Source organism: Mus musculus, chromosome 14, assembly GCF_000001635.26.
Source record: "Mus musculus strain C57BL/6J chromosome 14, GRCm38.p6 C57BL/6J".
Classification (NCBI taxonomy): Eukaryota; Metazoa; Chordata; class Mammalia; order Rodentia; family Muridae; genus Mus; species Mus musculus.
This window is the reverse complement of record NC_000080.6, coordinates 25,684,396-25,826,555: the sequence shown is the minus strand read 5'-3', so window position 1 is coordinate 25,826,555 and position 142,160 is coordinate 25,684,396. Positions and strand designations below refer to the sequence as shown.

General features: G+C 49.4%; 2 protein-coding genes, 1 long non-coding RNA gene and 1 other non-coding gene across 6 annotated transcripts; 3 read left to right on the top strand and 1 right to left on the bottom strand.

Moving 5' to 3' along the window:
* The first annotated feature begins 57,483 nt into the window (after positions 1 to 57,483).
* Positions 57,484 to 114,912, top strand: Zcchc24 (zinc finger, CCHC domain containing 24). Its single transcript, NM_001101433.2, has 4 exons — positions 57,484 to 57,945; positions 69,345 to 69,545; positions 106,765 to 106,929; positions 111,154 to 114,912. Exons 1-4 carry the CDS (start codon positions 57,700 to 57,702, stop codon positions 111,265 to 111,267), a joined length of 726 nt encoding a protein of 241 aa, NP_001094903.1. The 5' UTR covers positions 57,484 to 57,699; the 3' UTR covers positions 111,268 to 114,912.
* A 2,741-nt stretch (positions 114,913 to 117,653) lies between these two features.
* Positions 117,654 to 121,105, top strand: 1700054O19Rik. The gene has a single exon (XR_383299.4). It is a non-coding gene; the product is annotated as an RIKEN cDNA 1700054O19 gene (transcript).
* A 4,168-nt stretch (positions 121,106 to 125,273) lies between these two features.
* On the top strand, positions 125,274 to 130,200 carry Ppifos (peptidylprolyl isomerase F, opposite strand). Its single transcript, NR_028021.1, has 3 exons — positions 125,274 to 125,511; positions 128,236 to 128,307; positions 128,734 to 130,200. It is a non-coding gene; the product is annotated as a peptidylprolyl isomerase F, opposite strand (long non-coding RNA).
* Ppif (peptidylprolyl isomerase F (cyclophilin F)) lies at positions 126,088 to 132,982 on the bottom strand. 3 transcript variants are annotated; one of them, XM_030247596.1, is made up of 7 exons: positions 132,964 to 132,982; positions 132,133 to 132,404; positions 131,053 to 131,083; positions 130,464 to 130,552; positions 128,887 to 128,983; positions 128,215 to 128,290; positions 126,088 to 127,089 (listed from the first exon to the last, which is right to left on the bottom strand). In XM_030247596.1, exons 2-7 carry the CDS (start codon positions 132,322 to 132,324, stop codon positions 126,954 to 126,956), a joined length of 621 nt encoding a protein of 206 aa, XP_030103456.1. In that variant the 5' UTR covers positions 132,325 to 132,404; positions 132,964 to 132,982; the 3' UTR covers positions 126,088 to 126,953. The 3 variants fall into 3 exon arrangements, with proteins under 3 accessions (XP_030103456.1, XP_017171263.1, NP_598845.1); XM_017315774.2 differs by lacking the exon at positions 128,887 to 128,983; NM_134084.1 differs by lacking the exon at positions 132,964 to 132,982 and having other exon boundaries at positions 132,133 to 132,386.
* Positions 132,983 to 142,160: the final 9,178 nt, after the last annotated feature.

Below are 142,160 nucleotides of genomic sequence, written 5' to 3'. Positions count from 1 at the left end.
ATATCACTACATTGTATCTATCGCCCCCATTTCACTGCATATCCTCTAGCCCTACATTCTTTTCAGCTTCAGTAAAACCACCTGGCCTGTGTTAGCTCCATAAAAGCTGAGATAAGACTGCTGCCTTGTTCAAATAGCCTTGAGCCTGTACAAACATCCTGCTATCATAAAAAGTCACATGCAGGACTAACCCTCAATTTATGAATTCCTTCTTTCCCACCCCCTGAACATCGGCTTGTGGTTTTATGCTTTAAGAACCTGCTCCCTCCTTCCAAGGTTGAGGCTTCAACTCCCTATCCTGACTGCCTCCCTAGCCAGCTAGAAGTGCTTCTCGAGGTGAATAAAGTTGCTTCTGGTTTGTTTCTGACTCTGGTGGTCCTGCCCTCATTATTAACACAACCCTAGACCCCACCCCACCCCAACACTCCACTCTGAACTACACCAAACTGACTCAACTGACTTACACTCACGAATTGTTCTCCACTCACACACCGTTGTTGGGGATTAAGGGCGTGTCTGTATTCCAGCCGGAGCGATTAAAGATGTGTGTCATTGAAGCCAGATCACACAGACCTAGAAGGTCTTAGGCTGTGATCCCTTGTCAGAGCAGCCGTGTTGCTGGATTAAAATTCCTCTACACAATACAGCCAATCTACATGTTCATCTCCCATGGTAAGGGATAGAAGGGACTCCCAGGTCCAAAGGAAACTTCATCTTCCCATATTCCAAAAGGCAGAAAAGATAAATGGTCAGCTGTGGTACCTATTAGCATAACACAATTGACGTTGGCTTCCAGGGTCCCAACATCACAAGTGGCTGTTACACATTGCAGAGTCCATACTAGCATCCCCAGCTCTCCTCACCTCCTCCCCTGTCCCAAACTACTGAGAAGACACCTTCAGGGTGTGTCCATGAGCAAGTGATGGCAGGCTTTCGGTATTGTCATTTCTGTGGCCCTTGACCAGTTTTCTTTTTCTTTCTTTCTCCCCCCCCCCCCCACCCCCCGAGACAGGGTTTCTCTGTATAGCCCTGGCTGTCCTGGAACTCACTTTGTAGACCAGGCTGGCCTCAAATCCAGAAATCTGCCTGCCTCTGCCTCCCAAGTGCTGGGATTAAAGGCATGCGCCACCACACCCAGTTTATTGATCAGTTTTCTACTGTAATGCAAATGTTTGTAAATGCTTGTCTTCCCAAAAGGTGATTCCCAGGGATTATTATATTAAAAAGCAAGCTCCTCCGGTGGGGAAGGTCAAACAGCCCTCAGTGACAAAGGGTAACCCTTAAACAATGGATCAAGTGTTCTCTTGCTGCGGATTGGTTCAGACTGGAATGACAACTGGATCTGGGGAGGCCTTACGGAGGCAGGACTTCTGAGCAAGAGAGGAGACACAGGCAGGGAGCAGAAGGGAGACAGACGGGGCTGGAAGCATACAGTGAGAGCCACGAGGAGAGACTGGGAGGGGATAAGTCAGGATAAGTTAGATGAGCTAGCTAGAGACTGGCCCCAGCAAAAGGCCACAGCTTTAAACCAAATAGATACCTCTTACCTCTGTGTCTTAATTAAACTTCAAGTGGGACAGGTCAAGTTATTCATTCTCATTGTGGCCCTGCTATTTCAACTAGGTCCCCCCCCTTTTTGCCTACTCTTCCTCTCTCCCCCCCTTCTCTTTGTCTTCCTTGCTCTGTCTCCCTCTCTCTTCCTTGCTCTGTCTCCCTGCTCCTCCCCCCTCCCCCGCACTCTTTTGTTCTCTCACACTCTTCCTCTATTCTCCCTCCATCCCACCCTGATCAGGTGCAGTCCGATGCCCATCTTCAGTCTTTCAATCTCTCCCCTGGACTCTTCCAGATGCCCCTGGATGTCTCTCCCCCGTACTCTCCAATAAAAACAGTCACCCTGACTGCAGCCCACATCAGTTTGTCCATCAGGTGCCAAGACTGAGGAGAGGCATACAGGACATAAATGGACTCTGCCTCTCCTAACCAAACCACGTTGCTAATTTGACTCTCCTAAGGTGTGGCTCATTTGCATCTGCTGGTTTCTACCACCCACTACTTTCCACTCTAGATTTTAGGGTCTGCCTCTCCAACGGCTTCTTCCCTCCCTGCCTCTCAGCTGGGATCAGGTCGTCTCTTGGAGCCTGCTATACACCCTGGGTGCCCATCAGGTGCAGATGCTCTGCCCCTCTCCTCTTACTTGGGTGTCACCTCAGAGCCACCTGCTCTGGCTCCTAGATCCCGCTACTGCTACGAAAGTCACATAGATACATCAGGCAGCGTCTGACATCCTATGGAAAGAGATGTCTCTCCTTTGTGATTTGGGCATCTCTCCCTGGCACGTTTCTCTTGTCTGCTTGAGGGTGCCCTGGATTGAAATTCTTGTCATGAAAACACTTCCCCTTCTCTCTCCCACCTTTGCTCTCCCTCCCTGCAAGCTCTCAGCTTGCTTCAGGAGCTTCCTGGAATCCTTGCTCTGGTGGAATTCCTGTTTATGACTCTTTCCCTAAGCACATTTCCCACTAGGGGCTTCCTGCTCTAAGATAAATATGTGCTTCCAGTATCTTAGAGACAGAGGGGCTCTTAGACAGTGAAATCCTCCCTCTGTTTGTGACAAGTTTCTTAGGCGCTCTTACCCCATCTTCTCTCCCGCTTGTGCTGTCTCTATAGCCATGAATTCTTCCCAGTTAGAGCACTTCTCACCCGCTTTCTCTAATCTCTTCCTCCCAAGAAATCTATTGTCTTACAGCAAGCAGCTTGGCCTCAGTACAGTTCCAATGGCCAAAGATGATAGACTTAATTTTCAAATTCTCACAGATTGTAACAACTCCTGCCACTGTACAAATAAATAATCCCCAAATCCTTTTCTTCAGACTTTCTCTGCTCTCCGCTCTCAAAATACTCTTCTGTATGGGGCTCCTTTGTCTCCTGTTCTTAAGTCTGAGCCTTCTTCGCTCTCTGCTTGTTCTAGTCCCTCCCTCTAATCACTGGATTTAGTCTTACTGGATTCAAAGGTCTTTTGGATATGGGTAATATTTTAAAATTTGTTTTATGCTGTTCTACTCCATAAAAAATAGTTGGCTCTGTAGTTGGGTTGTAACACTCCTTCTCCAGACCCATTCCTGTGTATTTAAAAGTTTCCTCCAAAATCTCTGTCTTGGGACAGGCAGGCCACCTGACTTTGTGACTGGGAGAAGGATAACACAACAGAGCTTTAAAACAGCTGCAAAGTAACCTATTCCCAACATCTCATATCCTCTTCTGGGGTTACTCAACTCTCCAAATACTCCCCTCCCTTAAGTCTCTAAAACTTGGGCCAAAGTATAAAGTTTATCTCAAGATTTGTAAGGACAGTTGTGTAAAGTCATTGGGTGTAGTTTAAAAAAATCTATAAAATCCCTAACCAAAAGTCAGTTTAAAGCTTATAACAAGGCAGGTGGAGAGATGGCTCAGTGGTTAAGAGTACTGAATGCTCTTCCAGAGGATCTGAGCTCAATTCCCAGCACCTACACAGCAACTCAAAACTGTCTGCAACTCCAGTTTCAGGGGGTTCTGACACCCTCCCTTTGGCATACATGCTGGCAAAAGACCAATGTGCAGAAAACAAAAATAAGAAATTATTTTTAAAAAACTTTTGTAACAAAAAAGCTGATAGTTTAAAAAAATCTATACATAGGTAATCTTAATTTGCTAAAGCATGCTTGTATGTAACTTGGAGTCAACTCTTTTTTTTTTTTTTAATGTGAGTACATTGTAGCTGTCTTCAGACACACCAGAAGAGGGCAGCAGATCTTATTACAGATGGCTGTGAGCCACCATGCCGTTACTGGGAATTGAACTCAGGACCTCTGGAAGAGCAGTCAGTGCTCTTAAGCACTGAGCCATCTCTCCAGCCCCTGGAGTTAACTCTTGCTTATAAAAATAGGACTTATTGTTGGCATTCCTTCTAGGCTCTGCCCAACAGTTACCTGGCAACAGCCAGGTGGACATGGCTTCCTATAAAAGGGCCTATTTATCCCCTCCTCTCTCTTACTCTCTCTGGCCCTTCTCTCTCTGACTCTCTTCTTCCCTGGCCCCTTTTCTTCCTCACTCCCCCTCTCTATCCATGTGTTCCTGGTTGGCCTCTTCTCTCTCTCTCTCTCTCTCTCTCTCTCTCTCTCTCTCTCTCTCTCTCTCTCTCTCTCTCTCTCTCTCTCTCCTTTCTCAATTCCCCCTTCCCATGCCCTAAATAAACTCGGTTCTATACTATACCATCATATGGCTGGTCCCTCAGGGGGAAGGGATGCCTCAGCATGGGCTCACAGGGGCACCCCTTCCATCTCACCATACCTGGTTCTACAAAACACATCCCAGTTCTCCTTTTCGTAAAACACAACACTTATTATCAACATATGTTTGATGAATAAGGTATGTTTGATAAATAAGGCTTATAAACTCCTAAGGCCTACTCAGTTTGGAAGAAATGGACTTGAAGGTATAGGTCTAGCCTCTTTGTCTTTGCTAAACTTTGCTAAGTTTTAGCTACTTGGATAAATGGAGTTATACAAGAAATCATATTCTGTAATGTTACACTATGAAACAATCAGGAAAGTAAAGTTCTCTGCTGCTATTTAAGGGTTGTTTTTGTTTTTGTTTTTGGTTTTTTAGAGGCAGGGTTTCTCTGCGTGGCCCTGGCTGTCCTGGAACTCACTTTGTAGACCAGGCTGACTTTGAACTCAGAAATCTGCCTGCCTCTGCCTCCTCCGGAGTGCTGGGACTAAAGGTGTGTGCCACCACCGCCCAGCTTAAGTTTAAGGTTTTAAACTTTATTTAAACTGTATTTCTTTACAGTGACTGCTCCCACTAATCAATTTGACTCTACAATTCCTCCAAAACCAGCTCTGGCCTACAAAACCAAAGGATCCTCAACTTGCTCACTGCTGAAAGGGGAGGCACCGGCTTCCTCCTCAAAGAATGCTGTTATTATGTAGAGCAGTCTGGCCAGGTGGAAGACCATATTAAAGACTTACTGAGCTGAAAGGACTCTACAGCCTCCAGGAGCCAACTCTTTTACAGAATTCTTGTCCTGGTCCTCTTTGAGGCCATAGCTCTCACATGTCTCTATCCCTCTGATTTCCATATTCCCTGTAATAATGATTGTCCTCTGTCTCTTTCAGTCCTTTCGGGGAAGAATTGATGGAATTACCCAATGGTCGGCAAACCGGATGCTTCTGGTGGAAATTCCTCAGGTCTCCTACCCTTACCTTGTGTACTCCTGCTCTCATCTTTACCACCTTGAACCCTGCTTTGGATCAGCACTCTCGACTGCTGCCAAGCAGCCTGCACTTCCCTGGTCTTAGGTGGTTCTTCAGAACCTGGGAACTGAAGATGTTCCCTGCTATTGCCTGACTCCCTTCCCCAACTCCCAGCCTTGGCCAGTGTCTTAGTTTGGGTTTCTAGAGCTGTGGAGAGACACCAAGACCACAGCAACTCTTATAAAGGAAAACATTTAATTGGGGCTGGCCCTTACAGTTTCAGAAGTTTAGCCATGGCAGGAAACATGGTGGCATGCAGGTAGACATGGTGCTGGAGAAGGAGCTAAGAGTTCTACAGAGTTGATCTGCAGGCAGCGGAAGCAACTGTGTGCCACACTGGGCCTAGCTTGAACTTATGAGACCACAAACCCACCTCCACAGTGACACACTTCCTCCAAGAAGGCCACACCTACTCCAACTAGACCACACCTTTTATTTATTTGTTTGTTTGTTTGTTTGTTTATTCTGAGACAGGGTTTCTCTGTGTAGCCCTGGCTGTCCTGGAATTCACTCTGTAGACCAGGCTGGCCTTGAACTCAGAAATCCACCTGCTTCTGCCTCCCAAGTGCTGGGATTAAAGGTGTGTGCCACCACTGCCCAGCTACTGCTTCTGCTTCTGCTTCTGCTTCTGCTGCTTCTTCTTCTTCTTCTTCTTCTTCTTCTTCTTCTTCTTCTTCTTCTTCTTCTTCTTCTTCTTCTTCTTCTTCTTCTTCTTCTTCTTCTTCTTGTTTTTAAAGAATTATTTATTTATTTTATATACATGAGTACACTGTAGCTGTCTTCAGACACACCAGAAGAGGGCAGCAGATCTTATTACAGATGGTTGTGACCCACCACGTTGTTGCTGGGAATTGAACTCAGGACCTCTGGAAGAGCAGTCAGTGTTCTTAAGCACTGAGCCATCTCTCCAGACCCCTAGGTCACATCTTCTAGTAGTGCTGTTCCCTATAGGCCTAACATTTAAACCCATGATTCTGTGGGGGTCATTCCTATTCAACACACCTGGCATTCCAGCCTTGCTGAGCCCTGACAAGCACATCCAGATTTCAGCTGAGAAGCAGTTACAGAAGAGATAATGTCGTCCCCTTTCAGCAACAAAAGGCTGGGGCCTCAGATCCGAGGAAAACTCCATTTCCCTAAGTCCCAAAAGACAGAAGGGACAGATGGCTAACTGTGGTGTCTGTTAAGCATCTCAAAGCTCAGGCTGGCCTCCAGGCTACTTCAGTGTCACAGTACCTGTTACACATTTCAGAGTCCACGGTAACATCCCAGCTCTTCTCCCCTCCTCCCTTCCTCTCAACTCCCTCCAGTTCAGGACACCGCCGCCCCCATTCTTCTTATAACACTGATACTTCAGCGATCTCCCCCCTTCTGCCCCTTCTCCCTCTCTCTTCCTTGCTTTGTCTCCCTCTCTGTCTCCCCACGCCCACCTCTCTCACTCTCTTGCTCTCCTGTGCTCTCCCTCTCTCAAGGCCCCAACTTTGCTCCTGTTTTTCTCCTGGCCAGGTTCAATCTGTTGGCCATCCATGTTCAGTCTACTCTTTCTCTGCTCTGACTTTTCTAGATGTCCCTGGCTGTTCTCTCCCTCATATATACAATAAACGCCCTTCCCCCTTAACCCTACCATGGAGTGGTCACGCTATCAGTCTATACAGAAGTGTAATAGGCTACTGAACTATAGCTTTTCTCAAGGATACTTTAAGTGCTAAAACTATCTTGGGTAAAGCTGGTCTCTGGTCATGTAGACCAGCCATAAATTCACTGGTCATGTAGAATAGCCATACATTCCTATACACTGTGTCCCTGACCTCAAGGCCATGAGAACTGTCTGACCACTTACCTGTTGTCTCTCTGCTTCCGCAAACAAGGATTGCTTGGTGCAAATGTCCGCAGCTGTCTTTCTAGATACATCACAGAAGAAGGTTTTGCCTTGAAAACTTGAACAAATTGGAGGTTGGGGCTGCTTCCAGCTTCTCTGCCTGGGACTGCCCGACCTGGGGTGAATAAAAACTCTGTATAATTTGATATATTGAGGCCTCTTGTGTGGTTTTATTTCTCCAGTAGGTACCGTGTAACAGAAGAGTTTACTTTGTGTCGTCCTGCTGTCAGTGAGGTGACCTGATGTGAAGAAACAAAGAAACGAAAGATCTTTCAGACTACACTGCAGACTGGCCCCCCTACCATCTCCAGGCTTAAACCAGGCTCCCCGGCCTTCTCAAAACAGCTTATCAGGAGCCTGGGCTGTGGACAAATTCACTGTTAGATTTGGGTTCTGCCACTGTGAGATTCCTAACATCCTCTCAGCCTCAATATATCTCAACTGTGAAGCAGATCAATGCCCAACATCTGGGAACTTATTGGCAAGTGGGTTGAATGGAAAACACTCAACACAGCTCTAGGCACAAGTCGGCAATTATGACTACCTGGAAGCTAATGCACGGTGAAAAGAGGGTACAGGGTCCTCCTGCACCTCCTTTTGCTTAGTCAAGGAGCACATCGATGGTACACAGTGCACAATGATGAGATGGATTCCAGACAGGCTGAGCTAAAGAGTAAGAGTTCTACAGTTGATTAATGATGTCTGCCATAGGCTTGGGGGCTAGAGGGAGAGGTGAGAAAGAATTCCAGCCAGTCTACAGTGGCAGCAAACCTGTCATTTACACCACTGTGCTTTTTTATTTTCCACATCAGAGCTATTTGGAAGGGGGAGGGGAGTTCTCTTCCAGGAACCCTTCTCTGACCCCACAGTTTCTTTCTCACCCTGACCCAGCAAAGGGTGAATCCTGTTCCTATGGAGTCCTGATACCCTTTTCTTTCTTTCCTTTTTTCTTTCTTTTTGGGTTTTTGAGACAGGGTTTCTCTGTATAGCCTTGGCTGTCCTGGAATTCACTTTGTAGACCAGGCTGGCCTCAAACTCAGAAATCTGCCTGCCGCACTGCCCAGCAAAAGTTTTATTTATCTATTATTTATATGAGTACACTGTAGCTGTCCTCAGACACAACAGAAGAGGACAGCAGATTCTATTACAGATGGTTGTGAGCCATCATGTGGTTGCTGGGAATTGAACTCAGGACCACTAACTACTCAGTCAGTGCTTTTAACCACTGAGCCATCTCTCCAGCCCCCCTCCCACCCACCCCCACTCCCACCCACCCCCACTCCCATACCCTTTTCTAGGCAGTTCCCGATTATTCTAACTGTTGCAGTTTGTATTTTCTTTAGCCTTTAGGTCTGCTTGATACATATATGTGGTGGTTTGAATGAGACTGGCCCCAATAGGGTCACATATTGGAATGTTTGGTTCCTTGTTGGTAGACTGTTTAGAAAGGATTGGGAGCTGTTGGAAAATGGGTTTACTGGGGGGGTGGGGTGGGGGGTGGGGAGAGGAGCTTTGACGTTTCAAAAGCCACTTGCTGCCTGTAGATTAGGATCCCAATGCCAGGCCTGTCTGTTTCCTGCCATGATGATCACTAAACTGTAAGCAAGCCCCCCCACCCACCCAAATGCTTTCTTTTAGAAGTGTTGCCTCGGTTATGATGTCTCTTCACAGAGATAGAAGAACAGTAACTAAGACAGCATCTGAACTGGAAATGCACTATATTTCTTGTCCTCTCTCTCTCTCTCTCTCTCTCTCTCTCTCTCTCTCTCTCTCTCTCATTTGTTTTGAAGACTAGGTTTCTGTGTGTAATCCCAGCCGTCCTACAACTGGCTTTGTAGTTCAGGCTGGCTTTGGAGATCTGCTTACCTGACACTGGAGTGCTGACATTAAAGACACCACCACACCTGAGAGAGTACACGACATTTTGATCAGACAACCTGACCTTGCCCTGTGGACTTGAGCATGCCTTTGTCTTCTTGCCTTTGTCTTCTTGCTGTTGAGTCTCAGGGTCGTGAACTGAGGAGGAACTTAAGGTGTAGTTTCTGCTCAGTGTATCACAGAGCTCCTGGGAGACTCCACATTTCCTAGTGTAACTGGCTCACCAGGAATGAAGATAATCCAAACAGACGATGCCTCTCAATCTATCAGACCATGAAAGCATGGATGCACACAAACGGCAGTTCCACAGGAATCTCACACTTGTCTGGGATTATGATTTGTTAGACCACAGGATGAGATTTATCTCCTGGCTGGAAGACAAACTGGGGTAGGGTTGGTGCTGGGTCTCTTTGTCGCTCTTCTCTTGGTACCCCATTAAGTATTTTTCTGCTTCTCACTATTAATTTGGATTTTAAAAGCTTTATTACTGCCTGTGTGTATGTTTACTGTGTGGCTAAGGTCCACAGAGGTCAGAGGCATTGGATCCCCTTGGGACCAGACACACAGGCGGCTGTGAGTTGTCTGATGCAGGGGCTGAGAACCCAACTCCGGCCCTCTGCAAGGGAGGTGCCTGTTTTAACTGCTCAGTCTTGCCACCCCCTAGTTGGGCTCTTTTAATTGGTTTGTTAAGAACAGGTGGCAGAACCTGGCTTAGGGCACAGGCTGACCCCCATGTTCTGTAACACCAAGGCCCGCTGTCTAAAACTGGGGCGTCTTCGCATGCTTATTTTAGTGTTTTCAGCAGCGGCAAAGGGACAGAGCCATCTGCGAGGCTCCAGAAGTCACAACAACCTGAAGCAGGCACTTCTCTGAAGCCTGCCATGGGGAGGAGTTGGGAACTGGGGAAAGCTAAATGCTGTCCTCTGCTGGTCACTTTCCGTGCAGCGGCATCCAGGCCGTTCCCTGTCCTGTTTAAATTTAGGTAATTTCTAGGCTCCAGCATCGCTTGTCCCAGTTCTCTCTCTTCCTCCCTATCTCCCTCCCTCCTTCCCCCCACCTCTCTTTCATTTTGGGGCTGTTCTGAGACTTTCTCTGTAGACCAGGCTGGCCTCAAACACAGAGATCCACCTTCCTCTGTCTACAGAGGGCCAGGATTAAAAGCATCACCACCACCCCCTGGGCTGGGAAGCATGTATTTTTAACAAATTCGACAACATGTTTGTATTCATTTGTTAGTCTTTTGAATTCCTTCTGGAAATTTTTGTTTATATTTGGTCTGTTTTCTATTGTTTTGTCTTTCCCACTAATGCAGAAGACATTAAAATATATATTCCACACACACCCTTTATCATTTCTCTGTATGTATTATAATTTTTTCTTCCTGTAGCTTGCCTTTTCTGTTCCTCCATGCATGCCCCCGCTGCGTCCCATCAGAAGAGTTAACTGCGGTCTCATGCTCTCTGAGTAAAAGTGCATCTGTGAGGGCTGGGGACATCGCACATGGCCTAAGAGCATCTTCTGCTCCAGTCTCAGGGTTCATTTGGCTATCCCAGGAACTGCTGGCATGTGATGCACTTACACACATGATGGCAAACACTCATGCACTTAAAATAAGAATAAGACAGAGAGCCGGGCGTGGTGGGGCACACCTTTAATCCTAGCACTTGGGAGGCAGAGGCAGGAGGATTTTTGAGTTCGAGGCCAGCCTGTTCTACAAAGTGAGTTCCAGGACAGCCAGGGCTATACAGAGAAACCCTGTCTCGAAAAACAAACAAACAAACAAAAAAAGAATAAGACAAATCTAGGGCTGGAAATTTGGCTCATCAGTTAAGAGTATGTAATGCTTTTGAAAAGGAGCTGAGTTTGAGTTTGAGTTTGATTCCAGTCAGTCGGCTCACAATGGGCCACTGCTCCAGTAGCCAACTCCTTTAGCCTTCTATGTGTGTGCACAATCAAAATAAATTTCAAAATAAAGCAAACACCTGTTTGTCTATTTATTTATTTATTTTTGAAACAGGGTTTCTCTATATAACCCTGTATATAACCTATGTAATCCTGGAACTTACTCTGTACACCAGGCTGGCCTTAAATTCAGAAATCCACCTGCCTCTGTCTCTCAAGTACTGGGATTAAAGACGTGGAGCTTACTGAACGCCCTTGCACTGAACGCCAAGCACAGATGAACTTGAACTTTCTCAGAGCACTCACATCAGCCTACAGCTAGGGAGGACCATCGAGCACAAAGCCTAACCTTTGACAATGCATTGAGCATCTCGTGTAATGCCTGGAATGCGTGTATCCAGAAAATACTGCAACTCATTGCACGGTACAGGATCTGCAGTTTCTCTTTGTGTTGTGTGTGAGTTGGACCTTAGGCTTGCTGTTGCCCAGCCTCACAGGAGGTACCACAACCCAGACCACAAGCTCGGAGAAAGGCTGAGATTCAAATGGAAATACAGCTTCTACTGCAGGGCCCTGTGCATGCTGGGTAGTGCTCTACCACTGAGCCACACTCCTGCCCCTTCCCTGGTATTATTTTTTTGGGGGGGAGGGGGTCGAGACAGGGTTTCCCTGTATAGCCCTGGCTGTCCTGGAACTCACTCTGTAGACCAGGCTGGCCTCGAACTCAAAAATCCACCTGCCTCTGCCTCCCAAGTGCTGGGATTAAAGGTGTGCTCCACTACTGCCCGGCTTCTGCTATTATTTAATTTGTTCATCATCTAATTGTCCTAAATCATACTGCCTTAATTATGATAATATAGCATTTTAGTTGGCTGGTAAAGTCACTTACCTACTTTGTTCTTTTTATAAGAAAGCACTCAGGTTTGTTTTTTTTTATAGACCTCAAACATTCTGGACAAGTACTCTGCTCTGAGCTACATCTCCATTCCTGGAAAGAGCTTGTTTTGATTTTTTCAGCCTACAACCTTTCTAAATATTTTGTTATTTTAGGTGTGTGTGGTGTGTGTGTGTGTGTGTGTGTGTGTGTGTGTGTGTGTATGTGTGTGTATGTGTGTGTGTTTCACAGGAAAGTTATTCCTCAGAGCCCACCTACCTTATTGTTTTAGAGATACTCTGTATGTGACATGGGACTTGCTGATTAGGCTAGCTGGCCAGTGAGCCCTTGGAGGTTGGACCCAGAACTTTGTACATATTAGGCAAGCACTCTACTAACTGTGCTACATCTCCAGCACATTTTCTCTTGAATTACAGGCCCCATGTCATACTTTTAAAAGCATGTTTGTGTGCAAACACACTCATGTGTGCTTGGTGCAGACTTGAGTGCTGGTGTGTGCTTGCATGTCACATGTGGGGAGGGTGGAAGCTACAGGGCAACCTTGGTGTTAGTCCTCAGCTACTTTCCATATTTTATTTGAGACAGGGTTTTTCACTGTCCTGGAAATTAACCATGGGGGCCAGACCGGCTGGTCGAGGCTTCTGGGGATCTGTCTGTCTCTGCCCCCCCACCTTGCTAGCACTGTTTAGAAATCATTTTATATTTTCTTTTTCTTTCTTTCTTTCTTTCTTTCTTTCTTTCTTTCTTTCTTTCTTTCTTTCTTTCTTTCTTTCTTAAGATTTATTTATTTAATATAAGTACACTATAGCTGTCTGTACTGGCTAGTTTTGTGTCAATTTGACACAGGCTGGAGTTATCACAGAGAAAGGAGCTTCAGTTGGGGAAATGCTTCCACGAGATCCAGCTGTAAGGCATTTTCTCAATTAGTGATCAAGGCAGAGGTCCCCTTGTGGGTGGTGTCATCTCTGGGCTGGTAGTCTTGGGTTTTATAAGAGAGCAGGCTGAGCAAGCCAGGGGAAGTAAGCCAGTAAAGAACATCCCTCCATGGCCTCTGCATCAGCTCCTGCTTCCTGACCTGCTTGAGTTCCAGTCCTGACTTCCTTAGTGATGAACAGCAATGTGGAAGTGTAAGCTGAATAAACCCTTTCCTCCCCAACTTGCTTCGTAGTCATGATGTTTATGTAGGAATAGAAGTCAGATCTCATTAAGGATGGTTGTGAGCTAACATGTGGTTGCTGGGAATTGAACTCAGACCTCTGCAAGAGCAATCAGTGCTCCTAACTGCTGAGCCATCTCTCCAGCCCCCACTTTATATTTTCAAATAAGTATCTGAAGTAGTTTTCAGGGACTCTCTTCTTAGGTGGCAGTCTGTTGACAGAAATGACCCCCCCAAACACACACACACACCATCCTCCCCTTGCCAATAGGCTCATGTACTTGGTCCCTGGTTGGTGACTATTTGAAGGCTATGGAGCCTTTAGGACACAGAGCCTTGCTGGAGGAAGTCCTTCACTGATGCGTGGGCTTTGAGGGGTAATAGTCTCACCCCACTCAGTCTCTCTTCTTCCTGTGTGTGTTGGGATGTGATCCGTCCACCTCCTGTTCCCCTCCACCATATGGGCACACAGCCCTCGGAACCATAAGCCAAAATAAACTTCCTTAACTTGCTTTCTGTCATGGCGTTTTGTCACAGCAGCAGAAAGGTAACTAATGTAGGTGGGTTCTGAGGTGAAATGCCAGGATGCTTTTGTTCAGCCTTTCAGTGCTCATGCTTTAGTTTTTGTTCTCCCCCTCCTGTGTGAACAGAGCTGGTATAGCAAATGCTTCAGGAGGTCGTGCCTACAGAGTTTCAGAATGCTTCACTACCCTACCACTAAGTTCCAGCCCTCAGCCCTGGGCTCTTCCCCACCCCCTTTTTAATTCAGAGTCTCAGAGCCCAGGCTGGTCTCAAGCTCACTGTGTAGCTGAGGATGGCCTTGAACTGCTGATCCTCCTGCAGCGACCTCCTGGATGCTGTTATAACAGGATGAACTACCATACCCAGTTTATGTAGTATTGGAGCTCAAACCCAGGGCTTCAAGAATGTTAGACAAGAGCTCTACCATACTACCCTCCCCACCAAACCCCCAGCCTTTCTCACTGATAACTTTTTTTCAGTGCTCACTGCTCTGGTAATGATAGATTCATTTTAATCTCCTCCCCAAGGCACATTGTCTAAAGCCAAATTAAATAGTTGTTGCTTAAACTGTATGTCCAGGGCTGAGATTTCACAAAATGTTCCAAGAAGACAATGTAATTGTGAATCCCAGGATCATCTTAATTTATTTTTCAACTCTTTGGTCATTCCCTTTGCACCAGGATCACTGTGTTCTGCCCAGATCCTGGCTCTCAACGTGGTCCAGAGTGGCCTCCCATAGGGAAGCAGGGCAGCTTCTGGGATACCTCCACCAGCATCCTCTCAGGGAACATGGTCCTGTGTCACCTCTTACCTATGTCTATCATACATTTTGCCAATGTCACAAGGGTCATTCTGACTTCTGTTACTTTGTTATGGTTGAAGCAGAATCATTTTGAATTTAATCAATGCTTTGTCTCCTTTTTATCCAAGTTCAATAGTATACTAGTTACTTTTCTCCTGCTGAAATGAGAACACCATGACCAAGGCATTTTATAGAAGAAGTGGTTTATTTGGGCTTATGTTGTATGAAATATTCCAGTGCTTGTGCCATGCACTGCTGGGCAATGGGTGACCTGTTTTTATCTCGTGGAGACTCTCTGACTTAGAGCTCCAAAATCTCTCCACCCAGCTTGCTAAGTTCCTACTGGTGGGTCATTACCCTATGCTTCAAACCTCCCACGACCTTTGTGGTGCACATCAGGCAAACCCATGCTTTGCTGACGTACCTTTCTCTCTTGAACCCAGACGAGCTGCTGCATGAAGGAAAACGCAACACAAACTTAGTTCAGAAACAATGGTAACTCAATCGCTGGGGGCAACAACTAAAATCCCAATTTAAAAAAAAAAAGATTTATTTATTTATTATATGTAAGTACACTGTAGCTGTCTTCAGATGCACCAGAAGAGGGTGTCAGATCTCATTACAGGTGGTTGTGAGCCACAATGTGGTTGCTGGGATTTGAACTCAGGACCTTTGGAAGAGCAGTCAGTGCTCTTAACCTTTGAGCCATCTCTCCAGCCCTAAAATCCTAACCTTGTAAGCCTTATTAAATCTACACAATCCAGTGGCAAATCCTGATGGATCCTCCACTGAAACCAGGAGACACTAGTAATTACATCTTGTGCTGATGCTATACCCCTCCAAAAGGACCTAACTCTCTCCTGCTTCCTCTCTTCCTCCATCCAACCCAGAAGTCCCGCCTACTTGCCCAGTGATTGGCTCCTTTATTCATTAAGGGATTGGTTCACAAGAAGTCACCTGGGTACATGACTCACTCCTTGTCCATAGCCCCTTCCAGGAGAGTGGAATTAGCATCAAAATACAAACAGCAGCAGGCCCAGCCACAACAGGCTTATGGTTACAGAGGGATCAGAGTGGGTATAGTGGAGCAGGAACATGGCAACCAAGGTAGGCACAGAGGCAGGAAGCTGAAGTTCACATCTTGAACTACAAGCATAAAGCAGAGAGAGCAAACTAAAATGGTGTGAGTCTTAAAACTCTCAAAGCCTGCTCCAGGGGACATACTTCTTCCAGGAGGCTACATGGCCTAAACCTAAACCAACATCACCACCAACTGGGGACCAAGAGTTCCAATGCCCAAGACTATGGGGAACTTCTCATTCAAACCACCAGAAGTAATCTCTACAAGTTTTCTGAAGAGGCTGTCTCTGTCTTCTCACTCCAAGAAAATTAAAAAAAAAAAAAATCTAAATAAACAGCAGTGATGACTTTAATCAATTTTAACGGCAGAGAGAGAAGATAAAAGCAAAGAAACACTAAGATACGTTTTAATTTTAAAATTTATTATTACTATGCAATTGTCGGTGTGTGATGTTTGTATGTAAGTTTGGACACGGGCATGTGCTGCCACACATGTGTGGAAATCAGAGGACAATTTTTGTGGCTCCAAATGGGATCCGAGAATTTAACTGAGATCATTGGGGTTGCATGGAAATAGTCTTTACCCTATTGGTCCCTCGCCGGAGGTTACTCCTCTGGTATTTCTTCTTGTCATCTACTCAGGATTTTAAATGACATGTTCTCCCTGCTATTCCCTCTACCCCACCCATCCACAAGTTCAAGAACATCAATATATTCTCCAAGCATATTAATACTTAATGTTTTTCCAGATCTACATTCTGTGGGAACTCTCCAAACGTCACTCACAGCTAAGTCTGACATTTACAATAATTACTTTCCTAATTATTAACAACTGAGAAACTTCCCAAGTACTTTTTATTAATTTACTGTATTTTATATGCACTTAGCAATTAAAAAATATTTATTTTTATTTCATGTGTATGGGTGTTTTGCCTGCATCTATGTCTGTGTAACACATGTATATGCAGTGCCCACAGAGGCCAGAAGAGGGTGGGGGGTCTCTTGGATTTGGAGTTACAGATAGTTGTGAGCTGTTATATAAGTACTGGGAACCAAACTTGTGCCCTCTGCGAGAGCAGCTAGTGCTTTAAGGGCTGAGCCTTCTCTCCAGTCCCATATTTAGTGTTTTGGTTTGTTTGTTTGTTTGTTTTTTTTTCCCAAGACAGGGTTTCTCTGTGTAGCCCTGGCTGTCTTGGAACTCACTCTGTAGACCAGGCTGGCCTCGAACTCAAAAATCCGCCTGCCTCTGCCTCCCAAGTGCTGGGATTAAAGGCGTGCGCCACTGGCTGCTGCAGCAGGGATCAGATCTGAGTGAGCAGAAGAAAAGGGCGTTCTACCGATGGTGGCAACTTGAGAAGACAAACCCTGGCGCTACGTTAAGTATGAGACCTGTCCCCATTCCAATAGAGAACCCTGAATGGAGACAAACACCTCCCCCAGTCTCCGCCACACCTGGAACCTTCCAGCTTCGAAGAGGGAGTAGATTTACCTGGAGAAAGGAGAGTCTAGCGATCATGGAAAGGACTCGGTATTTTCTGGCTTTGGTTCATCTTACCAGGCACTGCTAGAGAAGGTGTGGCTCAGGCCTGACTGATCAGAAATGCTGAAAGCCTTTCAAAGTAGTAGCAATTGTCTAGATGATCTGCACCCTCCAAAAATGGAGCTTTGTATTCCCGGAAGTGGAACATGAAGTCACCTGCCTTAGAGTAGGTAGCATCATGCTTTTTGGCATAGACTGAATGTTTAGATAAATACATATGCCCAGCCAAGTAAGCCTTATTCAAATATGCTAGCATAGGATAAACGTCCAAAACTATCCCATTCCTCACATACAGCAAGATGAATTTCAAATCAATCAGAGAAGTGAATTTATATACATAGAAGAAAATGTAAGTTATCCTTTCATATCCTGGAAGTGGGAGACATGTTTCCTAATGGAATCTCATAATCCAAAAGCAAACATGAAATGATGGATAAATATAGGTGGAAAGAACTTCTGGGGTAAAACTAACAAAGTAGAAAGGTATCACCCTATATTAATAGAGAGAGCTCATAAGTAAGGTAAGACCAACAGCTGGACAGAAAGAGGGACGAAAGGGACCAGGACAAAAGTACTGCAAAGGCTTCCTGAGCACAGGTAAAGCTCCAAGATGATGGGTGCTATTCTCCCTTGTTTCCGCTGTCCTTGAGACTCAGTCCACTCAGCCCTGGGAGTCCCCAGCTCATGGCAGGCCTCCTGGGCCAGCAATCACTGCATCCCAGCAAAAACACTTACACTGAATCAAGAGTAAGTTGAACTAAAATTCTATTGAGGTGCCAAAAAAAGAAAAGAAACAAAAACAAACAAACAAAAAGAATGACTTTGATACATACAGCATGTGTGTGTGTGTATGTATTTCTCATTTATTTCTATCAACTATACTTCCCTTAGCATAAAACTTGGTGCTTAGATGTTCCTTCTGTCCCTGTATTTGTGCTTAAAACGAAGGGGTTTTCTACCCTAGCAGTCAACAGTCCAGAATTGAACTTAAAAACAATCCAGAGCTGGGAGGTGGTTCAGGGGGAACAACAATGCTTGTCACATAAGCGTGCAGACCAGGATTCATGGCCCCATCTCCCACATTAAAATCAGGCATTGCCAGGTGATGGGCAGGTGTAAGTGGGGGGTTCCAGAGGGACCAATGGCTAGGCAGACTAGCCAAAATGCTGCAGCAGGCTCAGGGAAAAGATCCTGTTTTAAGAAAATAAGGTGGAGGGACTGGAACAAGGGCTCAGAGGTTAAGAGCACTGGCTACTCTCCCAGAGGTCCTGAGTTCACTTCCCAGCAACCGTATGCTCATAACCACCTATAATGAGATCCAGTGCCCTCTTCTGGTGTACATGTATATATGCAAGTAGAACGCTATACATAATAAAAATTAATAATAGTAAATAAAAATAAATAATTTTTTAAAAATTACAAGCACTTAAGAGGCAAAAAACAGGTGGGTCTTTGTCAGTTCAAGGCCATCCTACATAGGGAGTTGCAAGATACCCCAGGATACATAGGTATCCTAAAGAGGCAGAGAAAGGAAGAGGGAGAGGGGGAGGGGGAGGGGGAGGGGGAGGAAAGAAAGGACTGGAGAGATGCCTCAGTGGTTAGGATCATTGGCCAAGCCTTGGTGGGCACTATATGTATGCATGTTCACAGACATCCAATCCCAAGCCTAGTCTATAATAAACTTTTAAATCTTTGCCTTCTAGAAGTAGCAAATACTCCAAAACCACAGTTTCTTTGTTAAGTGTCACATGATAGTATCCTGATTGTTATGCAGGATAGATGGGAAGAAAAATTCTTTAATTCTTAAAAAATCCTAATGTTCTTCCTTCTCCCTCTTCAGGAACAAAGGACAGAGTTGCTGCCACAAAGGTACCTCGTAGGAACACTCACCCAACCCCATGGGGCAACAGAGACGGTTCTAGAGAGCTCGGTCAGATTTGGTAGGCTGCTGCTTTATTATGGGTAAGCTCCTGTGCTGTCTGGGTATGGTAGGTGGATAGACTGTGATATGTGTGGTGTGTACGTTTTACATGCTTGTGCGTGTGTTTGGGACATGATGGGCTGTATACACGGATGTGCAGTGAGTCTGTGTAATAGATAGATAGATAGATAGATAGATAGATAGATAGATAGATAGATAGATAGATAGAGTGAGAGTGAGAGAGAGAGAGAGAGAGAGATGACTAATGTCTGTGTGCCTAGTAATCTTTCTGAGTCATGAGGGGGGTGTTCTGGTGTGGGCTGGTGGGTGAGTGACAGGTGGGTTTGTGTAGGATCGTGAGTTTGTGAACCACATGAGTGTGTGTGTGTGTGTGTGTGTGTGTGTACAGGTCTGGGATTGAGGGAGACAGGATGGACATCCATGCCTCTAGCCACTCTTGTAGCCGGGCTCCTCCTAGAAGCAAATACCATATTCCCCAGGTGAGGCAAACCTGAACCCTCTTTTGGGTTGCTTCTATTTCTGGCTGAGGCCTGTTTCAATGTACCAACTGGGGCATCTGGCTATAGCAGAGGCCCAAGTGCTTGGCTTGGATATAGACTTCACTTTGCCCAGTTTCTAGCTGCTGACCCCTTCAAAGCCACGGTAGCATCCCTGAGCCCCTACAGGACTTCCACCCATAGGAAAGTCTCTCCCACATAGGAAGGAAGGACACCCTCTCTTGGCCTGCCTCTGGGGAGTCCTACCAACAGCTAAGCGTCTTCTCTCTAGCTTCTGGAGAAGCAGAATGGAATACTGAGTAACGATGCTCTAAGAATCCTTGGGTGACAGAGCTCTGGAGATTTCCCTAGCCGCCATTCTTTCACGGATGCCTGTCTGGACCCGCCTCTTCCTGTTCCAACGCCACTGCTTCCTGTCTGCCCACTCCTAGGGCCCTACACTGTTCTACTGAGATTTCTTCTGCTGGGTTTGAGACCAGAGTCTCACACATGCTTAGTAAGCACTCACCACCCAGCTATAGCCTCAGCCTGTTTTTAGAAAACGATTTGTTTGTTTGTGTGTGTGTTTGTAGGAGAATGCCATGCATGTGGAGGTGAGAGAACTCCTGGGAGGCAGCTCTCTCCCGCCACCTTTTGGGCTCTGGGGCTAGAACACTGGTCGTCGGGCTTGGCTGCAAGTGCCTTTACCCACCGAGCCATTTTTCTCTTACCCCCCTCACCCCCCCCCCACCCCGTTTAGCATCCTGTAGGATTCACCTCACTGCAGATGCCGCAATCCTCTATTCTCACTGAAGTGCCACTTCCGGGACTTTCTCTGTTTCTCCATGTGCCTAGAAGAGTGTTTGGCATTTAGAAAGGGCTAAAAACTGCATGCAAGGACAGGAGGGACCTAGGAGGCTCAGGGATCCCGTCTTTCCCTACTGCCTAAAGACCAGCCAGGGCCAGGGAAGGCACGGGCGACTGAGCATGGGAGGTCCTGTCAACTTTCCTCTGCCTGACGGGAAGCCACAGCTGTGGGTAGGAGGGACATAGGAAGAAGAATGTGCAGTTTATAGGGACAGAGCTGCTGGCCAGTGATGCACTTAATTTAGTCCAAGCCTGGCAAGACCAGGGCAGATTAATGCAGATCAGGTGCAGCCCTTTCCTCAGGCGAGGCTGGGAGCCAGGATTTGGCTCAAGTGTATTGCTGGCCAAAGGGGCCTAGGCCAAGGCCAGAGCGGGTGGAGGTAAATACGCCCTTGGGACAGAGCAACTTTCTTTTCAGGAGAGGGAAAGAGCTGGAGTCATCTGACTAGGCTCAAGGAGCCAAAAGGATCAACCTGCTCATTTCTCTCCAGCTTAGAGTCTCACGGCCTGGAAGCTCTGTTCACAGGCATGATCTCATATCTGCGGGGGAGACATAGGTGAGCATTTTATAGATGAAGAGAGGGAGGCAGAAAGACCTGCAGGAGCAGCTCTTGGCACCCAGGTGGAACCCAGGGCCCAGGGCCCAGGGCCAGCCCTTCCCCCACACTCTCCACATATCTGATGGAAGTCTACTTTGAGTAGAAGGGTTGATGAGGCCACCAAGGAGCCACATTCGGCCTCTTGGAGCTGACCTCAGGCCCAAGTTGATTTCAGGAAAAAGAGAATCCATGCTGGAACCAAAGTACCAGGGTTTGATTCCCTGACTCTGCTGCTTCTTGTGTGAACCACTGCTGTTTCTTGGGACTCAGTTTCCTCGTCCAGACAAGCCCGTCCATCTGATGGCTTCAGAGCCTAGAGCATGACTGGGTTTTGTTCACCATCAGAGTCTATCTACCATCAGTCAGGAGCTTCCAGAAGCTTCTGGGGCAGCTCCCCCCACCCCCTGCCTTCCCCTTTCCTTTGCTTCTGTCCTGGGCCTTGGAGGCAGAATAAAAGACAGCTTAGGGAGTCTTCAAGGCTACTGCCAAACAGCTGCTTCAGTAAGCACCACGGCAGCCATGACAGCTGCCTACACAGGTCCCACCAGAGGCCGACACTTTGTGCTTAGGGGATTCTGTTCAAAGGCTGAACAGCAGTATATTCTAGATTCTCAGACTTTCACTTTCTAACAGGGACAACCCTAATGTTTATCAGCGTGCACACAGGAACAAGCTCTGGCCTGGGGCTAGTGAAACGGCTCAGAGGGTAAAGTTGCTGGCCACCCAGGCTGGCACCCTGAGTTTGATCCCTGGGACCCATGTGGTGGAGGGAGAGAATCAACTCCCACAAGTTATTGTCTGACCTCTATACACAGGTTGTGGCGTGCATGCCTCTCCCCCCACCCCCACCCCAGGGAAATAAATAAATACAGGGGAAAAACACTTTGGGGGGGATGATGTAGTCTATATGCATAATGGTTTTATACCCCTAAACAGGAATATGGTATGGATATACCACATAACTAAGAGCACCTTGGGAACATCGTCTTTGGTGGGAGAAGCCAGATAAGCACAGTCTTATGTTGTATGTGGAAACTTGTTCATACAAAACAGAGGAAAGCTAGGGCAGTGGGTAGATGTCCTGGTACTAGATATCATATTCATACTGGCCTTCTCTGTCTGTCTGTCTGTCTTCTAACATGGCTAATGGCTCTGTGCACACTGGGCTCAGTGTTCAGGTGAGCATTGCACAGCTGCCCACCTGCTTCTGAGCAGTTGGTGAGTGGAGAAAGACTACCGGCTCAAAGGTCACCGAGATGATGTTCCCATCTCGGCTCTGACTAAAATTTGCCCCAGTTCCCTGTATAACTCAAGTTTCTTGATTTGTCTTTTGGCTTATCGGGTTCTCACTCGTCAAGTGGGGAAACAAGGTGGTTAAGGAGAGAATAAAATAAGTTTTTCCTGTCACTGGTATTCAGGACACAGTAATGAGTACAAGGGCATGTGTGTGTATAGACACACTCATACACACATGCACACACTTATACACACACAGACAAACACACTCATACATGCATGCATGCATGTGTGCATGTATACACACACACACCCCTCTGGGGTGGGAGTCTGCTAGGAACAAGGAAAGGACAGTCAGATGCCAGTTCCTTAGGAGACAGACCAGAGGGACACTTGGAGTCTGTGGGCCAGGGGAATCTGAGAAAGCTTACAGGTGGAGTTTTGCTTACACCAAGAGGCTCCCACCCCAGAGCCAGGTCTTGCCCCACCATGCTGGGTAGAAGCTTTCCTGGGAGGCACAGCCAGTTCAGGGAGCATGGAGTTGTCCGAACGCCACAAAGTAAAGCTGGGCCCAAGGTTTCTGACCCAGTGAGTAGCATTCCGAGAGGCCTGAAGCCTGAAAGGCCTGCGGAACCCCAGGTATCTGAGACCCCAGGCTTCACAATGACTTGGGTTGAGTGGCTACAGCCTCTGGATTCTTCTCAGACCCCTGCCTGGGCCTGTCCTGCAGCCTCTGATACTCCCGTTGGGGGCACAAAGGAAAGTTGAGTTGGGGGTTAAGGGTTGGGAGGGGAAGCCTACAGCTGAGCTGGGGGCCTGGGAAATTTGAGCCCAGCCACAGGCGGCCACAGGCAGGAGAAAGCCTGCTGAGCCCTAGCCCAGCCTCCCCAGCAGTCCCAGGATTAGCTCAGCAGCCTTCACTGTGCCCTGGACATCTGTAGTCTGCTCCCCTATCTCCCAGGTTCATGGAGGTGAAGGAGCCAAGGGACAGCTGTGTCTTAGAGCCTAAGACTAAGAGAATCCAGCAATGGCAGTGGAGCTGTCTGGCCTCGGTCCAGAAAGGCCCTCCCCCTTCCCCTTGCTTATGAGCCCCAAGGAACTTGGATGAGGAGGAGAGGAAGAGCAACAACACTTGTGTAGCTCACCAGACACAGGGGCACTGAGGGCCCCTTACCTCATTCTCAAAACTGTCACAAGGCTACCAGCACTTGTTGCCTTAGCTTAGAAGACTGGCTCAGAGGGGTTAAGGAACTTGCCTTGAGTAACCCAGTGGAAGTGTCAGGATAAAAATCCAGGTTAAAAGCAGTCTACTTCTGAATCTTGAAGCCCATTTGGACCCCAAAGAATGAGAAGGCAGTAGCAGGTTGCCCTGTTTGCTGACTGAGAGCTTTTGGTGACCCTGACTACATCATTGGGTGGCATGCTGAGACAAGAGGCTTTGTGAAGGTGGCTGGATGATCTGTCCCATGGATCTGGCATCAGTTGAGAAGGTCACAAGTAGAGAACTCAGCTGGAAAAATAGAGGCAATTCGGCTTAGAGAAGTCTTTGAGGAGGACGGATTGTTGATGGCCTAGTACAGACTCACCAGCATGGGGACCCAGTTCAGCCAGGATAGGTTAAGTTTTGCTACAATAACAAACAATCCCCACATTTCATTGGCTTCCACAACTCTTTGTTTCCTGTTCCTGCTACTCATTCAAAACAGGTCAGCACAGGGAACAGGGTGGGGGCAGGGGGCTGCTGTGCATTCTGCTAGCTCATGGATTCAGGCCAAATCAAGCTTCATCCAGACAGTCCTCCCCATATTTTGGCAGAGCTAAAACTGCACACTAGCTTTTAAAACTTTAGCCTAGTTTTTACTGGCCAAAGGAAGTCACACAGTGTATTAGCCAGCTTTTATTCACTGGAAAAACATCTGATATAACTGAGAGAATAGTTTTATTTTGGCCTGTGGTTGGTTAGCATCATTGCTTGGGCCTATGTTGAGGTTGTACCATGGCAGAAGTATGTTGGAGAGGAGAATACTACTCATCCCATGTTAGCTGGGAGAAAGGACCAGGGTCCCAATATTCTCCAAGGCCATACCCTGTCCTAGTTAAGTTTTTCATTGCTGTGAAGAGACACCATGACCACAGCCACTCTTATAAAGGAAGTTTCACTAGGACTGGCTTAAAGTTTCAGAAGCTTAGTCCATTGTCATCGTGGTGGGAAGTATGGTGGCACACAGGCAGACGTGGTGCTGGAGAAGGAGCTGAGTGTTCTACATCTGGATTGGCCGGCATCAAGAAGAGAGAATGACACTGGGCCTGCATTGATTTTCTGAGATCTCAAAGCCCACCCTAGTGATACACTTCCTCCAAGAAGGCCACACTCATCCCAACAATGCCACATCTCCAATAATACCACTCCCTGTGTGTGTGTGTGTGGGGGGGGGCGGGGGGCATTTTCATTCAGGCCAATGGGACTTCCAACTTGGCCTCACCTATTAAAGATCCCACCACCTCCCAATCGTGCCCAGACCATATTACCACTTACCAAAACCACAGCCAGGGAAATATCTAACTTGATGCTGAACATAAGCATACATGCACCCTATCCTGCCACTGCTCAGAAGCAGACAGGAATGTCTCATGGATAACAACAATGACTACCATAGAGCCAAAGGGGCAACAGGAAAGGATGTGGGGGGAGGCACATTTCAGCATGATCTTCCCGGAAAGCAGCGTCTGTCAACGGCAGTTGGTAGATGCACCACGGGAAAGTACTAGAAGGTTCTTCATGGTCAGCGGAAGTTGGGATGAGGGCTTTACAGCCAGAAGTAGTTATGTCCAGTCCCTATTCTTCCCTCTTTCTTTCTTTTTTCTTTCCTTCTTTCTTTTCTTCCTTCCTTCCTTCCTTCCTTCCTTCCTTCCTTCCTTCCTTCCTCCCTCCCTCTCTCTCTCTCTCTCTTTCTTTCTTTCTTTCTTTCTTTCTTTCTTTCTTTCTTTCTTTCTTTTTTTTTAAAAGATTTGTTATTTATTTTATGTATGTAAGTACACTATCGCTGTCTTCAGACACACCAGAAGAGGGCATCGGAACCCATTACAGATGGTTGTGAGCCACCATGTGGTTGCTGCGAATTGAACTCAGGACCTCTGGAAGGCCAGTCAGTGCTCTTAACTGCTGAGCCATCTCTCCAGGCCCCCTGTTCTTTCTTAATGGCCATTGCTATGTGCAGACTATTTACCAGCTCTTGGCTCTCACCTCTTCTCCACAATGTGGGAATGAGACATCCAGTAGATTGCTGTGGAGACTAAATGAGATACTATTTTTAAAAAATGCCCGTACCATCCTCTACACCTGGCAAATCCTCCCCAAATCCATTGTGTTTCTTGTTGTTTCTATTTCTACCCCAGATCCCATGACCTTGCCCCTCCCAGAATCCTTGACTGCATCCTTTCTTCAGCATCTCACATCCCTAAGACATTATAGTCAGCAGCCAGGGCAAGGCAAGGAAAAAACTGCATTCTGGCCAAGAACACTAATTTTTCTGCACTTCTGCCCCATGGGTTGGTGAGGTTGGAACCTTCTCTGTGAAGCTTCTGATTTCTTATCCACTCCTATCTCCAGATGTTCTTCTCTTCCCATGGTCTAGACGCCTGCGAAGCAGCTACCTTGTTTATCTTATCTTCAGGTCTTCCCTGACAGTCACTGATCCAACATAGACCTCTGTGGTTTTTTTTTTTTCCCCATATAAATGGAGCCTTTATGTAAGAGCTTTTTGTGTGCAGCCGACTGCTATATCTGTGGCAGATTCGGATGAGAGGTTTCCCTGCTCCGCTCCTATCTAACACATCACTACTATCTGTTTCTTGTCACTCGGCAGACTTTTCTGCTTGCAAATGTGGGCTCTTTAATTTCTGATATAAAACTGTCCATACTCAGACCCTTCCCATAAATTTGAATGGTCCATTTGGGAGACATCAAGAGATGTGGTGTGGGCCAAAAGGGGGGGGGGGCACAGAAGCACAGAGGAAGGGCGGGACTTAAGGAAGCCTAGCCTAGCCTACTTACTCCTCACAAACTCGCTGCAGCTCGCCGAGGTTGGTCTGCAGTACCGGTTTTGGACAGTAGGGGAGGACCAGCGACTGTGCCCGGGATGCCTCGCTGGGCTGATGAGGGTTTCAAGCTTCTCCCCTAGGTCCGTTTGTGCTGCAAGGGGTGACAGGGTTCTGGGCTCTCAGCTCAACTCTCTCCGTCTTCCAGGAGGCTCCTTTCCAAAAGTGCTGTTGCAACTGCGGCTTCCGCTTCTGTTCCCTAGAACTGTCTCATCCGAATGCCTTACCTCCCAGGGTGTGGGCTCTTGCAAAGAAATCCGTGTATTTAATACTCAGAGCTTGTGTGTCTCATGAAAGGATAGCCTGGCAATCCCAGATTCAAGGTTGTCCATGATCTCAGTCCTCGGTACCTTTCCACCCATTTTCTCATATGTGCGGCAAATAAAAGGCCTGTCACTTGGGAAAGCAGGTGATTTCTAGCTGTCTCTGGCTCCCATCATCCCGTTAAGGATCCTGCAGTAAAGAAGCCTGCACCAGACAATTAACCTAGCATTTCCCCAAATTATTTAACAAGCAAGGCTATTTCCTCATGTTAGCACCTTACATCTCATGTAATGGAGTGACCACCTCTAGGTCTGACCTCATGGTCCCCCCATTATCAGGCTCTGGCGCCCCTCAGCTCCAGATCTCAGTGGCCCATCTAACATGGGTCTTCTTGGGGCTCTAGCATCAGACAGCCCTCCTTAATATGCCACTTTCGGTGATTTTTGATGTTCTAGTTCCGGGCATCTCAGTTACAGTGTCTGCTCTCTTGGCTCTCTCGGTTCTGTGTGCAGCAAAAGTCCCAGGTCTCCAAAGAAGTCCTCTAAGGAACAAGAGGAGCTCACCTTAACTCCTAAGAATCCAACGCACTCTGTAGCTCAATTCCCAGCAGGTACCCCCCCCCCCACACACACACCATTAGCACTGTCTTGGGCAGAGTAGAATACAGGCTTGCTTGCCGCTGCCCTGGGCCCAGAGTGAACTTCAGGGCTTAGTGGGAATCAAAGCCTGCTGGAGCGAGTCAGAGGCTACCTGGATTTCTACTTGCCCCCAGCCGGCACAGTGGTTCCAAGAGTTAGGATGCGTCCTTTGAAAGTTCATGTGTCAGAAACTCAAGCTTCAGTCACATGTTCGTGGCATTTTAGAGTTGGAACATTTAGCAAGTAGTGAGGATTAGGAAAGCTCACGAGGGGGAGGCCTCGGGATGGCATTCAAGTTTATATGTCAAAATGAAGAGTGCAGAAGCTGGCACGGGAGCTGCCTCACCACAATGCACTCTGCCATGCTGGGACTCATCACAAGTACCCCAGCAGACTCCAGTACTGTGCTCTGGATTCCCTAGACTCCAAAATGCTAGCCAGACAAATCGTTATACTTTATAAATTCAATTGTTTGCTGTTCCTTTATAGAAATAGAAAATAGACCAAGTTAGCCTGTAAATGTGCTGAATATCTGATCCAGATGAAGTGCACAATAGGATCCTAACTTTTTATTTTAATGGTTTAAAATGTTCACTTTTTATCATTATTATTACTATTATTGTGTGTGTGATATGTGCGTGTGAATGTGAAGTGTGTGTGTGAGTGTGAGCATGCTCATGGAGGTCAGAGGGCAACTTTTGGGTGTTGGTTCTCTCCTTCCATCATGAAATCCAAGAATGAAATTCAGGTCATGGGGTCTGTGCTCAACCTAGCGAATCTTACCACTGGCCCACATCTTAAAACTTTTACTTGCTAATGTGCTTATATATCTATCATCTGTGCTACAGGTTTCACCAAGTGTAGTTCTTGGAGCCTTTGAATGGGAGCCATCTATCATTGAGTCAAATGATTTTAAGACAAAAAGTAATGATACGTGGTTTTATTTAACTATTAAAACATGTAAAAGCAACAGAAATTATGAAAAAGGGGACTGGGGAGATGGCTCAGCAGTTAAGAGCACTGACTGCTCTTCCAGAGGTCCTAAGTTTAATTCCAGGCAACCACATGGTGGGTGGCTCACAATCACCTGTAATGGGATCAGATGCCCTCTTCTGGTGTGTCTGAAGACAGCAACAGTGTACTCATATACATAAAATAAATAAATAATTCTATTTTAAAAATTACGAAAAAGGAAAGACTTTCTAATAAATTTAACCTTGCAAAGTTTGTTATATTGTCATCATTAAAAAAAAATTCTGCATAAGCAAATAAAAACTTTACCATACCAGCTTGCAACCTTGGGCCAGGGTCTGGGGATTAAGATATGTGTACACCTGTTGTGGTACAGGTCCAACCAGTACCATGTTACAACCACACTGCAAGGCTGATCACTAGTTATGGACTTCTCTAAGCATTTTGTGTTATATGAAGACTGATATTTTATATTTTTGGAAGCTATTATCTCTCTCTCTCTCTCTCTCTCTCTCTCTCTCTCTGTGTGTGTGTGTGTGTGTGTGTGTGTGTGTGTGTGTGTGTGTGTATGTGTGTGTGTGTGTGTGTATGTGTGTGTGTGTGCAGGTGCCTGCAGAACTCAGAGGAACCTCCTCAGGCTACACACACACACACACACACACACACACACACACACACACACAAGGCCTGGAACCTGGAACCTTTGGGCAGCTGTAGGCACTATCTTCAAGCAGTGTCATCTGGATGGTGAAGGGCAGCCATCTCCACAGTAGGAAGAATGAGGCTCTCCTCTGTGCAGAAGATGAGTCTGAAGGTCAGGACATCATCGTTATGTCTTTAAGGGAATAGTCGGTGCTTTTAACTGCTGAGCCATCTCACTAGCCCCTCATCTAGTTTCTTAAGGAACAAATTTATGCAAGGTTTACATTGCAGAACACCATTTATGTAAAAACATTTTTCTCTGTTTTCTTCACAGCTGTATATGCTCAGTCTACCATCTCATGTAGTCCAAATAATTTTTTATTCCTCAAGACTATTTTGAACTCAGTTATACCAAAAAGACCTGATTAAATGTCAAGCACATTACACTTAAAATTATTATTTTCACTTAAATATGGTAACTCTCTATACTGATGACTATCCAAGTTCCATCCAGTATTTAAACACTCACTTGTTTCCTATAGTTAAACATCTCTGAACCCCGAAATATCCTTTCTGTGCCCTCTGGCTCAGAAAAGGATATTTTTAAAATATCCACTGGCTCTTTTTAAAGTCTTAGAAGATCAACATATTTTTTTTAATGACGTAGCCTGAAGTCAACTACTCCGAGACTATGTCCCTCTTCATCCTCCCTCTGATCTCTGTGCCTGCTTCTGATGTATGTTGATTTGTGGTCTCACCGAATCATCAATATTCGGTTGTCCATCTGTCTATCCAGCTTACTGTCTCATTTGCCAGACTGAACTCCTCAAAGAGAAGTCTTCATGCGGTCACCCAAGCCCGGGCCATCAGGCATTTGGCAGCATGTGGCCAGGGAATGGCTGGAGTGTGTGCACTTCCGAGGATGCTAAGCTGCCGGGTTGGTGGCCTGAGGACCAAATCCTGGCCACGGGCCTGACAGCGGTGGAGGAGGCTACTCCATTAGGTCCCTGTGGGACTCTCCCAGGCCTGCCCGGTGGACTCTGCCACCCTTGCTTTCCTCCCTCATCCCAAGGCTTATCTGCAAATCTCAGCACTCCCCAAGGCATGTTCAAGAGCCAAGTGGAGCCTTCCATCTGGATCGAATTAAATGGCTGGAAGACTTATGTCTTGGAGTCAGCAGGGCTGGAGGAAGACTTTCAGAGAGAAACCTGACCTTCTTCCTCCGAGAACTAACTGAAAAGAAAAACAATGAGCTGGTGAGAGCCGTCCGTCCGTCCGCCCGCAGGGGTAGAGATCGTGAGGAATGAATGATAGAGCAGGCCTTTGCTATCTGTCAAGGTTCTGAGTCCTGGGGCCTCTCCTCACCTCGGCAGCATGGATGGACAGTGGTTCGTGCTTTGTGGTGGGAACGGAGTGAGGCAGACATGGATGGACAGTGGTTCGTGCTTTGTGGTGGGAACAGAGTGAGGTAGACAGAAGGACGTACGTAGACGGAACAGACAGACCATTATTTTATGACAACAAACCTAGCTTCCTATCCTGTGCCCCACCCCTACATCAGCCAGGAGGCAGCCACTCTCAAACCTTTTAAAAACAATTCTTTTGGTTATTGTCTCTATATCTCCACTGAAATAACTTGCTTGCATCAATGCTATTGAAGTTTCCATTTTAAACCTCTCTAATTGACTTTTTTACCATGAGAGATGAAAGGCTGGACTCTCATAGAGATCCTTCATCTTCATCCTCTCTCTGTCCCTCTGTCTGTCTCTTACACATGCACTTACAAGCACACACACACACGCACACACACACACACGCACAAATGCACACATGCACACACACTTCCCGTGTTTGACCCCCGTTATGACTGTGTCTTAATGCTGGTGGGAGTCACAGGATTTACATCTATGGTGATTAAGTAAACAGTATTCTCTGCTTAGACATAAGTTTCACCACAGTCTCTTTTTCTCCCCCAAGCAGAATTTTTTTTTTCTTGTGGAATTAGTAGTTATGATCTTGTTTAGTTGGGTTTTGAATTGCTTGGTGAGGTTTGACGTCCCTCCCACCCTCCCCACACACACATTGTGTAATCTGCTCTCTCCCAGCGGCATCTGGGAATCCAGTCCTCCCCTCTGTAGTCCCTCCCCTCCCACCAGCTGGCGTCTGGCCCCCTCTCTGCACAGTCAGCCGCGGGATCCTCTTTCGCTTCTTGTCCCCTTTCTCTCCTGTGTTTGGCCTCCTGTTTTCTACATCCCAACTCTCTGTCTACAGCTTCATTTTCAGTGGGACATATCCCCTACTAATGGTTTTCTTTCTTTTTTTTTTTTTAAGCGATCAATGAGGCAAATAGTTAAAGATTATTTTTCCACCCTTGAACTTGATCGATGGCTTAGCTGAACATGGAGTATAATTCTATTCGACTAGAATGCTTGGGAGATGATTTCCTTTAAAACCCTGTGCTCCAGAACTTCCTTTTAGCTTACCAGTGCTTGTGTGCTGATGGCTGCTTCTGTTTATAGCCAGGCTGTGTCTCCGAAATCTTCAGGGCTTCCTTTTTGTTCCATGCGCCCCAGCGTTTCGCCCATCATCTTCTAGGCGTGGATTTATTTTCACCTATTATGCAGGGCCTTTGCCAGACTCTCAGCCCTGGGAACACAGTGTGTGGTTCTAGGAGATGCTCTGGAGTTATTTTGGTTTTGTTTTTCTGTTGTACTCTCTGATCTCTAGTTTCTGGAATTATGACTACTCAGATGTTGGACCCTGAATGGGCATCCCTCTGTCTCAGCTTTTTCACCCTGATTTGCATATCTATATTTTTGTTTGCGTTTCTCCCAGATAATTATCAGTTTTTTCTTCCTTCCTTCCTTCCTTCCTTCCTTCCTTCCTTCCTTCCTTCCTTCCTTCCTTCCTCCCTCCCTCCCTCCCTCCCTCCCTCCCTCCCTCCCTCCCTCCCTCCTTGCCTGCCTGCCTGCCTGCCTGCCTGCCTGCCTGCCTGCCTGCCTGCCTGCCTGCCTGCCTGCCTGTAATCTCAGTACTCAGAAGACTGAAGCAGGAAGAACCTTATGTATTTTAGCTATTCAGCTATTAGGATCTCTACTGCTGTGAAGGGACACCATGACCTTGGCAACTCTCATAAAGGGAAACATTTAAGTGAGCCTGGCTTACAGTTCAGAGGTTCAGTCCTTTATCATCATGATTGGAAGCATGGCAGCATGCAGGTTGACACGGTGCTGGAAAAGGAGCTAAGAGTTCTACATCTGGATCTGCAGGCAGCAGGAAGAGAGAGTGACTGGGCCTGGCTTGAGTATTTGAGTCCTCAAAGCCCACCACCTACTGCTGTACTTCCTCCAACAAGGCCACACCTACTCCAACAAGGCCACACCTACTCCAACAAGGCCACACCTACTCCAACAAAGCCATACTTCCTAAGAGTGCCACTTTCTGTGAACCTGTGGAGGCCATTTTTATTCAAACCACTGCACAGGGAAATATAGAAACACTCACAGCAAGGGCTGAGAAGATGGCTCGGGAGGTATTTAGGGTTCTTCCATGCTTCCAGGTAGTTTGATAGTACAGTTCATACATATATGACTTATTTGTTTTATGTATGTGAGTACACTGTTGCAGTCTTCAGACACACAAGAAGAAGGCATCAGATCTCATTACAGATGGTTGTGAGGCAAGATGTGGTTGCTGGGAATTGAACTCAGGACCCTTGGAAGAGCAGTCAGTGCTCCTAACCATCTCTCCAGCCCTGATAGTACAGTTCTTTTTAACTCATTGTAAAACATCTCACTATCTGGATGCATGACATTTTATCTAATGACCTGTCAGAGGACATCTTGGCTGCCTCCATCATGGAGCAATCCTGAACAAAGTGAGAAGCAGAGGGCATGTCCTCCAAAGTGCTGCCTTATGCTGTTCACATGAGGGCTCCTGTCACTGCACATGTGTGCTGTGGCATTTGGGGTTCTTGGCATTCTAGGAGATTCGTGGCAGTGGGCCATTACTGTCCTAATTTTTGGTTCCAAGCACCTCTCTCTATTTTTGTTGTTTTTGTTGTTTTGAGATAAGGTTTCTCTGTATAGCCCTGGCTGTCCTGGAACTCACTCTGTAGACCAGGCTGGCCTTGAACTCAGAAATCCACCTGCCTCTGCCTCCCACATGCTGGGATTAAAGGCATGCACCTCTCTATTTGCTTATTTCCTCTATTTGCTATCTAGTAGTTTGTCCTCCCTTACTTGTGAAAATATGTCTCAGCAGGTTCCAGGGGTTCCTGGAACCTCAGATAGTGTCACACCCTCCATGGGGCACACGTCTCCTGTTACACTCACTGACTGGGGAAAACCTGGATTTCTATTAGGCCAGTATAAGATGAACAAAGACTCACAGCCAGACCACAAATTTTAACAGTATACTATAATGCAAGTAATTCCAAATTTATGAGCTATTTATTCTAGAATTTTCCATTTAAAACATTTGGAGCATGGCTGACCAAAAATAACAAACGCTGGAGAACAAAAACCAAGGATTAAGGGGAACTACTACTGTCTGTCTTCCTTTCGGTCACGCTGTTCCACCACAGCAATGGAAACCCTAAGCAAGCCGTGCTGTGGTGTATGGCTACAGAGCAGACGGGGGAGATCGTAGAAGGACTTTGGAACTTTGGCCTAGGGAAGCCACTGAGTCACAAAGCTTGGTAAGCTGCTGAGGAAACTTGGGGGATGAGATTGAGAGACACGCAGAGGCTGTGAATTTCCAGAAGAAGAGACTGTACCAGGGCTGGGATTACAGGCATGTGACACAACATGGTTATATGTTTGTTGGCTTTACTTGGTACTTGGAAGCAAACCTAGGGCTTCATGCATGATAGGCAAGCATCTACCAATGGAACCACACCCTCGGCTCTTAATAACACTCTCATAGTAAAAATATGATGGTGTGATTTTTGTTACCCTAGAACAAGATTCCACTAGAAGGACCTTCAGAGTCTACTGTGGTAGCTCAGAGCTTTAATCCCAGCACTCAGAAAGCAGAGGCAGGAGGATTGTGAATTCTAAGCCAACCTGGGCTATATAACAAGACTGTCTTAAAGGAGAAGCAAACACACACACACATCACACAACACAACACACATAACACACACACACACACACACACACACACACCACACAACACACACAACACACACACACACACACACACAACACAACACAACACACACAACACATACACACACACACATCCTGTACTTTAAAGATCCAGATTTTTAACTCAAAGTCTGTTCAAACAATGGGTGAGTTTGAAGGAATATTACTATCAGAAGCTATTTCAGGGGCTGGTGAGATGGCTCAGTGGGTAAGAGCACCCGACTGCTCTTCCGAAGGTCCGAAGTTCAAATCCCAGCAACCACATGGTGGCTCACAACCATCCGTAACGAGATCTGACGCCCTCTTCTGGAGTGTCTGAGGACAGCTACAGTGTACTTACATATAATAAATAAATAAATAAATCTTTAAAAAAAAAAAAAAAGAAGCTATTTCAGTAGCTTCTGTTTTGTTTTCTGAGACAGGGTCATTCTCTGTAGTCCTGGCTGTTCAGGAGCTTGCTCTGTAAACGAGGCTGGCTTTACACTCACAGCTATCCTCCTGCCTCTGCCTCCCAAGCGTTAGGATTAAAGGCGTGAACCAGCACATCTATCTGGTAGCTTTATATTAGCCCCTCCAGGAAAGGCCAGATTGAAGCTGGTCTCCCTGAGCATTTCTTGTTCCCATTTGTTTATTTTTATGTATGTGAGTGTTGTGCATAGTGCCGGGGGGGGGGGGGGGAGCCAGACGAGGGCACCAGACCCTAGAACTGGAGTTACAGACAGCCACGTGAGTGTTGGGCATGGAACCTGGGGTCCTAGAACTGGAGTTACAGACAGCCACGTGAGTGTTGGGCATGGAACCTGGGGTCCTGGCCGGAGTGAGATTCTAGCTTGCTTTCTGTTGCTGTGATAAAACACTGGCCAAGACCAAGTTGGGGGAAGAAAAGACTCGTTTGGCTTACAGGTTTCCGTTCATTGTTGAGGGAAACCTGGGATTGAACGCAGGTTGTCGGGCTTGATGGCACACGGCTCAGCCATCTCACCAGCCCTTTATTTTATCTGTGTTTGTGTGCGGTGGTGGTGGTGGTGGTGTTGGTGGTGGTGGTGGTGTTGGTGGTGGTGGTGGTGTTGGTGGTGGTGGTGGTGTTGGTGGTGGTGGTGGTGTTGGTGGTGGTGGTGGTGTTGGTGGTGGTGGTGGTGTTGGTGGTGGTGGTGGTGTTGGTGGTGGTGGTGGTGTTGGTGGTGGTGGTGGTGTTGGTGGTGGTGGTGGTGTTGGTGGTGGTGGTGTTGGTGGTGGTGGTGCTGCTGCTGCTGCTGCTGTGTGTATGCCACAGTGGTTGGTTCTTTTCTTCCCCCACGTACATCCCAGGGATTGAACTCAGGTCATCAAGCTTGGTGACAAGCACTTTCACCTACTGTCACCAGATCCTGTTTTATTTTATTTTGAGATCAAGACTAATATGTAGCTCTGGCTGGCCTGGAAGTTTCCAGTACTTGAAATTTAATAGATTATTTATTTTGTCATATCTTCATTGCATCCTGAGATCTGCTAATATCTTAAACGAGTAAAATAACTTTCATATAACTAGGTTCATTCTTTGTGCTGTAATGTCCTATAGGTTTTGACAAATGCATGATGTAATTATTGTGCAATGGTAGTTCCACAGCCCTGTTTTTCCCTCCCCTCTTGCAATCATTGGCCCGGCCCATTTCTTTCTCTGGAGTTTGCCTTTTCCAGAGTGCCGAGTGCCAGGAGTCAGGCAGTTCACAGCCTTTTCAAATGTGGCCCTTTTAGCAACGTGCATTGAAGAATTGTGAACATCGTTTCAGGCTCAGCAGGTCTGTTCCACTCCATGGAGGGAGCACAGCTCTCTTGTCCCTTCACACACTGCAGGACACACTGCAGGAAGTTGTACACAATTATGAACGATTTGTAAGCCAGATTTTGTGTGAGTACAGCTTGTCAATATTTGGGAAGTTAAGCAGACTGTTGGCCAATCACTTCTCCTTGTTTCCACCTTCATGATTGTCTCTATCAGAAAGAAAGCCTTCTGCTGAGCCCACAATGCGAATCAGCTTGTTTCCTAGCCCCGCTGCTCACCAGCCAACTTGCTGTAGCTCGCTAATTCAGTTATAATTCTTCCCTCAGTTTTTCATCCCCCACCCACTGCCCCCAGTCTCATTATTCTAGGGAGTTTTCTGTGTCTTCTTGTCCCTTGCTGTCATTTTAAGTGGGATGGAGTGTTGGAGTGAAAGTATCAGCCTCCAACTTGCCAACCAGTACTGACTCCCTTCCCACTCCCTGACGCTCATACTGAGTTCCCAGGGATAAGGAAGAATTTTGGGCTCTTTTCTGTGTCTATGACAAAATGCTAAGGGCCGAATATATTACAAAGAAAAGATGAACTCCATTACTCTTTATTAAAAATTATCTTGTTTAACCATAACAACAACAACCATTGTAATAAATAGAAAATGTACTTAGCTTACTGCTTTGAAGGTTGAAAGTTCAAGACTAGGCAGCCTTATCTGTTCAGCCTATAGTAACAGACTCTTTGGCTGGGTTGCAACATGGCTGAAAATAGAGAAGGAGTCAATTACATGCAGAAGAGGCCAGCTGTATAAGGTGTCTTTATAATAAACCACTGCCAAGCCAGCCAACACTAATCCCTTCCCGGGAAAGAGACCCATGATGTAACCATGCCTCATGTCTTAAAGGTTCCACACTCCCTCAATGTAGTCTAAGCTACATGTGAATCCTCTGTCTCTGTCTCTGTCTCTGTCTCTGACTCTGTCTCTGTCTCTGTCTCTGTCTCTGTCTCTGTCTCTGTCTCTCTCTCTCTCTCTCTCTCTCTCTCTCTCTCTCTGTGTGTGTGTGTGTGTGTGTATGTGTGTTGGGGGCTATCACTGCATCCTAATCCTAGCTGACAGATAGGATATTAGTGAAGCATTGCCTTCAGCCTTGACCTCAGGCTTTTAAGAATACCCTGTGCCTACAAGTCCCCACCCCTTGTCCCCACCAGGGTCAAGGTTCAGAGTTTCAAACCTTTCCTCAGACTTGGTGCTTTGTTTGTCCAGACCTATGGAGGGAGCATGGTTCAGCATTCTGAGCTAGAGGTCTCAGAGCATGGTGCTGTCTGGATATGACTCAGCCTGGGGAGTGGACAAAAATAGGGAGGGGGGCTGTAAATGCAACAGGAGGACTAGGAATCAGTTTGCAGGTGTATGTATGTATGTATGCACACATGCACACACTCACATGCACACACACACAGAACCCAGAATAAATCAGTAGCTCTCAACCTCTTGCTAGTCTCTACTTGTGAAGACATGCACATTTCCCAATAGTGCCTGTGGCCAGTCTTCTGGGGAAGTGACAGAGATTTTGGTGTGTGGGGTAGAGTCAAGTAGGAAGTGATGAATCAGCCATTGAGAGGAACACCTCCCTGCCTACCCTTACTAGTCTCTGCTCTCTTCTTTTGCATCTTTCCCTCTACCATGACATCTTCCCCTGAGGGATGCCAGCAGCTACAGCCCCATCCTTAGCACTGTCCTGATGACATCTCCAGCCATAGTTCCCTTCCTGAGAAAGTGCTGATGGGGACAGTGCATCACAGTGGTCCAGCCATACAAGCTTCATAATGCACTCTCTTCAATTCCTGACTATCCGCTTGGGGTTTCTTGAGGCTCCCTTGGCATGCTCAGTTCTCTTACACTTCTTTTCCTTCTGAGAACTCTAATGCATTTATTTGAGAGCATTAAAATATCTTCATTAGCCAGGTGGTGGTGGCTCACACCTTTAGTCCCAGGACTTGTGAGGCAGAGGCAGGAAGAACTGTGAGTTTTAGTCCAGTTTGGTCTAGAGACTGAGTTCCAGGTCAGCCAGGGATACACAGAGAAACCCTGTCTCAAAAAACAAAACAAATAAACAAAATTGGTAGAGTATTTTAGCAAAATTTGTGTCAAGTCAAGGCAGGTGTACGACTCCGGGCTAGAAGAACAAAGCACCTTTCTTTTCCTGGGCTGCTGCACCTCCTCCTCCCATCTCTATTCCTCCTCCTCCTCATTCTCCCTCTTTCCTCCTCCTCCTCCTCCTCCTCCTCCTCCTCCTCCTCCTCCTCCTCCTCCTCCTCCTCCCTCTCTCCTCCTCCTCTTCTTATGAATTCAAGAACTGTCTGGTCTACTTCATGAAGCCCTGTCTTAAATACAACAATAATAACAAAGAAACAAAAACACTAACATGGGGTTGCCCTCCTCTTTGTCATCCTCGTCCTCCCTCTTCCTCCTCCTCCTGCTAAGTCCTCTTCCTCCTTCTCTCCCCTTTTTCTCTTACTCTTTTAACTCCTCCCCCTACTTCCTCTTTTTTGAGATAAGGTGTCACTTATCTGTGGCCCAGGCTGACTTTGAACTCGTGACAACCTTCCTGCCACCGATTCTGGGATTACTGCTATGAAGCCACCATGCTTTGTTCCTGGCATTCAGACTTGAAGGGCCCTGATGTCTCCCTTCAGCTCGAATCCCTTTTGGTGTTTTTGTTTCTTTCTTAATTGTTGCTTTTTAAGACAGGGTTTCATTACGTAGACCAGGCTGGCCTTGAACTCAGAGATCCATATGCCTCTGACTCCTGAGTCCCGAAACTAAAGCCGTGTGCCAACCATGTTTGCCTTAGCGTTAGTTTTAAAACTGAGATTCACTATGTATTCCTGGCTGGTTTAGAACTGTCTGCGTAGCCCAGGCTGGCCTTAGACTTGTAATAATCCTCCTCCCCCAGCCTCGTGAATGCTGTGAGTCCCAATTGACACAGCTGTACACAAGCCCAAGACGCTTCAGTTTGGGGGGGGGGGTCAGTGTTTGCCAACTGCTTTTCAGAGCCCACGTTTGGTTCTCTCAGGCTGTAGATACTTTTGGGGGGTTATTTGAACCAAGAAGAGCCTATCTCAGGACCCTTCAAGTCTGAATGCCAGGAACGAGGCATAGCAGCTTTGTAACAGTAACCCCAGAGTTACAACCACGGATTCTTCTCCTGCATTACCGAGCCGTTTTCCGCCAGGGTCAAGCGTCTCCCAGATGTTCCCTTTCCTCCCTGGAAAGCACACCAGGGGTTTTGTTCCCATGAGAAGGATGGGGTGAAGATCTGGTTGCTAGGATGACTCCGTGGCTATTTAACCAATTACTGTGGGTTTAGGCAGTGTTCCCACTTCCTCAAGCCTATGCCAGTAAATTCCCAGCTTATAGTGCACACCTCCTTCTCCGACCACACCATGTTCGCATTAATATTTTCTCACGCTGCAAAGAGTCCACAGGACTGAGTTTAGGGGTGCAGGATGCAGCCTTGGTTATGGTCAGCGTTTACCACACAGAGTTGCAGTGAGAGATCGCACAAGCAGCTCTACTCTGTGCCTCAGTTTCCATCCTTGAAGTGGGAAGTGACAGCCTGCTTCACAGAATTTTGGGAAGACCAATGAGAAGGGCTCAGAGCAGTTTGGGCTCCGCTGAGGCTAACCCTGTTCTTCCTGCTTCACTTCCTAGAACGGGCTTTCCCTGGGTCCAGCAGCTCCCCTCCCTAGTGCTGGAGCTGCTCTTGGCCAGTCTACAAGGATCTGGAGGGCTAACGGGTGAGTTTCATCCTCTGAAGCCCTGGCCAGTCTCCAGGTCAGCTGCAGTTTACTGCTCAGAACCAAACGGCCTCCATCACAGGGAGGAGTCCAAGCTCTCCAAGGCTGTGCTTATTTGAAGGGTGTGACCTCTAAGCCACCTCCTACACCAGCTCCCACAGGACCTATAGTGCCTTTGGTGACCACATGTTCCGTGGCATCTGTTGCTGAATCTAAGCTGACTCAATCTGGCCTTATCCACTTAGGACCCACCTCGAGGCCCTCTCATTAAAAAATTTTTTTTTTCCTTTTAGAATTTTACATACAAATATACTGTATTTACATCATTTCTACTCTTTTCTTCCCCCTTCAATTCTTCCCATGTCTCCTCATTCTCTGTCAAGTTTATTACTCTTCTACAATTGTTATTGTTATACACACACACACACACACACACACACACACACACACACACACCCTACCGAATCCAGCTAGTGTTGTCTCTACGTACACATGTTTACGTCTGATCACTTAGGCTTGGGAAGGCCATTCCTGGGGAAAACTGATTATCCTCCCCTCGGGTAACCACTGACTGCCTGGAGCTCTTCATCTAAGTGTGGAGCCTTGTTAAATTCCCTTCATCCATGTTGGCATGTCAGTTGGTGATCTCGTATGAGCATCCCTGTCATTTCTAGAAGATACTATTTCAAAGCAGTTGCCCCGGTCCTCTGGCTTTTACAGTCTTTCTGAACCCTCTTCTAAGATGTTCCCTGAGCCTTTGCCATTAGGGGTTGTTCTATAGATGTCCAAATTGGGTTTGGGCACCCCATGCTCATGTATTCTCTGTCTTTTGACCAATTGTAGATCTCCCCAGTAGCCTCTATCTGCTTTATGATGAAGGATGAGATGTGTGCTATCTAAGGGTATAAGGGTAAATATTTAGAACACAGTTGGAGGCTGTCCTCAGCTTTTATTACTGTGAAGAGACATTATGACCAAGGCAGCTCTTATAAAGGAAAACATTTATTGAGTCTGGCTTATAATTTCAGAGGTTTAGACCATTATCCATGGCAGAAAGCATGGCAGCGTGTAGGCAGACATGGTTCTAGAGAAGGAGCTGAGAGTACTACATCTTGATCTGAAGGCAGCAGAAGAAACCTATGTGTCCCACTGGACATAGCTTGAGCATGATAGACCTCAAAGCCTGACTCCACAGTGACACACTTCCTCTAACAAGGCCACACCCTCTTCAATAGTGCCACTCCCTATGGGCCAAGCATTCAGATTCACGAGTCTATGGGGGCCATAGATGTTTAAACCACCACAGAAGCTTTACATGGAGATACCAATAGTAGGCTCTCCTCCTCGGCCCCATGGGTTTCCACAGAAAGAATCCCCTCAGATTCCACAGTTTGCAGCAAGACCGCAAGAGAAGCAGAAAACAGACGCAGCTGGTGTCTTGCTCACAGCCTAATGGTACAACCAAGAGACAAGGAGCAGCCCTTCTCCACCCCTTTCAGAGGCCCAGCTGGTTGGAGTAGATGCTTGGTCAAGGTAAATGATTTCTGAAGCCTAGCTGGTCCAGGGTCTCGCAGCATTGGAATCAAGTCAATGCCAGCCAGGCACCTGGTGGTACTCAGCTTGTAGGTGAGCAGAGAAAGCTTTCGGGCAGGGCCCAGAGTGTGACAAGTTAAGGGGCTGTAGCAGCCAGCTGGGAGAAGGGTGCTATGGCTCCAAGAGGCCTGCCCCTCAACTTCCTCTCCTTCAAATGTTCTGCACCGTGGGCACTGTTGAGCCCAGCCTTGTAGCAGCTCTTCCCTTTTGCTCAAGCGCCTGTGGCAGGGCCCTAGTGCCACAAAGCCAGAGATGAAAAAGCCCACACTCACTCAGGGGTTGCTGGAGAGGCACTTCCTGTGGTGATCCTGGAGGTGCCTCAGCCTTCTTTTTCTTTGATATCAAGATTCACACACAGAAGAGTGACCCCTTTAAAGTGAGGGGTTGTTCCTTATTGTAGTCCTGAGTAGGACAACTATCAGTACTATTAAATTCCAGGTCATTTTCAGTCCCAAACGAAAACTCATGCCCATTGAGCACACGGTCACCATTGTCCCCCAGCCCTTGGTCCCTGCAGATTGCTCTCTGAGTCAATGAATTTGCCTATTTCAGACATTCATTTAAATAGAATCCTTAAACAATGGATCTTTCCATATGGCTTTTGCACTCACGCTAAGGTTTTCTAGGCTCAGCATGCTCTACCTGGACCAGCAACTTGTTTGTCCTCTTGGATGAATATCAACACTTCCTCCCCATCCACCAGATCATGGGGTTCCTGGTCCCTGACCCTTGTAACGTGAGCACTGCTACCATGGTCATCTGTGGACATCTGAGCCCCTGTTTTCCGTTCTTCTGGGTAGATTCTTTTTGCTGGGTCATGTCATAATTCTGTCTCACGCTTTAAGCAACCTTCAAACTGTGTGTAGTGGCTGCATCATGTCCAACACCAGTATTCAAACTCCAGCTTCGCCACATCCTCCCTAATCCTCGTAGGTGTAAGAAGGTATTTCACTGTGGTTTTAATTTGCATTTCTCTGCTAACTAAGGAGGCTCAGTGCCTTAGGGTGATTCATTCATTTTCTTTGGAGAAATGTCTTAGTAGATTGTTTGCTTGTTACAAACATTTATTTATAATTTATTATAAATTTATAATATACAATTTATTTATAAAGTAAACACACACACACACACACACACACACACACACACACACACACACAAACACATGGGGAGACAGGGTGTATATAGCCTAGCCCAGGTTTGCCTGAAGCTCCCTACGTAGTAACTAAGGATAACATGAAACTTCTGATCCTCCTGCCTTTGCCTCCTAAGGGCTGGTATTTCAAATGTTCACTACCATACCTGGTTTATGAGGTCCCGTGTTAGAACCCCAGGTAAGGATCCTGTAGACTAAGCTGTGTGTGTGTGTGTTAATATGCATACACATGTATGATGGTGCTCTCATGCGTGCGCATGTAGAGGTCAGAGGTCAATGCCAGGTGTCTTCTTCTCTCACCATTTTACTTTTTAATTGTTAGAGTCCATGGTTGGTTGATTGATTGTGCGGTGTGTGTGTACCTGGTGCGTGTGTGTGTGTAGAGGTCAGAGGTCAATATGCTGCGGGTGATGGTTATTTCTTCCATCATATAGGTCCTCTGGGTCGAACTCAGGTCATCAGACTTGGCAGCAGGTACCTTGACCTGCTGAGCAATCTCTCCAGCCCTTTACTTGATTTTCTGAGACAGTGTCTCTCAGTGAACTTTCTCAGCTAGACTGGCTGGCCCGAAGGGGCCCCAGGGTTTTCCTGTCTCTCCTGCTCCGACTTTGGAGTTTTGGGCACAGATACCATACCCAGCTTTTCTGTGAATGTAGGGATCCCAGTTGATGTCCGAATACTTGCTCTGCGGGGCCATCTTCTCAGCTCCTAGGCTGGTTTTTGTTAAAGACTGAAAGTGTTGTTCGTCTATTGCAGAACAAGCTCCTCTTGAGGTCTGTGAACTGTGGAATATTTCCCTTGTCCTGTGGGCTGGGCTCTCACTGCCTTGTTAATGGCCTTCAGAACACAAAAGATTCTCGGGTCTCCTGAAGTCCTGCTTTCCTACTGGGTCTCCTGAAGTCCCGCTTTCCTACTGGGTGGCCACATGAGCCTTTGGTGTCAAATCCAGGACGTGAATTGATTTTCCTCTGTCCAGATCCTTTCCATCTGTCGAGTTCCAGATTCCTCCTCGTGTTTGCAAGCTTGCCTCTAGTGCTGGCATCTTGAACAACTTTATCTGTCTCAGATAGCAAATTCCCCCAGGGGCAGTGACCAACCCTGAAAAAAAATCAATCTAACGTTATGCAATCAATTAAAGCTTTTAATGGTGACTGTTGATGACGACCAAGGATCATTAAGATCCCTGGGTCTGCTTCACACTGGAGAATAAATCCATTTTACTTTCACAGACGATAACCCTGAAAAAGGGAACGTCAGTACAGTAGAGGGGGGTGTCAAAGACACTGTCCTACTTGAAACAAGATCACCATTCATCCTGGCTTCCTATCAAGCTCAGGGCAATGCATTTGTTAGGGCGTGGGATCCTGCTCCAAGAGAAAAAGATAAAGGAAATGTGGCACTTGCACTAGGTGCCCAGTGCTTTGAACCCAGGCTCAGGAGGTAGAGTAGTCACTCAGGAGGACTCTGCTTAGCCCCTGGCCCCAGACAGGAAATTAGAACCTATCCCTATAGGAAGCTTGTTGCTGGAGGGTATTTCCAGATCACTGAAGAGCTTTTTCCAGGGCACAGGGCCCCAGAGCATACCAACTTCAGATTCCAGACCTTCCACCCTGAGAGGCTCACTGTGCGTCTGCATCTGGATAGTATTTCATAGCAAACTCAGCCCTGGTCTTTGCCTAGGCCAGCGTACCTGCATGAGTCTGAGGTAGAGTCCAAGCCTATCGTGTTGGATTGCCACTTAACTGAGGTGATGCAGAGAAAAAAAAAGTCTTATGCAACCGAGGTGACTGCAGCATTGTGGTGTGAGCACAGGAGGCAAGATGCATGCAGCAGCCAGGTGCTCCAGAGAAACAGCTGACAGGGCAGAAACCAAATGCAGACAGAGGAGGAGGGATAGGTAGTGCTCACCATTCTGGAGGCTGAGAAGTCACACGGCATGCCAGCAAGCCCAGGATGCCTCATGCTGCCTGAGACTCCACAGCTCTGCTTTGTCTTAATGCCATCATCTCTGCTTTAGGGACACAGCCAAATGGCCCCTATGTACCACCCAGCCACGAAGCAGCTCTTCTCTGCAAGCCCTGGCACCTCTTGCCTGGATGTGGGCAGTGGTCACTGCCCAGTGTGTATCCTTCCCTTGCCGGCTTTTAGGCTTGTTCAGATGGTGCCACTTCACTCAGGACCCACGGGGATCCCTCCAACCCACTCACAATGGGAGCTCCCATCTTTGCAGGGCCCCGTGAAGCTCTGCAATTCTCTCTCTCTCTCTCTCTCTCTCTCTCTCTCTCTCTCTCTCTCTCCCTCCCTCCCTCCCTCCCTTCCTCCCTCCTGTCCCCTACCCTTCACTGGCCTCCATGTCCCCTGGGTTCCTTGGCTCTTCTTTATGTTCCCTGGACATTTGAGACACGGTTCCACCTTGCAACCTTTGGCTTTCTGATTTCTGGCCATGGACCATCTTCCTCCTAATATTTCCAAACTGCGCCTTTCTTCACCTTTTTATTCAAGTCTTCATTTGTCAATTCTCAGAGAGGCTATTTCCAATGGCTTCATTAAAGCAATTCTTTTTTTTTTTTTTTTTTTTTTTTTGGTTTTTCGAGCAGGGTTTCTCTGTGTAGCCCTGGCTGTCCTGTAGACCAGGCTGGTCTCGAACTCAGAAATCTGTCTGTCTCTGCCTCCCAAGTGCTGGGATTAAAGGTGTGTGTCACCACTGCCTGGCTCATTAAAGCAATTCTTGACTTGACTTTTTCTTTTAGTTTGAGACAGTGATTCCTTATGTAGCCCAGGTAGGCCTTGCTTTTATTTTATTTTATTTTATTTTATTTTATTTTATTTCATTTTATTTTATTTTATTTCATTTCATTTCATTTCATTTCATTTTATTATTTTGAGAAAGGTTTTCTCTGTGTAGCCTTGGCTTCCAGGAGCTCACTCTGTAGACCAGGCTCTGAACTCAGAGATCTGCCTGCCTCTGCCTCTGCATCCTGAGTGCTGGGATTAAGCGTGTGTGCCATCACTCCTGGTTTGGGCCTTAAATTTGTGATCCACCTGCCTCAGACTCCCAAGAAGCTAAGATCAAGGCTCTTCTTCTTCCTCCCCTCCCCCCCTCCTCCTTTTCTTCCCTTGGAGACACGGTTTCAGGTGCCACAGGCTTGCCTCAAGCTCACTATGCTGCTGAGGATGACCTGGAACTGCTTATCCTTCTGTCTTCCTCAAGTGTTACAGGCCTGTACCACGGTGCCTGGATTCTGGAGGTTGAGTCGAGGGCTTTATGGATGCTGGCCCAGGATCCCACCAGCTAAGCTGTAGGCTCAACCCCCCCACCTGGACTTTTCTATCCCACTTTCTTGCTTTGCTACTCTTGATTTTTCTTAATCTAATCTCTCTTCTTTATCCTTTGATACGTTCATACATGCAATCAAGGAATGCCAATCATATCCATCCCAGCCCCTCCCCTCCCCGTACTCTGAACATGTCCCCCTCCCGGCTTCATGGCTCTTATTTTTGTTTTTAAATGACACACCAAATTCATTTCTCCTTTTTGCTTTCTTTTTTAACAGCACACGGAGGTCAGTCAGGGCTGCCTGTCAGAACGTTGACTAATCTTGTTGGCTTGATCTCGGTGGGTAGCCATAGCAGCGGTAAGCTCATGTGTGTAATGACTAGATCATGTCCGGAAGACAGCATTTTACAGCTCTTACACACTCTCCCCCCTCTCTTCCCCGCTGCTTCCTGGGTCTTGGGGGCAGGGTTGGTAGAGAGGTCCCATTTAGCGCTGAAAGCACGCAATAGTCACTGCTTTTAGCACTTTGGCCACTTATGGCTCTCTGCGCTTGTTGCTGATCACGGAAGAGAGAAGGTATTTTTGGTTTGAGGTTGAGTGTAACTTTAATTTTTTTCCAAATCCTACTTTTAATGATGGCTCTTAAACACTTCAACCTTCCTTTCAGCTCACCACCCACCAGAGGAGTGGAGAAAAAAGGGTACAGGGATAGTGACCTGTTTTGAAAGGGATCTTTGGAGCAAATCCCATCTGCATTGTCAGGAAATCAACAGTTCAGTTCACAGGAGTCATCACTGGCAGATCCATCCACTCACAAACACTTTATCCAGTTCAGTAGAGCCAGGCTAGCAGCAGTGGTGGCATTACCTAGCAGAACAGCAGGCTTCCGCCTCGGCACAAGTCAGCAGGAGGGACCAGGGCCAACAGGAATGCCAGGAAAAGTTCTCAGCTGTGCCTCTCTCAGCGAAGAGATGATCAGGAAGGCCTGAGATCCACAAGCGTCGCACAGCTAGCTCTATAAGCAAGCCAAGCTCAGTCCCTGTCACTGTCTGTTGGGTCCTTTCTATACACCTCCAAACATCACATGTTCTCCACGGGTCTGGCCTCAGCACGTGGGTCTCTCTTAGCTGACATCACTCTGCCAATCAGCCTGAGACCTTGGAAGCAGCAAGAAACTGCAGCACACCACCAGAAGGTTTTTGGTGCATTCCAATACATTCATGTCATTAGCAAAGAACCCTTCACCACATGTCCTTCCTTCCTTCCTTCCTTCCTTCCTTCCTTCCTTCCTTCCTTCCTTTCTTTCTTTTTTTTTTTTTTTTTTTCGAGACAGGGTTTCTCTGTGTAGCCCTGGCTGTCCTGGAACTCACTCTGTAGACCAGGCTGGCCTTGAACTTAGAAATCCACCTGCCTCTGCCTCCCGAGTGCTGGGATTAAAGGCGAGCGCCACCATGCCCGGCCACATGTCGTTTCACGTGCTTGCTTTAGCAGAACATCCTTTCACCTGTGTCTGCCCCAGCAAAACCCCATCCAACACAACTGACTTTACAAAGACATTTAAGTTTCCACTTTAGTTGAGGCCAGCACTATCTATCTATCTATCTATCTATCTATCTATCTATCTATCTATCTATCTATCTATCTATCATCTATCCCTTCCTATGTATGTATGTATGTATGTATGTATGTATGTATCAATCATTTATCTTTCTATCTATCCATTCATATCTATTTACCTATCCACCTCTACCTACCAATCTATCTATCTATGCATCCATCCATATACCCATCCATCCGTCGATATTTAACAACACAACCACATAGCAAGGTAACAGTTGTAGGTATTACCTTGGACCTATGACTGTCCTAGCCATAGGCATGTGGCCATGTTTATGGTACCAGGTATGAGTTCCTTCCTATGGCTCAGGTCTCACTTGGAATTAAAACCAATTACCACTATTGCATCAAAGGGTACAGCTTTCCTGACAGGTTCATAATGGAAGATGCAGGGTAATATTATTGATGGCTTTTCTCCCCCGGTGGTGTGCATAGCACATTTCAGGACTATGGAATTTAGCCAGCTATAAGGAAGTTCTCAGTTAGTTCCAGCTTGATGGCTCTGTCTTGCAACCAGAGTGTGTTTTGTGCTCAGCAATGGGCCTTACCAGTGTTCACACAGTCTAATGTGCTGTTTATCACATTTACTTACTTATAGTCTAAGTCCCTCCTGTAAAGTGGGAGCTTACAGACTTTCCTATTTTTCATTGATGGTCTTATTTCCAGCACATGGTATAAGGGCCCAGGATTTCACCGAAGAATGGTACTCCAGACTCAAATAGTATGTAAATGCAAAGAGTATTTTATTCTGCAGAAGTCCAGCATGCTGGGGTCTCCCATTACCAAGATAGAGAGGCAATCAAGTGAGCTTGCAGGCCTGATTTAAAGCACATTAGGGGACTCCAGGGTAGGTGACCTCTATTGGGTCCATCTATTGGGTCCATCTCTACAGACCTCTATTGAGTCCATCTATTGGGTCCATCTCTACAGACATTCCACTATTGGGGTGTGGGGGCTGGGAACTTGCTGGGGGGAGGGTCTGGAAACTGTTGCTGAGGAAGTAGCTGAGAAGTCTGGAAACTGCTGCTGATCCATTGTCCTTGCCTCAGGCCAGGAGGCGGGGCAGCTTCTGAGGCCTAGTTTCCTTAACTGCCAATTTGAAGCCTGTCATGGAGTCAGCCTGGCCTTCACATGTGTTCTGCTACACAAAGCAGTGACTCTGTGAATCTGGATGAATGAATAACTCCTCTCCCTTCCAGACCAAACCAAGCTCATACAGCAGCCAGTGTCCTGACAGAGCACACTGATCACACCTGAACACCTTTCAGCCTCCACTTCCCCGCCCCCCACCCCATCCACCACCCAGGTCTAGCCATCTATTATCAGGTCGTGTCTATCCACTCCATCATGAAACTCTATGAGGACAAAAGCACATGTATATGTGCACATGTGCACACACACAGAGAGACCCACATACATACATCTGTACACATGCAGTAAAGAAAAGTCTTTTCTCAAAAAAGTCTCTTCTCGAGATTCTGGGCAGCACAGGCCATCCTCCAAGGCTGAGGGACTCCGTCACCACAGTTGAACTGAGCTGTGACCCTTAAAGAGGCTGCTCCTCCACAATCTTCACCCCAAGACATAGAGATGCAGAGATGCAGATACTTCTGCTGGGGTGGGAGGGAGAGCAGGGCCCTTCCCCCTTCGTCTTTCATTTAGCTTTCAACATGTCTCCCCAAGAAGAGCATCTCAGAATGGTTGATCTCCAGCAATGCTGACCTGAGAACTAGAGTTGCAGGATGTTGAATGGGGGGCGGGGGGAAAGGCTGGGAGGGGCATTGGGAAGAGCCTTGTCTATGGTCATACGTAATGGGACAGCTGACATCTTGAGAGGAGATGGACTCACTGGCTGAACTTGGACCTATGGCACTGCATATTCAGTGGCAGACACCGCATCTAAGTCTTTTTTTTTTTTTTTTTTTTTTTGGTAAGGGGGACATTCAAGCAGGTCTTGCTCTTAGCCCAAGTCTGAAATTCACTGTGTAGCAGAGGTCGTCCTCATTCTTCCCACCTTCTCTTCCCTGATGTTTCCTGAGCCGTAGGGGAAGCATTAATGGAGAGACCCACTTAGCGCTGAGCACCGATAGCCATCATTCCTAGAGCTTTGCCCAGTTATGGGTCTCTGTGTTAACTGCTGATCACGGAGATCCCTTCGCCTCAGTCTCCATGGTTTCCATGTTCGCTAAGAGACCCTGCCTTCATAAAAAAGGTAGAGAGAGACTTAGTGAGACACAGGCTGCACATGCAGGCATACTCACTCGCACACATGCACACATACATAGAATTGCACACACACACTCACATATACACATATACAAAAGGGAGGCAAAAACTGTTGCTCTGCCTAGTTTTATGTCAGCTTGACATAGGCTAGAGTCATCTGAAAGGCAGGAACCTCAAGTGAGAAAACGTCTCCATAAGATCAGGCTGAAAAGCATTTCTTAGTGATTGGAGTAGGAGGGCCCAGCCCATTGTGGGTGGTGCCACCCCTGGCCTCGTGGTCCTGGGTTCTGGAAGAAATCAGGTTGAGCAAGCCTTGAGGAGCAAGCCAGTAAGTAGCTCTCCTCCGTGGCCTCTGAATCAACTTCTGCCTCCAGGTTTCAGGCCTGCTCGAATTCCTGCCCTCACTTCCTTCAGTGATAGACTTCAATGTGAAAAGTAAGCCAAATCAACATTTCCCTCCCCAGGTCATGGTGTTTCACCACAGCAATAGAAAACCTAACTAGGACAACAGACATTTATGATAAGCCCCATCCCTTCAAAGTGATGTCACTCCACTCAGGAGGCAGAGCCTCTATGATCTTGAGATGCAGGGAATTGAACCCAGGACCTCACATATGCTAGGCAAATATTCTACTTTAGAGCTACATCCCCAGCATCTAATTGCCTCTTGAAAGCTCTGCCTCTCCATACTGATAACGCAAGGACTACTTGTCCAGGACATGAACCTTGGGGCACATTCAAATGTAGCAGAGGACACAGATGGTCAGCACATGCTGGCAGTTTGCAGTCCCTGCTGGGGCTTCTCGCCATTCTTCAATCCCCGTCTCTCTGAGCTGTTTCATGACATGCCGATAGTCTGCATATCTGAGCTTATAAACCACAAGGACATACTGAGTTTATTACTTCATCCCTTAAGTAAACAGAAGGCTTGCTGTGGCGAAGAGCTGAGAGAGCAGAGGAGATTATAGCTGCCAAGCAGCTCACAGTCCAGGGGTGGGCTGGGTGGGAAGCGAGAGGAAGGTGGGTTTCACACCTGTCACACCACACAAACACCAAAGAGTCAAGAACAGAGGGGACCTATCGAGTAGGTAGGATGGGGGTTACGATCACAGGAAGTCAGTTTTCAGCTGATCTTGAAGTGGGAGATACTGCAGGAAGACTCCCTTAGGAGTCAGGATACTGGCTTCCTCCATGTTCTAGAGGCATGGGGGAAAGTCAGTTTCCTCACTTATCTGGAGGTCGGAGTCCATGTGTGTTGGATCTGGGAGACACTTCAGGTAGAATGTAGACGGAGGATCAGGAATGAAGTACGGACAAGCCCTTGGGTGCCATGCCAAACGAGCATTAGGTTTCCATGCCGATAGCCAGCATAGAGAGAATCTGAGTGGGCCAGTAAGAAGACTAGGGAGGTGGCCGTCAACTCCCCCTTGGCTCTTTGATGCTGACAAGGATGTTCTCAAAATAACATAGAGAGTTCTGCTCACTCAGTTTTGGGGCCGTTCATCCCATCTTCCAAACAGATGTCACATAAGCAAAAGCGCAGGAGAACGACAGACTGCTTCCCACTGCTGTGATGCACGGGAGGCCATGTTCTTGTTTGGGCCATTGACCCTGGGTGATGACAAATGCCAGTGTTGAGTTGATCTTGAAGGGTGGACACTGCAGGAAGACCCCCCTAGGAGCCTGTTCTAGAGGCACGGGGAAAGTCAGTAGTCCCACTCCTCTGGGAGATGGGCTCCACATGTCCTAGAGCTGGGAGCCATCACGTGTCCCCTGGAGACCTGGGATCCCTCCAGAGGCGGAAGCTTGCTGACAGACAGTTGATGGAATGTATACCACCTGCCTTTCCTTTCCCTCTTTTCATTTCTCGGAATTGGGTGTGAACTCAGAAGGCGAGAATGGAGTGGCTGCTGCCCACCCACTACTGTCTGGTGGACACCTGGCTCTGTGACTTCCAGGTTCCTGAAACTTAGAGATTCCATCAGATTGGCTGGGCTATATGTGTAGGTTGTCCAGGCCTTCAGCATACAGGCTGTCCTTCTAACGATCACCTCTCCGTGTTCTGCAGCCCGGAGACCAAGCAGGTACCGCCTGAGGCCTCTCAGTAGCAGCAGGCCCTCAGGCCACTCGTTCCCCACAGTGGTCCTGGGATTCAAGCAACAGTGGGAGTTTTTTTCCTCCTCAATGGGATACTTGTTCAGGTGGAACACTCAGCTTATCAATGTCTAATAGATAGGGAGAGTTTGGTTTCTAAGGGGGAGAGGGAGGGAGAGGGAGGAAGAGGGAGGGAGGGAGAGAGAGAGGGGGGGAGGGAGGGAGAGAGAGAGAGAGAGAGAGAGAGAGAGAGAGAGAGAGAGAGAGAGAGAGAGAGAGAGAGAGAGAGACCAAAAGTGAGCACAGTCACCAACCTTGGGACTCAGTCTCCCAGGGTGCAGGTTGTGAGTGGTGGGAAGGGTTGGTGGTTGTGGTTGTGGTCTGTCTCTCTTGCCTCTCTCTCCTTGTCTCTCTGTCTCGCTCTCTGTCTCTGTCACTCTGTCTCTTGGGGCTGGGCTTGTAATACAAGGCCTAACACATTCTAGGCAAACAGTCTTCCAACTGAACTGTGTCTCTGGTCTCTTGCTGCTCTCTGAAGGCTGGTCAGGAGTCTGTGTGAGGGCTCCAGTGTGGTCAGGCTGCTCTATGGCTTTACCGTCTGTTCACTACAGAAGGGTATCTGGGGTCAGGGGAACTGAAATCTAGCCAATGTCTAGTGCCCTCATGACAAGGGTCTGTATCCCCAGATGAGAAGTTGTCTTCAGCGTAGGCACGCATGGAAGGGGGACAGAAAGCTGGGGTGCAAAGGAATTTTCACTTTGTGGGTTAACGCCAGCTTCCTGTGAGTGGGAACCTGGAGTATTGCATTAAGGAGGACCAGAAGTCAGATCCGGGAAGATCTGTCTGCCCTAGAGAGAGCTATCCTGGTGGGGGATGGGGCAGGAACAGGAGTAGGGAGAGCATTTGTCACTTTGCCCTCTCTGCTGTAAACTGACACCTTCTGTGTCAACACATAGTCTGAAAACACCCAAGTGCCTGGCCCCGGCCCAGGGGGAGAAGAACCCCAGCCTTGTCCGATGTGGGCACTTCACTGGGTTCCTGATGCTGTATGGGAACACCAAGAGATCCTCGGATTCCTGGATTTCCTAGAGGGATAAATCACCATGCACTCACTGTTTTGGAGACAGATAAGCAGCCTGACTTGTAGCAGCTAGTGAAGTCCCATCTTCCCCACACATTCCTTTGCTTTACAGGCCCTTCCCCAGGGCTGACCTCCCTCTCCTTCCTCCAGGTCTTCCTACTCTTTAGACCTCTGAGTTCTTGGTCCAAAACCCTTCTAAGGCTTCTCAGACCCACTTCCTGGGTGACTTCAGGATAGAGATGTCCCCACTACCTCCTTCCTCATTTTTCCTAGACAGCATGAATATAATTGTTTTTGAAGTGGCCAGTGCCACCCTTCTTTGCCACATGGTTGCCAACAGCACGTTCTGGTCAAACACTCTTTTAGCTCCACCAGCCCCTGGAGAAGAGGGTAGGGATGGGTAGAGCAATCCTTCCAGTTTAAACAGAGGGTAGGAACGTGCCCACACTTCTCAGAATCCTGATGTCTTTCTCTCTTTTGTTCCATCCTGCAGACCATAGAGTAGACTCCTCGGGTATGAAGGAGGCAGAGACTGAAGCCTCATAGGAACACTCTCTCCTACTCCAGTTCCAAGGTTACCAGCTGGGTAACCTTGTGTGTACCAGTGTGGGAGGAGTAAGGGAATCAGGGTCTGGCTAGGAGCAGTTACTGTGTGACTCCAGCAAGTCCCTTTCCTTGCCTGGGTCACAACATTCCCGCTTGTTAAAGTGTGTGCCTGGGCAGGGAGGCACAGGGAGGGGTCTGGAGAGCCTATTGGCTGAGTACCCGTCCTCTCGTTCCCTCCTGTCACTTCTACCCACAACCCCATCCCACAACTCATGTTATCTCAGGAAATTTGTAGTATTTGTCTCCAGCAGCCATCTGGGGGCTGACCTCAGGCCAGCTAGCTGCTATCCAAACAAGCTGCCCAGAGGTTGCTCACATTTACTGATCATTTACTGGGTACAGAGCCCACAAGTTGAGCAACATGTGCTGAGGACAGAGGGAACCAGAGACACAGAGGCCACCCAGACTTCGAAGGAGCCTAATCTTACTATTCTTCCATCTACCCATCTCTCAACCCACCAAAGATTTCCCTACCAACCCCTAGTCATGCAACGGGCTCTGGATAGGAAAGGCAAGGAGAGGGAGGAGAGAAAGAAGCTAAGGTCAATCACTTAAAACAAGTACCTTTCTGACATCACAAGCATTCTGGAGGCCAGGAAGAGACCAGCATCTCTCTCTAAGTAGGCATCAGACCCTTAGTCTCAAGGTGGAAATGGTGGCTACCTGTCTGACCTCTAAAGCAGTCTGGCTCTGCAATTCATACTAGGGGAGGATACCATTGTTTGTGAACACCAAGGGGTGACTTCATCCAGAAAACTGAGGAGACAAATAAAGCCAAGACTAGCTGGGCATCTCAGGCTCTCCTCTGGGTTCTCCAGCTGCCTGCTGTGCAGTTGGTAGATTTTACCTATGTAGTGGTAATTAGTGAAACCACTTTGTGCTCCTGACGTGTTACAAGTGAATACCCACCCAAGAACTATCTGGATTCACAAGTGAAACACACACACACACACACACACACACACACACACACACACACACACACACACACCAGTTAATTTTAAATATGCCTTGACTAGCTCAAAGGTGGAGCAGTTCTAATCCTTCGCTGGGCCAGCATACATTTCCCTCCGGTACTCCTGGTTCCATACCTTTTAAATCCATGCTTCATCTTTACTGCCCTGTTACCTTCTGGGTAGCCCTTCCCGTAGCCTGCTTTCCCTTTCCACCTAGATTTTGGATGCATTTTCTTCTGCAGCTCTAAATCTGATCTGTCTCCCTCTGAGACATGGCAATCTCTCGTCTTCCTCCTTTCCAGTTCCTAGCCTGTGGCAATCTAAAAGTTCCATCTCTGTCTCTCTCCACCCAGCCATTGGCCATTGGCTCTTTTTTGACAGATCAAAAACCACTTGGGGACAAGGACCTTCAGTGTTTGGGCTCGCAGATTCCTGATTTTGGGGGCAGGATTAATTTAAAGCATTAGAACCAATCCCCAACATACCCATCATTGTAAAAACACATTATTTTACTTTGAATATGTGCATGTATGTGTGAGTATGTGATGAGGGATGGTTTATGGTCATGTTGAGTTTGGGCACCTAAAGAGACCAGAAGAGGGTATCAGAGTCCTTGGAGTTGGAGGTTTTGGTGGCTGTGAGCCAGCAGACAAGGGCACTGGGAACCAATCTCAGGTCCTCTGCAAAAGCAATACTTGCTCTTAATGGCTGAGTCATCTATCTCTCCAGCCCTTCTCGCTTGTCTTTATAAACTCTGAGGAAGGTGGTTTCAAATCCTAACCTAATTTTTAGGAGCTCAAAATCTCGAGATGCTGAGGTATTCTGTCTTGTTTGAGACAGGGTTTCATGTAGCCCAGCGATATAGTAAATAATATTTAGGGGTTTCTATCTCACCTTAGATCATTTAGTTCCCAAACGAAAGACATAAGACCTTTATATTTATAATAAGCCTTAAAGTACTAGAGCGGGGCAGATACCAACCCTCTGTGGTATTTTTGTCTACTTCCCTGTGATAATCCCCAAGATAACACCTGTCCTGTTCTGCCTGGACAGCTTCTACTCCAGCAGGCTGGCCCTCAAGGCCATGGGCTCACAATCCATTTACCCTTGTGAACTTCCTTTTCTCCTCTCCCCTTCTCCCTCAATAGTCCCTGCTTCAGACCCCAAGCCTGGGAACTGAGGCCCCGCCCACCTCTCTTCTGCCTAGCTACAGGCTACAGGCATCTTTATTAACCAATCACTGATAGTAATAGATGTTTAATTCACATCAGCAGCAGGCATTCCACAGTACCTGCTCCAGTGTTCTAGGTTCCCGGATGAAACACACACACACACACACACACACACACACACACACACACACACACACAGCCTTATAGTTTAATATGCCTCAAACAGCTCAATGGCTGGGCCACCCCCAAACTTCCGTGTGCCTAAAACCTGCCTCCTCCGATATTCCTGAGTTATTACTTACTAAAATCTATATTCCATCTTTGATGCCCTAGACCCAATGCGGGGCCCCTCTGGAGCCACTCTTATGTGATTGATATGCTCTCTCTTCTATACCTCTCAGGCTTACTCTTTTCCCAGCCTGGTGGTTTTAAATCATCTTCCTTGGTCCCCTTGCCCGAAAATCCTAAAGTCCCTCCTCTGTTTCCCTGCCCAACCATTGGCAACTTTAATTTCCAATCAGAACCAACTTGGGGCAGGGACCCTCAACATTTTACATGCGTATTCTCCTGCAATTTTGGGAACCCATTTAACACAATACAAGCGTCAGACCAAATTCACAACACTTGGGGCAGGGGGGCAAGGTTTTTACAGCAAAAGATGGTATGCAAGAGGATCTGCTCACCTTGAAGCAACCAGAACTTGGGGTACAGATTTTAGCATTTGAATACACAACAGCACAGGACCAACCCACTACAGCCCAGGCTAGCATCAAGCTCACTACATCTGGCTTAGAGATAAGTCTTGAATGAAGAAGCATATTGGGATTTTATTAGCATACGTGTTGTCATTTGAATTAGTAACTGCCAATTGTTTGATAGGCAAACTGGTTCAAAACAGGGAGATCAAAGGGTCTCTCAATTGGTGACACAGGCTAGCTCTCTGTCACACTGAAAGCTGTTGAATTCAAGCATCTACAGATGTGCTGAGGTGTCCTGGCTTGGTGACTGGTTGGGGGACAAAGGACCTTCCTGAAACAGCTTCTATTTACTGAATCTATTTTTCCACTCAACAGCTACCCAGTATGAATATAATCATTCCCATAGTACAGAGAACACAGGCTGGTTGGCAGAGGGGAGGTGGCTCATCAGAAGTCCATTTACTGGCATTTTAACACCAGGCTGAATGGCTTCAGGGCCAAATGAGGTGAAGGTGACTTGAGTCCCCATAGGGCAGTCAGTTCCTCTGAGTTGGCACTGAGAGGTTGGACCTGGTTCTTGGGTCCCAGGATATGGGGCAGCACACACCATTCTGGGACTGTGAGGTGAATGAAGGCCTCAGGATCTGGGAAGCCACTGGCTAATGCGGGCTCCTCCAGGAAAATGTGGGTTTCCGAGATCTTGTAGGCCAGGGTCCTGGAACCCCTTCAAGACACTAGGGAGAGCTGACGCTGGACCCAGGGAGCAGAAGAGGAGAGAAAAGCCAGCCTGGAGTAGAAACAGGAGAAGTGGAAGAGATGGGAGGGGGTGTAAGGGGGGAGGAGAAGGGGAGCCCTTCCTTGGGCAGGAACCTGGGGCCCCCCTCAGCGCAGGCTGTCCGCAAAACGATTCTGCAGATGGAAGGAATTAAGTGGGAGGGGGAGGGTCCTATGGTGATAGCGCGAGGAGTGTGTGTGTGTGTGTGTGTGTGTGTGTGTGTGTGTGTGTGAGTGTGTGTGTGTGTGTGTGAGTGTGTGTGTGTGTGTGTGTGTGTGTGTGTGTGTGTGTGTGTGTTTGAGGGAAGCGAGGGAGACAGAAGGAAGCTTCAAACGAGACACGTTTAAAGTGTCGTTAGAGAACATCGAGACAGTCACAGAAACACAATCGGACTAACAGCAAGAGGAGGGACTGGGAGAAGGAAAAGCTGCAAACGCCTAATTAACTAGAGAGCTCCTGGGAAGTGATGGGAACCAGCATACAGTAGAACCAACTGAATGTTTGGGCCCAATTGATTCTGAGCTCCTAGGCTGGGGAGCTGAGCTGACCCCGGGGCGGAGGGGGGAAATTCGGGAGGGGCCGCTCCTGGTGTGGGGGTCGGCGGCGTGCTACATGTGCGGACCCGCCTTCTTTCTTGTCTTGCCCCTCCCCCACATTCATATTCAATAAGACAACCAATGGGGGAGCGAGGATAGGACCGAACTGGCCGGGGTGGGGCGGGGTCTCTGTGGACCCCACCCTAGGAGCGGTCCCCGGAGGGGTCAGCGCAGAGGCAGATAGCGGATCCCCGGGCGAGGCGGGGCTGGCAGCAGGCGGGGCGGGGCCAAAAGTTTCCTGCCCAACTTTCTCTGCCTCTTTCCTCCGCCCGTGCGCGCCCACTGCTGCAGTTCGGGGAGGCGGCGGCGGCGGCGGGCGGCTGCGGGCAACGCGCGGGGCGCGGGACGCGGGGCGGATAGCCGTCGGGGCCGGGGCGGCTGGCAGTGGGCACAGGCTCCCCGGTGCCCGCCCCTCCGCCGGGAGGGGGGCGCGAGCGGGCGGCCGGGGAGGGGCCGGCACCGCCACGGCAAAATGAGCCTGCTGTCTGCCATCGACACGAGCGCCGCCTCGGTGTACCAGCCAGCCCAGCTACTCAACTGGGTCTACCTGTCGCTTCAGGACACACACCAGGCTAGTGCCTTCGATGCCTTCCGGCCCGAGCCTCCCGCCGGCGCCGCGCCCCCGGAGCTGGCCTTCGGCAAGGGCCGCCCGGAGCAGCTGGGTTCTCCCCTGCACTCCAGTTATCTTAACAGCGTCTTCCAGCTGCAGCGCGGAGAGGTGGGTGCCCCAGCGCGCGCCAGCCCGGCGCTCACTGTTTCAGGCCCCTCTTCTATCTGTTCCGCTCTTCCTGGCATGGCCCAAGCCGGCCCCGCATTGCCCAGTTCGGCTTGGCTTGACTTCGATCAGCTCTGCCAAATTTGCCGCCCGAAGTCCCTGGGGCACCAGGAGCGCGTCACCTCCCGGCAGAGCCTCCCGGAGCAGCTCAGGCCTGGGCAGGGCCCTCCCGCCCCCTCTCCGAGTTTGGAGCCCTGCTCCTAGTAAGCAGGCTCAAGGGTGTCTCCGGATTCTCTGCAGACTGCCGGGGTGCGGCTAGGGCGGGGAGCCCCTTCCTAGTCTTTCCTTCGCCCAACCTTATGAACTTTTCTGGCTGCCATTCTCTGGGACGGAGGATTGCAGAACCTGCTCTGAACTCTGAAAGGGCCTAAAAGAATCCTCCCACCGACCTCCATAGTTCTTAACCTGGAGGGCTCCCTGGAAAGTAGTTGCTCTTCCAGGGGCTTTTTCTCCTGTTCCCACCACTTGGGAACCCCTAGATCCACCCTGCAGCTGCTTGCCCTCCCCCAGGCACATAGGAAGTGGTTTCTGAGGGCTTGACCTAGCAGACTGTTCTGTCCCCTGCCTTCCCAGGCTGGAAGGAAATGAAAGGGAAATCCTTGGGGGGCGGGGGGGGGAGGGTTAGGCTGTGGCGATGGGAGGGCTCCAGCTGCCTAGTGCCTTCTCCCAAAACCTGGGATGTGTTGCAAAGGCTGCCTGCTCAATGGATTCGGTTACAAAGTCTACTGGACAGTGCATGTTACCAGCTAGATAAATACACAGGTGGCCGTGACCTCCCAGCCTCCTTTGCGGGTCTTATCCAGAGCCTTCCCAGAATCCATCTACTAATGGCACCCCACATCCGTTTGCTCCATTTTGGAAATTGCCAATACCCTCTGTGCCTTTCCCTTGCCCCCTGTGGTTTCCCTCTGCTAAAAGACGCAGGAGGTAGAGGGACACACACGGGGTCACTTTCACCTCTGACCCAGAGGTCATTGCGAGTGAGGCCTGTATATGCTGGAGTGTGCTGGGGTTGAGATGTGGCGTCAGGAGATCACCCTTTCTGGTCTCAGGTATGTGTTCAACACTGCCATGGTTTACGGGAAGACTCACAGACATGTGAAAGGCCAGCACTCCCAAGGCTGCCCTGCTGCCCTATGGAATAGAAGCTGTGCAGGAGGTCTGGGTATGGGGGCAAGACTGGAAAGGTGCCTGCAGAGCCCGGGGTGGGAGTGGGGGTGGGGGTGGGGGAAAGCACTTACATGCCAAGGCTCTTTATAAACCATAACACATGCTCTCTGCCCTGCGGAATGGTTCCTGGCTGGGATCTTCTTTCTTGTAACAATGTGTTGTCTCTTGGGGAGCTGACTTTAGGTGACCAAAGGCTTTGGAGAACTGTTTGTGGAGTATTTCTTTACTGGCTGGGTGTTTTCCATTATTAATTCTCTTAGCAAATATTTGTTGAGTTCTACACAGGACAGGGGTGAGGAGCCTGGGGCTGGGGGGGGCAGGGGGGAGCATAGACAATACGTGTGTGAGAGGAAGGTGAGTGATGGAGTGTTCTCATGGCTCATAGTTGGATAGAGGTGCACTCAGGGAACATCTTTCATCTAGGGAGATGACTGTGACCCAGAGGTCCCATGACCCAGCAGGGTCCCTAAGGAGCCTTTACTAAGACTCCCTCAGCTCCCATCCCAGCATCCCTCATTCCTTACATGTGGTCTCTGCTGGGTTGCCCATCAGTCAGAGATCCTGTCTTTGGACCCCAGCTGTGGTTCAGGGATTCAGGGAGACCACAGCTACCCCCTACCCCTTCATTGCTGTGTACCGCAGGAAGCAGCCCAGTGCGGGAGGAGCTGGAGCCATGGTGGGGAAAAAGCTCCGTCTCTCTGAGCCTCCCACTCAGTAGATTGAATCTTGGTCGTCACAGGTGTGTGTGTGTGTGTGTGTGTGTGTGTGTGTGTGGCTGGAGGTATACATAAACAAGAGAAGAGAGTGTCTGCCTGCAGACAGCCAGGGCTGGGGAGATCAGAGGGATTTTTCACACTTCCAAGGCTTATGGCTCCCATGGAGGGCTGAAGAGCTGTGCCTGCCAACTTCCAGAAAACTCTCTTGGGTTCTGGCTTTCTCTTCCTCACCTCCTAGCCTTTGACCTCTCAAACTCTTTCAAACCCCCAGCTATGTTTTGGGGGCTTAGTTGGTGTTCTGATATGGCTGAGAAGGTGAGAAGCCCCCTCCCCACCCAGTCAATGCCACCACTAAGGGACTGGGTGCAAAGGCAACAAGTTCTTTTTCTCACAAGAGGGAACTTTAGGAAGGGACCCAGGGTCCATCCACAAGCATTGCCATTCTGTTCAAAGCCTGGCAGGCCCAGTGGCAGTGCCTGTGGATGTGACTTGCATGCTGACCGCTGACCATAGCCCGTCTGCACCGGCCCCCGTGCCAAGAACCCACCCCCTCCTGCACCGCCCCCAGGCTGCTCCCTCCACAATAGCAAAACACCATGAATGCAGCTGGCATTGGGGGAGGTGAGGACACGGGGCCACAGAAGCCTATTGTGCCCCTGGAACCTCAGCCCTGAGAGCTGAAGATATAAGCCAAGGGTCCTGAGTAACCCTCTATCCCCGGGAGGAGAGAGGAAAGTGGTCGAGTTTACATGCAAGTGCAGGACAGACAAGTTCCAGGAGATGGCCTTCAGGTGGAAGTGTGTTAAAACCCCTCTGGGTTCTGAAATGAGGTCTGGTAAACTCGGGTTTCAGAAATGGCATCTGTGGTCACAGCTGGATGGAGAGAGAGAGAGAGAGAGAGAGAGAGAGAGAGACTCCTTGGCTGAGCCCCTCTCTCCAGGTGCTACAGGAGGAGGTGGGGCTTGGGGGGGGGGACTGCATGGATCTTCCTTGCCAAATTCTGTTTGGAATTTAAATTCCCAGCAGTGTAGACTCCAAGAATTCCACTTCTGGAAAAACAGAGTTAGGCATTACCTCTTGGACCCTTGGAGGAGTTCTCAGAGTTGGCCCTGGCAGGCTTTTTATCCCACTCCTGCCGCGCAGGGAAATGAGGCTGCCCCGTGTCGCTGAATTCAGATTCTTAGGGCAAGTTTCCCTTTTTCTCTGAGAATAGATGTAGCCGGGAAGTGTGGCTCCACCGTGGAATGACCACCCCTCCTTTGTGCATGCTGGGTGAAATGAGGGCTCCAACGGTCTTGGAAAGCACAGATTACTCACCGTCATCCCCTTTGTTCACACAGTGCTCGCCAGTGCCAGCATGATAAAGGCCCAAAGAAGGCCTGTCATTCAAAACCTGTTAACAAGTCTTCACCCCAACATCCCGTAGACTTAATTCAGCCAGAGGACGGTTTTGGCTCAGGATACAGAGCAGTGTTCTTCCGATCATCTCCAGGTCTGGGGATGTTCCACTGAGTCAGCTATGCGGTCTCCTGGGCTGCATCGCTCTAAACGTCAGAAAGCTCTTCTTGGTGGGGATCTCTGGGTTTGTTCATCACTTTCCACAGTACCACAGACCCCACGCTTTGCAGCTGTGGCCCTCGCATTGCAGACTTGTTAATGGCGTGAATGGACTTCAGCTCCTTAGCACAGAGATAGCAAGGAGAACACAAAAATACTTATACAAGAGAGTCTTGTACAAGATTCCAGATGGAAGAAGTGGCTCATGTCTGTATTCCTAGCATAGGAGGATTGCCATGGTTCAACAAGGCCAGCCTGGGCTCGAGTAAAACCCTGCTCAAAAAACAAAAGAGGTCTGGCAAGAGGGATGGGTGGGTAAAGGCTCCTGCCACCAAGCCTGACCCCCTGAGTTTAATCCCTGGGTTGCACATGGCAGAAGGAGGGAACCAACTCCTGCAAGTTGTCCTATGACTTCTATATGTGTGCTGTGGTCTGTACCCATAAACACACACAGCTAAATAAATAAGTGCAAACATTAAAAACAAACTAAAGTCCCCAGCCTAGACAAATATAGGAAGTTTGGATGAAAAACCACCTGTGTCTACAGCAGCTATCCAGAGGTTCTCCAGTGTGGACCCGTGGAGCAGAGTCACTCTACTCCTTAGCAGGGCGCTAAACTTGACTCCCATAGTCTCTGTAGTCTGGTTGGGGTGGGAGGCAGGCAGCTCGAACCTGGGAGGAATGTCCCAGAGGTATGACTAGGGAAGAGTCCCCAGATATCTGACCCCTCCCCTTGGGATGCTGAACAGTAACTCATGCAAGGAGGCTGACACTGGGGAAGGGTTGTCATAGGCAGCTCTACTCTGCTCTGTTAAGTTGATTGCCTAGGTCTGGGCTCAGGGAAACCATGCCTTGGGCCATATAAGTCAGGTATAGGGAGGGCAAGGGCTTCCTTCGGTAGTAAATGATCAGTGGCCACAGAAGTCCGAAGTGGCCTAAATGGGGGCTGGTAAGCAGCAAGCTGCTTTGCTTTGTCTTCTGAGGCAAGGCCTCACTTGCCCTAGCATAGGCTGCCCTCGAACCCAGGGTAAGACTCCTGCTTTAGCCTCTCAAGTGCTTGGAATAAAGGCGTGTGCCACCACCTCCAATGGGACCATGGACAGCAAGGCTCTAGAATGTAGTTCCTTGTCATTGCCATAATCTAGAGAGCAAAGCAGGGGTCTAGATGACTCAATTCATCAGCAGAGCTAGATCTAAATCAATTCTGAATCGCAGCCAGGAGCTATCTCTGTAGCCTGTTACACCTGATCTCCAGGCTAGCTCCTATCTGCATCTTCCTCGGGCGCCTGTGTATACCAAGCACTGGGACTTCCTATCAAACCACAGTACCTCTGATGTTTTGCCTGGATCCAAATCTTTTTTTTTTTCAATAGTCTCATATAGAAGAGGTTGGTCTCAAACGTGCTCCATAGCTAAGGATGACTTTGAAGGTCTGATCTTCCTGCCTCCACAAGTTCTGGGACTACAAGGCTATGCCATTGTGTCCTGTTTAGGTGATGTTGGCTACCAAATCCATGGCTTCCGATAGCTACACAAGTACCCTACCAAGGGCCACACCCTCAGCCCTGGACCCCAACTCTTTTGAAGAGTCATGGGCTCTTGTTGTATAGGTACTGGGTTTCTTACTATGTTCCTGCTCCGTCCGATTGGCCTGGTTTAGGAGACACAGAAGAGAAAAACCATATTTTCCTATTTTATGCCTATGTCCCTCCCTGGGAACATTCATTCAGAGACCTAGGGACAGAACTAAGTGTGCGACATTGGATCTGTCCCTTAACACTCCTCTCTCTCTCTTTCTCTCTCCCTCTCTCTCTCTCCCTCCCTCCCTCCCTCCCTCCCTTCCTTCCCCCTCTTTTTCTCTGCTAATAGATCTTCTGTAGCTCAGTCCTCCTTTGGTTACACTGGTTAACTTGTAATTTCTGGAAGCACCCAACAGTCTCGAGTGTCTGAGCCTTGATACTTGCTGTTGAATCTACCTGTGATATTTCCAGCCCTGTCCCAGTGGACAGATCCCAAGGCATTTCTTTAGGGTACAAATGGATGTCTCTTCTGGGACTCATGGGGTGGCTGCTTTAGGGAGAAGTTCTCCCTCTAGCTGCTCCAACAACATGGGCTGTGGTAACCAACGTGTAATGTTGTGGTAGCCAAGCTAGGCTGCCATGAACTGTGCAATGGCGTTGTCTCTCCGTAGCTCTGTTGTCCAACTTGGGAGTAGGAATCCTACCTCTGATTGCCCAGTCAGTAACTGGGCCACACTGGATGTTCAGCTCATCCCACTAGGTGGGTGGGGGTAGGACAGATGACTTTAAGCCTGCTCTCTCTTCTGCCTTCAGCCCTGTGATGAAGTAGGTGGTCTCCCTTGTCTCAGCCTCCTATGTTATCTCAAGGAACGAGTGTTTATTAGTTGCTAGGTTAATTGCAAGGGGCTGACTTGGGAGATAGTGAAGCCCTATCCCTAGCCATGTTCTGGTAGTGGCTAAATGTTCAGACAGTCCTTACCTTGTTTGGTCATGAGTGCCTTTGGAGTCCCTGGTGTGAGCCCAGTGTACATGGCACAAGCACACATGCCTGCCCATGACTTCACAGCTTGTGGACAGCCTCACTTCACAGTGGATTCCAGCGCCAGGCCTCTGCTGTAGAGGATATGGCTTTGGTCATACCCTGGACTTGCTAATGCTACAGTCCTGCTGAGCCCTTGGTTTTTTTTTCAGATTCATGCTTTCTGCTTTTGCTTGACAAGTGTGTTTCACAAGTGTCAGACACAGGGTTCCCAGCGCTCTTGTCCTAGCTGGGAAGTGGGCAAGGAGCCATGGCCCATGAGCACCATCAAGTAAGTGGTAACCCTGGGTTGGGGGTCAAGAAACTGAGGTGGGGATATAGTCTTCCCATGACTCTAAGTCTGCTAAGCTCTGTTTGGCAACCACTGTCTACTCCCCCAAGCCCTGGTCCCCATTTTTCTCTGCCCACTTCCTTCATCTAAGAGAACTCAATGTGACCATTAGTCTTGGATCTTTTATTGAGCCTCATCTTTGTAGGGAGAACGATTTTACACGTGAAATGTGAGCAATGTCCGGACTGGCAAAGGATCATGATCTGTCCTGGCCAGTTCATATGTTCCTGGCCCTGGAAACAAGAATATGGGCAGAATTGTGTGTGATGGGGGAGGGGAGGTTCAGTGAGGGTGTGTTTCATTTTCCTGTGGTCCTCCTCTCACCTGTGTGTACTGTCTCCTACACCCAAACCCAGCGTGTGCCCTCCTGTCTGTGTTCAGAGGCTAGGGACAGAGGTGCAGGTCTCTTGGAAGAAGGGGTGTGGTCAGTGGTGATATGGTTTCTTATTATAGTGTGTGTGTGTGTGTGTGTGTGTGTGTGTGTGTGTGTGTGTTTGTGTGTGTGTGTGTGTATTTGGTGAAGAGGTAAGGGGTTGGATGGTTTTAGGAGATAAGAAGATAGTTGTGTGGCTGATGAAAGAAACCCCACAGAACTAGGGCTAGACTCAAGCTCTTTCCTCTAAGGCTGTCTTGGGTTAGAGAACAGAACAGAGAAATAGAGGTCTACCTGATCTCCCTGGGGTACTGGGCCTGGCCCTGAACACTACCTTTGCCATTGGCCTTGCACATGGCTGTGTCTTTCCTGGCAGAGGTGGTCTCATTCCCGCCTGCCACCCTGCTAGTCCTGCCTGAACGATCTTTATGGTTCGGACTCTGTCTGGGCCACTCTCAGAAGTGTCTGCCCACTAGCACAGTGTTTGCCATTGCCCCCTTGCTTGTGGTATCTTGTGATAGCCCTGCTGGGCAGGCTTCTCTGGGGAGACGGGGGCACAGCCTTGTGACCCTGTGCCTCTGCCCTTCAGAGTCCACAGCAGAACTGCTTTCCCCAGATTCCAATCCCCTCTCAGAGACCAGAGAAGCTGGGACTACGCCCTCCTCAGTACCAAGGGGCTTTACATATGAAGTCACCTGATGTCAACCTCTGGCTCCTTTTTTCTATGTGGAGCCGGGCCTTAGAGGCTGTGTGTGGGTGAAATATAGCTGGCCGACATATTTGACTCTGTTGCCTTGGGCAAATTACTAAGTCCTTTTGAGTCTCAGTTTCCAGTTCTACAAAAATGAGATCGGTGCTCAGATAAATGTTGTCTTAGCAGTCAAGGGGAACTAAGGAAAAGAAAAGGTTCTGTAGAGTGTACAAGAACAATTTGTGGTCAGAGAAAACCAGAGTCTTCTAATCTACTTTCCCCTGTCAGACCCTCAAGAACCTTAGAAAAGGTTCCAGCAATGACCATGAGCCTGATGCTGTGTCTCCCCACGTGTGGTAGAAGGGCCCCACGCTTCCTACCAGCTTCTGGGACCTTTGATGCAGGATGATGATGCAGCCCAGAGGCTGACATCCATCACGTAGTGGGGCTGCCCTCCCTTGAAGAGCAGGGCCTTCAGAATGCATCCATCTCTGCCCTGCTAGCTGGCCCTGCAGCATAGTAGATTGTTGATTACCCTTTATATGCCAGGACGAGGGTGCCTTTCAGAAACCGGGTGTCTGAACCCAGCAGTGGTGAATCTGCAGGGACAATCAAGTTTGCCTTATCTCCCTTCTGCTCTAAGGAAGAAAGCCCAACCTACACTCTGCCTAGTTCCTGCAGGCCAGAAAACAGCCAGGACTTACCTTTCACCTCTGTGGCCAGGGCTCAAGTAGGGTTTTACAGAGAGGAAATGGCTTTCTGACCTGCCCAGTCCACCCTGACCAGGCAAATTGGACTCCTGGCTCCCGGTTCCAACTGGGTCTGAGCCTCTGCAGCCCTCAGAGCCTTGGTTTCTCTACTAATAGCATGGGAATGTGGTTGAACCGTCTGACTCCTCCTGGACTCTTAGTTCTGCGTGGTGTTTGTCTTGGGCTGGTGCTCGAGGTAGAAAGCTGTGGCAGTTATGAAGACAGCCCGGGGACAGTGGATGCCAGGATTCTGGGAGGGGGACTTTAACTTTGCTCTGTCCATGGATCTATTAGGGAAGCCTTATGTGCGACCCTCGGTGGCATCTGGAAGAATTGAGCTGCCAGGGAGAGTATAGGAGGCCTTTGGCTGTTTGGGGATGCCTGAGGGTCTGTCGTGAGTCAAGGAGTATGGCCACAACCCTGTGGAGAGAACTATTTAGGGTGTAATTAGTGTAGCATTGGCATCCACCAAACTTCCCCTTCCTCTTAAAACAGTCGTGAAGGCTGCGGACTTGTTTAAATCCTAGCCAGCAAAAATGAAAGAAAGGAAGAGGGGGGAAGAGAAGAGGGTTGTTATTTTGTGAAATTGCATTTCCCAGCCGTGAGCATGAGTCACAGGGTTTGGAGCTTCGGATTTCTTGTTTGGATAAACTTCTCTCTAAGAGGCCAGGGCTGTGTTGTCCTCAGGGCGGTTAAGGATGATGGAGCCAGTAGCTTCCTGGCATGGGACAGGTCTCCCAGTTAAGATGTAGAGGGACCCAGGAGTTGGTGCTCTGAGGCCAGTAAAGTGGCTGCCGCTGCCTGGATTTTTAGGACTGGTGGGGGCGGGGCTGGCAAGGCAGATTCATGTCAGGATTTACTGTCCAGTGGGTTCAGAGTTTGGGCTTGGGGAGGTAGAGGACTCTGGAGGTGGGTGGTGATGGCCACTGTGTCTCAGCGAGGATATGCTCAGTGCCTCAGAACTGAACACTTTAAAATCATTACGCTGGTAATGTAACAATTATGGATATTTGATCACACACAAAAATATGCTCTTGGTCCCAAGCCACCGCTGTGGTGACCCTGAGGTGGAGCCCAGAAAACGGTTTTTGTTACTAGTTTCCAAGTTATCCAATACAAGTTTTGAATACTCATTTCATGTATGAAGCAGTGGGCAGTGGCTCACAGGGGGATGACAAGAAGCAGCTGTCTCCATAAGGGCACCGCGCCTAGGTTTGGCCTGTCACCATGGCCACCTTGTCTGATTTCCACCAAAGATGTCCTATAGTCGCATTGCCTCCAGGATGGGGGCCGTTGCCTCTCCAGGAGCCACTCTATTCTGGGCTTGCTCAAAAGCTAAAGAATTGGTTCAGACGGCATGCATGTTGGTGCTGGAGCGCGCTGACTTGGGTTTCATGTCGCACCAGAGGGCTAAGGATCCATGGGGCTCCCACGCCGCAGGAAAGCTGTGTGCTAGCCCTGGGCAACTCCAGGTATGGTGTCTGTGTTATTCCATGCCAAGGCTCTGGTTGAAATAATGTAAGATGGATAGAGGCTCAGAGAAGGAGAGGGCCATTCAGGGTCACTCAACAGGTGTCCAAGGTACTGTCTTACCTGGAAATGAGGGCTGGGTCCTCTCAGAGCTGAGGGATCAGTTTCTGAAGATGGAAATGTGAGATTAGAAGCTACTCTTGCCGGGCAGTGGTGGCACACACCTTTAATCCCAGCACTTGGGAGGCAGAGGCAGGCAGATATCTGAGTTTGAGGCCAGCCTGGTCTACAGAGTGAGTTCCAGGACAGTCAGGGCTACACAGAGAAACCCTGTCTTGAAAAACCAAAAAAAAAAAAAAAAAGAAGCCACTCTTGTTGGAGTTGGGCAGGCTGTACCCCATGCCCTAGACCACTTCAGTTCTTTTCTCTCTCCTTCCCACACTGAAGAGACAGAAGATTGCCCCTTCTCTAGGCTCCTGCCAGGCCCACTTTACAAAGGAGCCTAAGCTCTCGGTTCCAGGAGCCTTGTTTCTTTCTCAGCCTAAGGACTCCTGGAAGCCACATCTCCCCGTCAGCGGGGGGCTGGAGTTTATCCCTGCATTTGGGGCATCTGGAGTGGGCTCAGAGGCCTCCAACCATTGTGTCCAGGTTCAGCATCAACTTTCCTCAGGAAGCTGCTGCTTTCTAGCCTTGGCCCTTCACTAGGAAAGGGGAGCCCTTGGCCATTCCTTGCCAGCCCCACCTTTACTAAATTCCAGTGTGCCATGCCACCCAGAGCCTGTGATGCCTATAAATAGAGGTTGTATACACCAGGAGGGCCTGAGCCACGTCTGCTTGGGAGCTCAAAGGGGTGTCTGGTTCCTGTCATGTGGAGGTGGGAGAGGTAGCCACTCCCCATTCCAGGCTCTCAGAGAGGTGGCTCAGGCAGACTGGGCTTCTCTGTGCATGGACCTCCAGTTCTCCAAAACGGTAGTCACACTACACGCCCTGGAGTATCTTTCTTACTAGGCGGGAAATAGAGTCAACGGAGATGTGTCTGAAGTCTCCCCATACCCAACAAGTGGCTTCCCACGAGGCCGTCTGTGTCAGTCACTTTTCTCGTTTCTGTGGCAAAATATCAGGAAAAGCAACTTAAGGAAGGAAGACTGCTTTAGCTCCCTGTCAGAGGGTACCGTCCATCAAGGCAGAGAGGTAGTGTACCAGGAGCCTGGGGCCGATGACCACAGTGTGTGCGCAATGGGAAAGGGAAGAGGGGTAAAGGCTATTGTGAACCCCATCTGCCTTTTTGTTGAGTCCAGGACCCCAGCCCATGGAATGGTGCCTCCCACATTTAGGGTGGCTTTCCCCAAGTTGCTTAACCCAATCTGGAAGTTCCCTCGCAGACACCCGGAGCAATCTATCTCCTAAGTGATTCTAGGTCCTGTCAAGCTGAGAGTATTAACCTCCTCCACATCTGGTGTGGTGTGTCAAGAACCGATAGTTACAACCCTCGCAGCTGTTAACATCATTACCGTGTAACCCAGGGGTCCTAGGACCCAGACACATGACCTCCCTTTACCCTTACGGAGGCCTTAGAGGGTCACCCACAGAATAGGCGGGGCCTTTGAGGTCAAATCCACGACTGGAGTTAAGATTTGAACTCAGGCTTTAGATCTATGTGGATCCATGCCCGGTGGTGTTTAAAAGCCTCCTTTGCCACAGTCCTGAATAGCCTCTGTTCCCACAGGCGCTGAGCAGCAGCGTGTATAGGAACGCTTCGCCCTACGGTTCCCTCAATAACATCGCTGATGGCCTCAGCTCCCTCACCGAGCATTTCTCAGACCTGACGCTCACCTCCGAGGCCCGCAAGCCCAGCAAGCGGCCTCCTCCGAACTACCTGTGCCACCTGTGTTTCAACAAAGGACACTACATTAAGGACTGCCCTCAGGTAAGGCAACTCAGCCCAACTGGGCTCTCCCGAGCTTCCTTCCCGGCAGGGTCTGTGGGTAGATGGGCACCGTGTTCTCCCCAGACCCTTCTGTTTCCATGGTGCTGTTAAGTAAGACAAGGCTGTCTGAAGTAGAGGGGTCCAGATCCCACTTGGGCCCATGGTGCTTGCTCAGCAATCGGCATGGGGGATTCTGGACCCAAACCAGGCCCCCACATGAGGTTCTGGCCCCTAGGTTCCCACAAGTGTTCCTGCAGAGTGGGTCCCGTTAGAGTGGGGCAGGAGGCAGCCAGCAGCCTCTTCATAACTCTCTGGAGGCCCCATCTGCTCACATTCACCAGGAAGGAATGTGGGCTCCTGGCCAGGAATCCAGATGTGCACCCCCTCCCTCAGACCCACCACTGCCTCCTCTGCCTACATCAAGGAAGGATGAGGGTCCTTGCCTGTTTGTGCGCCAGAATAGGTCAGGGTAAAGGCATCAGCTGCCAAGAGGCCTGGCATCCCTCTCAGGGTGCAGGGCTGGGGGATGAAAGGGGTTGGTTGGGAGCAGCCTCATTCTCTGCCCCATGCTTTGCTTTAATGAAGCAAGGCATCTGCAGCCAATGCCACTCCCTGGGTGACTGCCGCCTGGGCAGATACAGGATCCTGGGGAGCGAAGACAGCAGGCATCTTTTTAAGTGCAGTGTGAGTTTATCACACTTTTCCTTTTCCCCTACTTTTTTTTTTTCTTCACATTTTCCATTTTTTCTTTAACAACGTGGTGCTGGATTTATTTTTTATATGTAATGGAAATGGAATCCCATCAATTTTGAAAAGCTATGCAGTATTGCCCTCCGGATGCTGGGAACCAGAGTGGAGCCAGGTAGGGAGCCAGGATGGGGCTTGTCACCACTGCGTCCCTGGCATTTCTCAGGAAGGGCTGTGCCGGGCTTCGGGTCTTTGCTGCTTCAAGCTTAGCCCCGACACAGGTTCCAGGGAACTTGATAGAGAAGCAGAACCCCAAGGCCACCCTACACCCCCATGCCAGCTCAGTCTCCACGGTGACGCGTGTGATCACCTCCTGGAGCCCTACAAGGTAGGAGCATGCTGCTGATGGCAGCATCCCCCATGCTCTACACCCCATTCTTCCATGGGGGCAGTGAGCAAGAGGCCCTTGGGATCCTGTGACTTGGCCAGAGGTTGAGTTCTCCTTCTCCCCCAGGGCTCTCTGACTGGGCAACAGATAAGGACTCAGAGGCTGTCCACCCCTCCCCAGCTAAGTGCTCCCATGTGCAGCAGTTCAGGACCCCTCAAGAACTATCCCACCCATGGGCAGCTTGGGAAGTGGGCAAGCAAGATCCACTCCCATCGGGGAGGAGACAGACCCTGTGCCAAATGTCCCCTGGCAGCCTATCTATCATCCACTTCGGGTGACTGCCTGTGTGTCAGGTTCGAGCGAACCTCTTTCTGGGAGGCTGGGATGAGTTTTTTGAGCAAGGGAGACACTCATGCAGAAGTTGAACTGGTTAGGGGAGGAACCAGTATTTTAACCCAGCAGGTGAGAGTCTTCCGACTACTGGATAGAGGGTCCCTCAGCTTCCAGCACTGATCCTGGCTTTCTTTCCCATTAATCATCCTCTCTCAGCTGTATGTAGATGAGGGAGGAGGGGCCCGTTGACAGCCGGACAAATGAGTCTCTGAGCACCTCCATGAGTCCCTGGGCCACACCTATCTGAGACCTGTGCAGCCTGGGTGAGCTGTCCTGATTTGTTCCCAAACCTGACAGTATCCGGGACTGCTAGGAGCCCAGGGATCTCCCTGCCTGCCTCAGTGGTAGAGGCAGGGTTAGGATAAGGCATAGGAGGACTCTAACTAACACCTGGATACAGTGACCTAAGGCAGGCAAAGTACCTGGCGGGACCTGGCACAGGGAAAATGCTGTCACAGGCTGTACCATGAAGAGCGTACCCCCTCATCCCTGCTGGGTGCCGGATGCTGGGGATTAGGGTGGGCTGGAATTTAGCTGGATGTTCTCCACCCTCCACTGAGCAGGAGCAGCTGCTGGGTCACATTCCTCTCTGACTCCTGAACCAGCTGGGGTTCTTATCCTATCAGGTGTTGAGCACAAGTCTTCCCGAAGAGAGGAAAGGGGCAACTGAGTTTTTATACACCCGTGTTTCGAATGAAATGTTATACAGCAGGTCAGACTAATTAGTATGTAAGTGACTCCCCTGTACTGTGGACTCTGAGACAGGAAGATCACATGGCTCATCGATGGCGTATCACGGGTCATCATTTCTTTTATAAGGCTGGGTGTTATCCCACTGAACTGATAGGCCTTTATTGCTTCTCAGTGCACAGCTAGGCTGCGTATACCCATGACTGCGGGCGGATAGTACTGCTGTGGGTGTGGCCTCACAATATCGCTGAAAATCTTTGACTTTGGTTTTCCACTCTGACAATTCTCGTTCCTGTCTGTGGAGTCGCTTACTTTGTCTTTATTGTTTCTCAGTGTGGAGGCTGAGGTTGGGGCACTGACTGTAGGCTTCCTCCTTGTTATGAGATTGGGGCACTGACTGTAGGCTTCCTTCTTGTTATGAGGTTGGGGCACTGACTCTACGCTTCCTCCTTGTTATGGTTTATTTGTTTTGGTTATGAGATGTTCTCTCTCTCTAGTCCAGGTTGGCCTCAAACTTGGGATCATCATGCCTCGGCCACAGGCTGCCATTCCTGGCCACACCTTCATTTCTGTTTGGTTTCTTCCCCCCCCCCCCCCCCCGCCTCTCCCTCCCCCTCCCCCTCCCTCCCCCTCCCCCCTCCCTCCACCCTCCTCTCCCTCTTTCTTTCTTTGAGACAGAATCTTATATAGCTCTTGATCTTCCTTATTCCTTCTTCCACTGCCCAAATGTGAAATTGTGCCACCACCTCTGCTTTCCCATCTTTGTGTGTATGTGATATGTGCATGTATGAAATATGTGCGATATATGTGCATGCGTGTAATGTGTGTGTGTGGTATGTGTTCCTGTGTGAGACCAGAAGCTGGCATCTGTGTCTTCTTTCTCTTTTTCAAAAAATATTTATTTATCTATTATATGCAAGTACACTGTAGCTGTCTTCAGACACACCAGAAGAGGGCATCAGATCCTATTACAGATGGTTGTGAGCTAACATTTGTTTGCTGGGAATTGAACTCTGGACCTCTAGAAAAACAGTCAAGTGCTCTTAACCACTGAGCCATCGCTCCTGCCCCTCCAACTTACTTTTTAAGCCAGTTCTCTCACTGGAATTAACCAATCCATCTAGACTGGCTGGCCAACAAGCCCCAGGGATCCTCCTATGTCTCCCTCCCCCCGTTCAGAGAATATAGGCACACGTGACCACACCAGGCTTTCACGTGGGTTCTGCAGATCCAAGCTCAGGTCTCTGGTGTGCACAGCCACTGGGCTACCTCCCTAGGCCCCATACCTTCCTTCATCCTTGTCAGTATTTGTAGGTATGAATTGCTCCGTGAGGCGCATCGCATGTTGCAGGGCGTCATGACTTTCATATGCCACCTATTAATGATCCGAGTTTTCCTTTTGGACCCTAGGGTTATTCAGAAATGTGTTGTTTAATGGCCACATATTTGTGAGCTTTCCAGATATCTTTTGATGATTTCTGAGTTTATTCCACTGTGGTCAGAGAGCGTGCTTTGTATTGTTCATCCCTTCTAACTGCACTGAGGCTGCTGTGGAGCTCAGCATGTGGCTGGCCTGGAGACTGTCCTGTGAGAAGGGTGGGTGGAGCGCGCTGCGCTGGGCTGTCTGCTGGGCTTGCTGGCTCACAGGGCTGTTTATGTCTCCTGTTGCCTTGTTGATGTTCTGCCCAGTTCTCTACCCATTAACTGCAGATACCAGTGTCTCCACCTACTGTTTCTGAGTTACTCCTTTGTCTCGATTGTTTTTTTCTCTTCATGTGCTTTGGTGTTCTATTATTAGGTATGCCCTATCTTTCTAATGACCATATCTTTCTGACGAATTGATCCTTTTACCATTACAAAATACCCCTTTTTAAGTTTTTACGCTAGTAACATTCATTTTTGTTTTAAAGCCTGTGGTGGGATTAGAGATGCAGCTTGGTGGTAGAGCACTTACCCAGCACTTGCAAGCACATTTTGGGATGAATTTCTAGGACCAAAAGAAAATAGAACTAAAACAAACCACAAAGTCTAGTTTTTCTCACAATGGGACACCTGGCTTTCTAGTGATTACTTTAATCCATTCAGACATTCGAATCTGAAGTTAGTCTCCTGGAGAGAGCATCTTGAGTTTTATGCCCAATTCAAAAAATCCCTGCATTTTGATTGGATTCTTTAATCCATTCACCTTTAGTATTATTGGTGTAGTTTGATTTATGTCTACCATGAGTTTCTGTTTTATACATTGTCTTCTTAATTCCTCTATTTCATTCTTATTTCTTTCCTTTCTATTAGTAAAATGATTTTAGTGCTACTTTGTAGTGATCTACCTGTTGGTAGATCTACCTGTTTACACCATGCATATTAATTCACTAGCATGACACACAGAAAATATCACTCCTGCACAGCTCTGTGAGCTGCTGGTTTGGGCCTTCAAGTGTGGTTTGGGCCTTCTGTGCTGGGTCTGTTTCTGTTTATCCTACATGGAGACTCTTGAGCTGTGTGGATGTGTTGTGGTACCACACACCTTTAATCCCAGCACTCAGGAGGCAGAGGCAGGAGGATCTCTGTGAGTGTGAGGACAGCCTGGTTTACAGAGTGAGTTCCAGGACAGCTAATGCCACACAGAGAAACCCTCTCTTCAAAACCACCAATAAAAAGCTGTCATTAGACTTTGAGAGTTTTAAGCCACTGTTCCTTCAAATGCTCTTTCTACTCTTTTATCTTTTGTTTGATAGAAGAATTTCTAAATGATCTAAATGTGTTTAGAATTATCCATAGTTTAACTGGGGTAGAATGGACCTTGCCAGGTCTCCAGGTTGCCCACAAGCCCTGGCATTTCACAGAGGCAGCAAAGAGCTCCATGGAACTCTGCTACATATCAAGTTCAAGGCCAGCTTGGGATACACAAGACCCTATTTAAAAGAAGAGGACACAGTAAAAAGATCAGGAGAGCAGTCTCCCAGGCTCTGTTCGCATGACACTGGGGCACTGTGGGGGATACCAAGTCTATAAGAATTCTGGCGCCTCCAAAGCAGAGGTGAGAGGTGGTGGAGATCTGCGCATGGGACATCACTCCTTGGGGCTGTGGTTATGCCAGGTTCGTCTCTAGTAGATGTCAGAAAGCTTAGGGGTCAAGAGTGCTGGCACTTCATTCTTGGAAAAGCAAAACAAAATGTAACAACAACAACAACAACAACAAACCAGCCTTATGGTCTGTGCCTTTAAATATACGCAGTGCTGATGAGATAGCTTTGAGACCTGAAGGTAAGGAGTAAACTCGCCGTCCCATAGCCCATAAGCCTCTTACCTTCTCAGTACACATGGTGAAGTTCCTTGGCTTCCTCCTCGCAACACTGAGGCTCAGGGACGTTAAATGGCTTGCCCATGGCCGCACAGCTGGTAGCTCTCAGCTCTTGGAACTCAGGTCCTCTGAGTCTAGGGCCCAGGCTTTTTTGTTTATATCCTATATCCACTGCCTTTAAGATCAGAGGTTTGGTTTGGCTTTGTTTTGTTTTTTTAAGAGGGACTGTTGGAAATAGAAGTCAAGAAGCCACGCCTGCCCATTCTGACCAAGTTGGCCGTAACCCATAATGGGTCCAGCCTCAGGGATCTGCTGCCTGGTAATGCTGAGAGGTCAGGGTAGTATTGGACTGTCAGCGCTGGTGGCAATAGACACCTCTTATCTGCAGGGAGGCCTAGGCGGTACCTGTTAGCTACCTGCAGGGTCATCTGGGCTCAAGGTGTTGATGTCTGCAGGACCCTGAGGATCTGAGCCACACAGAGGCTCTGAACCACCAGTCCTCCAGTGTTTCCAGCTTGGCTTGTGTGTTTGAAGTCGGGGCTATGAAGACCTCTCTAAGTGTCTCTTGGGGCCTGCTTTTAGAATAGGCACAGCCTGGGTGGTGGTTCAAGAGTTTGTCCCACTCTGCCTGGGGCCCTGTGGGAAGTTCTGAGGGGAGGAGCTAGCCAGGGAAGGAAGGCATCCCAGGCCTCTCTGGGTACTGCATGCCCTTGTTCATAGCTGGCACTCCCAGAGGAGAGGCGAGAGGTGTGGTCAGAGCATGTGGTGAAGGCTTGCATGCCAGGCTGTAACCCTGAGCTTAGTGTTGAGGGCAGGGAAGCCATCTGGGTTTAGGTAACAGGCTCATGCTAACAGTTTAAAAGATCACTCTGAGGGCAGGTTGGAGGCCGAGTGGAGCTCAGAGACTCAGAACATTGCAACACAGAGGAAAAATGAAAGCCCCAATCAGGAAACATTATACCTGAAGAAGAGCCAAGAGTCCCCTCTGGGCAACCACTCCACAGCACAGACAGCATCAAGGCTGTTCATGGTCTTTTCAGGGGTCCACAGAAATGGTTCTACCTTATGTGGTTTAAGACCATGAAAGGGAGGAGACATGATCATCATCAGCATCACCACCACCACCACCATCATCATCACCATGATGTAATTAGACTCTAGCCTGAATAGCCACACTAACACAGTTAGAAAATATAATTTTAAGTAACTTATGAAGGAAGGCCACACAAAAGAAAAAGTCTATGGACATAAAAGTCATCAGGTAGCCCTAAGAGGAACTGGCGGCTGCTTACAATTGGATGGTCTTGCTGATTTCAGGAAACTTCACCCAGGGTCTCCATGCTACCAGGAAGGATCCTGATGCTGGACAGGGAGTCCATTAGAAAAGGGGAAAGAGCCTTGACTTCATAGCTAAAAGGCCAAGTTCAAGTCATTGTTCTATATGTTGCTCTGCTGTGCAACACTGCATAAGTTGCCTAACCTGTCTGGGTTACTTTTCCACATCTGCAATTTGACCTTGCACTTCTGTGCAAGGACCCAGTGTCCTTTCTTTAGGTCCCCCCTCTTCCCAGCGTGGCAGCTGCCCTTCAAGCCTTGAACCGCCCTCACTCCCAATCCTTTCTTGATGAGTAGTGGTCCTTGTGTTGGGGGAGGTCCGGTGGGGGATTGTCACCTGTGCCTCCATGTCCAGCTGAGGGCTGGAGCCCAGGGGAGCACGGGTCTGAGTCAGCATGCCTGCTAATGTGATCCAGATGTCAGACGGAGCAAAACCGTCACCCCCACCCAGCTGGCAGCTCCGGTTTCTTGGAGATTGCAAAAGAAAAAAGGAAAATAGAGCAGAGAGAGACTCAGATCCCAGAACAGCTGAAATCTTAGGATGTAAATAGTTTCAGAGTCTTGCTAGGAGGTCATTGACCTTCTGCCTACCCTGCCTGGCCTGCCCTGTGCCTCCTACCACAGGCCAGAGGCACCAGTCCCTGAGGGCTTGGGTGTTTAAAGGCGATAAGCAGAGCTGAAGGTCCATAGCTGACCCTAGCCTGTGCTGGCAATCCTCTCATTCCAGACCTGACCTCTCAGCAGGTTTGTTCTTCTCTGGGGTCTGAGTGGGTGGAACTGCCCAGGGGACAGATGGAGAGGGACCACGGATCTGTGGGGTTTCCCCCAAAGAACTCAGGCTAAGGTCTGGAAGTTCCTTACAGCCGCCAAGCTGAGAGGCACGGAGTGCTGAAGGGAGGTGCCCTGTTGAGTGGCCCCAGGCTGGCCCTTCCCTAGGCGTGTGAGCGCCTCCCATAGGAAGGGACAGACAAGGGAAAGCTCTCAGGCTGAAATGTTTAAAGCCTCCATGCATGCCAGAGCTGCTGTAGCTTGGACTTGGGGTGAGCTCAAGTCGGTCTCGAGGGCTCATGTGTGGCAAGCTTGGTTCTCACAGTGTTGACGGGTAAAGTGAGAAACGCTGGACGGGCCTTTAAGAGGTGGGGTCTCGTGGGAGGTGGCTAAGTCATTGAAAGGAAAGGAGGTAACTCCTCCAGGACCCTGGCTAGGTTGTCATGAGAAAGCAAGCTTCTTCCTCTTAGTCCTCTTAGTCTTCCTAGTGTTGGTGGCCTTCTCCATAGGAGCTCCAAAGGACTTGATGTTAGGACTTTTAGCCAAAACTGTGTGTTACACAAACCCATTTCCTTTGGGAAGTATGGACCTCGGGTATTTTATTACAGCAATAGAAAGCAGAAAGGAGCACTAGCGAGCTGGTAGGGAAACTGAGGCGTTCCCACAGAGCCTGAGCTAAGATCGCTCTACGAAAAGATCTATGGCGGGGAGGAGGTAGGGAGGAGGGGGGGCCAGAAGAAGGGAAGGGAGGAAGGAGGAAGAAGAGGAAGGAGGAGGGGGGAGCAGGAGGAGGAGGAAGAGGGGGTAATCACCATTCAGTGATTCCCAGGAGGGAATCTGGGCTGGGGGTAGGTGGCAGGTGGCAGAGGGGAGTGTCTCTCCTGTGGGGACCTGAGCTATCCTGCTCTAGCACCTGGCACAGTACTTGGAATGCCACCGGAGCCTAGGGAATGTTCTCAGGAACATGGCTCGGAGCCTTGACTGCTGCTTGGCCCAGTCTCATGGGTCCTGGTGTTGGGAGGTGACAGGACTGATGTTCATCCTGGCCTTCCCTTCCTCCCTCCTCTCTGGGATCCCCCCTCCTCCCCTGCTGCCTCATACCATGCCAGTGTGGCCTCTTTCCAGCTGTGAGCCTCTGGGAAAGTGAGCCAGTCTTTCCAGGTCTTGTTTCCTCCGATTTCTAGTAAAGACACTGAAAAGTCCTGCCCCAAAGCATGCTGGGAGCCGCTATTTATCTGAAGCTCCCCCCACACTCTCTGAACTTGAACGAAGTCTGTTAGTGGGTGTTGTTATTTTTAGGCTGCAGGTCAGCTCTTACAAACTGGTTTGGGGTGGCCCCAAAAGTCTGGAGTGTGCCTCAGAGCTGTGGGGGTCACCAGAGGGCTCTGGGCCTCTCCTCTTACCCTCTGTCCACGGAAGGGGCTAATTCAGGGATGGGCTATAGGGGGCTAGGTGACAAGGCTGTTTCTTTGGGGGCTTGGGAGGAACAGGGGAGAGTCCCAAGAACTTGGGACCACGCGAGGAACTTTCTGAAAGGGGCTCAGGGAATCTCTTCTGTCCAGGGTGGTACTCCAGGGAAAGGCTCGGGGCAGCACAGCTGTCAGCTCCTGCTGGCTCCCATGGAGGGACGGACTTGTCAGGTCCTCACCCTACCTAGCACAGACAAGAGGGGACAGCTGCAGAGGCAGCATGGGAGTGTGGAGAAAGAGGGGTGTGGTGCAGGGCACGTGACCGGAAGGAGCTAGCTGTGGACCCGGTTTCACATCCTCAGCTGGTGGTTCTCTTTTTAAGCATCATACAGGACAAGAAGGAGCTCCCAGTGTTTCCATGACCAGTGAGGGCTTCATCTCCTAGACCCTGAGGGATGGGGATGAGGGCAGAGCCTGGGAAGGAAGGCTCATGCCTCAGCCTTGAGCAACTTGCAAAGCCTGGAGAACAGAGTGCTGAAACAAAGCCACAGCGCACCATCCCCATCACAAGGTGTCTGACACAGCTGCTGTTCTCTCGAGGTTTAGAAATCCAGTAATCGAGCCTGGAGGGTTCACCAAATGGTTTACCTTAGGCTCGGGCTGGGGCCACCCCTTAGCTGTGCGGCTGCGTGGCTAATGGCGGTGGCAGACACATACGGGAGGTTGTGAGTGATTCAGTACAGAACAGGGAGAGAGGCAAGGGCTTGCTCTTGTCACATGGCTTGTGTTTATCTTGGGACTGTTCAAGGATGAGCTGGCGCTGAAGGCCCAGGGTTCTCAAAGAGCTATCCCGAACTGGACGCAGCCTTTAGCTTTGTGCTTGCCCACTGCATAGCCTTGGCTGGGGCTGGGTTCCAGTGCCTTGCCGAGTGCAGTGGGGTATGTGGGCCACACTGCCTCTCCCTTACTTGGCCTCCTCTAGCACTTGGTGTGCAGCTGCTCTTAGAAGCTTTGTTGTTGCTCTTGAAGCCGTTGGCCCCAGAGCCTTATCCACCCTCGCTGGTAAACTGAGACTGGGACTAGAGCAAGACTCCTGAGATATAACCGACACTGGACCCTCCTCTTGCCTTCCCATTGTCTCCAACGGCTGTTGAGCCTATATTCTTGGGGACACACTCATGCACACACACATATAAATATGCACACACACAGACATGTGCATACACATATGCACACACATATACATGCACATGCATACACACGTGCGCACACACACACACACACATACAGGTGCATACACACATGGACACACTCAGTGTTTCCCCAGCTGCTAAGCCCTGCCTCACACTGCACCCCATTGCCTTAACTCAGCCGCTTCCCTCCCGCTCCCTTCAGATCCTAACTTGAGCCGGCCTCTCTTGGGACTCGTCCCCAGCCGTCCCATGCCTGTGAGAACCTGGCCTTATGGCTGGGCTGATTCCTGTTCCCTTCAGCTTCTCACTGGCTTAAGCTCCAGAAGGCCAGCAGGTCCTCTAGAATCTGCTGGAGAGCGAGGAGACCTGAGGTGAAGACAGGACAGGAAGTTGGTTGCTAGGTAGGGCTGCTCATTGCCCTGTGTCTGGTTCTGACCAGCTTCAAGGGAGTTTAGAGGCAGGATAGTCAACTGGGTGACCCTGAATGAGTCTCATGCCCTTGCCATGCCTCAGTTTTCCCTTCTGTATAATGGTTCCATGGACACACATCCAGCCCGTCCCTTGGGGCTTCTGTGAGAATCGTCTGAGCTGACAAGTTACAGACGAAAGGAAACCCAGATAAGCAAAATTGAAGGGCCTAAAAAGGAGTGACTGTTCTGGATATCAGCAGGCTAGCCTGGAGTGTGGCCCTTGAGCCAGCTGCTGCTTTGAGAGACTTAGAAAAGCAAGCTGGGGTTGACAGTATGGCTCAGTGGCAGAGCTCTTGCCTAGCACGGGATCAGTTTCAAGCGGCAGCAGGGTGGATGTGATCTCAAGCCTTCTGGGTCACTCCTGTCCACACCAGAGTTCAGGAGCCACTGTCCCTCAGCACAGTGACCCCTACTGTCCTTGTGGAGTCAGCAGCATGTGCCTTCCCTCTCCAGCCTGGTGGGACCTTGCCTAGGAATCCCCACCTTGCTATAGTAGCTACCTTGCTCGTCTGCTTAGGATCCAGAGGCATTGGGTGAAATGGAGCAAAGAGCTGGCAGCCCTGGTGAGGCTGCTCCGATTGTCTGGGGAGTCAGCAAGGCCTGTCAGGGCTGGGGCAGAGCAGGCAGAGCTGGGGAGCACCCTCAGCTGGGTGCAGGAAGCTCCGGCTTCCTCTAAGCAAACCAAGGGCGTTTATTTCTGCCCAGGCAATCACTATCTATACCAGACACAGCAAAAGGGCCAAATCACAGCTGGAGTGTTTGGGTTAGACAGAGGACAGGACTTTCTAATCGGTCAGGAACACACCAGGAAGGACACTGAGGGCCTCCATCCCCTGAAATGCAGTGCGAAGTCCACAGCAGACTCTGTCCAGCCTCCTGCTCTGAGACACTTTATCACTGTGATGTAACACTGTCATGTACAAACGCCATGCTGAACACCATGCACGGAACTGAGTTGTAAATATAAACACACATACACACTCACATTAAGTAAATTAACGGGGTTTTGTGTTGGTCTGCATTCAAAGCTATTCTGGGGTGTGTGCACCTCACAGGTTGGCTGGACATTCCTAGAGCTCTAGACAAGAGAGGCCACATCATTTGTCTAAGTTCACAGCTAAGCCCAGACTGTCACAGCAGAAGTCCTGGATTTTAACTGCTGTTTTCAAAGCCTCTCTTTATAACAGGCCTCCTGAGTGAGGACTGGCATTAAGGACCCTGGTGACCCTCCTGGAGGTTGTTTGGTAGGCACTGCACGTAAGTGGGGCCAAAGGCTGTCTTGGAGCCTAGAAGAAGATCTCTCTCTCTCTCTCTCTCTCTCTCTTTCTCACTCCCTCCCTCCCTCTCTCCCCCCCCCACCCCCTCTCTCTGAGGCAACTGAATCCCTAAAGCCAAAGGGGTCTAAAGAGGGTACAAGGAAAGGTTTAGGGGACCTGAGCCTGATATGGAGACTGGGAGACACTTCTGTGTGTCCTTGGCCTAGTTGCTTGTAGTCTCTGTTTCCCTATAACAGGAAAGAGGGGTGGAACCCAATCACATCCCTCTGGGACTTCCCCTTAGGGGTGCCTGGGATGTTTTGTCCTGTTTATTTGGGGGTGCTGCAGGTGTTGGCTGGGACATAGACTTGTCTGCATGTTCATTAAATGATGGTGACGGACAGCTGAGCAAAATACGGTACCCAGTGTGAAATGGCATGGTGTCCTGGTGGGAGCATCTGCAGGTGAGCAAGCTCCAAGTCCTCCTCAGGTCCCAGGGCTCCTGCTTCCTCATGCCAGTGCTTCATCCCAGAATCTTGGTCCGTGCGGCCATAGAGCTTGTGACTTGGAAACAGGCTTCCTTCCAGGTGGCTCTGGCTGGTGGGCTTTGGGTTGTGTGTTTGGGTTGTGTGGTTTCAGATCTGAGGGTCTCTGATCCGTCCATAGCTGAGTTCGGCTTTCTAAGCCTCACACGGGTATCTGGGTTCTCAGGGGCTCTCATTCTGGGGAGGAAGCCTCTTGCCTGAGCATAGTGTGCATTACTGTCCCCATTCTAGAGTCTAAGACATGGTGCTGTTGTAGCCTTAGCTCTGGCAGAGTCTACACTCAGCAACTCTGCAATGGTCCGCCAGTCCCTCTAGACCAATGGCTACTGGAGCCAGGAGTCTGGACTTAGTCTTCTTTTTTTTTTAAGATTTTATTTATTATATATGCAAGTACACTGTAGCTGTCTTCAGACACTCCAGAAGAGGGAGTCAGATCTCATTACAGATGGTTGTGAGCCATCATGTGGTTGCTGGGAATTGAACTCAGGACCTTCAGAAGAGCAGTCAGTGCTCTTAACCCCTGATCCATCGCTCCAGCCCCCGCCTTTGTCTTCTTGAGGTGAAACAGTGAGCTGTATGAACCTGGACACAGGCCATTCTTTCCTGCCTTGGGGGACAGTGAATTGGGGAGAGCAGGACCCTGTAGAACTCCTGGCTCCACCCCCAACACTGCCGCAGGAGGAGTCAAAGCTAGAGGAGAGAAAAGGCACCTCCCATCACACAGCAGGGACAGCGGTGCGGGCACCGGAAGCATCTCTTGGTTATGTTTTGCATCGGTACATCTCACAGCAGAGCTCTTGGTGCCCAGAGTAGCAGATTAGGCATAGTAGATAGCATGAGGGGCTATCACATGCAAAGACCCTTCAGTCTCTGTGCTGACAAACACCCCGATTCCAGACGGAGAACAGAGACCTAGCAGGGGATGAATCGCTTAGTAAGAGTGGTAGCCTGTCTTCCAGCTGTTATGGCATGGGCCTTTCCAGTCAGCCCGGCCTAGGCCTGGCTTTTTGTATGGAACCATCTTGTTACTATAGGACCCAAATGACCTTCGGTCCCTCTAAGGTAACAGAGAGCATTCCAGCAGTGTGTACTTACCGTCTATAGCCTAGAGACTACACCAAGCCTAGGAGGGCTCTCTCTAACCCTAGGCCATTTCCAAGCCTAAGGGCTGGTGCCCCACTATACTCCCTCTATCCCCACTTCAGCTATGCTAGAATGTCAAGCCTGACACAGAATGTCACTTGTGTCCCTCACTCTGTGTGACCTTGAAAAATGCCCCTGCATCTCTCTGGTTTCTTCCATGAGGAGGGACAGCAGAGTATGGCTGACAGAATGGCCACAAGGATTAGTCAAGATCCTGTAAGGACAAAGCTGGCACACCGAGAAGGGGGCAGAGGCTGCCCACGTGCCTGCCAGCTTATCAATCTTGGCACAAAGCCTGCCTTGGAGAGAGAGCTTGTATTTGCTGAGCGAGACTGGGTGGCCACCCTTACAGCCACTTTAGGAGTGAAATTATGCTTTTCAGAAAACTAGGCACATTGGTAATGTGAAGATGCTGATGGCGATGATGATGGTAGTGACGGTCATGCTGCTGCTGATATAGTGATGAGGTGGTAGTGGTAATGATGGGGTTGGCACTACCATTGATGGTGGTGGTGGTAATAACAGTGGTAGTGATGGCAGGGATGCTAATAGTGATAATGATGATGGTGGTGATGATGGTGATGATGGAGGTGGTGGGAGTCATAATTGTGATGATGGCTACTCTAAGTGAAATTCCAACCATGTGTGTGCCAAGCATTTGCTTTCAACGAGCCAGTCTCTGTCCTCATTGATGATAGGGTGATGCCAACCTAAGACTCAGAGAGAGGCAGACATTCCTCTATACTCTTGCTGCTGCTCAGTGGCATTGGCATTTGAACCCGGGTCTCTTGGCCATGAAAAGATCTGTTTTCATTGGCCATCACTGGATGAGAGGTTGTGAGCCACTAGATGAGCACTGGCCACCTCTCTGTGGGGCTACAAACAGCTCATGGCAGGGACAGATGACCTTTTCCCACCCACCCCCCCAGGAGAGATGGAAGAATTGTGGGATTTCTCCCTCCATCCCACAGGGTCTTTTCTTTTCTTTTCCTTTCCTTTCTCCTTCCTTCCTTCCTTCCTTCCTTCCTTCCTTCCTTCCTTCCTTCCTTCCTTCCTTCCTTCCTCTCTCTCTCTCTCTCTCTCTCTCTCTCTCTCTCTCTCTCTCTCTTCCTTTCTTTTTCTTTTTGGTCAATTTTATAGAAACCCAGAGCTACTGTGGCCATGCACCCACCCCCAGCCCATCTTGGCTATGTAGATGTGCGTGTTTGCAGAGCTCCTGAGGCAGGGCATTGCGTGGGGGGCGGTGCCCTTCATGCCGGGCCTATGTGTATTACAGCAGGGCCAGGGCTGTGCTGTGTGCCTCTCCCTGCAGGAGCTGAGGTCAGGGGAAGCTCCACCTGCAGTCGGCTTTTTTTTTTTTTTTTTTAAGATTTCTTTATTTTATGCATGAGTGCTCTATCTGCATGTACACCTGCATGCCAGAAGATGGCATCAGATCCCATCACAGATGGTTGTGAGAAACCCCATGTGGTTCCTGGGAATTGAACTCAGGACCTCTGCAAGAGCAGTCAGTGCTCTTAACCACTGAGCCATCTCTCTCTCCAGTCTTTCTTCTGCTCATCTCTTGAGCACTCTCAGTCACTGTCATTTGGCAGGAGGACCCAGGTCATCCTGAGGTGTGAGGGACACACTTCTCATGCTTTATTTTCTATGCTCTGTGCTGCCCGGCCTGGCTTGCACGTAGGTCTAGGGCCTACATGGACAGAGCTGAAGCACCAGCCCCCTATCTGCTCCCCATCCATAGGTGGTATCCCGGGTCCCAGGATTCTTGCTTTTTAGGCCTTAGAGTGCTCCATGTGCCCCTCCAGCTCACCTGCTGGGGACAGAATCTGTCTGCATCTGTGTAATTACAGAATAGCACCAGAATGCCCTGCCCTGCCCCCAGACCAGCTTTGGGATGAGCCCTTTACCTGGAGCTCACCTCTGTTGGCCTCATGTCATCATGTGACTGTCCCACGTGCTGTGTCTTGCTCCGGACTTGACCAGATCTCCTCCACCCATCTCTATTGGATGGACACAGCCATGGCTGTGTCCAGGCTCCACCCACATCACTGGCACAGAGAAGCTTGCCTGCAGAGTGCTGCTTCAGACTTCCTGGGCCTCACAGTCTCTCCCTGCCAACATCCATCTGCCAGATGTGGCCAGAGAGATTTCAGAAGGCCACAGGGACCTGTCCATACCAATCCTAAACTGTGGCTTCCCGTGGCTCCTGGGCTAAAATCCGGCCTTGTGATGGGGTCCTAGGGCCCCTGAGACCTAGCCTCTGCCCCTCCAAAGCCTTCACTCTCATGCTTTCTGCGCCCAGCTCTGCTCCGACTGCAGTGAACCCCTTCACTGTCACTGCCTCTGGCACCCCGCATGCTCCCTGACCCCTCCTTACCACCCGTGTTCTTCCAGCGTGCCCTGTGATGGGCAAGTTAATGCTCAACTGATTTCTCTTCTATGCTCATTCGCTGTGTATTTATTAAGCTCCTACTGTGTGCGTGGCATGGACCACAGTGAACAAGGAAGACGGAAAGAGCTTGTCTTCACATCCCTGCGGAGGTGACAGCAAAGAAATAGAGACACTATGATATAAGTCATAGCTCAAACAGGGCCATCAGGGACCACCTCTCTGAGGAGGTGACAACTTGATTAGAGACAAAAGAATCAGGGAGAAGATGTTTGGTGTCCTAGGGCAAGCAAAGGCCCCAAGGACATCCAGGCAATGAAGTTCTTAGCCTAATGGCTCCAGCTCAGAGGGCACTCAGGCTGCTTGGGATGGGCTGAGGTCTCCAATTTTAAGAATGTTCCCAGTGCCACTGTCCCTTCTCTCCATCCCCCTGCCTCAAGCTGGGCAACTCTTCTCTAGGGAACACAGATGGATGCTTGTCTGAGAGTCCCCCTCCCCCCCACCCCAACATGTGCAGTGGGGACAGGAAGTGTCGGAGCTCGCCTCCCAGCTGCCTGGTGGGATGCCACCAAGCCAGCCAGGACAGCCTGCTTGGGAAGGGACAGAGGCCCCATTGAGCCAGCTCTCTGGGCCAGCAGGGGCAATAGCCACACTGAGAACTAGGAACATTGGCCAGCATGCTTGTCCAGGAAGTTGCCAGGCCGCTACTGCCCCCTTCTGTGCCACCCTGCCCCCAGCCCTCTCTCCTCTGGCTTCTCAGCTTAGGGGATGGCAGATGCTTGTGGCCAGTTTGCTCTGGCACTGGCTGCTTTGCACTGGACTCATGCTGTCCCTGAAGGGGGGGAAGTACAGAATCCTAGGCATATTGCCTACAGAGAGGCACAGGTGCAAGGGCTGGAGGAGCCCATAGCGGAAGGGGTGTGCACCCTGAGAGCTGAGTAGGAGGGCTTCCAGGAGGAAGAGTCATGGTTCTAAGGTAGGTATGTAGCCAGGGTCATGCTTTGAAGGCACAGCATCCATGAGGCATCAGAAGAGCTAACTGGTATGAGGCCAGGAAGAGGAGGAGGAAGAGGAGGAGGGGGAGGAGGAAGAGGAGGAGGGGGGAGAGGAAAAAAGGAGGAGGAAGAGGAGGAGGAGGAGATAGAAAAGGAGAAGGAAGAAGAGGAGGAGGAGAAAGAGGAGGAAGAGGAGGAAGAAGAGGAAGAAGAGGAGGAGAAGGAGGAAGAGGAGGAGGAAGAAAGAAGCCATGGTCGGGGCCACCCATCACTCAAACCATTTGCTTCTTAATCCTGAGTGCTATCTATAGGTGGGACATTTTTTCCAGAAAGATCTTCATTGGCATTCTGCTGTATTTGCCTTCCAAGTTCAGGGGCAGCTGCAAATCTTAGGCAGATCCCTGGGTGAAAGCACCTGGGCGAAACACCCCAGTGCAGATTGACCTTCCTGACCCCACACACCCCACTCCCACTTGCTGACAGATAGGAAAACCGAGCCCTGGACCACAGAGCATGGTGGTGAGTGTGTGGGAATCAGGAAGTCACCTTTAAGCAGATCGAATCATGAAGTATCAGATCTAGGAAGGGTCTGCATTGCCCTAGACACCCTACAGTGTGGCTTCTGACTGTAGAGTCAGAACCCTGTTCAGCTCCATTCCAGCACCCTGTTCCTTCCCAGCGCTCAGAATCATTCCAATAAGATACTTGCTGTGTGTCCTTGTCTACTGGCTGAAAGTTCACCAGGTTGGGGTGTGTCCTATTCCAGAGCCTCAGATATGTTGCCGCCTAGCACATTCTGGTTGAGATATGAATCTGTGGGGCAGGCAGGAACACAGACCCAGACATTGACTGACTGCAGCCTAGCACTTTCCAGGTACTCCCTTGCCCACCACCGACCTACCAAAGACAAGCAGGGGACCTGGGGACAATTTGGTAGTCAGACACATGTCACCACACAGGAAGCCGCCAGGCCAGCTTCGACAGACCCCGAAGAGAAGCCGAGGCCCAGGGAAGCCAAGTCACAAGCCATTGATCTTGCAGGCAGGGCAAAGAGTTGAGCTGGGGTCGCCTGGCTTCCATCCAGGCTCTGGAGCACCCGCTCTGGCCATCAGCGGCCATGTCCACAGCTCGGGGCTGACGTGACGGCTCCCGACAGTTGGGCCCATTGGGAGCCACAGATGCCGGTGCCAAGGCAAACACTGGTGGGGAGGTGGGAGCGGGAGGTGTGGCTGTCCCGTTCCTCTGCTTTCTGAACAGAACGCTGCAGAGCAGAGCCAAGCGGCCAGGTCTGCAGTGCAATCATTGTTCCTGTGATGGTTTCCAGATGCTGTGGACTCACAGGTTTGGGGCTTGGCCAAGCAGCCAGCCCTCCTTCCCCGACAAGCCATCCCTGCCACCCCTGCCAGTACTGTACTATGTTGCTGGACCAGCCAGCCAGCCTCAGGCCGACACCTTCAAGCCTGCAACCTGCCCAGCTCCTGGGCCCAGGAACCCAGGCTGCATTCCTGGCTCTCACTCCTAACTTCCTGTGTGGTGCAAGGAGGTTGCTTGTCTTCTCTGAGCCTTATTTTCTGAGCTATAAAATGGGCACCAAGGGTAGCATCCCCCCCCCCCATCCCCCTGGGGATGAATTGAAGATGAAGATTCAGGGACTCCAGGGTTGGGGCCTGCACTGTTACTGTGCCATCTCGTCTCCTCGGTGTGGCTCAGGCATAAATAATAAACCCTCCAGATCCTGAGCCCCTGGGGTCAGAAAGGCGAGAGCTGACTTCAAAGATGTGTGGCCTTGGGGAGACAAGAGACTTTGCTTGAGGTGAGGGAGAGGGTTTTAACCACACACTCACCTCAGTGTGTGGCAGGGTGGCCATGCCCCAGGGAGACGCCAGCTTCAAAGTTACAGGTCTTTGGGACAGACACCGTGTGAGGACAGGTCTGTGCCTGGGGCCACTGTTCCCAGCACCACAAAGGAGCTGTGTGCAAGAGCGTGTGCACCCCCCCCCGTCACTCAGCAGCCCACAGTGAATTCTGGATCTGAGTGGGAAGCTCTGTAAGATGTGAGACACCAGAGGACTCTGGCATAGAAGGTTGTCGGGGAAGCATCTAGAAGAAAGAGTGGCTTCCTTTAGATGTGACTAACTTGACACAATACGCCAGGCTGTAGGACTGAGGTGGGTACTGAGGGCAAGAGTGTCCAGTCACTGACTAACCCTGACCTGACTGACTTCTGTCATGGCTTCCTTTCTTTCCTCCTCTGGATTCCTGTGGGTGAGGCTGCCCATAGACAAGGCAAGGAGACCAGCTGGAAGTGAGACTGCAGGAAGCACTCAATTCAATGGGTGAAGTCCACCTTGGGCTTGGACCCCAGCTCTGCTACTTCCTGGCTGTGTGACCTTGAGTGAACTGCCATCCTCTCTGTGCCATGAATCCTCATCTATAGGAGTTTATGGCCCAGCTCTTGGGGAGAAGCCGCACCCAGAGCAGGCAGCTGGAGAGTGTTCCATCCTTTGGCCTGCAGAGCAAGCATGTTGCTCTGGAGGACAGCGGTGAAGAGTGAGTTCTGCAGCCATGATCCAGCCCTTAGATACAGACGCAGGATGCAGATGGAGACTTCGGGCCTTGCTTCCTGCTGTGGCCTCCTGGGCAGGAGACTGGCATGGGGCTCATCACCTGCAGGGCACTCTCTCTGAAGAGGTGGGACACTCAGGTGTTCTACCCACACAGTGGCACCTCACACCCACTTCTCTCCTTTCCAACACCAGCTGAAGGTCAGGAATCGTCAGGAGAGTTACAGAGGCTAGAACTGACCTCGGGCCACCCACCCTGCCCACTTGGACCACCAGAACTGGACCTCATACCCCGGTGACAGAATCAGACAGTAGTCAGAGGTCCAGGGTTCAAGCCCAGCCTCTCCTTTACTTAGGGACCTGAAACAGCTGACTTAACTTCTCCGGACCTTTGTTTCCATATCTGGGAGCAGTTGCAATGAGGTCACAACTCTCTGTGTAGCCAGCCTCAGCTGGACTGGGTATAATCAGTGCCTATGGCTCTTGGGTCTCCTGTGGGCTCAGAACTCCGGTGCTCATAGGTATGCAGCTGAAAGCTTGTTTCTGTCAGCTGTCCAGGCGAGAAGGAGGGGACTGACGAGAGTCTAGAACTAAGGATGGAAAGGCAAGCCAGCAGCAGGCAGCTGAGGAAGGCCCAGCTTCAAGCTCCTGCCAGAGTTGCCTCAAACAGCTGACTTCAGCATCCCCCATCCAGGGTGGAGCGGATCTCTTTTTTGGCACTTGGCCACCCCACACTCTTCCCCCACTGCTATTTTGAGCTGAGCTCACTGTTCCCTCCTCCCATAGCTGTGGCCCTCACACCCAGAGTCTCACTGCAGCCTGTAGCCTTCCCACCTCTTACACAGTCACCTGCCGTCCCTAGAACTGGGCAGGGCCTTCCTCCAGCCGGGTGGGCAAGCTCTTCCAGAAAAGAGCTCATGGGTACACAGCAGACTGCACAGCCAAGGAGAGCCATCTTAGGGGTGGGCAGTAGCCTGCCCAGGGCAGACCTAGCCGCTTTCCAGGTCTCCTGTCTGAGAGACCTGTACTCTTTATACCTCTGCTAGAAATCTCATGCCCAGGGCCTCTCTAGCCACTCCTAGGAGAAGCAGGAGGGCCCTTGCATGGACACACATGTACACACACACACACACACACACACACACACACTCACAGTATGATGGTAAGCCAGGAAAGTTTGCAAAATGTCTTTAAGCACCGAGATGAACTCTGAGTTTGGCACACTGGAGATGGGTCTAGGGAAGGACATGACCCAGACCACACAGCCCCTGGAAGTCCTGCCTTCTCTAAAAGAAGAAGGTTCTCAGCTAGCCACTAACATGGGACAACGGAGTGAGAGTACTTGGAGACCAATGAACCCCAGGGAGACTGGGAAGAGCGGCCTTTGAGCTTTGCCCTTGAAGGATGTCGGAAAAGCGTTAGTGCTCCAGGGTACCAAAGGAGCAGGGCGGGGCTGTGAGTACTGTTATTGGCAAGAAGTTGAGTTTTGTTTTTAAATTTTGAGTCTGAGTTTTACAGAGAGAGTTAATAAGGGCTACAGTTAGGGCAGCTGGGGCCAGATGGAAAGGGGCCTAATTGTCATGTGCGTATGTGCCATCTCTGTCCTGCAGTACTGGGCACCTCAAGTCTGGAGTGGCCACTGAAGTACTTGTTGGGGGACTGGTTAGCTGAACTGGGGTCATATCTGCTGCAGGAGAGAGGGACCTGCTGGATGGATACACAGAACACACGTGTACACAGGGTTCTGGACTCTCATGAGAAGTGGCCGACAGTTAACAGCAAGCTACAGGGTGGCTGCAAATTTTCCCTCCACCCCTCCCTCCTTGGGCACTACTGCAGCCCAAGTCTGAAGTCACGGCAGGGAGGAAGCCCGAATCTTTTGCAATGCCTGCCATTCCACCCCTCCACAAAGGCCCCTCTTCCCCTCCCTGCCCTCAGCCCCAGTCCCATCCCTGCGGCCGGTGGAGGGAAGCCAGAGGCAGGAAGCAGATAGCCAGGGAGTGGCTGTGCACATGGTTGGAAGTCCTGGCTTTCCAAAGAGTTTTGCCCATGATTACTTCCAACAGCCTGGTGTGGGATTTGGAGAGCGAACTCTCCTTTATGGTTCATGACACAGCCTAAAGGCATGTGGTGCACTGGGGTGGGGGTGGCGTTCTCTGAACCTCTGGGTCCTGGGGAGCCTTGTGGGCTCTCTCGTGGGGTTCATTATTTCCAATGTGTGTCCTCTTGGTTGATGTCACCCATTGTTGCACCCTTTCTTGTCATCCTGCTGAGGCATGTCCTTTCTCCCTGGCTTCTCCCAGCTCTCCCCCTCCTCTCCATCTTCTCCTCTCTATCTCACCAGGCAACCCCCTCCCCAGGGTTTTCCTGAGGCCTTTTCCTGTCACTGTGAAAGCTTCCATTGTTCCCTGGACTCTTACAGACCCCAGTGTTGTGGGTTAGGGATGGCATTTTTGTGGCGTGGGAGGGGGTGCCCGGGGGCTGGGCCTTCTGGGCCCATGTAGGGCTGTGGCAGGAACCCAGAAAAGGGAGGGGGCTGGCAATGCGACACGGACAGTCGTTGAACTCAGACAAGGAGGCCCTTGAGGCTCAGAGGAAGCCAGCCTGGCTTCTCTCAGTGGCCTCTGTTCCAGCATCCTGCAGGCTGCATGTCCCCAGCCCACCTGTCCCTCCACAGCCTGCTTCCCCTAGGGTTGTCGGGAGCGGGCTGCCACGGCAGGGGCCTCCTGCCTGCCGGGTGTGTTGTGCAGACATATGAGTTAGGGGACAACAGGGTCCTGAGGTACGAAGGAGGGAAAAGTACAGGTCTGAGCACTGGGGGGAGACTTGACCTGACATGACCCTGTGAAGATGGATGGCTCTTTACTCTGCCCTAAGCCTCCATTTCTTTCTCTGCCGCCAAGATCAAAGGCTGATTTTGAATGAGGTGTTGCACCAGTTAGAGATCATCACCTAGGAAGCCAGGGTGACCTCTGCCTACAGACAGTTCAACTGTCCCACAGACATGAATCTTTGGGCTTGACCTTGGGGGCTGTGGCCAGGTGTGGGCCATGAGCCCAGAAAGGGTCTTCTTTGGAAGGCCCCAGACTGTGTACTCTGGAAAGGCATGACAGGCCCCATCTTGTTTATTTCCGTGTTCCCGGAATTTTCCACAATGTCCCGTCAGAGTAAGTGTACAATACATGTTAGTCGAACGAATGTTGATGTGTCAGCCTAGGGTCACAGGTCAGAGGGTTGTGTTACTGGGGTTATGATTTGTATTAGTCAGGGTTCTCTAGAGTCACAGAACTTATGGATAGTCTCTAGATAATAAAGGAATTTATTGATGACTTACAGTCGGCAGCCCAATTCCCAACAATTGTTCAGTCGCAGCTGTGAATGGAAGTCCAAGGATCTAGCAGTTACTCAGTCTCACGCAGCAAGCAGGCGAAGGAGCAAGAGCTCGAGCTAGACTCCCTTCTTCCAATGTCCTTATATTGTCTCCAGCAGAAGGTGTAGCCCAGATTAAAGGTGTGTCCCACCACACCTTTAATCCCAGATGAAAGGCGTAGCCCAGATTAAAGGTGTGTTCCTTAAACTCGGAGATTCAATCTTCTGGAATCCATAGCCACTATGGCTTAAGATCTTCAAACCAAGATCCAGATAAGGATCTCCAAGCCTCCAGATAAGGGTCACTGGTGAGCCTTCCAATTCCGAATTGTAGTTCATTCCAAATATTGTCAAGTTGACAACCAGGAATAGCCACTACAATCCACCCCTTGTCAACTTGACACAAATAATATCTCATGTTCACATGAAACAATAACAAGGTTGTAAATACACCTAACATGATATAACTATCCCTCGTACAATCGCAAACGCATTAGTAAATTTACAATGGGCATTCATATTACTTTATAATCCTCGTTTCTGCAACTGGTTACGTGGCCTTAATTGGTATTTATAACTACCTTCCTCTACTACCCATTCTGTATTTCCTTCACCTTCAGCCAGCACCTCAGCAGGTCTTGGCTCTTTTCCTGGAGGATTGACCCATACCTTCATTCCTGATGGGTCTGCGTCCTTTGTCATCCTGCTTGGATTAGGCTGTTGTAGTTTCCCATTGACTTTAATCACAGGACATGGTAGTACTAAGAGACGCCCTAAGGGATCTCCTGCACTCCAGACATAATCTTGCTTACCACCATTGTGAAGAGGTAATCCAATTTCCCCATGGTAATCTGGATCTATCACCCCTCCTAACACTGTTATTCCTTTTTTAGCCTGTTGGTTTAAGGGCATTAGAAGCCCAAAATGACCAGGGGGAAGTCTGAGCTTCCAGTTCAATGAAATGTTTGTTGTAGCTCCTGGTAGGAGCACTCCCCTCTCTGGAGCCAAAACTTCTAAGCCAGCAGAACCTAGAGTTATGGGGACAGGAAGCAAAAATTTTCCTAGAGGGTCACTAGGAGTGATAGTAAGTGGAACTATTCCGTTTTCCACCCCTTGATTCCTGGACCCATGAATCCTGGCTATGGGTGAAACTGTACCATATATCGAGCGCTGATTCAAAGCATATACTGCCTTCTGAAGAACTCTGCCCCAGCCTTCCAAGCTGTTACCACCTAATTGGCGCTGTAACTGCGTCTTCAAAAGGCCATTCCATCTTTCTATCAGCCCAGCTGCTTCAGGATGATGGGGAATGTGGTAAGACCAGTGAATTCCATGATCGTGAGCCCACTGTCGTACTTCTCTGGCTGTGAAATGAGTTCCTTGGTCAGAAGCAATACTGTGTGGAATACCATGACGATAGATGAGGCATTCTGTCAGTCCGTGAATGGTGGTTTTAGCAGAGGCATTACGTGCAGGAAAGGCAAATCCATAACCAGAATAAGTATCTACTCCAGTAAGAACAAAACGCTGTCCTTTCCACGAAGGAAGTGGTCCAATGTAGTCAACCTGCCACCAGGTTGCTGGCTGGTCACCTCGAGGAATGGTGCCATATCTGGGGCTCAGTGTTGGTTTCTGCTGTTGGCAGATCTGGCAATCAGCAGCAGCTGTAGCCAGGTCAGCCTTGGTGAGTGGAAGCCCATGTTGCTGAGCCCAAGCATAACCTCCATCTCGACCACCATGGCCACTTTGTTCATGTGCCCATTGAGCAATGACAGGGATGGCTGGGGAGAGAGGCTGATTGTCCACAGAACGGGTCATCTTATCCACTTGATTATTGAACTCCTCCTCAGCTGAAGTCACCTTTTGGTGAGCATTTACATGGGACACAAATATCTTCACATCCTTTGCCCATTTGGAGAGATCTATCCACATACTTCTTCCCCAGATGTCTTTCTCACCAATTTTCCAATTGTGATCTTTCCAAGTCCCTGACCATCCAGCCAATCCATTGGCTACAGCCCATGAGTCAGTGTATAATCGTACATCTGGCCATTTCTTCTTGCAAACAAACTGTAATACCATGTGTACTGCCCGAAGTTCTGCCCACTGTGAAGATTTCCCTTCACCTGTGTCTTTCAAGGTTGTCCCAGAAAGGGGTTGTAATGCTGCAGCTGTCCACTTCTGGGTGGTGCCTGCATAACGTGCAGAGCCATCAGTAAACCAGGCTCTAGTCTTCTCCTCTTCGGTCAGTTGATCATAGGGAACACCCCATGAGGCTATAGGTGCATGCTTGGCAGCAGATGGCATTGTAACAGGAGTAGAAACCATAGGCATTTGAGCAACTTCTTCATGTAACTTGCTTGTGCCTTCAGGACCTGCTCTGGCCCGATCACGTATATACCACTTCCATTTGATAATAGACTGCTGCTGTGCACGTCCCACTTTATGACTTGCAGGGTCTGATAGTACCCAGCTCATGATGGGTAGTTCAGGTCGCATAGTGACTTGGTGTCCTATTGTCAGACGTTCAGTTTCCACTAAGGCCCAATAGCAGGCCAAGAGCTGTTTTTCAAAGGGAGAATAGTTGTCTGCAGATGATGGTAGAGCTTTGCTCCAAAATCCCAAAGGTCTTTTCTGTGATTCACCTACAGGGGCCTGCCAGAGGCTCCAAACAGCATCTCTATCAGCCACAGACACCTCAAGTACCATTGGGTCTGCTGGGTCATATGGTCCAAGTGGTAGAGCAGCCTGCACAGCAGCCTGGACCTGTTGAAGGGCCTTCTCCTGTTCCAGGCCCCACACAAAGCTAGCAGCTTTCCGAGTCACTTGGTAAATAGGCCTAAGTAACACACCCAAGTGAGGGATGTGTTGTCTCCAGAATCCAAATAGACCCACTAAACGTTGTGCTTCTTTCTTGGTTGTAGGAGGGGCCAGGTGCAATAACTTATCTTTCACCTTAGAAGGAATATCTCTGCATGCCCCACACCACTGGACTCCTAAGAATTTCACTGAGGTAGATGGTCCTTGAATTTTGGTTGGATTTATTTCCCATCCTCTGATACGCATATGTGTTACCAATGAGTCCAAAGTGGTTGCTACTTCCTGCTCACTTGGTCCAATCAGCATAATGTCATCAATATAGTGCACCAATGTGATATTTTGTGGAAGATCCAAACGATCAAGATCCCTTCTAACTAAATTATGACACAGGGCAGGAGAGTTAATATATCCTTGAGGCAAAACTGTGAAGGTATACTGTTGGCCTTGCCAACTGAAAGCAAATTGCTTCTGGTGGTCCTTATGGACAGGTACTGAGAAGAAGGCATTTGCCAGATCAATAGCCGCATACCAGGTGCCAGGAGATGTGTTAATTTGCTCAAGTAAGGAAACTACATCTGGTACAGCAGCTGCAATTGGAGTTACTACCTGATTTAGTTTTCGGTAATCAACTGTCATTCTCCATGATCCATCTGTTTTCTGCACTGGCCAGATAGGAGAGTTAAATGGAGATGTGGTGGGAACCACCACCCCTGCATCTTTCAAGTCCTTGATAGTGGCAGTAATTTCTGCAATTCCTCCAGGAATACGATACTGTTTTTGATTCACTATTTTCTTTGGCAGAGGCAACTCTAAAGGCTTCCATTTGGCCTTTCCAACCATAATAGCCCTCACTCTACAGTTCAGGGAACCAATATGAGAATTCTGCCAATTTCTGAGTATATCTATCCCAATTATACATTCTGGAACTGGGGAAATCACCACAGGATGTGTCCGGGGACCTACTGGACCTACTGTGAGTCGGACATCAGTCAAAACTCCATTAATCACCTGCCCTCCATAAGCCCCTACTTTAACTGGAGGGCCACAATGTTTCTTGGGATCCCCTGGGATCAGTGTCAACTCAGAACCAGTATCCAGCAGACCCCGAAAAGTCTGATTATTTCCTTTTCCCCAGTGTACAGTTACCCTTGTAAAAGGCCGTAGGTCCCTCTGGGGAAGAACTGGAGAAAGGGTAACAGCAAAACCTTTGAGTGTCTTATCAAGATCCTTCCTCAGAGGAACCTGGCCACCCCTTCATTCAAGGGGTTCCGGATCTGCAAACTGTCTCAAGTCTGGAAATTGATTCACTGGCCGAGATTGCTGTTTACCACGATCTAATGTAGCCTTTCTTTCATTTGTTTGAGAATTTTTCTGCTTATACAGATCAAACAAATATGCAGTAGGCTTCCTATGTATTTCATTCCTGGAAACACCATGATTGATTAGCCAGTACCAAAGGTCCAAGCGAGTCATGCCATTATAAATTTCACCTCTCCTGTGCTGACCATTACTGGGTATGTTATTATAAACATTCTTTTGTCTACGCTGTCCATTATAATAACTAGGATCACCTTGTCTCCGGCGATTCAATGCTGCCACCTGGCCCTTGTTACCTCGGGATCCAACTAAACCCAGTGAATTTAATTCATCTAATTGAGCAGAAGCATCTCCAATGCTAAGATCTGGCACAAGGAAAAAGGGAAAGAACAAAACCCTTCAAATGTGCTGGTGCCCCTCTCACCAATTTGCGTCTTATAGAGCTGGTGAAAGGCATATCTTCTGGACCTTCCCATTGTGGACAATTATGCTTTACACAATATATCCACTCTAGCATTGCAATTTCCCTAAGTCTTAAAATCCCTTCATTAACACTAAGCCATGGAATATCAGGCATCTCCAAGTCATTTCCAGTAGGCCATCTTTTGATAAACACCTCAGCCAACCATTCAAACAAACTTTTGACACCTTTTTTAACTATGCGAGCTTCCGTATTAAACCTAGAATCTCTACTCAGAGGACCCATGTCAATAAACTCAGCCTGCTCTAGTTTTATGTTCCTTCCACCCTTATCCCACACCCTTAAAATCCATTCCCACACATATTCACCAGGTTTCTGCTTGAATGAATTAGCAAACTCATTAAGCTCCTTAGTAGTGTAGCGAATTTCCTCATGGACTATACTTTCTACCTCCCCTCTAGGAGCCTGTTTTGCTTTGAGTCTGGTTACAGGTCTAGAAGAAACTATTGGTGGGCCGTGAGCAGACTCTGCAAAATTAATTTCCTCATGTGGGGAAGGCATTATTTCAAGAGGTGGGGCTGAGGGTACTACTTCCTCAGGTGGGGCAAACCCTTGAGAATCTGAGGATTCAAAATTCTCAGCTTCAACATGGTCTTCCCACACATCCCCATCCCATGTTGTAGGATCCCATTCTTTGCCAATTAGAGCCCTTACTTTAACTGTCGACACACTCTGAGGCTGAGACTTGAATTTTCGCTGTAGTTCAGCCAACCTTACAATGAGAGTTTCTGTTTGATTTTCTGCAACTTGAGCTCTATTGCTACAAGAGAGAAGATTCTCCTCAAGGACACACTTAGCAACTTTTAGATCGTTTACTTGTGTCTGGAGCCTTTCGATTTTATCACACAACTCCTTCCTTTCATTCATCATTTTTTCCACAGATACTAAGAGCAGCCAGCCAGTAAAATCATTTTTCGATTTTTTCCCCATCTTGTAGAAAGCTTTGTGCACTGAATCACCTAATTCATTAAGAAAATCAAGGGCATTAGCTTCTTTAAGTTCGGAATATAGTTTCAACCATGGGTCTTCAAAATTCTCTGAGCTCCCAGGAGGGAGAGAATCTGGAGAGGTTTCAATAGTTGAAAGTGCTGGTGGATCAACAAGCCAATTCCAGAATTTTAAAAGATTCATCCTTGTACTTCTGTTACTCTAGAACCACTCCTGGTACCAACTTCTGTATTAGTCAGGGTTCTCTAGAGTCACAGAACTTATGGATAGTCTCTAGATAATAAAGGAATTTATTGATGACTTACAGTCGGCAGCCCAATTCCCAACAATTGTTCAGTCGCAGCTGTGAATGGAAGTCCAAGGATCTAGCAGTTACTCAGTCTCACGCAGCAAGCAGGCGAAGGAGCAAGAGCTCGAGCTAGACTCCCTTCTTCCAATGTCCTTATATTGTCTCCAGCAGAAGGTGTAGCCCAGATTAAAGGTGTGTCCCACCACACCTTTAATCCCAGATGAAAGGCGTAGCCCAGATTAAAGGTGTGTTCCTTAAACTCGGAGATTCAATCTTCTGGAATCCATAGCCACTATGGCTTAAGATCTTCAAACCAAGATCCAGATAAGGATCTCCAAGCCTCCAGATAAGGGTCACTGGTGAGCCTTCCAATTCCGAATTGTAGTTCATTCCAAATATTGTCAAGTTGACAACCAGGAATAGCCACTACATGATTGTACTCTTGTTTTCTCGGCCATTTCGGGGAAAGGCCAGGCACTGGGTGGAAAGGGTCACACTGGAGTCAGTGAGTAGGGTTCAAGTCTTGGTTTCTCAGGAGCGGGGCCCTGTGCAGGTGCCTGGGCCGCCCATGACAACTATTTGCTTTCTTGCAGCAGAAAGGGGCTGTGGAGGGGCAAGCTAGGAATTACTGGCTCGTGGTAATGCTCACTGACGGTTAGGGTCTCTTCCAGAGCCCCAATCCCTCTCACTGGGCAGACAAAGAAACAGGCTCCGAGAAGGGCCTGAAAGAGCCTAACATCACATCTGTTTCCCAGCGCTTCTTTACTTGGAACTGAAGGGCTCAGGAGAGGCAGGAGGGAGCGAAAGAGGAAGGGCTCGCAGTGACAAGTCCTGGCCTCCAGGGAAAGCCATCGAGCCTTACAGAACCCTGGCTGGGTGAGTTTGTGGTCAGCCCTCTTGCCTCTTTAGCTTGACCATAGGAAGTCCATGTCGGATCCCAAGACCCATGGCTGGTACCCCCAAGGCCAGGGCCACCTCAGCAGCCAGTCTGCATGAGAGCACACAGACAGTGCAGGCCAGGGCTGGCTGGAAGCCCATCTGTTCTTAATTTCCTCTCCCTGTCCCTCTGGCTCTGGCTAGAGTGTCTCATCTGGGTGCATGGAACCAACTCGGGGTTTCATGAGGAGGCTATCCAAGGGGCTGCATGAGGCTGAAATGATGGACGTCCAGGGAGGTGAGTGACCCTGCCCAGAGTCTACCTACGCTATTCCGGAAACAGGGAAACTGAGGCCTAGAGAGACCTGTGACAGTAGTAACCACTTCCTGTTTCTCACCACCCGGGCATGATGGGTTCTCTGTGCTGTTCTGGCACATCCCACAGAAGTTCAGAAAGTCCTGGCAGACAGCTAGATCCAACCATTTGGTCGGCGTAGCCTTCAGACACTGCGCCCATCTTCAAGGCTGGATTCATCAACCCTAGGCAGCTGGAGGTGAGGCCCTCGGCTATTATTCAGAAAAGTATCCAGCCCAAATTCAGAATAGGCATCCCACCCTGCTGCCTGTTCCTGCGAACAGCAGCTTTGTCATGCTCCACCCGAGGCACCAGTGGCTATTGTGGCTGACATCTCTGCAAAGAAGGGACCGTGAGGGGACCAAGCTTACTCAAGAATGACTCACTCTGTAGGGACTTCAGATAGGGGTCTCAGACAAGGATGACTTCCTGCCTGGATGACGTAGCTCTGCAGATCATGGTCCAACAGAACCAGCAGCCAGAGTGGCCCAGTGCCCTCTCCACTGTCCACACCTGCAGGGATAACAGTAGGGACTAATGTGAAAGAAGTCACCTTTGATTCCAAAGGGGTCCCACTGCCTTCCAGGCGCCCCCTGGTGGGCAGGGCGGGTAATCGCCATTGCTTTCCTTCAAGTTGCGCTTGCTTGGTGCGGAGAGCATGCATTTATTAGGGCAGAGTCTGAGCAGAAACGAATGCATCTGCAGACCCATGCCCTGCAGGCAGATTCTGAAGCCTAGCGTGTTCCCTTGGTCTGTTTCTCATGTGTTTTCCCTTTTCACAGTGTGCCATCCCTTACCCTCCCTTCCCTCAAGCACTTTCCCAAACATCTAGCAATACTCACTATAACTTTAAAAAGTACACTGGGGGTTGTCCCATTCCCAGGTCTTCATTGCCCCAAATCCTGTGGCAGTGAGATCATTGCAAATGCTTTGGGTCTGTATTTCTGATCATAAGGCCATTTTTTAAGATGACTATTAGTAATGGATCAGGAGACACCTGACCAGCCTCTGCTCCCGTCAGCATCTGACTGTGGCTTTCTCTTCATAATCTGCCTCAGGGGCCTTCCCTAGCCCTCAGAGTTACCAGGCTCGACTTCCTGACCAGGGCAAAGGTCCCCTTGGCAAGCTTCCTGATGGTTGTTTTCCCAGCTCTGCTTGCATTGCCTGAGGGATGGAGGGACTCACTACCTCCCAGTCCTTCTGATGGAAGGCTAAGACAACCTCATTCTGATGGGTGAATATTCCGAGGTGGAAGCTCCTTCCCCTCCTCTCTCTTCCTTTCCAGCTCTGCCCATCACACACCAGTGTGGCCTCCTGCCTCTCGGGCTGCCTTTCTGCTACTGTTCCAGACACAGTCTTAAGGCTGGAAAGGCCTTCCTTCCCCAGCTCTGTCCTGCATCCCTCCTGGGCTATCTGTCAAATCTCCTGGCTTCTATGGTACCTAGGACCCGTTTGTGATACCGAGGGTGGGGTGGGGTGGGGTGGGGGGGGCGGGGGGGGGTAGCTCCTGGGAGCCACAGAGCCATGCCTGAGCTCTTGGCAGATGTATTCCCCCGTGTGGGTGGGATAAAGGGAGTAGGCAGCCAAGGTCAGGAAAGCCTGCTGGGGCCTGGCAGCCTGCTTGGCTAAGTGGTAACCCCTGCAGAGCTGTCTGTTGACATTTATGAGAAGAGTCCAGGCCTCTGCAGGGAGGAGGCCAGGGGAGGCAGTTTGTTAAACTGCCTTCTCTCTGGGCTCTGGGCCCTGCCCTCACTGGTCAGTATAAACAATGTCAGGACAGAGCCTTCCAGGAAGTGCCTCCTTGAAGCTGCCCGCCTGCTGGCCTGTGTCCCTCTCTCCACTGCTTCTGAAACTTGCCCTGTACGCCACCTCTGCCCCTGCAGGAGGGCACAGGAATACCTGCTTGCTTTGCGCGCGCGCGCGCGCGCACACACACACACACACACACACACACACACACACACACACACCATGATATCTCTGCCAAGCCACAGCAGGAGGAAGAGCCTCCTGAGCCTTGCTTTCAGTATGTGGATGTTCTTGGGCCTCCTGCTCTTACCCTGAATCTTCAGTTTCATCAGCTGTCCTATAGTTTTCTGTAGTGGGAGGCTCGACAGGCTGTAAACCCTGAGAACAAAGCCCAGGACACATGCTTGGTCTTGTCTCTCCTTCCTTGTCCTCTGTTGGCATGTGTCCAAGCTTCTGCAGCCTTCTTTTTGAGTTTTTGAGGGTCCTTATGGAAGAATATTCCAGAAGATGAAGACACCTCACTCCTCTTTCTTCGATGGCTTGCTAGTCTCCCTATGTGCAATCCTTGGGATAGAGGACTACACCGGCTGCCAGGCTGTCATCTCATTTCTAAAATATTCTTTGGATTTTTCCCAGGCCTCAGCCCCTCCCTCTGCCTTAAACACCAATGGTCACTGATCGAGAGTGTGTTGCATGTGCCTGGTCTGAGCTGAGCACCTGCAAGGGTATCAGGTCTGCAGCTCGGGCCCTTGATCAGCATCTGGTGCCCAGATGCAGAAACAGGCAGAGATACCAAAGGGCTTGTAGGTGACCAGGTAGCAACAGGTCCAGCCGGCTTGTGATTTAGGAATCTGACCCTGGAGTCCAGGATCTGAGCTTGTCCTATGGGACAAAGGCATCAGGGAGCTGCCAGCATCTGGCCCGTCAGTGATATGGCACATCTGGGCCTATCGGAAGCCAGGCATCCCAGCCCTGGGTACCTGTCAGACGGCTCCACAAAGACCATGTTAAAACTTTGAGCTGTGGCTCAGCTCCTTTCATTTCCTATCCATCTGCCTGTTTCTCTCTTTGGTTACAATCTACACCTCATTACTTTTGTGGTGCTTCTAACTCTGAATCAGACACCCTGAGACCAAAGTTCACAGTTTATTTCAAATCCTGACTAGGATGCCATGTCTTGCTCAGATGTGCTAGGATGAATTGATACCCACTTCTGCCCTTTGGCCTAGATATGGTAGATAAGCCTCAGGTCTTGAGGGCTCTCTGAGCAAGACTAGATATGCAGAACCAGATGCCAGAGCCAGCCTGCTGGGGACAGGCCCTCTTCCTCCACCAGCTAAGGAAAATCTCAAAGCTACCAGTGGTGAGACACCTACTTATTTGTAGGTGTGTGTGTGTGTGTGTGTGTGCTTGCACACATGTATGTATAACTGCATGCATGCATATGTGGTATGCATGTGAATATGGAAGTCAGAGGACAACCCAAGTGCTATCTGTCTTTCTTTTGAGACGGGTTTTTAATTCCACTGGAGCTTCACCAAGTACGCCAAAGAACAAGCACTTCCAGGTTAGGCTCTGCCTAACCACACCAGACTAACTTACGTGGGTTCCTGGTCAGATTCAGGTCTGCACGCTTACAGGGCAGACATTTTATCAATGAAGCCACTTCCCCAGCCCCATCAACCCCTCAACAGCGTTGGCAGACACCTTTGGAAACGGACACAGGAGAGCACAGGCACACGGTGCCTTGTTTGTGGATGACAGAGAGCAAGTGGGCTGTGGATACAGGCAGCTCAAAGCCAGGGTACTGGGTACTGGGTTCTGGGTGCTGGGTGCTGGTGGAGAAAGTGGCCTCAGAAGGACTCAGAAAACCTGCAAACCAGGTAGCTAAAGAGCTCAGCCTCAGAGGCGCCCTCTTGTCCAAAGTGCATAGAACACCTCAGACTCTGTGGGGTGCATCTCTTACAACATGGCTCCCTCTTGGGTCTTCCCAGGGCTCATAGTGAACCTGAAGTCACAGTGACATCAAGCAGGTGGCCCAAAAATCAGCACTGTGTGGTGCTTACTTTCCAAGTTTTGATGTTCACACCAATCTCCCTTTTGTTATTCTGTCTGAACTCTAGTCAGATACCACCTAGTGGTGTGCATGACTTCTGGGGAAAACAAAAACAAAAACAAAACAAACAAACCACTGACCACTCATAAGTAATAGAAATGATTATCTTATGGACTGGTACTACTTCAGGTTAGCAAATAGTAGTGCCAATAACCCTATTTTACCTTGTGTACCACATGCTGCTCTTGGGGCTTATCTGTATCATCTCCTTTAATACTCGGAGCACTCTTTTAAAAGGTTTTATTGCAGTATTAGTTTCTCTCTCTCTCTCTCTCTCTCTCTCTCTCTGTATACATACATACCACAGCATGCATATGGGGGTCAAAGGACAACTTGTGGAAGTTGGTTCTCTCCACCATGTGGGTCCTGAGGATTGAACTCAAGTCAATGAGAATTGGCAGCAAAGGCCTTTACCCACTGAGCCCTCTCACCTTGTCCAAGATCACAGAACTAGGATGTGGATCAGAGTCTGCTTTTTTTTGAGACAGGGTTTCTCTGTGTAGCCCTCACTCTGTAGACCAGGCTGGCCTCAAACTCAGAGATCTGTCTGCTTCTACCTCCATCCGGAGTCCTAGAATTAAAGGTGTGTGCCACCACCTCCCAGCTCAGAGTCTGCCTTTGACCTCTATACCATTTCCTAAGTGGCAGTCACTCCGGGAGTTACCATGGCAACGATCATCCCACAGCCCCAGCTTTCTGAACCTGGTAGAGGTTGTCAGAATTCAGGTTCTGGGATGGCTCGATGGGTAAAGTGCTTGCTGCACAGCATGTGGATCTGAGTTTAATCTCTGGTACCCACAGAAAGAGCTGGCGGGGGTGGCACCTGCCTTTAATCCCAGCACAGGGGAGATAAGACAGGAGGATTCCTGGAGCTTGCTGGATGGCCAACCAAGCCGACTTGGTAACCTCCAGGTTCAGTGGGGAACTGTTTTTACAAAAAATAATACGTGGAGAGCAATTGAGAAAGACTTGTGTTTGACCTCTAGCTTGTACACGCACGGGTACAGCTATGCATATACAACACACACACACACACACACACACACACACACACAGAATTGGGGGGGGGTGTTTCTGATTCACTGAATCGAATGTGAGTCTTAAGATTCTTCCTCTCTAACACGTTGCCGGACAATCCCGCCACTGCCAGGCTGGATACCACACTTGATGATGACACACGGAGCTTTGTCCAGGCCTCTCAAACTCAAAGCCCACAAGAGCCAAGCAGGGCAGGTGTGTGGAGGGAGCTGTGGCAAGAAGAGGTGACTTGAAAAGAGTGAACACTGGCTCTAGTGGTCAGCCACTCCTCCACCTCAGCTAGTGAAAACCCACCGCTGGTGACGGCCCACAGTTCTGGGTTGTCTCCCAGTTTTAAATCCTGTGGTAAGAAATCCAACTTTAAGAAACCCTCCTCTGTGTGCATGTGCAGGCTCACATCACTTCATTTATAACAACCCTGACAGAGAAGCAGCCCAGAGTGCCCTGTGTCACGTCATTGGCATACAGTGAGTATTCCTAGGCAGCAAGAGAGGGTGAAGTATGGACACATGTTTCAGCATGCTCGAGCCTCAACAACATTACGTGAAGTGGAAGAAACCAGACAAAAGGATGAGTGTAAGCTAGGGAGATCTACAGAGACAGGAAGCAGATTATATGCACAGAGAAGTAGAACAGGAAGCAGGCATGAAGGAGCACAGAGTGACTTTTAGAGGGTGACAAATGTATCCTAAAATCAGACCGTGCACAACTTTGAATATACTAAAAACCATTGAAGTGACCATTTTCAATGAGTGAGGCATGCATTATTTGGATCATGTTTCAACAAAGACATCAAGCTGTTCAGGAGAGTACTAGGTCCTTTCATATATAAAATGCAGTTGCAAGTCAACAAGAAAAAGGGTAGGGTTGAAAAGATGGCTCAGTGGTAAGCCCTTCTGCAGCTGTTTCAGAGGAACAGAGTACAGTTCCAAGTACCCATATTGATTGGCTCTCAGCTGCCTGTAACTCCAGCTCCAGGTGATCTGACACCCTCTTCTGACTGCAGCAGGCACCTGCATGCATGTGCATAGAAAATATTTTAAAACGTGCACAGAAAATACTCTGAGGAATATGAGCAAGCCATTCTTTTGTTTTTAAGACTTATTTATTTATTTTATGCATGTGAGTACACTAGCAAATCATTCTTAAATACATGCAAAGATGCCTCTTGCTCGTTATGAAAGATGTCTGTCAAACCTGCTCTGAGAGAATCTCATACCTTTTAGATTAGTGATACTATAGTCTCCCCTCATGGAGAAAGGTACATTTCAAGATGCCTGCTCTGGGGCTGGAACTAGGGGATACAATGGCAAGATCAAAACTAGCATGAGGGACTGGCAAGATGGCTCAGCAGGTAAGAGCACTGACTGCTCTTCCAAAGGTCCTGAGTTCAAATCCCAGCAACCATGGTGGCTCACAACTACCTGTAATCCTCTTCTGGTATGTCTGAAGACAGCTATAGTGTACTTATGTATAATAATTATAAAGAAAAAAAAACTAGCATGAATCTCTCTTAGATTTCCCAGCAGAGGCTTGGTTCTCAACACACATTTTTAGCAACTTGGACCTTCATGGTATTGGTAGATTTCCCCCTTTCAGGTAAGAGAAGCACTTTACAACACCTCCTTGGAATATGGGTTGACCTGTGCTTCAGGTCAATTCGTATGTAAAATGAGAGCCACTTGAACATAAGCACTGTAGATGGTACCATTCATCAGTATCAGGCAGTCACTGAAGAACTAATGAGCAGGTAGCGGGTAGCGTATATACTATGGACTCACGGAGCAATGAGACCTCTGATGCTTCAGGCATGTGGCTCTCATCTTGTTCCTCAGAACTGTGCACAGTTTAAAGCTTATGAGTTGTTTCTGGGACTCTACTCCAGAGGGTCCGGAACACGAAACTGGTGAAGCATTGTGGGAGTTGAGGCAGCGGCAATAGGTCTTATCGCTAAAAAATGGCGCTCATAACCTTTGCCTCAGGAGTTTCACTTCTGGAAATTTACTCTACAAATCCACTCACAGGCATGTATACAGGCATGTATACACGTGTACCAAGCACTCATTGTAGCACACGACGAACTTGCATGAATTCTGCCACCGTGCAGCCCTGAAGGAGAATACAGTAGCTACTGGTGCTGGCCGTCGTGACAGAAACGCCAAGCTTAGTTGGGTTGGAGTTGTAGCTCAGTGGGTAGAGGGCTTGTCCAGTCTGCACGAGGTCCTGGGTTTGATTCCCAGCACACCGTAAAGCAAGTATGGGGATGGGATGCAGGCCATGAGAGCTGAAGGCTGAGCCCTCATTTTCCTGTATTTACTTCCTGTCTCTCCAGGCACGCCCCAAAGGTGAGGGTCTGACGCCGTACCAAGGCAAGAAGCGCTGCTTTGGCGAGTACAAGTGCCCCAAATGCAAGAGAAAATGGATGAGTGGGAACTCTTGGGCCAACATGGGGCAGGAGTGCATCAAGTGCCACATCAACGTGTACCCGCACAAGCAGGTGGGTAGGCGGGGCCTGGGTAGGGGTGGAGCTAGCTGTGGGACTGAGCAGCCTGCAGTGGGTGGGGCTGGGGGAAGTCGCAGGGCGCTCTTTCAGGCTCCCTGCAGGGTGATTCTTTCCCCCTTCTGAGGCTTCACTGGCTCTCTACTCTGGAACCTGAAGCTGAGGTGTGTGGGTGGGGTAGGCAGGAAGGGTAAGCCATGGTGGATGACTGGGAGGACAGGGAATTAGGACAGCTCAGTTTCTACAAGTCTTCTAGTGTCTGGGTTCCGAGGATCTGGGCTGCAGGTCTGGGGGACTCACAGACTGTCTTATGACCTAGACAGAAAGGCAGAACCAGTTCGCACACTCAGAGGCAGAGGAACTGGACACGTGGCAGTTTTTCTGTGTGGGCCAGTGTCTGGCAGGACAGGCTAAGTATGGGGTCCCTTCCATCTTGCCAAGATACCCCTCGGTCCCTGATGGCTTTCCCTGCCTTCCTCCATCCCACATCCTACCAGCATAGCCTAAGTGTAGCCTGCTGACCTGCCAGCCTGGCTCTACACAGAAGAGCCCAATCTAGATGAATCTTTCAAGAGCTCGAAGCTCCATGCTTCCCACTCACCATCATCCAGCCAGTATTTGTTGAGCACCTACTGTGTGCTTTGGGAAGATTGAGGTACACAAAGGCAATAGGTTTTGAACAATCGCACCCTGCAGCACACACACCAGCCACGTTCTGGGTTCCTGGGTCCTTGTGTTCCTTTCTTTGGCTTGAGATTTGGGAATACCTCCCCCTTGCTCTCCTTGTGAGGGAGTGGAGCCTGTCCTCTTGCCCCTCCCCCAGTGCTGACCTGGGCCACCTCACTCCTCTGAGAAACCCTGCCCCCACTACATCTGTTTCCTGTCAGACTCCAACTGTGTCTCCCCCAGACAACCCAGCCCCCCTCCCACCCCAGAAGAGAGGAAAACACACGGGCTTTGCTCCCCTGCTGGGGGCTGGGGGTGGGGTGGGGCAGTTCACAGATCAGTCCCAGCTGCTGGGTGTTTCCTTCCACGGAGGGGAGTCATCCTGACAGCTCCCCCAAGCTCCCCACTGGCAACTTGAGGCTGCAGGCTGAGTAAGTCTTAGCAGCTGGCTAGAATCCACATTGACCAAGGCCAAGGAGAAAAACAGTTTTAAGGAACCTCAGGCTTGGGCCGGCCAGTGTAGGCCAAGAGTATTTCCCAAGGATTCAGCTGATGGTGGTCCTGCCCTTTCAAAACATTACTGATAATATTCAATATTAATACTAATGTATGGACAGTTCCCCATGAGCCAGGTACCCTTCTAACCACAACCCCATGAAACAGGACTTCTATTACGTATATTTTATGAAGGAGAACAATCATGCAAAGAGATGCTAAATTACTTGCTGACTGTCCACACAGACATTATGAAGTCTTTGTGGAGCTCGGTAGTTATAGAATCATTTACTGTCTAGTACACACGTGCACACACACACACACACACAGCTAAGCCTAGATGACACCTGTCACTAACCTGCTAGCTCAGGCTGTAGAAAGATGAGCTGAGGTAGCAGCCATCAGCCAATGGATGGCAGAGGTGGTGTTCAAAGCTGTCTGACGTGTGATACTACGAGCTGTGGACACACTGCAGAGACATGGGCAGAGCAGTTTTCCAGAACACTCTGCAAGCCTCTCAGCTCTCCTCATTGGCTCTGCCCTTACCCGTGGGAGCTCTGGATCTCTGTCAGCCCCTGGCATAGAAACCAGGACAGCAGTGCCTGGCAGGGTGGGCAGAGCAGTGCAAGCGAGTTCTCAGGACCACAAGGGTGGAAGCGGCCGCAAAGGAGGATGCCGCCCCAGGGACCGAAAGCCAGGGACCTGGAACAGGCTAGGAGAGAGCATGAGATCTAGAGCTCTGGGAGGAGGACAGGCAGCATGCCTGAGAGTATGGGGCTTGGGGTTCACTGTTTCCTCTCTGGAGTACTCTGGGTAAGACTTTTAAATGGCTTATGGTTTCCTCATCTGTGGTAAAACACCAGTCTTATGGAAGCTGTCCCCTTGAGTCAGCCTGAGTTCCATGGCAGTGCCTAGCCATACAAAAGGAGGAGCAGAGACAGTGTAGACTAGCCCACTCTTGTCCCTCTATCCCCTACTAGAAAGCTGGCTCGTGGAGGGCCTGGGAAGAGCTGAGGGGAGCCGTGGAAACTGACTAGACAGCTTGGGTTTGGCCTGGGGTAGATAACATGCTCCACTAGTCACCATCCTGAGCAGAGAGCATGGGAGGAGGCCCTGGGTGCTGGGAACATCCAAGATGAAAGCGTAGGGACCAGATTCCAGCTCAAGATGGAGTTCTTCATATAGAACATACAATGACCCCGCCCTGGAGGCATGCAAACCCAAATGGAGAGATCTGTGCTGCTCTGTTTCTGGGACCCTTGGACCAGCAGGGGGTGGCTTAGCACCTCCTACTCTGAGTGACCCTGTATCACTGTCCCCCTCCCATTAATTTTCAAACTCAACGACATCAGAAGGGGTGTTTTTCCATCTAGCCTTTGTCTTTACTTGGTTTGCGGACTCATAGAAGTCAGGTGGCCAGGCCATGGCCACACAGTGAATGGAGGGTAAGCTGCCCTCTGGGACTTGGTCTGCCAGGAAGTCAAGCTCTTTCTCCTCTCCCCTGCTGGGACAGAATAGGAGGGATGAGGCCAGTCCTCTGAAAGGCCCCCAGTTCCAAACCCAGGCTCTCCTTCTTCCAGGCCTTTCCTCTGTAGCTAAAACTTAAAAGGCTGAGTTATGGGATACCCCCTTCTAGGGCAGCTAAGAGGTAGAACTCTGGCCACTTGCTGCCTAAACCTTCACCATTTAGAACACTCTAGCCATTTGCCTAACTGCCCTGAATGTCAGCTTGGGTCAAGGCCTGGTCAAGGCAGAAAAGCAGCTGGTACTCTTGAGTAATTAACAGTCTACACAGTGGACTGCGTCCATATCAGCTGCCCTTCCCTGACCATCCTGGGCATGTCACTGGTATCCAAGGGTCTTTGCCCCAACCCCATGTCAGCCTATAGTTTCTGCTCCCCTCTTCTTGGCAGATGGCTCCCAGCTGGCCCTGACCAGCTTCCTCTGAGCCTCTGAGTCTGAGTAGAGGACCCTTCTGTTGCCATGGTGTCATTCTGGGCTTGGAAGGAGAATAGTCTTTGTAGCCAACTGAAATACTGTCCACTACAGAGCCACTCCTCGTGATCTTTGCGATGTTTACAGGTCTTTGGCTGGCTATTATGGGTAGGTCAGGGAGGGAGAGGAAGCCAAGAACCCCAAGCCATCCAAAGTACAAAAAAATGGTTGAGGGCTGGTGAGGTGCCTCAAGGGAAAAGGGACTTTGCCACCAACATTGATGACCTGAGTTTGATCCCAAGGACTCACATGGCAGAAGAGAACGGGCTCCTCCAAGTTGTCCTCTGACCTCCACACTCAAGCTGAAGCAACACATGTATACATGTGAACACACACTTAGCACATGCAAGTTTTAGAGGGGTACTTGTGTGTGCCTAATGCTGCCCAGGTTACCATTAGCCAGTATCCCTTGGGGTTTCTCCAAACTTTGCAAATGAGCAGTGTGACAACATGCTTTACAGACAAGGATCACGCTAAAGTGGCACAGTAGGCCTAAGTCACCTCCTTTCCCTGGGCCTCAGTTTCTCTGTTAGAAAACGAGTTCATGTAGTCATTCGATAAATGGGCAGGCACTAAGCCAGGAATTGGCTGGGGTTGACCCCAGACCCCAGATTGGCTTTATGGAACTAAGAGCCCTGTTGTCTCTGGGGCTGAAATGTAGCTATGTCCAGGGTAAGTGACTCCCAAAGCCACTGGATTGAAGGGACAGATGTGAGTTGGGGCTTCTCTTGACTGAGACTCAGTTTCTTCATCTGGTAGATGCCTTTGCACCCCTGTCCTGAATTTACTCTGGGCTAGATTTGGGAGGTTTCTAATCTGCATTCAGGGGGCAGTTGCCCAGACCTCTCTGTGGATCAAGCAACGTATCTGCCATGGGCTCTGGGTCTAAGAACCCTGCCTTGGTTCTTGCCAGCCCAGAAATTTCATCTGAGCCTCCTCTGGGACACAAGTGTCTGCAAACAGGCAAGAGGTGGGATGCCAAGGCACTGGCTGAGCTATCTCTGTAACTGCAGATTCTCTCCCCCCCCCCCCCGCCCCTCGGCCCCTTCCTCTCCTTCTCTGCAGAGACCCCTGGAGAAGCCTGACGGCCTGGATGTGTCTGACCAGAGCAAGGAGCACCCTCAGCACCTCTGCGAAAAGTGCAAGGTCCTGGGCTACTACTGTCGCCGTGTGCAGTGATCTTGGCCACCACTGTAGCACCCCTCAGCTGCCACCTCCCTGTGTTGCCCAAAGGGCTGAATGTCCGCATGCTTGAGGAGATGTCACGGGCCTGTGGGTTTAAGCAGAGGAGGCGTGTGTCCTTGTCTCACATGCTGGCAGAGTAGCTGACATGCTCCCAACAGGGTGCAGAGACAGGAGGCTCAGGGTCTCTTCACCATAGGCCTGGGCTCTGTAGAAGGACAGAGGCCAGCAGAGGTCTCGATGTTCTTGAAAGCTCTCATCCTGAGTGTCTTTGGAGGCTGAGCGACCCTGCATCTGCCACAAGTACACTAAATGAACTGTGAATCCTGAGGCCTGAGGGAAGTTCTCCCTCCAAGACCAACCAGGCCCTGTCCCACCCAGCACCTTGCAGCTTGCCTCGTATGAAAAACCACTCTAGAAAGTCCCAAGTCATTCCTGATCTGTAGCCACAGTGGACAGTCACTTCTTCTAGCAGCTACTGAGGAGTGGCCCTCTGTCCCTGCCCACACTGAGTCCTTAATCTCACCAGCCCTGACATCACTGCACTGTACCTGGTAGCTAAACACAGCCTCCCTCTGCCAATGAGACAGGCAAGAGGGTGAGGCAATGGAGACATCGAACAGTAACCAGTGTGCCAAGACATCCTAGGGACATGAGGCATCACCACTTCCCATGACCTCCCCCAGACTGTCCTGTAGGCTTGGGTTCTGTCACCTGCTCTCTCTCTTGACCCTTAGCCTCCCACCCATGACCGGGATGCCACCCCACAAAAGCCGTAAGACTGTTCTGGCATGAAGGAGGGGGGCCTTGGCAGTCTGGAGCCGCTTTCTGCCACTTGGGGCAAGGACATCTCATCCCCAGCCTTAGTCTCCCCATTAGTTAAATGACAAAGTGGCACCAGAAAACAAGAGGTCCCAGTGACCTCTGAACTTCTAGAAGAGAGCTGGCTGCCTCTGGAACAGAGTGTCACTAGGGGTCGGGGGTGGGGGGAGATTTGTCTCTAAACATCTAGGTGCCCCGCCCTCCAGCCTCTGTCCTGATAGCCACTTAAGATGTCCTCTCCTATAGCCCTCCTTACCTGATTGATGTCCCCATCCCCTGAGAAGACGAAAGAGGACCCCTCCTCCTCTTTCTCCTCAGCCCCCCAACACTGGGCAAGCCTAAAATGAGCCACAGAACCTCTCCTTTGGAAACTGAGGATAGAGATTTCCTACTTCCTAAGGAGGCAGAGAGATTACCTGGCATGTCACATGGTCGCAGGGTGGCTGTTGTCCTGGCCAGGGTCAGCAGTGTGCCCCCTACCCTGTGACAAGCCACACCTCTCTGGTCTTTCTCCTCTTCACCAGCTGCCAGGACTGACTTTCTTGACTCATACTATGCTTCTATGGAGAGAGAGAGGGAAAAAAAATCAGACCATGAAATCGGCCTGAAATTCAGTGTTTACATATGGTGCCCAGTTGCCTTTTGTTTTCAAATGAAAATGTTTTGTATGACTGACGTGAAGTGTTAAGCAAGGGTCCAGGGGGTAAGTGGAAGAGATGGTTGTATGTCTGCAGCAGCTAGCTGCAGGGTAGATTTTGGGAGAACATACTCTCTGAGCACTTAACAAAGGTATTATCTGTGGCAGCCCAGACTATTAGCTGCCACCGTGCTGCCCTCGAGTGGTAGCATGCTGGGCTGCAGACGGTGAGCATCCAGCACCAAGGACTCTCCAGTCTTGCTGCTGCACTAAGGCTGCCCCATGCCAAGCTTCCTGTTGCTAGGAAAGGGATTTTTTTCTTTTTGGCATCCCACTGGGACTCTAAAGAGGGTGTCATGGCAATAAACAGTGCACCTGTGTCCCAAATGAGGACAAATTGGAAATAGGTAATTTGGGTCAAAAATGCAAAGAGCTAGCGACAGTTTTCAGAAAGCCAGGGCCAGTAGAAGGTGAGCTATCAGCCTAAAAGGACCGTTTCGGTCACTAGACTGATGTCTGTGTACAGCCAGGCCCCCCGATCACCCGTCCTGCTGAACGTGTGATCTTCCTGAAGCTAGCAAAAGATGCCACTGTCAAGGCTGGGTGCCGGGAGAGTCAATGTTCAGAGGGCCTACGAGCCCAGGGGACAGGAAAGCGTGTGGTTGTAATACACTCAAAAGGGACAATCGCTTGCAGTCGGTAGATCTAGTGATCTAGTTGAGAGAGAATGGTGTTTACCCCATATGAAGTATTCAATAGCTCTTCTTGTTAATTTCTATTTATTTTGAGTTATACTTGACACAGAATTCTTTCTTTTTTTTAAAAAAATGCTATGTGTGTATTTTGGGAAAAAATTCATAGATGTTAAAATTTCTGCATGGTTACCAGTTTTTCTTTGGACATGGAACTTGGTAGCCTTCCCCCAGCCCCCAAATTCTTCATAATGATTTTTGTTTGTATATATTTGAGGGTCTTTTTTTTAAAAAGAAAAGAAAAGAAAAATATGATGGCTTGATACTATTAAAATGGAAAACAACAGAAAGGCATGCGTTTAAATGTCAGTGCTTTTGAAAGCGCAATCCATATCAAACTGATTTTTAGATGTATTTTGCAAGTCTGGTTGAGCTATAAGAAGATATTTATGGTGAGAACTTTTCCTTTTTTTCTTGTTATTTTTTCTATGCTTTGGTCTGTAAAAAGTATGCAAGTGAACTAGATTAAGGAGGAAATATTATCTACATAGAATTATTATATGACGCTGGTACATAATTCTAACGAGGAAAAAAATCTTTGCAATCTTTTAAGCTATGGTTTTTTTTTATTAATTTTGTTTTCCTTGGATGAAAATATCAGTATTAAGCAGCCAGTATATTATTCAAGTGTTTAGACTTATTAATATGCTCTTGTCCTGTATTTATACATTTGTGTATTTTGGAAGTATTGCCTTTTTAAGGGAAGTTATCAGTGGGCAACACGGTAAAAAGGGAACAGCGATCCTTTGTGCCTCTTCCAATGAAGATGACAGGTGGCATGGAATCTTTCCCCCTGCATCTTTGTGTCATTGCCTTGTTTCTACAGTTTTATTACTTTTTAGGAGAAGGGTGGGGAACTGACAAACGAAGAGGACTCATCGAACAAACAGACCCTTTGGTCTGTGAGCCCAGTGGCCTTGTCAGCAGGACCCAAGGAGGTACAAGGACCCCGGAGGAGGTTCCAGGCCTGCCTGGAAGCCCCATGCTCTTTGATCTTGGATCTGTCCACTAAGCCCTCACACCTGCCCCCTAGCTCTAATGGACTTGAATTTACTTTAAAGTCTAATCCAACCTCACTACAGTGTAGCCAGTGCAAAAACTAATACTGAAATGAGGGGTGTTTGCAGCCCTCTGGGAAGTGGAAATGAGGCTTATCCCCTGCTTCATGGCCAACTTCCCTGTACCAACTCCTGCAGCCCTGTGTGGTGACCCTGTCTGTGTCTGTATCTGTCTATGTGTGTGCACTCAGCTAAAAAGACAAACAGAGCCCGTGAGCCCCGCCTTGAGGGTACATGGAGAAAGTTCCTCCCCTCCCCGAAAGGGACGGCCTCGGGGTGGCATTCCGTTGTGTGCCTTATTCCTGGAGACTATATAAAGCTTGCCTATGAAAATATAGCCTTTCTGTGCTGTATTAAAAGGACTTTGGAAAGATGGAGGCTCGTGAGTTTGTATATGGGAACACGGGGGTGGGGGTGGGGCGAGAAGCTGGACCTTTTCACAGATGTGGGACAAAGCAGGGGTGGGAAGAACTTGGGTGGCATTTACTTTCAAAGTTGGACATATTGTCTCTGCCCTGTTTCCACCAATGACCTGCCTCCTCCCAGCCCCTTTGCCCTCCTCATGTGGACACTCCTTCCAGAGTGAGGGTTCTCGCCAAGTGGGGCCCCAACTGGGTGAGATTGTCAGCAGATTAAGTCACACATTAGCTCAGATGGGACTCACTCCTGGGTAACCATATATAGGAGTAACTCAGCCTCAGACTGCAGCCCCGGGCTCCGGTGTGGAGGCACGTGCTTGACTGTGAGCCAGGATTAGGGTCCGAGCGAGATCCTGGCTATCACGTGCAAACACATGGAAGGCTCCAGAGGAGAGGGAATAGGGAGTTCTTTTGAGCAAAGGAGGGACTGCATAGGGCTGTCACCAGCTGGCATCTGTAGGGCAAAGGAACACACGAGAAGCAACCTGTCCATGAAGCCTCTTGATGAAGGACCAGTACTTCCCCTCAGCCTTGTGGCTCACCCGTCACCTCCAGAGACAGCAATGCTAATACATTGGTCTGAATGTGTCCTTGGGTTCTTAAAGATCCCCTGGGTGCACTGTGCCCCTTGAGCATCACTTGGTTTGAGGAGTCCCCTTATGGCCCTGGCAGCAGGGGTAGGGAGGTGTTGACAGATGGACTGAGTATTGGTACCGTCTGTGAGGGGTTAGTGAGGAGGGGCCTCCAGCACCGCTTCGGGAGCATCCAGTCCCTGGCTGGAGCCAACCCACCATGTGAGACTACTGCTGCCTGGTGGGCAGGGGATGGGGAAGAAAATGGGAAATCCCAATTCTGAGTTTTAATATCCAGATTGCTAAATTTAAACAGGTCAAAGTGCATGTGTGTGGGTGAGCTCCTGCCTCCAGACTGTGGCCTCCAGACAGAGCTGAGAAAACCAGAGGGGACAAGGGGACAGGACAGCAAAAAACACAGACGACTAACTCCAGAAGCAAGACCCGTATCTGATTTGGGTTGTAGGGTGAACCCTGGAAGCCACGGAGCCCTCTTCTTCAGAGTAACATAAAGAGAATTTCCACTTATCATCGGGTGTGTAAATGTCAGGCAGGCTGCGGTCTGCTTGGATAGTCAGTATCAGTTTGGCCAGGCAGGTGAGTGAAGGGGACCCCACAGAGCAGAGTAAGCAAAGGACAGGGTGACTTGTGTGTGCAGCTCCATAGTTGGTCACTTGCCAACTGCTGGGACCTCAACTACTAGTTGCCTGAGAGCTCCCTGTCCTCTGCAGGGCTGCCTTCTAGGCCAGCCGTGCCTCCCCCACTTCATCCATCTCTCTGAGGCGCCACTCCCTCAGCGTACTATCCAGATAAAGGAGACCAGTGAACATGAGTCCCAGCAGCTGCCTGGCAGTAAGGCAGGCCCAGGGGAGATGACCTCTTGGTCCCACTGTCTGCAGCTTAGCCAGCAACACTTAGCTCAGGAGTGGGAACAATTGCCTGATGGAGTGGGAAGAGGAGTAAGCCTTGAACCCAGGGCCCCTGTGCTATCTGCTCACTCGGAGCCCAGCCTGAAGCTTCCATGTTGGCTTTCAGTTGTCTGGCTCAGCCTTCTCCCAACATGTCCCCCATCAAGCCCCAATGTGTGTGTGTGTGTGTGTGTGTGTGTGTGTGTGTGTGTGCGCGCGCGCGCACTTTGGTGCTTTAAGACACACACACACACACACCCAACACACACACACAAAACCAAACTCAAAGCAAACACAGGCTGGATTTTGACACTTCCCCAATCCGTGGAAATCAATAATTTCCCTGGACAGGAAGGCTTTCCGTTACAGAGGCAATAGCCACTAAGGGGCCTAGAAGAGAGCAGCAGCCACTAAAGAAGAGATTTTGGAGGGATGTGAGAAGCCAGCCCAGCTTCAGGAACAAGCTAGGGTACCCAGAAAGTTCCTGATGTCACCAACTGGGCTTGTGGCAGAGGCAGGATTTGATCCTCAAGTTGTCCCCTCCCTCCCAGACTCTGGCAGCTCTCTGGGCTTTCTAGTCTCACAAATCCTTCTACTAGTCCTAAGGGGAGCTGAAGTGGAGGGAAATATGCCAATGGGGCCAGCGGAGCAACTGAGGCTGGAGGGTCCGGATACCTACAACTGTGCTGGGGTCTCAGTTACCATCTTCTTTGGGGCCAGGCTTGGCCCCCTGATATTGAGTTAGATCCACTGTAAGATGAGCAGCCAGGCCCCACTGGTGTCCAGGTGTCCTGACCCCAGTTCTCTATGGCCTGAAAGTACCAAGGTTGGGCATCCAAACAGACCCTGGCTAACCAAGGTGCTTGCGCCTGGCCCCCTGGCAGGTAGAGGAGCAGCTGAGGTGGAGAAGGGCGATGGCTGAGGGAGGGTGGGCTTGCCTCTCAGGGAGTTAAGCCTGCTGAATGTTCCCTCACAGCTCTGGCCAGAGCTAGGAACAGCCTGTCCTGGGCTCAGGGCCCCTTCATACTACCTCCCTCATCTATCCAGATGCTGGAGTCCCAGGGGAGGTGTTAGAGGTCTTGGCTCCCCTGCCCTACCCTCACTCCCACCCCTCCCCCACTTGTATGCACAAACACACAAAACTCACACAGCAGGCCAGCTAGCTGCCTGCAGCAGTCTGAGAGCCCTTGGGGGTGGGGGGTGGGATGGTACACTTCTCTGGTGGTGGTGGGGCTCGATGAGGGTGGGGTCTAGCCCCCAGGATGTCCAGGAAAGCTTTACCCTTCCCCCCTTGACCAGTGCTTTCTCACAGGAGTGACGGAGCTTCAGAGCATAAGGGAAATGAACTTCCTGTGGGCCCACAGGCCTTAAGTCCCTCATCAGCAGAGGGAGATCTGAGATGGGGACAAGAGCCAGCCCTGGGCCCTGAGCCCAGGCACAGCCACAAGTTTCCTCCACAGTTGAAGGAATCCTGTTTTCTGTGATGTCACTTCGGTCACGGTCACATCTACTGGATACTGGAGTGTCCTGGCCCAAATTAGACAACTCATGGCCTTGGTATTTGGGGGTAGGGAGCTCTGAAGAGAGACTGGTAAACAGACGGCAGTGACTCTCTGGTAACAGGTTGGGTGTGCTGTCCTCTCCATCTCTGTGCCCACTCCTGGGTCAGAGGTGAACTCCAAGGGAAGCCGGGCCAAATGGGTCCAGGGTGGCAGAGGGGCAGGGAGTGAGGTGTGCCAGATACCAGACTTCCTACTTCATACACATCATCTCTTTTGCTCCTTGAAGTAACTCGTGGGGGTCGGGGGGTAAGAGGAAGTAGTCACCTAGAGGAAGCTAAGGTTCCAAGAGGCCGAGGGACTCGAAAAGCCCCTTTCTACAACCTCTCAGGGTTGCTCCAGGAAAACCCACAGAACTCAGGGCTCCTTCCCAGGCAGCCCGGAATTCCACTGGCCTTTCCCAGGCTCCATGCACCCTGTTCTGACCCCATGACCCTTCACTTGTCCTGTCCACTGGCAGGCCATCTTCCTGCCTTGCTCAGGGAAGAACGAACCTGGGACCTGTCAGCTTTCTTTGGCCCATGGGTTGTTCCTCTCTCTTTGCCAGGCACACACCCTGTTAATTCCATTCTCTCTGCCTGATTCCCTGTTGGGTTTTAGCAAAGCCCAGCATGTCATAGAGACTTCAAACTATGTTCCTTGCTCTTCCACCACACACATGCCAGCCCAGAATTTCCTGTGCTTTGGGAGTTGAGGGGTGTGTGTGTGTGTGTGTGTGTGTGTTTCCCCTTTTGTACTAACTAGCTGGTCTTTTGCTGTCCTCTGGTGGCTGAATCTGAGAGCTGCCATTTCCTGCAGGCAGGCGAATTTAATCTGTAAGAGATTTCCTCCTTTTCCTTATGGAAATGTACGAATGTGCGTGTAAGTGCTCTCAGGTTGTACCTGACCCTCCCTTTTGTAACCTCATTATCTTCATCATCACCTGCCTCAGCAAACAGATCTCTCTCACTTGTCTAGCCAATAGCAGTGTTCCTTTGATGGGTACTCTGTCAGCAGAAGGCCCTGGGGAGAGACCCTTTGCCACCCTCTTGTCCCCTCAGATACTGCCTTCCTTGTCCAAACAATTGCGCTGTTTCCGTTTCCTGCTGGGTCCCAGCTTGTACCAGGAGTGGTATCAGGATTCCGGAGTGCGGTTATGCATTTGGACTTGAAGGAATAGCTGGAGTGCCTGCCAGTGAGAAATGGCATACTAGCACTCCACAGCAGGCAGTGACATCACAATTAATCATGGTATCCTAGGATGACACCTAGGTGATAAGAATGTACCTTGAGAGACCAGCTGTCTGTGACACTTGACCATATGACAGTAAGGATGACCAAAAGGACAGTGATGAGTGAGCTCTTTTGAGGATGCTTGATTGATTACCAAAAGAAAATGAAACTTGTATGCCCTTCAGTTCTCAGTACGAGCTATAGACTGAGGGCGCAAAATCTTCTGTGACAGGAAAAGACGCTCGCACACACTGGGCTGACTGCACTAAACATGAGTGATGGTAACCGTCCCAGGTTTTCTTGTCCCAGGTCTTCTTGTCCCAGGTCTTCTCGTCCCAGGTCTTCTCGTCCCGGGTCTTCTCGTCCCGTCCCGGGTCTCAGCACCAACTCTTACACGCGTTCTCGCGACCGGCCAGGAAGAACGCAACAAACCGGAATCTTCTGCGGCAAAGCTTTATTGCTTACATTTTCAGGAGCCAGAGAGCCAGAGAGCAAGAGAGAGAAAAGGAACAAGAACAAGAAAGCAAGAGAGAGAAAAAGAACAAGAACAAGAAAGCAAGAGAGAGAAAAAGAACAAGAAAGCAAGAGAGAGAAAAAGCAAGAACAAGAGAGAGAAAAAGAATGGCAAAACCCCGTCCCTTTTAAGGAGAATTATCCTCCGCCTAGGACGTATTACTTCCTGATTGGCTGCAGCCCATTGGCCCAGTTGTCATCACGAGAAAGGCAGAACACATGGCGGGAAAATTGCCCCTGCACGTGTGCAGATTATGTTTACCACTTAGAACACAGCTGTCAGCGCCATCTTGTAATGGCAAATGTGAGGGCGGCTTCCCACACATGAGACAAACCCATAATTGTGGAGGTGGCTGCACCCTTGTTGTTGTTTGAATTTACAGTCTTGTCAAGAATTTCCTGCGAAAGAACATAAAGGATGGGACCCTAAAGTTTGGAATGGGAACATGTGCATGGATCCAACAACCAACCCAACCCTCAAGTTCCGGTCCCTCCCTCACCCACCTGTGCCTGAGGAGAACTGATTGCTTTGTGTAAAAATACCATAACTAGGCTGGAGAGATGGCTCAGCAGTTAGAGGCTCTTGCTGCCCTTACAGAGGGAGGACCCAGGTTCATTTCCCAGCACCCATATCAGGCAACTTACAACTGTTTGGTAACTTTAGTTCCTGGGAATCTCGCATCTGCAGGCACTTTCACACATGTAGTGTCCGCACGTACACGCATCCCCGCCAGCACATAAATCTTTGTTTTTAAATACCATGATAAGCTTATGTGGGTCAGACACTTTGAAAAAGGACACTGACACACACACACACACACACACACACACACACACACAACACACACACAGAGAGAGAGAGAAAGAGAGAGAGAGAGAGAGAGAGAGAGAGAGAGCCCATAAGTAGACCAAATATTCTGTCCAGAAGGACAGAAGAATCCCAGAGGAAGCATCTCCCATACTAAAAGAATTAGAAGACCCTGCTAAGACATATTTCTAGTAGGAAACAGTTCACATTCCATACAATTCACACATCAAATGGTTGTTAATGTGGTCATGGTCATGTGTAATCATGCCCAGAGCCAAGTGTTTTCAACATTGTGTAAGGAACGCTCCTCACAGGGACTGGAGCCATGCCTCAGCAGGTGTTTGTTGCGCTTGCAGAGAACCTGAACTCAGTTCCCAACACCCACATCTGCTGGCTCAAAACTGCCAGCAACTCTGGCTCTTGGGCACCTGACACCCCTCTTTTGGCTTCCAAAGATACTCACACACCCATAGGCTGTTGTAAGAATGTTTACCCAGGGAATAACTAAATAACACCTTCTCTCCTCTCCTCCCCTCTCCTCTCCTCCCCTCCACTCCCCTCCCCTCTCCTCTCCTCCCCTCCACTCCCCTCCCCTCCCCTCCCCCTCCCCTCTCCTCCCCTCTCCTCTCCTCTCCTTCTGTAACCCCCATGACAAACCAGATTTTGATTCCACCAAAGACCTCCTGGTGGAACCAACCCATTTCTACGGCAGAGAAATTATGGACAGGAGCCAGGGTGACCCAAAGCAGCCACACTGAAAGGTCTTTGTCAACACTGATGGTTTTCCTGTGGCTTCAGAGATGGAGGTCCCCTTCTAGTCCTCGACAGCCTATACCCCAGTTCTTTCCTGAGACCCAAAGCCATGTACAATTAGAGTAGAGCTGCACACAACCAGCTGGATAGGGAAAGCAGCTGGATAGTCAGAAAAAGGTCCCATGTCTCCTCTGCCCCCTCCTCCTATAATGGGGTGTCAATAAGCCCAGCTATGACAATCTTTCCTAAGTGGTACAGCTGAACTGTAGGACATTTTTGTCCTGAACTTTTACTCAGAATTAGTAACATGCTTAAACAGCCATACAACTTTTTTTTTTTTTTTTGGTTTTTCGAGACAGGATTTCTCTGTGTAGCCCTGGCTGTCCTGGAACTCACTCTGTAGACCAGGCTGGCCTCGAACTCAGAAATTCGCCTGCCTCTGCCTCCTGAGTGCTGGGATTAAAGGCATGTGCCACCAACGCCCGGCGCCATACAACTTTTTGTATGCATACATGTTTTCATTCCCCTTGGGTAAATGGTGACTCTGTCTAACCATCCGAGGAACTGCGTCCACATCCTTACAAACACTTGGTACTATCTGACTTTTTATATTACACATCCCAGCGGGTGTGAAGTAGCCCGTGGTAGTCTTCATCTGCATTTCTCTGATGACTAATGATTTGCAGTGTCTCCTCAGGTGCTTAATGGCCAGTTATATCTCTTTAAAAACATTTATCTGTTGTGTATGTGTGTTATAAGCACACAGATGTCATACAACACATGCCTGAAGGTCAAAGACGACTGCTGGAGTCAGTTCTTCCATCACATAGGTCTTTTTTTTTTAAAGATTTATTTATTTTTATTATATGTAAGTACACTGTAGTTGTCTTCAGACACTCCAGAAGAGGGAGTCAGATCTCATTACGGATGGTTGTGAGCCACCATGTAGTTGCTGGGATTTGAACTTCGGACCTTCAGAAGAGCAGTTGGGTGCTCTTACCCACTGAGCCATCTCACCAGCCCCCATCACATAGGTCTTATGGACCAGAGTTAAGTCATCAGGCTTGGTGGCAAGGCTTTACCTGTAGAGCCCCCTCGCCAGCCCTCACCTCACCATTTTTATCTCAAAAAGACACCATATTCCAATACACACACCTCTGGCCCCTCTAATCCTTCTGTTTCATCTTCCACATGTTCCTTGAGCCTAGTGGGGAGACAGTGAAATACAGATGCACCATTTAAGGACGCACAGTCCAGCGCCATCTGTTCTCTGTACTCTGGCCAGTTGTGAGTCTCAATTAACTGACATCCTTTATGACTGCGCAAAGAGGCTTCGCTGATGAGGGCTGAGGCTCGCCCTTGCCCATGGGTGTAAGGATAAGTATTTAGAGGGCAACTTGATACTATGCCTCTGTGTTTTGTAAATGTTTCTTCTGTCCCCTTCAAAGCCCTGTAACTTTGGGGTCTTATCCTAATAGTGTGTGTACATGAAGTTACACTGTTATATTCATTGATCTTTCTGATGTTAAACCAGCCTAGCATTCCTGAATTAAAACACAGTTGGTTTTGTACTCAGTAGGCTCCAGCTGGGCTATGTTATAGTTCAGTGATAGAATGCTTATCTAAGGCCTTGAGTTTGGTCCCCAGTACAAGACACACACACACACACACACACACACACACACGCACACGCACACGCACACGCACATGCACATGCACACTAAATAAATGACTCAAGAGCGAAGTGCTTTTTATTGTGTCCTTCAGCATGCACCCAGCAATCCAGCTATTTGAGAAGCTGAAGCTAATCGGTCTCTTCAGTGCAGGAGTTAAAACCAGCTCAGGCAGCAGAGTGAGATCCAGCCTCAAGCAAGCAGCTCAGGCTCTGTATGCGCTCCCGGGATCCTGCGAGTCCCAGGCTTTAGGCTTTAGTGCACCTATGAAACATCTGCAGAATTGCTTTTCGTGAAGCGAAATCTTGCAGAACCCAGATGTGGTTCTCAGCCTTCCTAACGCTGTGACCCTTTAATACAGTTCCTCATACTGTGGTGCCCGCCCCCTCGCCCAACAATAAAGATATTTCTAACTGTAATTTTGCTACTGTAGTGAATCCTGATGGAAATATCTGATATGTGACCTCCATGTGAAAGGGTAGCTGGGCTCCACAGGTTGAGAAATGTTAAGAGTCTCACACACACTATGCTAGAGATGCCAGGGCCAAAAAAAAAAAGTTTCCAATCTCATTTCCACATGAAGTCCTAGGAAAGGCAAAAGTCATCGTGTGGTACTAGAACCTAGTGGCTGCCTAGAAAGACGTGTAGGGAAGGTTCTGAAACACTGGCGAGGTTTTGTGTCTTCACTGATGCTCATTAATCAGTGGATGTGGTTTTCAAAATTTTATTGATGGTGCAATTAAAATGTGTGAATTTTACTATATGTAAATTTTTATCTCAGTGAAATCATTCTGAAAAGCTACCAAGCATCTCAGAAATTTGATGTTTTGGTTTTTGAAAGCATAAGGTATCACATCTTATGCCATCTAGAAAGCATATACAGGTTCAACACTTGGTGCACACGTTAGGTACTGAGGGCTACCGATGTATGTATGCACACATTAGGTACTGAGGGCTACCAATGTATGTATGCACACATTAGGTACTGAGGGCTACCGATGTATGTATGCACACATTAGGTACTGAGGGCTACCGATGTATGTATGCACACATTAGGTACTGAGGGCTACCGATGTATGTATGCACACATTAGGTACTGAGGACTTACTGGCAAGCAACAAGCCAGGATTTCCTGTGTTACTTTAAAAGATGCTTCACATAAAAACCAGCCTGGTCTACAAAGTGAGCTCCAGGACAGCCAGGGCTATACAGAGAAACCCTGTCTGGAAAAAACAAAGCAAACAAACAAACAAACAAACAAACAAAACCCCAAAACCTGGCTTGGGCCTCTGAGAGCTGCAGAGGATGACCTTGCCTCTGCCTTTAGGGAGTGGTTTTCAGAAAAATTCTTACATGCTTGCTGTACCCCTAGATTCCACTGGATGGAGACAGAACACACACATCCTCAGGAAACACAAGCCCTCCCACTTCTAACTCTGGACCCCTCTGAAATTGACAGGAGGCAGGTCACAGCTCAAGGAGGGATGGCTTTCCCTTTGACTTGTCCTGGGTGCCTGGAGTACCCCAGGTCAGCAGGCAACTCCAAAAACAACAACAACACATCTTTGACCTGTACCAGAAATACACAAATTTTAAAGTGAGTAAATAAATAATGTTCCTAAAATACTTTTAAAGTGGCTGGGGATAAGCCTATAATCAAAGCTATTCAAAGGACCAAGGCAAAAAGAGTCACAAGTTTTAAGTTGGCCTGGGCCATAGAGTAACTTCAAGGCCACCGTGGACAATGTAGACCTAGCCTACAACTAAACAAAAAGGGGAGGGTTTGGGGTCACAGGTCAGTGGTAAAGTACCTGTGTGACCTCAAGATTTTAGGTAATGATCCTAAGAAGCCCGTGTGTACTTTCTGTACCACCAAGAGCTCAAGAGGTCTGTCCTTTGCCAACTGCTTGACATATTGTCTAGATTAATCACAAGCCAGCCTGTAGCCTCATCTTCTCACCTGTAAGCTGTTGTGCTGCATGAGACATTATCAGTTATTAGTAGGCGAGATCTGCGTCTCAAATGAAGTCCCTCGGCAGCCCCACTGTATAAAGGACTGCAGAGGCTCGTGGACACAGGCACAGAATGCCTGCTCAGGGTCCACACCATCACAGCCAGCTGTTCTGAGGATGCTGGCTGCTCCCAAAATGGCTTTAACTACTACTCCAACCAAACTCTCAACCCAAGGAGCTGAGCTCTGACTTCATGGAAACTCCAAGACTCTGAAGACTCAGCATAACCTCTATGATGTCAGAATGACCACGCCTACCTCTAACCTGACATCACCTGATTCAGGAATTCTATATGGCATGAATGCAATACTCACCGCAGCCAGAGCCCACATCCCTTCTCCATGAGCTATGCTATGTCCCTACCCACCTAAGGAAACTCTTAGTCATGTGCTTGCCCCAGTCCTGTCTTCCCTGAGAATTCAGCAATGAAGAATTCCACATTTCAGTGACCCAGCATGAGAAAAGGGAAACCCACCTCTAACCTTTGGTGATCTCAGCCCCCTTTCCTAAGGATCTCTGACACACGGGAAATGTCACCCTCTTGTAAGTCACTACCCAGAGATTGCTGTGATGATACATCTGGCCCAAGACCATGCACCTCACATGGGTCACACCCAATTCCAGACCTAGATGTCATGTACACATTATGTAGCTGAGAGAAACTGAAGCTCAATCACTAAGCATAGCTGGGACTTCACCTAGAGGTAGTGCTCACGGTGGGGACTGTCTGGACCATCCTACAGGACAGATGGTAGCAAGGATGTTCTCAGTGGCTTCTGAGCTAGTACTTGGGGTTAGGACACAGAATGTTCTACACGGATTTCCTTACAATAAGGCTGAGGACGTGGCTTGTGTGCACAAAGGCCCTAGCATCATAAAACAACAAAACAAACAAAAAACAGTTCAAAGCATAGAACCTAACACATAGTAACTCCAAGACTGGCCCCAGCTGGAGTCAATGTTCCATGCCTGTAATCCCAACAGCATTGAGGAAGGTCAAGAGTGTTTGAAGCTAGCCAAAGGCTATACAGCAAGACCCTGGACCACACAGCAAGACCCTGTCACAAAAACAAATGAGCCCCAAAGATGTAAATTTCATTCCAAAACCAGAGACAGCCATTTTATAGAAAATAGGATTTATTTATCACATTTGAGATGAACACACAGGACTGTCCCAGAAATCTTTTACATATATATTATTGATAGATTGGATTTATTCAACATACAGAAAAAGCAAAGCCTGCCAGAAGACACTTCCCTCTTGAGAACAGCATGAGGTCAGGCAGTGTCTGTAAGTTTTCACCACGGGAATTCACATTGAGCAGAAAGACCGGGCTCACAGGTCTGTTCCCAGGTCCTGCTGCTTCTATTTCACAGGCTTTCAAAAATCACAGCAGCAGCCAGCAGGATTCACAGTGACCAGGAGGGAAGGCATTGACGCTGGGACTTTCACAAGAGCCCTGAGTGATGTCTCAGAAGCCAGGCTGGGAGGTGGGGGGGTTGGGGGTGTCTGTGGCTTGTGCCAACTCAGGTCACACATGGACAGTGCCGTGAGTGTCACAGCAACACAGGTCACACACGGACAGTGCCATGAGTGTCACAGCTTTGTTTCGATGAGATCTTGAATTCTATGTTAAATTATTGCAAGGAGGAAGACAACATTAAATAGCAACTGCTATCCCCACTGATCAAGGAAAAGAGTCAGGAGCCTTCCCTGACTAACTGGTCAGCATTGCCAATGTCCAAGGCACACGCACATGGCAATCACGGGGACATCGGCTGAGGGTACATGGCCCGATGGCCATACTGATGCCCAGAAACGGGATCTGAGGCAGGATGGACAGTGGAGAGCAGCCTGGTCTGGGAGGACCATGCCTGAGTGGCCTTCCTCAGACTCAATAGAAGTGGGTGCAAACTGTTCTTTGGAGAACCTGGGTGAATCAAGACATGGATGCCTGCTGCTGTCCTAGCACCTTGGCTGTGAGTTAGCTCAACTGGCCACAGTCTGTGATGACAATCTTCTTAGACGTCTTCCCACTTTTTGAGCCGAAAGATTCTATTTTCTTCACAACATCCATGCCCTCTTTGACATGGCCGAACACGACATGCTTGCCATCTAGCCTGTGGGGAGGGTTGAGCCAAGTAAGAAAACACCCAGCATCCTGGCCACTCGGCAGAGTTGTTTGCCAAAGGAACACCACTACCCTGAAAGCCTAGTTACCGCTTGTGAGCTCTTCAGCTGCATTCCACTGGATTCCAGGCTCCCAGTTCTGTCACCCTGGGCTTTGTCCGGCAGCCTGATCTGACTTTTGGTGACCTTACTTATGAGAAGTAGGTTGTTCTCATTCTGCCCAGGAAAATGATGGGCATTGCAGCACTCAAAAAAGCAAGACATCTGCACAACAGACTATGGCAAACTGAGCACCAAATAAGTGTGAGAAGCCTGGAGGTGTTGAGTAGCTCATGATCTGTGAGTTCCAAGAACAGAACAGGGACTTAGCTCAGCTCCAGCACAGCTGAGAATAAGGACAGCCTGGGGCAGAGCTTTAAGGCCCATCAAGGCTTCCATGGAAGGAGCAAAGAAGATGGGGCTGGCACCAACATGCCCGACCCTGACAGCCCTGTGTGGCTGTCATCCCATCGCTTAGATTTCCTTAAAGTTGTGAACACAGGTTTTCTAAACTTCTCAGTCAGCTGTTGCCTCTGACCTCCTGGGACCTGAGGCCTGGGATACTCAGAACTCTATGCAGAGAAAGGTGTTGCTTGGTGGAAGTTTTACCAGGGAAAAGGCATTCTTAGACAGCATAGGACTGTGGGAAAGGAAGCTGGGAGGTCTGGGAGCCATGTGCGGCCATGCTAACAGTGTGTGAGGAAACTATTCCTCACAACCCATGATTCCATAAGCACATTCTATAGCAGAGGCAAGCCAAGGAAACATCAGGGTAAGCCAGGCAAAGTGGCTTCCACTCAGACCACCATGAGGCCACTTACTGAAGCATTTCCCAAATTCAGTGTGTGTGCAGGCAAGACACAAATCAAATTCTAGCCAACAGCACCATTGGGGTAGACAGGTGGGACACAGTCACAGAAAAACAAACTGTGCCTTGATTCCTCCCTGTCTCTCAGACAGACACACAGCGAGAAGCAAGCCACTGGCCCAGAGCAGACGGGCCAGCTGCAGATCAAGCTCCCGACTGTGACCTCCTCTAGCTTCCTTCTCAGAGGCCCTGCGTGTGATGTACTCACCAGTCTGTCTTTATCGTGCAGATAAAGAACTGAGAGCCATTGGTGTTGGGGCCTGCGTTCGCCATGGACAGGACACCTGTAAGACAAGCACGGGTGAGCTGTGTCCCCAGGAGGTACCTCACCTGAAATGTTGCTAGGGAGAGCAGGTGGCTCACACTCCATTGAGGACGCGTGAACCTGCAGATCCTGGGACCAGAGAACCAGTGCTGACACAGTCCCCAGAGCTTGTGTGCCTTAACTGACAGCTGGCTTTCAATGGGGGAATGCCTGGGTGGAAAGAGTTCAGGGGTCGCAGTGGGGGCGCTGATTGAAACCCCAGCTATGGCTTCTAGACTCTCCCACACTCTGCCTTGGGTTCTGCTTAAAGACTCCCCAACCAAATTCCCATAGGGAAATCTGTTTGGTTTTTGTTTGTTGAAACAAGTCTCACTTTGAAGCCCAAGATGGCCTTGACCTTTGGATTCTCCCACCTCGGCTTCCCAAGTGCTGGAATTACAATAGGAAGTTTGGTTTTTACAGAGTAATGAATGAGAAAGTTCTAGAGAAACCCAGTAAGAGATGCTGAGCTGCCTGGATGCTAACAGAAGGAGCATGACAAGGATGCCGGGCAAGTGTGGACCATAGCGACGGGATGAACAGCAAGAGCGCTGGACAGGGCTCCGCCCCACAGACCTGGCCCCACATGCTTCAGTGTGAAGTTCTCGTCGGGAAAGCGGCTTCCGTAGATGGACCTCCCTCCTGTGCCATTGTGGTTGGTGAAGTCGCCAGCCTGTACACAGAGGACCTTGTCACTAATTACCACAGCTGGCAGAGGGACAAGGGTCCCCTAGGAAGACAGCCCTCAACGCTCTCAAGGCTCGCCCTCAGGCAAAAGGGCCAACAAAACTAAAACCAAGCTTCTGCATTTGTAACCATGCCGTAACAAGTCTGGTTTCTGAACAAAAAGTATCCTGTCTGAGCTAGTTTTTTTCTGTAAACCTCAAGAAACGTGCCTGAGCTATTCAGATTCTCAACCCACAATTCCTAAGAGGACCACAAGCAGGTGACCAGGGGTCCTGTTCTCAGAGCCAGGCAGTAGGAGACAACCAGTTCCCCGCCCGAATCCTCTTCTATGCTCCAGCATCACCCTCCCAAAGCCCAACAGCTTTGTAGACACATGCTCCATGGGGGTAGGTGCTTTTCTCAGAGCCTGCTCAGTGTCGGAGGACATTTTTGTGCACTGTGTACTCAATCGCTGATTTCTGTATTCAGATTCTGGTTGCCGTCTGGATTTTGGTATTGTCATTATCATGACACATCTGACTCAGTATTTTGTAAAACACTGTACTCGATCACTAAAATAAAGAGCTGAACAGCCTGTAGCTCAGCAGAAGAAAAGGCGGGACTTGATGGCCAGAGAGAGGGAGAGGGTCTCAGAGGGGAGAAGGGGAGTTGCCATTGGGACATGAATGATGAAGGAGGTGCCAGGGTGAGACTAAAATGGCAGGTAACGAGCCACGTGGCTAGGAAGTAGTTTAAGGCCAGTATTATTGTGTTAGAATAGCTCAGATTCTGCCCAGTTATACTGCCTGAAGCCTTTAATAAATATAAAGGTCTCTGTGTCATTAATCAGAGCAAGGGTGGGCTTAAGAAAGTCCTAACTTTTACAGTCCAGACAGCCTAGGAAGGACCTCCCTGCAATTCTTGCCCAGAAGAGTATAGGAACACTTCTATGCCACAGCCACAGCTCCGCCTACCTCTCCTTCACTTTGTCACAACCAATGTGTAACCAAAGCACTGTAGAGTGACAGTAGGCACAGCTCCAACCCACTGCTGCTTGGCTCCAGTGGAGAGAACAGGCAGAGAGGACTTCAGAGAGGCCAAGACATCCATGCCTGCCTCAAGCTCTCCTCAACCTCCAACCTCGAGTCTGCCCATGAGGGTTTTGCTGCCAACACCTAGCCTGAAACCTGATGCAGCAATACTGGGAAGGCACCTCCAAGTCCCAGCATGTGTAATGATGATTTAGCCATCTTATCCCCGCCCTGTCTCTTTTCCCATGCCCAGTGCTCAAGGGCACATGGAATACCAAGATTAGAGGCAGTCTAACTCCGATGGCCCTTCACAGCCTCAAGGTTCATCCCCACCAGCAGCCCTGTGCTGTGTCCCCTCCCTGCACCAGGGCCCAGCTCACCCACCAGTGAGCCCAATTACTCCCTGGACATTTACACTGCCGGTTCCACTCACAGCAGAGGCCATGTTCCTGTTACCTGGCACATGAAGGCTGGGATCACCCTGTGGAAGGTGGAGCCTTTGTAGCCAAAGCCCTTCTCACCAGTGCATAGGGCTCTGAAGTTCTCTGAAGAAAGAGAGAGAGAGAGAGAGAGAGAGAGAGAGAGAGGCAGGCAGGTTAGGGGCAGGCAATCTTCCCTGCCGATCCCCCAGGTGAGCTACCTGTGGAAAGGCCCTGCCCCTCTTCCTGAGTCCATTCCTGATCACTTTTCTGTCTTGAGCCAGTGTGAAGCGCTGTGACTAGAATCCAAGCTCTAAGCTGCGCCAGCTGGGATAACAAAGCAAAGAGCCCAAACACTTTACCTAACCCTGCCCTGTGCTGTCATGGAGAAGTGGGAGGAAGCTATCAATGAGAGCTTACATGGGCCTTCCCCTGGTTCTGAGATGTCTAGCTACTTTCAGACTGGTTAGCAGAGTTGACAACAAGGTCCAGAGAGGGACAAAAGGCTGCCTCAGGGTACTCATCAGCTGTGCTTAGGTTGAGACTCCCATATGGTCATAATCTAAGTCCTAACTCCATGCCAAGCCCACCAGCCTTGCCGGGCTCACTTTCCACGTAAGCCTTACCTGCAGTCTTTGGCACGACATCTGCCTTTAACTATGGTGAAGGAAAAGGAACAGAAAAGGATGGTCAGTCCAGAAGCAGGTGCAAAAAAGATCCCCCTCACCATTCACACCCAGAGGCCAGGGCATCATGACAAAGAAGAACAGGGCCATTCCCTTCCATGACCACCAACCCTCCTCGGAACTGCCAAAGCCACTATCGTTTCTGCCAGCTGCTTCCTGAACCCAACCAAAGCTTGCTTGAGACAGCCTTAGTTTCTTATCCGAAGAAACTAGTGCCATCCTGGCCCACTTCCGGGACAGAAATGTCAGCTGGAGGCCCTCGGCATGAGTCCCTGGACCAAGAGTAAGTATCACATTAGAATTAGCTGACCTTCCTCAGTGCTGGGGGAAACTGAGGCTCACAGAAGGGAAGGAGGGGACCGTCATCCAAGCCTGCCTCATGCCTCTCAACTTCTCTTAAGAATCCCTCTTCACCAAACAGAGTTGGGGAGGTACTCCTCATTTTCCAAACGAGGAAAATGAGGCATAATAAAAAATGCCAGCTCCCCTCCCCCAGTAGATCGGCAGTCTAACTGGTACCTTTGTTCAAAGCAGAACAGCCTAAAGGCTCCTGGGATGGCCTCCTGATAACCTTGGTGTCTGTTTCCTACTTTTCTTTTTAAGGGTCAAATCTCAGGGAATGGAGAGGGCTTGGGCAGCCAGAACCTTCTCACTTGCATTCCCTGTGTCTCCTCTTAGGCAACCAGGCCTTGGGGGCGGATCCGGAGTGCGCTCAGGCCACCACGTGAGCACCTGGCAACACCTGGACCTCAGCTACCCACCCCAGAGCTCTGGGTCCAACCTCGGACGCAGAGGGTCTAGGAAGCCCAACGTCGGTCCAGGCCGGTCAGTGGGCTGTCACTCAGTACGATCTGACCTTGACCTTTTCCTCCACACCCCCCAGGGTTTTGAAAAGCCCCGAACGGACCAAGCTGATGCCGCCTCTTCTGAGAGAGGGAAACTGAGGCTCAAGGTCACCTGATGTGCCAGGCACAGTACAGGGCCCGGGAAGTCCAGGTTTTCCAAATGTCCAAGCCTCACCTCCAGCACCACGCGGCCGAGCGGCTGTCCATCGGCGCCCACGTCCAAGTACACGAGCGGGTTCCCGGAGGAAGAGTTCGCGCCGCGGGCTCCGCCGTCGCTGCAGGTACGGGTCGCGGAGAGGAGCAGCGGCGCGGAGCGCGGGCCGGAGAGCAGACCGAGCAGGCGGGGGCCGCAACGCAGCGCTAGCATCGCTGTCGCGGGTCGGGCGAGGGCGCGCGGAAGAACTCAGAGCAGACACAGGCAAGGTCGTACGACCCAGGAAGCGATACCTAGGCCGCGCGCCGCCGCCTTTATTGGTCGGCTGGCTTCGAGACCACGCCCCCCTCCACGCCTCCGCCGCGCCCCCTCGGAACCTGTTCGCTAGCGTCCCCTGCCGGTTGCCGCTGGCAGCGTAATCGGCTCGTGCGTTGTGCCCCGCCCTCCATCCCTACACACTGAGCCGGAAGTCCTTTGAAAGTGCTTCTAGATCAAGAGAAAGGTTGATCCTGAGATTCAGAAAGACGTGGGGGGGTGTAGGTGGGGGAATCTGAGGTGGCTCAGAAAGGGAGAGATAACAGAAAGAACAGAGAAGCAGAGATACAGTCTAAGACACCCACAAGGTGACCTCAGGCTGCCGGCTCCAGGGCTGAGTTTGTCTCCTTTTGCTTCTAGAGACCAGATCCTCCGCCAGGACTGAAAATACAGTTTGCCGAACCAATAGTGCATCTGCCAGGCCTCAGTCCCAGCCCACTCTGACAGCCCTTGTCTGTTCCCACCACCTCCAGCCAGGCCAGCAGAGTGCGGGGCTAGATTTACACCCCCTGGAATGCCCCCTAGATTTACATTCACCTGGAATAAACTTCCTTGCCAACTGCACCACACCTGCAGGTAACTTCCTAAGCAACCATTCTCTAGGGATGCCAGGAAGTTGGCAGTGTGTGATATAAAAGGAAAGGAGCCTGCAGAAGAGCCACAGGCAGGACTTTAAACCCTGGTGCACTGGGCACAGCACCAGCCTGGGAATCAAATGAATGCCAGCCAGCGAGAGCATGTGAGCCAACACAGTTAGGAAACTGAGGCTCAGAAAGAGAAAAAGGCTCTAACTAGGGCTAGAAAACCCTGGTTCCCTACTGCTGGATTCAGCCAGTCCTGCAACCAAGGAAGCGATGAGAAATTACCCTGCTTTCTACTCATACCTGTTCTGAGGATAAACAAACAAGAGAGAGAAGCATTTGTTAACTGTTAAATGCTGTTCTGTGTTCAACAGCGATGGGCATAGCCTAGACTGTGTGCTCAGAGCATAGCGGGGAATCTCCAGTGCAAGGTCCCAAGGTCCTGAGAGGCGGGAGCAGGAAAGGAGCTGAGAGCCTTAGGAGCCGGGGAGCCTGGCCTGTCCCACCCAAGATTCAGTTGGGGGGTGTGTGTGTGTGGAGAAGCCATGCTGGTCCAAGTAGTCTATGAAATCAGGGCATGCTCCCCGCCTCACACATGGCAGCCTGAACCCTCTTGTGATGGTCCACAGCTCTCTGCTTTGTGCTACTGGCCTTGATGGGTTGTATACCAGTCCCTAGTCTAGGGTGGGTCTCACCCAACCCCACATAGGGCCCCGTCTTTTCTTGTCAGTGTGTATCAAAGGGAGCTGCCTGCAAGGGGAACTCACTTGCCCTCCGCTCTGCCTGAGCCATTGGCACATTTTCTAAAATCTATGCAACAGCAGTGCACACTTAGACTGGAAGGGAGTGGAGAGGAACCACCACACATGCCCTGCTAGGAAGCATCCACAAGTCCCAGGCTTTCTGTAGCCCATCGACTCCTGTAGGTCTTGACTCCTATTGGTCTAACATACCTCAAATTGGAGCTGTGGAAACTTGTTGTCCTGAGCCTGCAGAGGTGAGGATGGAGCTCCTGCTGTGTTAAAGTATGCAGATCCCACCCCAGAAGAGAAGGAGCCTTCATTCACAAGACTCCTTCCCAGCCTCAGACCTTCCTCATGGCTTAGCATGTGGCCCAAGAAGCAGCTCTCTTTCCCACCCCCCACACTGTGGCAGTGACTTGTCAAAGGGAGTGTGTTTGGCTGAGACCAACCTGTCTGACTTCACGGTCACTGTTACTGCTTGCCAGACCCTCCTGACAGTCATCATGGATCTAGACTGGGAAAGGGCAGGAGAAAAGCCTTGGAGGACAGTGTAGGAAAACAGAAAATACCGTAACTAGGAGCCCAGGAGACAGGGGAGGTGACTTCCATCTCGGAAAATAAGCCTGGACGTGACCACTCCTGGGTACAACAGGGACACAAGGTTGTGAAGAGGTTATCCCAAGAGCGAAGGATGAGCCTACAACAGCCCTGGCTGGGCTTAGTCAGGGCATCCTTGAGGAAAGGCTGTGATCTTAAACAAAAACGGAAAAACGCCAGGAGAGGACCATCACAGAGGTCTCTAACGGCCAGGCTGAGGCCCGATGTCATGGGTAGCACTGGGGAGTCAAAGACGGTACAGTGCTCCCTTGTCTACCTGCCTTCCCTCATGTTACTTCTTCCAGCTCTTTGGCAAACACATTAGCACGCCCCTTGTGTGAGCCAGAGACTGATTCCATCTTCACCACGGGCTGGATTCTGACGTCGTTCTTCCCCTGCCCTGTCCTCAGTTGGTCTCTGGAGAGGCAGTCCTCAAGCTAAGCTGTGTACAGCTAAGCATATGCCCGGCCCTGAAGACACTGGGCCCAGATGAGACTACATACTCTGCTGGTTCCCCAGCTGCTGATTTCTCCCCAAATGTTCAGGTGGCTTCTTATTCACGAGTACTGACAGTTGATGTCCCCTAGGACCCTGGGACAACTTGCTTGGACCTCATAGCACCAAGAAGCAGTCAGGAGAGATTGGGATCAAACTTGTGTCCTGGGGTTGCAAACTCAGGTGCCCATGGGAGCCAGGAGTAATGCAAGCTGGCAAAGACCAGAAGTGGGTAGAAAATAAATGCTGTCTGAGTGGCTGAGGCATGCTTCCCCTCCAGAGGTGGGACCATGGGAGCAGTCAGCTAGGCCCTCACAGAAGAGCAGAACACTTGAAGTTTCCAACAATTTAAGAATGTAGGGGCTGGTGAGATGGTTCAGTGGGTAAGAGCACGACTGCTCTTCCAAAGGTACTGAGTTCAAATCCCAGCAACCACATGGTGGCTCACAACCACCCATAATGAGATCTGATTAGAATAAGTTCACTGTAGCTGTCTTCTGGTGCGTTTGAAGACAGCTACAGTGAACTTATTCTAATAAATAAATCTTTGGCCGGAGCAAGTGGGGTTGGCTAGAGCAAGCAGAGGTCCTAAGTTCAATTCCCAACAATCACATGAAGGCTCACAACCATCTGTACAACTACAGTGTGTACTCATATACATAAAATAAAAAAAAAACAAAAGAAATAAACCTTAGGAACAACAATGATAAAAATTCTTTAAAAAATGTATATGTATACGTGTATCTCTGTATGGGTATGCACACATGAAGGTGCCCATAGTGGCCAGAAGAGGACATCAGATCCCCTGGACAACTGTAAGCGACCTAATTTGGGTGCTAAAAACTGAACTTGGGTCCTCTAGAAGAACAGCAAGTTCTCTCGATGCATCTCTCCAGAACCCCTCTTATAAATCAGGGTTTCATGTAGCCCAGGCTAACTTCAATCATGCTGTTTAATCAATGATGATTTGAATTTCTGACTCTCCTGTCTCCCTGATGAATGCTGGGATTACATATGTGCACCGCACATCTGGTTTAAATGCTGTTGGGGATTGAAGCTCAGGGCTTGCGAGTGCCCGTGAAGCACTATACCAACTGAGCCACAGTGGAAACTATTTCTTCTCTCTCTTTTTCTTTTCTATCTTTGTTTTGTTTTGTTTTGTTTTGTTTTCTTCTTCTTTGGTTGCTTGAGACAGGGGTCTTGCTGTATAGCCCTGAATGGCCTATAGCTCACTAAATATATCAGGTTGACCTTGAATGTACATAAATTCTCCTGCCTGTGCCTCCCAAGTACAGGGATTTCAGGTGTTTGCCTCCTCATTCAGCTTGGGAATTAATTTTAATATAAGATGAAATAAGAGCCATGGAAACATATCCACCACATATCTACCACTATTCTCCACATATCCTCCACATATCTACATATCCACCACATATCTGTATATCCACTACATAGCCACCACATTTCTACCACATACCCATCCTATATCCACCACATATTCTCCACATATCCACCACATATCTACATACCCACCACATATTCACCACATATTCACATATCTACCACATATCTACATATCCACCACATATCCATAGGCAGGTGCTGGGCAGTGTGATGCATGAGGGTGTGTGAGTACTGTGGCTATCATATAGACTGGGATTGTCTAGAGAGGCAGTGCAGGAAGCACTGGAGCGACAATGGGTGCCCTAAATAGGCACAGGGTGTGGCTTCATCCTGAAGGCTGTTTAAATCCACAAAGGTGTTTTGTTTGTTTTGGCTTCTTTGAGCCTCAGTTTCTGCACCTGTGTAGAGGAGTTGGTTGTATCTTTTTCAGAGGATTGCTTTTGTTACATAGAATGGAACTTGAATAGAACAGGGGCTCTATGAATGAATGAATGAGTGAATGAGTGAGTGAGTGTATGAATGAATGAATGAATGAATGAATGAATACCTTCCTGTCCAGACTGACAGAAGAATCAGGGAGGTGAAGGTTTTGTTGTTATCAGTGGTTTCTTTGTTTTTTGAGAAAGTCTCATCACACTATATAACCTACTCCAGCTCAAATGTGTGATCCTCCTGTCCCTGAGCACTAGGATCATAGGGTGTCCCACCATGTCTGGATGGAAGAGTGGATCTGAAGGCAGACACTGTGACCTTAGGTGTGATTCTTCGTGGTTTTACCATAGATTTTTGCTCCTTTCGCCCATGGCTCCCTTAGGGGCGTCTGAAGTCCAGCCTCAGCCCACCTTGCACATCAAAGTTTAAGGCTCTGCACATGCAAGTGTAGAATTCAGCCTTATTCACCCACAGGCAGTAAGGCCAGCTGGCCTGGGCTGCATGCTCATTTCATGGAGGATACATCGGGAGCTCTATGTTGGAGCTAGAAGAGACTACATAGGAGCCAGCTTTGGCTCAGCTACCCAGAGCTCTATCCATTGTATAAAAGAAAGTTGTACTGAAAAAAAAGTCGTTCTTCCCACCCCTACCCTCGTGGAGGCAGGTGGTCTGTAAACTGCTCCAGATAATCTGTGGGAGATACACACTTGTCTCTGTGAGGATGGTCCTTATCTAATCACCTGATTGTAATGAACAGAACTCAGCCAATGGAAAAGGAGTCCCCAAGACCACCTGTGGATCTGTGATTTCTTCTCTGAACTTGTGTCTCCTCTTTGAGAGCATCCTTCTCTTCTGTCTTTCTCTTACACACATGCACATGCACATACATGCATGCATGAATACACACACACACATGCACACCTGACCATCTGTCATATCATGGGGGAGGGTGGGGACACAAGCCTAGCAGGAGGCCCTGTGGAGAGACACCAAAGCCTGACAGCAGCTACATGCAACATCTTGGACGTGTGTCTCCTGCAACCTTCTAACCGCCATTTGTATTTGAAAGCTGAGAATCACCTCCAGAAGAGCCCCGTCTGGTCTGCAGCCTCCTGAGCAGAAGCCTCCAGCTGACCCACAGCCGGAGTGATGAGCTGCAGGACTGGAATGATGCACATTTGTCACTTAGAGCCACCAAGTTTTGGGTCACTTGCTCTGCAGCAATAGGTAGCTAACTCCCAAAGCATTTCACCCAGGCACAGCCCTTAGAGGGTCCCATTGTTCCACACCTAACAGTTACTGAACGGCCATCTCAGCAGATTTGTGCCACCAGCTGCTCTTGACAGAGACCACAGGGACACAGAAGGAGCTCAACAAGACAAGACTTGCTTATCTCTGGGAAAGCATGAAGCCAATTTGCCTTGTTTTGCTCCAGGAAATGAGTAGGGACTGGGAGAAGGGGAGAGAGACGGGGAGCGATGGAGGAAGCCTTAAGGAGGCCAAGCTGAGCGGTTTGGGGTAGTACCTTGCTTGTTGACACCATGCTGGGCCTTGCTCCAAGATGTTACCTCTAGTCTCAGAACAGCCCTGGAGAGTACTGTCCCTGTCTTACAAGTGAAAGAATGGAGGCCCAGAGAGGGCTAGCTATTCATCCAAGGTCTCACTAGGATGAAGTAGAAAATGCAGGTCTTCCCACCTTATCTTCACTGCGTGGCTTTCTGGAGGAACCAGTGGGTCCATGTAGAATGGACACCTCTGAGATAGATTGTGTCAGATGCCATTGCTTCAGTTAGCCTGGCACTGCTTAATTACATAGATGGGGGTGGGGGGAGGTGAACGGGGCAGGGTCTCTCTGAGTAGCTCTGGAACTTACTATGTAGACCAGATTGGCCTTAAACACACATAGGCACACTTGTCTCTGCCTCCTGAGTGCTGGTGTTAAAGCTGTGTACCACACCTGGTCCAACTAGTCTTAATAACTCTGTAAGGAAGGGTTCCAGGAGGTTGGGTTAGACTTGAACTCAGGCCAATGCAGTGCACAGCCTGCACTCTCCTCCCATGGCCAGGCCTTCCTGTCCTAGAGGACTGTGCTGCCAGTCCTCAGCTGCCAGTCCTCAGCTGCCAGTCCTCAGGCCTCCAACACCTGAGCAGCCCATAAGCCTGCCGCCCTGAACACACTCGTACGTGCCGTTCACACCCAGAGTCAACAGAGAGAGCCAGCCCAGAATTACTCTTTGCAGGTAACAACTCCACCTTAATTTACTTTTTATGCTTTATAGCAATGTTTTCAGTGCTCCGATATCCCAAAGCAAGGGTGCCAACCCCTGCTTGCCTAGGTGTGAGGCTTGGGCCTCTGCAAGGGCTGCTTGGTCAGAACGTGCCTGAGCTCTGCCCGCCACAGAATTCTACAGCCTTGGAATTCTGCAGCCTCCCTCTCCCCTCTGACAGTCTGCAGCTTTCCTCGGTCTCCTGACTTGCTCCTCTCAGTCCCCCTTACTAACCCTGGAGGCCTTTCCTTCCTCTGTTAGAATACTGCCCACCATCTCACCACAAGGTTTACATTGCTAATCCATATTGTCTACCTTCTAATCACTATGACCCACAATTGGTCACCAGTGTCTGTCTATTCTTCCAATTAGAAAAAGCCCTGCAGGCTGATGTCTGGGTAAAAATAGTAACAGGTGGCCTCTGTACAGCTTGACAGAGTGCATGCCACAAGCACTGGCACTATTTCTCAACTCCTGCCTGGCCTCGGAGAACACATACTAGTGTGATACCCGCTCTTTCTAAATGTGGTCTCTAAAAGTTAGGGGAGGGACATGAGCCAGCTAAAGTTAAGTGCCTTTTCCTAACAGTCTTGCTCTGTCTGGGGCCTGAACTTGACTTCTGCTAATGCTGCTGTTGTTGAATTTTAGTTGAATCTCAATCTCTGTGACAGACATCCCTCATATTTAATCACCACAGGTTGTTTTCCGAAGACAGTGCAAATCACAGGTGGGCTCACCCAGGGTCCCACAGGAGACCACACAGAGGCCTCAGCTCCTGGGGTCTGTCCAATCATTCAGCAGAAGGCCCCAGGGGAAGGAAACAGAATCAGGGTGTAGAGAGCAGGTTGTACTTATTTGTTTGCTGAAGGGGGTGGGGTGGAGCATGCTGCCACCTCCAGAGAGATAAGAGCTGAATGATGACAGAATCACTGTGGTCCACCCTAGGCCTGACCAAAGCCAAGTTTGCAGTATTTGAGCTGAAAGAGCTTTCCACCAATTGGCAGCACTGCAGTACTTTGAAATAATAAGCTCCCCGTGTCTGGAGGTATGCAAGAAATACTACAGAGAGGATGCTTGTCCAGGGTGTGTGGAGGTCCAAGGTGACCTGGGAGGTTCTTTACAGTTCTGAAACTCTGTGACTGAGGCCCCTTCAATGGAGTCTGCCTGGAGGGGCATGGAGTCCAGAGTACAGCCGCTAAGTGCAAGCTCGAAGCCATCTATTGGCAGAGGGGCCAATGAAGTGCAATGTGAAACCATAAAAGCTAGGAGGAAATGTTGCTGTTGTTACTGGTTTCAAAAGAGCCCATGCTCTCCAAGCAGGAAGTGTAAGGGAGAGCACGGGAGCGTTTGGAGATGCTGCTAGTGGCGGTTCTCATCTCTGTGGCAAAACACCTAACAGAAACAGCTTCAGGGAAAGGGGATTGCTCTGGGCACAGTCCAGCCCGGCAAGGAAGCCATGGTAGCAGGGGCAACTCTGGCCAAGGCAGAGCATGTGAGGTGGCAAGTCTTATGCTTGGTTAATGGGAATAAGACTGGGAGCAGGGCCACCTTCAGTGACTTACCTCCACCAGCCAGGGTTGGGTGGGTTGGATGACCTACAACTTCCCCCAAATGGCTGAAAAGATGGCTCAGCTGTTAAGAGCACCGACTGCTTCTTCCAAGGGAACACAGATTCAACTCCCAGCACCTACATGGCAGCTAACAACTGTCTGTAATTCTGAGGTCTGACACCCTCACACAGCCATACATGCAGGCAAAAACACTAACGCATGTAAATAATAATAAATGAATTATTTTTAAAAAACTGTGTTGCAAAAGGTTCCACAGGCACGATTTGGGGCAGAGCAACCTGTGTTGGTCTATCTTTCTTGTTTTCTATCACTCCGTGTTCCCAGTAAACACCCTTCAGGAGTCAAGGTGTCAGGTGTCTAGTTTTGAGATTCGAATAAAACTTTTGGATGTAGATAATAGGTCTGCAAGTTATTCATGATTGTTTGGCCAGCCTTCCGAGCCTTCTTGCAGAGCCTTCTAGGGTGGGGGCCCACCTTAGGCCTGCTGAAGACTCTCAGCTGGAAGGAAGAGGGGATCGGACAGGAAGAAAGTGAGTTAGGTCCATGAAAAGGAGGTCAGGAGAACCCCAGACAAAGAGAACACCCACAGCCTTGCTTCTGGGTAGATCCTAGGTAGGCCGAGAACATAGCGCACCCTTCCCTTGTGTGTCTGGGCAGGTGAGCTTCCAATACTCCCCTGGCGTATTCATTGCCTTTCTGTTGTGATAAAACATCATGACCAGAAACAGTGATGGAAGGCAGGGCATATTTGGGCTTAGGGTTTCAGAGGGATGAGTAGTGGGGATGTTTTAACAGCAAGTAGAAGTATATCAGCAAGGGCAGGAAGCTGAGAGGGTTCCTGTCTTCTAACAGAAGCACAGAGCACAGAGAGTGAACTGAAAGTGGTACAGGGCTTTAAGCTCTCAAAGCCCGCCTCTACTGACATACTTTCCCAATCAGGCTCCACCTCCTAACACCCCCTCACCCCACCCCACACCTCAAACAATGCCACCCACTGATCAGGTGTGATGGTGCACACCCGTTAATCCTATCACCAGGGAGGCAGAGACAAAGGCAGGCAGATTTCTCTAAGTTCGAAGCCAGCCTGGTCTGTGAATAGTGAATTAGGACAGCCATATATATAGAGAGAGACCCTGACTCAAACAAACAAAAACAGTATCACCAACTGAGACCAAGTGTTCAAGTACTGGAGCCTGTTCAAGCTCCTACACCCAGCCATGGGGTTCCAGAAGGAATAAGGAAAGTCTCCCAACAGGTCCAGGAAAGCTCAGAGTAGTCCATAAACCTGAAGCCTTAGCAGCCTTGTGGTTGGATCAGATGAGAGCAGACGCTGTGCAAATGGACCAGAAGCAGGTGGAAACAGGAACCTTGGATCGAACCCTCCAGAGATCCGCAAGGACAGCTTTAACCAGTGCCCCCAGCCCCATCACCTTGCCCCTCCTGAACCATCAAGAGCTGAGAGGAGATGCTGGTGTCAAGTCAGAAAAAGGCGCTGGGACACCCAGCATGCCAAATCAGCATCCCTGAAAAGCAGAGGGCATCTCTCCAGCCCCAAATAAAATAATTCTTTAAAAAAAAATTTAAAATTCTAGGAAAAAAAAAGATGTAAAGAAACTCTTTAAAAGACATTGAGTTTAAGAAGAA

What these genes read in the sequence shown, in the direction of transcription:
- Zcchc24 (NM_001101433.2), top strand. Translation starts at nt 57,700, where the DNA reads ATGAGCCTGCTGTCTGCCATCGACACGAGCGCCGCCTCGGTGTACCAG. An exon ending in TCCAGCTGCAGCGCGGAGAG is followed by an intron (nt 57,946 to 69,344) that starts GTGGGTGCCCCA and finishes CTGTTCCCACAG; the next exon opens with GCGCTGAGCAGCAGCGTGTA. An exon ending in ACGTGTACCCGCACAAGCAG is followed by an intron (nt 106,930 to 111,153) that starts GTGGGTAGGCGG and finishes CCTTCTCTGCAG; the next exon opens with AGACCCCTGGAGAAGCCTGA.
- Ppif (XM_030247596.1), bottom strand. Translation starts at nt 132,324, where the DNA reads ATGCTAGCGCTGCGTTGCGGCCCCCGCCTGCTCGGTCTGCTCTCCGGC. An exon ending in TCGGCCGCGTGGTGCTGGAG is followed by an intron (nt 131,084 to 132,132) that starts GTGAGGCTTGGA and finishes CCTTCACCATAG; the next exon opens with TTAAAGGCAGATGTCGTGCC. An exon ending in TCCCAGCCTTCATGTGCCAG is followed by an intron (nt 128,984 to 130,463) that starts GTAACAGGAACA and finishes CTCTGTGTACAG; the next exon opens with GCTGGCGACTTCACCAACCA.